We start from the raw sequence: 144,179 nt of genomic DNA, 5'->3' as shown, positions 1-144,179 counted from the left end.
CACTCAAATTTGTTAGCACTGCCCAAATTAAAGTAGGCTTTTTGGTTGAAATCTAGAAATATTTTTTCAATCAAATGGTTCCTGAGATAACATAAAATAGATATTTCAAAATAGAATAAGCTGGGCTTTTGGCACATTAAACACAGACATGTCTTTCTTAGTCCCCCTGACACCTCATTAAAATAATAGGACATAAGATAGCAATGTGTAAGGCCACAATAGTGAAGAGCATGGGGGTAGAGCCATCAACAGACAAGAAATGAAACAAATATCTGTCAAATGGACAGCATATTGCCTTCCATAATGCTGGCAGGCCTTATCCAATCAGTTAAAGGGCTGAATAGTACAAAAAGGCTGACCCCTTCCCCAAGTAAAGACAATTTTTCCTCACTGATAGGCTTTGAACTAGGATACAGGAATTTTTCCTGCCCTCTTACTTGAACTGGACCTTTGGTTCTTCCTTGGTCTTGAATCTTCCAGCCTTTGAACTAGAAGTATACCATCAGCTCTTCGGATTCTTACGCCTTTGAACTCAAACTGGAATTTAACTCTTGAGTCTACTGTGTCTCCAGTTTGCTAATTCACTTCAAAGACCTTGGACTTGCCAGCTTCCATAACTGTGTGAGCTGGCTTCTTATAAATCATAGATATGGAACCAATAAGATGTGTGTGTGTGTGTGTGTGTGTGTGTGTGTGTGTGTGTGTGTGTGTGTGTGTGTGTGGTGTATGTGTGTAGACATACACATCCTGTTCCATATCTCTGGAGAACCCTGACTAATACAGAAAGCAGAAGGTGATTTAGAAATTCATTTAGAGTAATGGAACAAGAAATAGAGGTTTAAAATATTTGACAGGGAGGATAAGATGAGTGAAGGAGTTGAGATTACTGGTATGAAACTGACTGGGGAGTGACACCAGCAAGATAGCCAACCAGAAGGCTTTTGTGTTTGTTCCTCCCCAAAAAGATAGCCCAAAAGACAAACAACTACATTTTGATGAAAATAACTAAAGGAAAGCACCAGTGTGCATCAGAGGAGTAGCAGAAACCTGGTAGAGCACAGAAACCCAGGATGATTACATGGAGAAAGAAAGAAAACACCTGGCCTCCATCACCCCATCCACCAGCCCAAATCAGCTCAGGACCAGGAGGGACTTCTCCCTGTGGAGAAAAGGTAAGCAAGAGTACTTCAGCAGCTCCAATCAATACCTTAGACACCTATGGTCCTTACCACTAGGGACCCCTACAGTCCTCACATACACTAAGCCCAGCTGAGGGAACTTCCTGGAGTCCACACAGCCATGCTCCCCACAGAGAAACAGCCAGCAGTGCCCCACTCGCTGTGGCCCATTGGGCTACACCATCTTGGAACTGGAACTACTGCTGGAGTGTGTCCTGCTCCAGGGGTGAGTGGCCACAGCACCCTTCCACCCGTGAAGCTTAGCTGCCACTGAGCCATCCCTGCCTGGTGGTCTGCTGTACCTGAGCCAAGCTACTGCTACACCCTACCCCATGGGGCCAAGCTGCTGTGGAGTTGGTCCATCTACCCCTCCCAGTCACTACTGAGCCTTGCCTCTCAGGGCCTGACCTAAAGCTGTACACTGCCTTCCAATGAAACAGTGCATTGGCAGAGCCATTCTATCTGCCCCCTCTACTGCTGCTGCCCCCCATCCCCTGTGCCTGAGCTGATGCGGCACCCTGCATCCTGGGGAAATGATGTCTTGGCCACCCAGAGCAGTCATGCCCTCTCAGTGCCTGAGTAGAAGCTGTGCCCTACCTCCAGGGCAGTAGTACCTTAGATGCACAGAGCACTCATGCTCCCCTGTTCCTAAGTGGAAGCAGCACCCTGCATCCCAGGCAAATGGTGTCTTGGCTGCCCAAAGCAGTAATGCCTTCCAGGTCTGAGCTGAAGAGGTGCATCACCTCCTGGGAAACCAGTGTCTTGGCCGGGCCAAACAGACCCACATCCCAGAGCAGAACTGACATAGTACCCCATGTCCCAGGGAAACAGAGCTTTGACTGAGCTAAGAAACCCTGCCCTACAGGCAAAACAACTCTAGTTCCCTGCTTCCCTGGAACTAGAGTAGGACCCTAGAAACTTGAGCTTTTGAGACACCCTTCTACCTGGGAAGTGGAGTCATGATTGTGCTGCTTCCTGCCCCCCAATGGCACAAGCTACACTCTACCATTCCGAGATCCTTCCCACCACTACATCTGGACTCAGAGAGTTTGAGATACTGCTGTGTCCCATCATCTAAGGATCCAGAGTCACCACTAAAAGATGCAGGATGAAGAACCAACACACAAAATTATGTAGTGTTTCTACACACTAACAGTGAACTATATGAAAAGGAAAGCAAGAAAGCAATCCCATTTGCAATAGCTACAAAAAAGATACCTAGTAATAAATTCAACCAAAGTGATAAAAGACCTCTAAAATGAAAACTATAAAACATTGATGAAGGAAATTTAATAGGACACAAATAAGTGGAAATATAACCCTATCATAGTTAGTAGAATTAATATTGTTGAAATGTTCATACTGCCCAAAGGAATCTACAAATTCAATGCAATTCCTATCAAAATACCAATGACATTCACAGACATAGAAAAAAAATCCTAAAATTAATATAAAACTACAGAAGACTGAACAGCCAAAGCAATATTGAGCAAAAAGAACAAAACTGGAGACATCACACTACCTGACTTCAAAATATGGTAATCAAAACAGCATGGTACTGGCATAAAAACAAACACATAGACTAATGAAACAGAATAGATAACCCATAAATAAACATGTATATCTACAGCTAACTGACTTTCAACAAAGACTCCAAGAGCACTCGTTGGGGAAAGGACAGTATCCTCAAAAAATGATGTTAAGAAAATTGGGTATCCATATGCAGAAGAATAAAACTAGACCCCCATGTCTCACATAAACAGAAATCAAATAAAGATGGATTAAAGATTTAAAGGTAAGACCCACTAACTATGAAATTACTAGAAGAAAACATAGGAGAAATGCCTCATGATGTTGGTCTTGGCAAGGAATTTTGGATAAGACCTCAAAAGCATAGGCAACTAAAACAAAAAGAATCAAATAGCATTACCTGAAACTAAAAACTTCTGCACAGCAAAGAAAATAATCAACAATATGAAGAGACAGTCTACAGAATGGGAGAAAATATTTGCATACTATACATCTGACAAGGGGTTAATATCCAAAATTTTATAAGGAACTCGAGCAACTCAATAGGAAATAATATAATTCAATTAAAATCAGCAAAATATCTGAATAGACATTTCTCAAAAGAAGATATAAAAGTAGCAAGCAGGTATATGGAAACCTCTCAGAAGCACCAATCATCAGGCAAATGCAAATCAAAACCACAATGGGATATCACCTCTCTCTAGTTAGAATGACTATTTTAATAAAAGACATAGGTGTTGGCAAGGATGTGGAGAAAACAGAACTTTACACACTTTTGGTGGGAATGTAAATTAGTATAACCATTATGAAAAACAAAATTGAGGTTCCTAAAAAAATTAACAATAGAATTACCATATGATCCAGCAATCCCACTACTGTATATATGTACAAAGGAAGTGAAATCAGTATGTCAAAGAGATAACTGTACTTTCATGTTTAATGCAGCACTATTCCCGATAGCGAAAATATGAAATCAACCTGTGTCCATCAAGAGATGAATGGATTAAAAATGTGGTATATATACACAATGGAATACTATTCAGCCCTAAAAAGCAATAAAATCCTGTCATTTGTATTAACATGAATGAACTTGGAGGACATTATGTTAAGTGAAATAAGAGACACAGAAAGACAAATACTACATGATATCACTTATGTGTCGAATATAAAATGCTGATCTCAGAAGTAGAAGGCAGAAGAGTGGCTACTAGAGGCTGAGGAGGGTAGGGGAGAAGCGAGGAAGGCATGAGGTTGGTCAACAGATATAAAGTTAAAAGTAGACAGGAGGAAATCGTTTTGGTGTTCCATTGCACAGTAAAAGTGACTGTAGTTAGCAATAATGTATTTCAAAAAAGCTAGGAAAGGGGATTTTGTATGTTCTCACTACAAAGAAATGATAAATATTTGATGTGACGGATATGCTAATTACCCTGATTTGATCATTACACAATATATATATGTATGCAAAAAGTAAATTATACCCCATAAATATGTAAAATTTTGTGTCAAACATAACACTGTAAAAAATAAATAACAAAACTGACTTGGCAAGATAAGAAATAGAGGGTGTGGGGTGGTGTAAATAAGCTAGTTGCTTATCATCAATAGAGAAAGCCAAGACAAATATTAAAGTCAATAAATATAAGCATTATTATGTAATGTTATTTAGAAATAGGACAGCAGCCATAAAAGGACCTTCAAGCAGAAAATGTTCAAATTGATTATTTCTGGGGAATGAACCAAACAAGGGATGATTGGGGACAGATTATTGATTATATTAAACACCTTTCTGTACTATTTTATTTAAAAACGTGGATGTATTACTTTGGCAAAATTATAAAAAGGTGATTTTTGTTAAAATGAATAAAATACCGAATTTCTTTTTCATAAAAACAAACAAAGCATCAAATAAGGCTATAAATTCTAATTTTATTTCTCTATATGCAAAATTCATTTTCCTATTATTAAAAAGCAAGTTGTCTCTTTGTGTAGTGAATGGAAGGCATATATATCATTTCATGTGAATCAACACATTTAATATGCAAGGAGATTATTTTTAACTTGTCCAGTTGCTCACAAGTAGTAAGTGACAGACTAAGGAATCATGCACCTTTTCTTGTGACCATAGAGCAGACGCTCTGAAACTATTGCCTTGAAAGGGAAATTGAGGAAGGCAGTGTAGAGACTGAAAAGGAGCGTTATAAAAATCATAGACATGGAATTAATTTGGCAATGGTATGAGACATTGATAGTTAAAACAGAAGTCTCTTGGAAAATACTGAATGAAAGGTTCTGGAGAAAATTATGACTCTTTCTCATGCATGCACCCTCCTGCCTCTTCCCTGAATCCATCCCACACCTACTGTCAAAAAGATAGTGCTAAAACAAAACTATGAGTATTACAATCTGGGTTCCCATACTACCCTATGAGTAGCTTTATCCATCACTTACTCTGCTATACCATAGGTGCCACTTCAATTATCTGCCTCCCAAACCAGATTGTAAAATATATAAGGATGGGAATATATTACATTTATGTTTGTATCTTAATGCCTAACAACACATCTTGTATACAGCTTGTACTCAATAAAGACTGGTTAGATTATTAGAATAATTATGTTTAGGCTCAGACTGCCCAAGATATCTCTGCTCAATTAACATTTATTTAGTGTTCATGATGTGCCATGTACTGAGGTACGGTCACTGTCTTTGGGAAGTTCACAGTTTAGAACTAGAGAAAGTCAGATAGACAGACAGACAGACAGATAGAGCACAAATACAGTTGCTCAATATTGGGAGAGTTAGGAAAGGAAAGAGACTATCTTTGAATGTCAGTGGTTAAAAAGAGTGAAATGGTACCAGCACTGTTGCTTTAAGGTATTGAGGACTCTGCAAATCACATTTTAATATGACCTTAGTAGGCAGGACACTCACTGGACAGTGTGTCCTTAAGTCATATCATTCATTCAATACAGGAAGAAATAATTATCTAGGTTTCTACATATCTGTCATTTGGATACATTGGCTTTATGCTGATACATAATAAATTTTGTTTTCATTGGTCCCTTGGTTCTTTTTATCCTCCTAGAAGCATAGTTTAACAAGAAATAAATTCTGGTTTGATCAGTTGATAAAGGGTTTCTCCTTTTTGTTTTCACAAATATCCTTGGAGAAAATGTCCACAGGGTAGTAAACTGTGTGCCTAGCTATATGCAGGTTTCCTGGAACTCTTCCGAAATATAAGGCAGCTTATATTAATGATCATTGCTAGTCATGTTTTTTTCAATTATGAAGGGGTGAACAACTTGAACTGTGATACTCTAAGAGTATACTTTATGATGGTGCCAAGTAAATGGGGAAAAAATAAAATTCATTCAAAACAAAACCCATTAAAAATTAAGCAATCTTTTTGACAAATATAATTAATTTCCATAATGTTACATAAACAGTTGAACTGCAGTATCAAAACCAATTATCTTACTAATTATCCAGATTAAATATAATATGAAAATTTCACTGTGACTAAGGAAGTCTGTTTTAATCAGTTGGGTTACTTTTCATAGGTTTTCTCAATAAGCTGAATTATATATTAATGATATGTCTTAGTCACATCCTTCTAAATCATATCTATATCACAAATGTTTCATGTTTTCCTTAGTTATTAAATTAATTGTGACCATTGACTTCACTATTTCTCAAGCTTTCAAGTTCTTTTTAATATTTATACTCAATTAGCCCAATCTATACTTATATCACCAAAAAATCCAGTTATGTGCTTTGCACTGTATTTCAAAAATTAGATTTTCCCTGTGGTCTTGAACATAAGCCTTTTTTTATTCCAGAAAATTATGCTGGGAACCTGCCTCTGGAATCTTAAAATATTCATAACTTTAATAATTATTTATTTTCGTTGAACAAAATTATACATATTTATCATGTACAACATGTTTTGAAATATATTTACATTGTGGAATAGCTAAATTAAGATAAATGAAATTATTTTTTGTGGCAAGAACACTTAAAATCTACTCTCTTAGCAATTTTTAAGAGTATGATACATTGTTATTAAGGATAGTCACAATGTTGAACAATAGATCTCTTGAATTTTTTTCTCCTATCTGATTTTCTATCCTTTGGACCAATATCTCCCCAACCTTAGCCTCTGGTAATCAATATTCTACTATTTATTTCTATGAGTTCATCTTTTCTAGATTCCACATGTGAGTGAGATCATGTAGTATTTGTCTTTGTATGTCTGGCTTATTTCATTTAGCATAATGTCCTCCAGGTTCATTCATGTTATTGCAAATGATGAGATTTCATTATTAAGATTGAAAAGTATTCCATTATGGATATATATCACATTTTCATTATCCATTCATCTGTTGGTGGACACTTAGATTGATTACATATCTTGGCTATTGTAAATAAGGCTACCATGAACATGAGAGTGCAGATATACCTTCAAAATACTGATTTCATTTTCTTTGTATATATAACCAGTAGTGGGATTGCTGGATCACAGGGTAGTTCTATTTTTATTTTTATTTTTATTTTTATTTTTATTTTTGTAGATCCTCCATATAGTTTTCAATAATGGCTACATTAATTTACATTCCCACCAACAGTGTGCAAGGGTTCCCTTTTCTCCATACTCTCTCCAAAACTTATCTTTCATCTTTGTGGATAATAGCCATTCTAACAGGTGTGAGGTGATATTTCACTGTGGTTTAGATTTGCGTTTCTCTGATGATTAGTAATTTTGAGCATTTTTTTTTCATATACCTAATGGCTATTCGTATGTCTCCTTTGAGAAATTTCTATTCAGATCTCTTGCCAATATTTTAAATGGGCTGTTTTCTTACTATTGAGCTGAGTTCCTTATATATTTTGGATATTAACTCCTTGTCAGATGTATAGTTTGCAAGTATATTCTCTCATCCCATAGGTTGTCTCTTCACTCTACGGTTTGTTTCCTTGGCTGTGCAGAAAATTAAATTTGACATAATTCCATTTGTCTAGTTTTGTTTTTGTTATCAGGCTTTTCGACTCATATCAAAAAAATCATTGCCCAGATCAGTATCGTGGAGCTGTTCTCCTGTGTTTTCTTCTACTAAGTGTATCGTTTCACATCTTACATTTCAGTCTTTAGTTCATTTTAAATTGACTTTTGGATATGGTATGAGACAAGGGTCTAATTTCATTCTTCTGAATGTGTGTATCAAATATTCTTAACACCATTTATTGAGGAGACTGTCTTCCCCATTGTGTGCTCTTGGTACCCTTATTGAAAATCAATTGACTATAAATACGTGGATTTATTTATGGGCTCTCTATTCTGTTCCATTCATCTATGTGTCTGTTCATGTGGCAGTACCATGCTGTTTGGGTTGATGTAGCTTTGTAGTATATTTTGAAGTCAGATAGTGTGATGCTTTTAGCTTTGTTCTTTTTGTTTAAGATTGTTTTGGCTATTCAGGGTCTTTTGTGGTTCCATACACATTTTAGGATATTTTTTTCTCTTTCTGTGGAAAATGTTACTGGTATTTTAATGGGGATTGAATTGAATCTGTAGATTTCTTTGGGTGGTATGGACATTTTAGCACTATTAATGGTCCAATCCATGAGCACAGAATGTATTTTCCTTTACTTGTGTCCTTTTAAATTCTTTAAAATTACTGTTTCATAGTTCCCAGTATATGGGTCTTTCCCTTTTTGGGTTAGATTTATTCCTAGTATTTTTTTATAGCTATTGAAAATAGGCTTGTTTTCTTGATTATTCTTCAGGTAGTTCATTTCTAGTGTATAGAAATGCTACTGATCTTGTATGTTGATTTTGTATCCTGCAACTTTGCTGAATTCATTTATTAGTCCTTACAGTCTTTTCATGGAATCATTAAGTTTTTTTAATACATAAGATTATGTCATTAGCAAATAGGGACAATTTAACTTCTTGCTTTCCAATTTGGATACCTCTTATTTCTTTCTCTTGCCTTATTGCTCTAGGCTAGGACTTCTAGTGCTATGTTGAACAGAAGTGGTGAAAGTCGGCATCCTTGTCTTGTTTCTTAAAGGTAAAGCTTTCAATATTTTACCATTGAGTATGATGTTAGCAGTGGGCTTGTAATATATAACTTTATTATGTTGAGGTACATTTCTTCTTTGCCTAATTTGTTGATAATTTTTATCGTGAAAGGATGTTGAATGTTTAAAATTGCTTTTTTCTGCATTGCTCAAGATGATCATATGGTTTTTGTCCTTCATTCTGTTAGTGTGGTGTATCACATTTATAAATTTGTGTATGTTGAACCATCCTTGCATCTTGCATCCCTGAGATAAATTTAACTTTACCATGGTGCATAAGCCTTTTAATGTGATGTTGAATTTGATATAATAGCATTTTGTTAAGTAATTCTTCATCTACGTTCATTGGGGATATTGGCTTGTAATTTTATTTTTTCATAAGTGTCCTTTGTTTGGCTTTGGTATCAGGGTAATACTGGCCTCATAAAATGACCTTGGAAGTATTTTTTTCTTCAGTTTTTGGGAAGAGTTTGAGAAGGATTCTTATTCTTCCTTAAATGTTTGGTAGGACTTAGCAGTGAAGGCATCAGCTACTGTGCTTTTCATTTTTATCACTCACTCAATTTCTTTTTTACTGTTTCTTCCCGATTCAATCTTGGTAGGTTGTATGTCTAGGAATTTATTCGTTTCTTCTAGTTTATCCAGTTTGTTGGCATAAAATTGTTTATATTAGTCTCTTATGAGTCTTTATATTTCTGTCATCAGTTATGTCTCTAATTTCCGATTTTATTCATTTGAGCCTTCTTTTTTTCTTTTCTTTTTTTTTTTTTTTGAGACGGAGTCTCGCTCTGTCGCCCAGGCTGGAGTGCAGTGGCGCGATCTCGGCTCACTGCAAGCTCCGCCTCCCGGGTTCACGCCATTCTCCTGCCTCAGCCTCCCGAGTAGCTGGGACTACAGGCGCCCGCTACCACGCCCGGCTAATTTTTTGTATTTTTAGTAGAGACGGGGTTTCACCGTGTTAGCCAGGATGGTCTCGATCTCCTGACCTCGTGATCCACCCGCCTCGGCCTCCCAAAGTGCTGGGATTACAGGCGTGAGCCACCGCGCCCGGCCGAGCCTTCTTTTTTTCTTAGTTGAGTTAGTCAATTTTCTTTATCTTTGAAAAAAACAACTCTTAATTTTGTCAGTCTTTTCTCTTGTTTTCATAGTCTCTATTTCATTTATTTCTTCTCTGATCTTTATTATTCCTTCCTTTTGCTAACTTTGTGCTTAGTTTGTTCTTATTTTTCTAGTTTATTAAGGTGTAATGTTAAGTTGTTTATTTGGGATCTTCATTTTTTATGTAGACATTTATTGCTGTAAACTTCCTTTTTATAACTGTTTCTGCTGTGTTCCATCAGTTTGAGTATGTTGTGTCTTCGTTTTCATTTGTTACAAGATTTTTAAAAATTTTCCTTTTTAATTTATTCATTGACCCATTGGTTGTTCAAAAGTACGTTGTTTTATTTTCAGGTATTTGTGATTTTTTAAAAAAATTCCTCCTGGTATTGATTTCTAGTTTGATACCATTGTGGTCAGAAAAGATACTTGATATTATTTCAATCTTTTAATATTTGTTAGGACTTATTTTGTGTCCTAACGTATGATCTCTCCTGGAAACTGTCTTGTGTGCCCTTGAGAAGAATATTTTCTTTAGCTGTTGGATCGAATGTTCTATATATGTCTGTTAGGCCCATTTGGCCTAAAGTGTAGTTTAAGTCCAATGGCTTTTTATTGATTTTCTGTCTGGATGATCTGTCCTTTGTTGAAAGTGGGGTCTTGAATTCTCCTACTGTTATTATTTACAGTCTATCTCTTTCTTCATATCTATTACTATTTGCTTTATATATTTAGGCATTCCAATGTTGGGTGCATGTATTTATAATTTTATATCCTCTTGGTGAATTGACCACTTTGTCATTATATAATGCTCTTCTTTGTCTCATTTTATAGTTGTTGACTTAATATATATTTTATCTCATTTAAATATTGCTACTCTTACTCTCTTTTGGTTTCCATTTGCTGCAATATCATTTACCATCCCTTCACTTTCAGTCTATGTGTGTCCTTACAGGTGAAGTGAGTTTCTTGTGGCAGCACGTATGTGATTTTTTTTAAAAATTCACTCAGTCACTTTTATATCTTTTGCTTGGTGAATTTAATTTATTTACATTGAAGGTAGTTATTGATATGTAAGGACTTACTACTGCCAATTTGTTAATGGTAATTTTGAAGTAGCTTAATGGTCACTCAGTAGGAGCACAGGACTGCTTAGAATACTTTGCATCTCTTTCTTTTCTCCTTCACATAGTCCATGTCTAACAATACTTATGAAGTTTGGCCTCAGTCTGTGATACCCCTACCCCACTCCACAAGCATGATAATGAAATATTGCTAAGGCAAAAATGCTATAATGGGTAGGTTAAGTTTAAAGACAGTATAGAAAAAGATCTGCTTGGCATTTTTAAAGTTGAATTCTAGCAATCTGTAACCTGCTAAAGTAAAACTATAGAAATATATTTCATAGAAAAACTATAATCCAGGTTCTTGATCCATATATTTTTATGATTAGGAACTAACCTCATACACTTTTTCTACTCAAATGAACATTACCTGTACCACTGAAATTCATGCTTTGCTATTATGCTCCCAATTATTTGACTACTTCTTGCAGCCATTTTCCAAATATAAACTTTGTCTTAATTTACCCAGTTCTTCTGAAAAGCCAAAATGTGTAACAGTAAGATCAATACTTGTTAATGCGTTATCAGCTCATTTGAATCATGCAGCCTATCACTGAGCATGGATATGAAATACTTACTGTGTTCCAGATGCTGTTCTTGGCATTGACACAGGATTCATGAAAGTTTCATTATCAAAAGATTTATTTGGAGAAGAGGACTGTTTTGATTTTACTTTGTTTTGTTTGCAGAGATGGTGTTTGCAAATATATTACAGGAACTGTTTTAGTGAAAAATAATCTTAATAGGTTGATGTAAAAATTACTGCAATCCAAAGCATTCAGTATGGAACAAGTACCTCAGGCAGCAAAGATCACTCATGTTATACAATGGACTGGTGAGCCACAGAAAGATGTAGATTTTGAGATTTGCTTCTCTGTTAAAAATATTGTTTAAAAACCCTTAATATCAGAAAAAACTAAATTAAACTTGAAATTACATTTAAATGTGAGGGAAAGCAGCTCATAATTAGCATAAACATTTGGAGTAACTGCCTGTAGATAGTTATTCTCTCCTCTTAGCTTGACTCCCTAAGTCTAAATCATCAAGCCTGACCTGACCACTTTAGAGATTGACAATAGATGTAGAGAATAAGAGTCTAGTTGGGTGTCTAAAAATATTCACTTCATAAAAGTCAGAACTAGATTTCCAGGACACAGACCTAGAAACCATATTTCTTTGTTTCTCCTTCCCCTATTTTTCTCTGTCTCACTAGTGATTTTGTTAATTAACACTTTATCCAAGTATTATATCTCTTAGAGGCTCAGGAGAGTGTGAAATTGTCCTACTGGTAATGACAAAGATGAAGGAGAATATTAGTCTTATAGCTGTTACTCTACATCTAGACTTAATATTTAATATTTTAGAGACTACTTCTCTGGTGACAGAAAAATATGATTCTATGGCAATGATTCTCAAAATGTGATCCTTAGACTAGCTGCATCACCATTACTCAGGAAAGTGTCAGAAATGCAAATTATTGAGCCCTATTCCAGACCTAGTGAGTCAGAATATCCGGAGCTGGGGCCCAGTAATCTGTGTTTTAACAAGTTCCTCCAGTGATTCTCATGCACGATAAAGTTTGAGAACCACTGGTCTGTGCAACTGCTATGTTGCATATGAATATATTATTTGGTGATACAAGAAGGCTTAGGTTGAATTATTGGTTAGTAATTTATATTGTAAACCACTGCCTTAGAATGGAAAGCAGACTAGTTCAAGTCCATGGGGCTCCATCATTATTGTATTTCATTACACAGCATGTAGGTCTGTTGGCACAGAAAGAACTAATTGTCTTAGTAAATACAAAAGAAGGAAATGCCAGCTGGTGAGTGGCAACGCTTGTTTGAACAAAGGCTTCCAACTAAAACTGCGCTCAGTAGTTAGGGTTTTAAATGCCATCATATTCATTCTTGATATTTTGCATAATCTTCAAGAATTATTATTTTTTCTTTGTCCCTGTCTTATGTCATAGTGATCTCAATCAGTTCATTTACCATTGTGGTTTTACCATGTTAGTGTTATTTCTTCTAAATAATGCTAATTAGTAGTATTGCTAATTTTGATGCCAAGGCAATATTGTTGCTGAAGAGAAAGTAGGAGTTCCCTGAATGAAGGTAAAGGCAGAATTTTATTCTTACCCTATGAATTCAATTTGTCATACTAGAAAATTCAGCCCTGTTCATTTCCTCCTCTCTCACTCACCACAAGTGATCTGTTGTTAGGTCCTGTGACTTTTTTCTCAGCCTTCTCCATCCACCTTCTGCATTTCATCTCCTTTGCCACTGCTGTGATTCAATTGCTAATCATCTCTCAACTGGTTGACTCAGTCCAGAGTCACAGAAAGGATTACTGTATCTATAAAATCCCAACTATTTCACGTGTCTAATTGCCATTCTAGCTTCTAAAGTGAGCTCAGGTACTTCTTTATTGCTGCTGTTACCATAAGCGAACTGAATAGGAAAACCAACTAGGTAGATTGTGATGGTTTTGTTCCTTAAAAATCTCCCCTGCCCCCCTGACAATATACTATATTAATGATGATTGCACTAATTCATTTAGTCAAAAATTTTTTCTTATGTGTCAGGAGCTGTTTTAAACATAAAGATAACAGTAGTCAACAAAGACAAACATCAGAAACACTCTGCTTATAGAATTCATAATGTAATGATAGTAATGAGTGGATGAAGACATACTGTTATATCTATATCTATAGCTATAGCTATATCTACATATATACCCACATCTACAGGTATATTAATATCTAGCTATCTGTCTATTTTGTTATTTTTGATATGATGGTGAAGTAGGTCTTCTGATGTGGTGACATTTGAACAGAGACCTGAATGAAGTGATGAGGATGCCTTCTGGCTATATGTGGAAAAAGTGTTCCAGTATAGCAATTGAGGAGCCTGGGGGAAAGAAAGGAGAGTGATATGAATAAAGAGAGATAAGGAAGGGGCAGGGCGGAAGAAGAGGTCAGAGGTAGGAAACATCACCAGGGACCATGTAGATTATAGTACAGGATTTAGGTTTTATTTTAAATGAGATGAGAAACTTTTAAGGTTTTGAGAAGAGAGATGATATAATGTGGTTGATATTTTTAAAGGATAACAGTGGTAACTGTGAGGCAGAGACTATAGACAAGCAGGAGTTGAAGCAAGGAGACCAGTTAAGAGACTATTTACAATAAAACTTACAAGATTTGATGATGGCATGAACCAGTGTGGTAGGGGTAGAAGTGATGTTATTTCCTATTGGATTTAACGCGGTGAGTAGTGAGGGACTGGCAGGAGTCAAGGATAAACACAAAAATTTTAGGCCTGAGCAAACTGAAGGTGGAATTGCCATGTGCTGACACAGGGAAGGGCTTAGAAGGAGAAAATTTGCTGGGGAGAGGAGAAAGGGGATGTGGTTGACGAAACAAGATTTTAGCATTGAATGCATTCTTGGGGATACCTACTGGAAATCAAATTAAAATAAGCCATAAATTATTTTTTTGAATATCAAATGTGTTTTATTATATATTATATATATAAATATATATATTTATATAATATATAACATATAAATATATATATAATATATAAATATATATAAATATATAATATATAAATATATATAAATATATAATATATATTATATATATAATTATATATAATATATATTATATTATATAATAATATTATATAATATATAATATATATTATATAATATAATTATACTTTAAGTTCTATATATAGAACTTTACTATTATTATACTTTAAGTTCTAGGGTACATGTGCACAACGTGCAGGTTGGTTACATATGTATACATGTGCCATGTTGGTGTGCTGCACCCATTAACTTGTCATTTAATATTAGGGATATCTCCTAATGCTATCCCTCCCTCCTCCCCCCACCCCACGACAGGCCCCAGTGTGTGATGTTCCCCTTCCTGTGTCCAAGTGTTCTCATTGTTCAATTCCCACCTATGAGTGAGAAAATGTGGTGATTGGTTTTTTGTCCTTGCGTTTGCTGAGAATGGTGGTTTCCAGCTACGTGTCCCTACAAAGGACATTGACTCATCATTTTTTATGGCTGCATAGTATTCCATGGTGTACATGTGCCACATTTTCTTAATCCAGTCTATCACTGATGGACATTTGGATTGGTTCCAAGTCTTTGCTATCGTGAATAGTGCTGCAATAAACATACCTGTGCAGGTATCTTTATAGCAGCCTGATTTATATTACTTTGGGTATATACCCAGTAATGGGATGGCTGGGTCAAATGGTATTTCCAGTTCTAGATCCCTGAGGAATCGCCACACGGACTTCCACAATGGTTGAACTAGTTTACAGTCCCACCAACAGTGTAAAAGTGGTCCTATTTCTCCACATCCTCTCCAGCACCTCTTGTTTCCTGACTTCTTAATGATCGCCATTCTAACTGGTGTGAGATGATATCTCATTGTGGTTTTGATTTGCATTTCTCTGATGGCCAGTGATGATGAGCATTTTTTCATGTGTCTTTTGGCTGCATAAATGTCTTCTTTTGAGAAGTGTCTGTTCATATCCTTTGCCCACTTTTTGATGGGGTTGTTTGTTTTTTCTTGTAAATTTGTTTGAGTTCTTTGTAGATTCTGGATATTAGCCCTTTGTAAGATGAGTAGATTGCAAACATTTTCTCCCATCCTGTAGGTTGCCTGTTCACTCTGATGGTAGTTTCTTTTGCTGTGCAGAAGCTCTTTAGTTTAATTAGATCCCATTTGTCAATTTTGGCTTTTGTTGCCATTGCTTTTGGTGTTTTAGACATGAAGTCCTTGCCCATGCCTGTGTCCTGAATGGTATTGCCTAGGTTTTCTTCTAGGGTTTTTATGGTTTTAGGTCTAACATTTAAGTCTTTAATCCATCTTGAATTAACTTTTGTATAAATTGTAAGGAAGGGATCCAGTTTCAGCTTTCTACATATGGCTAGCCAGTTTTCCCAGTACCATTTGTTAAACAGGGAATCCTTTCCCCATTTCTTGTTTTTGTCAGGTTTGTCAAAGATCAGATAGTTGTAGATGTGTGGTATTATTTCTGAGGGCTCTGTTCTGTCCCATTGGTCTATATCTCTGTTTTGGTACCAGTACCATGCTGTTTTGGTTACTGTAGCCTTGTAGTATAGTTTGAAGTCAGGGAGCGTGATGGCTCCAGCTTTGTTCTTTTGGCTTAGGATTGACTTGGCAATGTGGGCTCCTTTTTGGTTCCATATGAACTTTAAAGTAGTGTTTTCCAATTCTGTGAAGAAAGTCATTGGTAGCTTAATGGGGATGGCATTGAATCTATAAATTACCTTAGGCAGTATGGCCATTTTCATGATATTGATTCTTCCTATCCATGTGCATGGAATGTTCTTCCATTTGTTTGTGTCCTCTTTTATTTCATTGAGCAGTGGTTTGTAGTTCTCCTTGAAGAGGTCCTTCACATCCCTTGTAAGTTGGATTCCTAGGTATTCTATTCTCTTTGAAGCAATTGTGAATGGGAGCTCACTCATGATTTGGCTCTGTTTGTCTGTTATTGGTGTATAAGAATGCTTATGATTTTTGCACATTGATTTTGTATCCTGAGACTTTGCTGAAGTTGCTTATCAGCTTAAGGAGATTTTGGGTTGAGACGTTGGGGTTTTCTGGATATACAATCATGTCATCTGCAAACAGGGACAATTTGACTTCCTCTTTTCCTAACTGAATACCCTTTATTTCTTTCTCCTGCCTGATTGTCCTGGCCAGAACTTTCAACACTATGTTGAATAGGAGTGGTGAGAGAGGGCATCCTTGTCTTGTGCCAGCTTTCAAAGGGAATGCTTCCAGTTTTTGCCCATTCAGTATGATATTGGCTGTGGGTTTGTCATAAATAGCTCTTATTATTTTGAGATACATTCCATCAATACCTAGTTTATTGAGAGTTTTTAGCATGAAGGGCTGTTGAATTTTGTCAAAGGCCTTTTCTGCATCTATTGAGATAATCATGTGGTTTTTGTCTTTGGTTCTGTTTATATGCTGGATTACGTTTATTGATTTGCGTATGTTGAACCAGCCTTGCATCCCAGGGATGAATCCCACTTGATCATGGTGGATAAGCTTTTTGATGTGCTGCTGGATTTGGTTTGCCAGTATTTTATTGAGGATTTTTGCATCAATGTTCATCAGGGATCTTGGTCTAAAATTCTCTTTTTTTGTTGTGTCTCTGCCCGGCTTTTGTATCAGGATGATGCTGGCCTCATAAAATGAGTTAGGGAGGATTCCCTCTTTTTCTATTGACTGGAATAGTTTCAGAAGGAATGGTACCAGCTCCTCCTTGTACCTCTGGTAGAATTCGTCTGTGAATCTGTCTGGTCCTGGACTTTTTTTGGTTGGTAAGCTATTAATTATTGCCTCAATTTCAGATCCTGTTATTGGTCTATTCAGAGATTCAACTTCTTCCTTGTTTAGTCTTGGGAGGGTGTATGTGTCCAGGAATTTATCCATTTCTTCTAGATTTTCTAGTTTATTTGTGTAGAGGTGTTTATAGTATTCTCTGATGGTAGTTTGTATTTCTGTGGGATCGGTGGTGATATCCCCTTTATCATTTTTTATTGTGTCTATTTGATTCTTCTCTCTTTTCTTCTTTATTAGTCTTGCTAGTGGTCTATCAATTTTGTTGATCTTTTCAAAAAACCAGCTCCTGGATTCATTGATTTTTTGAAGGGTTTTTTGTGTCTCTATCTCCTTCAGTTATGCTCTGATTTTAGTTATTTCTTGCCTTCTGCTAGCTTTTGAATGTGTTTGCTCTTGCTTCTCTAGTTCTTTTAATTGTGATGTTAGGGTGTCAGTTTTAGATCTTTCCCGCTTTCTCTTGTGGGCATTTGGTGCTATAAATTTCCCTCTACACACTGCTTTGAATGTGTCCCAGAGATTCTGGTATGTTGTGTCTTTGTTCTCATTGGTTTCAAAGAACATATTTATTTCTGCCTTCATTTCGTTATGTACCCAGTAGTCATTCAGGAGCAGGTTGTTCAGTTTCCATGTAGTTGAGCAGTTTTGAGTGAGTTTCTTAATGCTGAGTTCTAGTTTGATTGCACTGTGGTCTGAGAGACAGTTTGTTATAATTTCTGTTCTTTTACATTTGCTGAGGAGTGCTTTACTTCCAACTATGTGGTCAATTTTGGAATAGGTGTGGTGTGGTGCTGAGAAGAATGTCTATTCTGTTGATTTGGGATGGAGAGTTCTGTAGATGTCTATTAGGTCCGCTTGGTGCAGAGCTGAGTTCAATTCCTGTATGTCCTTGTTAACTTTCTGTCTCATTGATCTGTCTAATGTTGACAGTGGGGTGTTAAAGTCTCCCATTATTATTATGTGGGAGTCTAAGTCTCTTTGTAGGTCTCTAAGGACTTGTTTTATGAATCTGGGTGCTCCCGTATTGGGTGCATATATATTTAGGATAGTTAGTTCTTCTTGTTGAATTGATCCCTTTACCATTATGTAATGGCCTTCTTTGTCTCTTTTGATCTTTGTTGGTTTAAAGTCTGTTTTATCAGAGACTAGGATTGCAACCCCTGCCTTTTTGTGTTTTCCGTTTGCTTGGTAGATCTTCCTGCATCCCTTTATTTTGAGCCTATGTGTGTCTCTGCATGTGAGATGGGTTTCCTGAATACAGCACACTGATGGGTCTTGACTCTTTATCCAATTTGCCAGTCTGTGTCTTTTAATTGGGGCATTTAGTCCATTTACATTTAAGGTTAATATTGTTATTTGTGAATTTGATCCTGTTGTTATGATGTTAGCTGGTTATTTTGCTCGTTAGTTGATGCAGTTTCTTCCTAGCCTTGATGGTCTTTACAATTTGGCATGATTTTGCAGTGGCTGGTACTGGTTGTTCCTTTCCATGTTTAGTGCTTCCTTCAGAAGCTCTTGTAGGGCAGGCCTGGTGGTGACAAAATCTCTCAGCATTTGCTTGTCTGTAAAGCATTTTATTTCTCCTTCACTTATGAAGCTTAGTTTGGCTGGATTTGAAATTCTGGGTTGAAAATTCTTTTCTTTAAGAATGTTGAATATTGGCCTCCACTCTCTTCTGGCTTGTAGAGTTTCTGCCGAGAGATCAGCTGTTAGTCTGATGGGCTTCCCTTCATGGGTAACCCGACCTTTCTCTCTGGCTGCTCTTAACATTTTTTCCTTCATTTCAACTTTGGTGAATCTGACAATTATGTGTCTTGGAGTTGCTCTGCTTGAGGAGTATCTTTGTGGCGTTCTCTATATTTCCTGAATTTGAATGATGGCCTACCTTGCTAGGTTGGGGAAGTTCTCCTGGATAATATCCTGCAGAGTGTTTTCCAACTTGGTTCCATTCTCCCCGTGACTTTCAGGTACACCAATCAGACGTAGATTTGGTCTTTTCACATAGTCCCATATTTCTTGGAGGAATAAGCCATAAATTATTGGAGTCATTAATTCAGGTAGGAGATTTTAAAATATACACCTTAAGTCCCATTGTTTTCTAAATTCATTTTTTATTGTATAGTGTTGTCCAATATTTTTGTTTTTATTACAAATCAAAGCTGCTCATTCCTCAAAAATACAATATACATATGTATAAAAGAAAACTAAAAATTATTATCATCTATTCTTTCCAGAGGTATCCGTTGTCAACACCTGAGTGTATATATTTCCATGTCATATGTTATATGCATATATTAGTTTAAACCATATGAAACTACTATTCAATCTTTTCAACTTACACAAAATTATGTATTTTATCCCAATATATAGAAATATTAACACTTCATAAAAATGGAAATGTGCAGAGCATGCTTATATATGCAATTGTCAGGTGCTTGAATTATTTCAGCTGATACTATTATGTTTCACATGACAGGAAAAACCTGGCTGAGAGGAAAAAGTGGCTGACAATTAATTATAATAGTGAAAATGGTAGTGTAAAACACTGTGAAAAACTTCTATAATATACATAGATCTATAAAAACTTAAGGATTACATAGGAGCCCAGATTGACAGAAGGCATAAGTTCTGAGATCTACTGCACAGCAGAGTGACTGTAGTCAATGATAATGTATTGTGTATTTTAAAATGAGATTAAATTTCATATATCTCATAAAAATTATAGGTAAGCAAGGTGATAGAGATGTTAATTAGCTCAATTTAATCATTCTATGTTGCATACATATATCAAAACATCACATTTGTATCCTATAAATGTATATACAATTATGATTTGTAAATTGAAAATGTTAATTTTAAAAGGTAGAAAAATACCATTACAGGTGAAAAAATAAAAGGTCCCATGCTACCTCAAAACTAACAACAGACAAAATACCCAGGGCTAATTATTTCTTAAATGACTTCATTTTTTAGAAAGTTCACAGCAAAATTAAGAGGAACGTACAGGGATTTTCTGTCTACTTCCTGTCCCCCATAGATGTATTGCTTCCCTCATTATTAACATCCCCCACCAAAGTGGTACATTTGTTTACATTTGATGAACCTGCGATAAATTATCATTACTGAAAGTCCATAGATTACACTAGGATTCACTCTTGGTGTTGTATATTGTATAAGTTCAGACAAATATTGTATAATGACCTGCATCTATCATTGCAATATCATACAGTGCATTTCCACTGCCTCCAAAATCCTTTGTGCTCCCTCTATTCATTCCTCCCTCCCACCAACCGCTGACAACCACTGATCTTTTCACTGTCCCCAAAGTTGTGCTTTCCATGTCATATAGTTAAACCTACAGTATGTAGACTTTTCAGATTGGCTTCTTTCACTTAGTAAAATATATTTACGTTTCCTTCATGTCTTTCTGTGGCTTGATAGCTCATTCCTTTTTATCACTAAATAATACTCCACTGTCTGGATGTACCACAGTTTATCCACTCACCTATCAAAGGACAGCTTGGTTGCTTCCAAATTTGAGCATTGTGAATAAAGCTGCTATAAATATAGATGCCAGTAAGTTTTGAGGCAATTTGTTATGCAGCCCTGGTAACTTATATAAGGTGTTAAAAGATTATATTCAGGAATCCATCTCTTATTCAACTCTGTTTTCTTCTATATTGGCTTCAACTGCAAGCAATTCTCTTCTGGTATTAGCTTCAAGTTCTCATTTTCTTTCTTATTATAGTTGCAGCAAAAGTTTCAAGCAGAGGTCTGATTAGGGTAGCTTTGGACCAGTTAATAGTGCCTGGGAGAGGCAGTGTTTTAATTTATTCAGGACTACAGAGACTGTTCTGAAATTGAGGTTGGAAATTCTCCTCTGAACCACACAGGCAAAAAGTGAGAGAAGGGTGGCTTATCTAAGGGAAATCAAATTCTGAAACCAAAATGTGAGGCATATGTGTTCAGACAAAGACAACATATTTTAGCTACAGAAGTTTCAACTATAAATAAAGAAGAATGGGGTGTTGTATACTAATAATTTTAAGATATTAAAAATAAAATGGTAAATTGTCTTTACTTCTAAGGTTATAATTAAGGAAATAACTTATAATTTTAAGTTGAAGAGAAGGAAACAGAGATGCAAGCAGAGTAGTGAGTCATTTGGAAATATTTTTCAAATCTCACTAAGGATTTTAATAACTGAAAACAAATAAACACCACCCCTCAACTGTTAAAGTACATATTCACTCATCTCAATGGCTTTTTTATTTACTGTGTTTAGAAAAGCAACACTAAACAAATTGGGGAATATTTGTTGGTGACCAAGCATGATGTGGATGAGATTGAGATTATAGATTTAATACTTCCCTGGGTCGATTTTGGGACATGGTCAATAATCTTAGCTATATATATCACTGTTCTTAAGGAAAGCAGGAAAAATATGTATAAGCTAGTACATTTCTGCTTCAGGAAAAATTACCCACAGTGGATGTCACAGAGTTATTTGAGGATTAAAGGTAAAATTACAGCAAGCAAAATTACTTTATAAACCATCAATCACTAAATTTAAGAGATTATTACAGTGATAAGATACGCTAGTAAACATATAGAAAATGCTTGTCCTTTCAACTTCAATCCTTTGTTGTTTGTTGTTGTAGGTATTATAGATTTGTTTTTATTTTGTTGTTGCTTTACAAATGAAACGAATAGAAACCTAAATTATACTGTGGGGCAAAGAGAAAAATAATTTTCAAAAAAAGTTTTTGTCTTGTTTTTAAATGTTAATTCGAATGTTTTCTTTCATTAAGGATGATCTTGGCTTGAAATAGGGAGTTTTACAAACTCTCTATTTCACATTTCTCTGTATAGCATCATAAGCACATCTATATTTAGTGTTGGGTATGTGCAAAGCATTATGTAAAGTGTTAGAAGTACTAACTTCTTATAGTAGCCAGATAAATACCCTACTGTCAAGGAGTTTACACTATAGTAGGGTAAACTGCTAAACTATTTCCAACTAGATAGTAAGTATTATAGGGCAGTACCCATGTCATATTTATTTCTGTAGGTTCCAGATCACTTAGCATCATGCTTTGTTTGTAGAATAAGTTTATTAATGCAAAGACAACTAAGACTACTCAAATATCAATTGTGGTACAGATTGCAATGCCACAGAAGCTCAAATGTCTCTAAGCTGGCAAAAGAAGTAGGAAATTTGTGTAGAAGTTGAATCACAAGTTTGTTTTATGGGTATAGAACTGGAGAGGACAAATAGTGTTTACACAAATATCACAGCAACCCCAAGAGTATATGTTGTCATTTATATTTTTTCAGATGAGGAAATTGATGTTCAAAAAGCTTCCAAAATAAAGCTTGATCAATATCCCAGGTTGTAATTGTTAAAGCCATTGCTTCAAACATTTTCTTACTTCCAGGTTAGCAGAAAGAAAGTAGGTATGGAAGTGACAATGAATACAACAGTTTCCCCAGAACATAGTTCTTTTAAGGGCAATAGAAGCCATCCATTTTAGAGCATAGTTAAGAAATAGTTAAAGGAAAGGTTGAGTGACATGCTAAAAATTCTTTATTTTATAAGCAATAGAAAGACATTAAAGATTTTTGGGTATTGTGTGACAAGTGAAAAACAGTGATTTGCAAAAGTTAATTATCCTTGATGTTGGCAATGGCCAATAAATGAAAAAGTCTAACGCAGGGAAACGAATTAAGAGAATGTTACAATATATCATGTATGAAGTGGTGAGTGCCTAAATTACAGCGTACAAAATTCTTCATTCCTCACATGCCCCTTGCTTACTGTCCATAAACCAAATATTCCAGTTTAATAATAACTTTGCTTAAGGATACAACTGATCACTTCCCAGGATACACAAAATAAATTATATTTTTCTACTATTATTAGCATCTTACATTAATATGGTTCATTTATTACAATTGATGAACAAATATTAATACACTTTTATTAACTAAAGGCCATAGTTTACATTAGAGCTCAATCTTTGTATTGTACATTTATGGGTTTTAACAAATATATAATGCCATGTATCTGCCATTACAATACCATACAGAATAATTTTACTGTCCTAAATATCTTCCATACCCTGTCTATTCACCTCTCCCTTCCTCCTTCCTGCTGTACCACGATAATCACTGGTCTCTTTATTGTCTGTATAGTTTTGCTATTTCCAGAATGTCATATAGTTTAAATTGTAGCCTTTTCAAACTTGTTATTTACTTAGCAGTACTTACTCAAGGTTCCTCCATGTCTCTTCATAGCTTGATAGCTCATTTATTTTTATCACTAAATAATATCTCATTGTATAGGTGTACCACTTTGTTTATCCATTCACCTCTATTGTGACATCTTTATTGCTTTCAAGTTTTGGCATTTATACATAAAGCTGTTATGAACACTTGTGTGTAGGTTTTTGTGTGGATATACATTTTCAACTCACTTGGGCAAATACCAGAGTACAATTAATTATTTGTATGGTAAGATCATGTTTAGCTTTGCAATAAACTGCCAAACTGTCTTCCAAAGAAGCTATACCATTTTGCATCCCCATCACCATCTTTATATGTATAATCAAGATTATTTTTGAGATTTTTATCATAGTTTTTATAATAATATACATTTTTGCCTAAATGAGTTTTTGCTTTGGCCATTTTACAAAATTTCAAATCACTAGTATTAATTGAGAAAAAGCTATTCTCTCAAGTTATACATTGTCTTCATATTAGTTTCATAGCTTTTAAACTATTGATGCAGTCTCTCGATTTAGAATGTAGAGCAATTTAGGAAAAAATATTAAATACTGATGTAGCTTATTTTTAAAGGATTTCTCTGGTTGATGGGTGGAAAGTCAACTCTATAAGTACAAGAGCAGAAAAAGACCAGATATAATAGAAGAAGTAGGTATTCGATGATCATAAGATCTAGAGCATTAACTCTGGAGATAATGTGAAGTGCTCAGCTTTAGAATATGACTTGAGGCCGGGCGCGGTGGCTCACGCCTGTAATCCCAGCACTTTGGGAGGCCGAGGCGGGTGGATCATGAGGTCAGAAGATCGAGACCATCCTGGCTAACAAGGTGAAACCCCGTCTCTACTAAAAATACAAAAAATTAGCCGGGCGCGGTGGCGGGCGCCTGTAGTCCCAGCTACTCGGGAGGCTGAGGCAGGAGAATGGCGTGAACCCGGGAAGCGGAGCTTGCAGTGAGCCGAGATTGCGCCACTGCAGTCCGCAGTCCGGCCTGGGCGACAGAGCGAGACTCCGTCTCAAAAAATAAAATAAAATAAAATAAAATAAAATAGAATATGACTTGAATGTAGAAGCAACAGGACGTAGTGATAAAATGAATGTGGAAGGTGAAAGAAAAGACTGATGATGACATTTGTAATATTGGCGTGAGCAATTAGATTTTAACTGAGGCATGTAGGGGCGAGGGTCTTCAGAAGGGTCAATAATTCAACCTGGACATAAGATATATGAGATAGCTATTAAACATTCAAATGGAGAGATGAGTAAGTATTTGGATTTAGTAGTCTCAAGTTCAGTAGAGTTCATAAGAATCTAAATTTGAGAAACGTTGGCATATGTAAAGAAATCAAAGCCATGGGACAGAATTAAACCTAGGAATTGAATATAAACTTCTTCCTAATACTGTACTTATGGTTCCAAGTAAATTCACTTATGATCAAAGAAATTTACCTTATTATGGATATGGCTAGCAATGGATGTGATGGAAGTGACTCTTCTTATACTATGGCTTGGATGTTTCTGTTTTCTTCCAATTGTCAGTATATCTCAAAGTTGGATCTCTAGCCATTTTGTAAATATATAGATGTCCTGGGTTCTCTTATATTGTCTTTCCCCCTCATTTCTGTTGGAACAATTTGGGTCTACCCTTCAGTGTTTTACCTTCTGCAAGAGTGTACATTAAAAACAGTGAACTACTTCTCATTGGCTAGTCTATTAAAAGCAGAACCTATTCCTTATTAACTCAATTGCAATAGTGTATAACTATTGCATATAATTGCAATAATAGTATAACTCAATTGTTGCTAATAGTGTATCATTAGTATGTTTCTATAAAACATATTTTTCCAATGTTGTCTTGATTTTTAGATCTATCAAATATATTTCCAATGTCTTGATTTTTAGATCTATCAAATATGGAACAATAAAATGTTCAAACTGCTAAATTTCAGGGGTATTTAATGGGAGGACAATTTATAAAGGTGTGGAGAGTCTGTTAGGAAAGTACAAGCACTATAGGGCACAATGTTACTAATCCTATGCCTAAAGAATGAGAGTAGAAAGAAATTTCCAGAACCCAGAGACAAAGAGCTGTGTGAAGAAGGGCAACTGACAGGAGCAAACAAAGTTGGGGATTTGCAACCAGCTTAAGCTGATCTGCAAGGAGGAGGCAGAAAGAATAAGCACCCTGATCTCATTTGTCTCCCAGTTTCCTACCTGTGGGTGTTCTTAATATTTAGGACTCTCCATGGGTGCCACTATGCCCAGCTAATTAAAAAAAATAATAAATTTTAGAGACTGCGTCTCGCTATGTTGCTCAGGCTTGTCTTGAATGCCTGGCCTCAAGCAATCCTCCCACCTAAGCCTCCCCCGTAGCTTGGATTACAGGTGTGATCCATCATGCCAGCTCTGTTATTTTAAAGAAGAAAAATTGCTCTTAACTCTCCTAGTCTAAGAGGCTTTAACCCTGTCCCAGGCTAAAAACAACTTCGGCACAGACATTTGGTGAAGTGGAGGGAGCTGATAGTGCCACGGAAATTGACAGTGCCAAGGCTAAAGGGATATTTAAGATGTGTAGGCCCGGCGCGGTGGCTCATGCCTGTAATCCCAGCACTTTGGGAGGCCGAGGCGGGTGGACTACCTGAGGTCGGGAGTTTGAGACCACCCTGATCAACATGGAGAAACCCCGTCTCTACTAAAAATACAAAATTAGCCGGGCGTGGTGGCACATGCCTGTAATCCCAGCTACCTCGGGAGGCTGAGGCAGGAAAATCTCTTGAACCCAGGAGGCGGAGGTTGCGGTGAGCCTAGAGATCACGCCATTGCACTCCAGCCTGGGCAACAAGAGCGAAACTCCGTCTCAAAAAAAAAAAAAAAAAAAAAAAAGTATAGCAGAAGGTGCTTATAGACAATATATTCAATCACATGGCTAGTTGCAGAAAGGAAAACTATGGCCATTACATATTTTATTAATATAAACCAACTTTCATTCTCTCACTGTTTTGTATGTACACCATCTATTTGGTTATTTAACTTAAATGTTAAAATAAAAAATATTATAAAGTGATAGTGACTAAGCTAATAAAGGAGCATGTATTTTCCAGAGATGAATAGAGTTATTCATGGGCAAGGTGACCACATAATTTATTTTTATAACTTGGAAAATTTAAGATATAAGGGGATGATAACAAAATTATAAATTAAAAATATTTATGTCAGTGAACTTCAAAATTAGTTCTGTTCAAAAATTATTTTCTATAATGACTTCTCAAAAGTCATATATCTGCATACATTAAAACAATTTTATTCATATTCTGAACATTAACATATAAGTGAAATAATTATTCTTGTTAAATATCCACATACTTCTATCAATTTTTAAATATATGTTGCTAATAGTGTGTCATTAGTATTTTTCTATAAAACATATGTTTCCAATGTTGTCTTGTTTTAAACTTTTTCTAAGATATTTGCAACTTCCTCAAAGTTGCATTTAGTGGCTAATAAATTTTGAATTGATGAGAATTTCAAATGCCTTGTCTCTGTAAACTTTAATAATTTTAATTGAGAAAAGTATCTCTGTATAGGTGCTTAGTTGCCTGGTAAGCTCAAGCTAAATTTGCTAAATGGGAGATATTCTCAAGGATATTTATTCATATTGCAAAGCATAAATATTTAATTCAAAATATTTTATTTTTTATTCATACTAAGAGACTTTCTTTGACAAATATTTTACCAGGAAAACTTACAAAATAAGTTGCTTCTATTCATGATGCTTTTTAATTATTTCATTGGATTTAAAGACCATATAGTCATATTCTTTCTATTTATCTCCTTTTCAGGACAGAATACAACTTTTTCAATTAAAAATATGAGCTCCATTAAAATATTCTTCCTACATGTCTAGATTTCCAGGCACAATTATAAAATGTCAAAATTAGATATCATATTACATGTAAGCTCTTATGGTTTATTGTTTCTTCTTTGCTTTTGTAAAAATAAATTTTAATAATTTGTTTATAAGCTTTTTAAAAATAATTGCAGTTTGCAAACAAAGTTCTTTTTTGCTCCCTTTTGTGACAACTGTGATTAAAGCCTTCATACTGATTTTGAACAAAATGCAGCTGAAACTTAGAAGAATCATTTAGAAAAACATTGTTCAGACAACAAATATGGTCAATTGATACGCAGTAGTGATGGTTGAATAATTAGATATCCATGTGCAAAAAACAAAAAAAAGTAAGAGAGAGAGAGCTCCCACACATACCTAGCACCATATACAAAAATCATTTCGACATGGACCCTAGATATTAATTTAAACCCCAAATTATAAAACTTACAGAATAAAATATAGGAGAAAATTGTTATGGCCTAGGATTAGTAAAGATTTCTTAGGAACAACACGATAAGCACATTCCATAGAAGAAAAAAAATTGGACTTCATCAAAATTCAAACACGATTAAGAGAATGAAAAGCCAAACCACAATTCTGATAAATTATTTGTGTCCATGGTATATGTAAATTAAAAATATGTAAATATATATTCACTCTCTATAAATGTACATATATATACACATACATTCTCAAACGCTAAGAAAACAAGCCAGTAAAAACTGAAAATGGGCAAAAGAGCATACGGACACTTATCCAGAGAGGAAAAATGGATGCCAAAAATGTGAGTATGCTTATCATCATTAGTCATTAGGGAAATGAAAAATTAAAACCACAATAAGATACAAATACACATGTACTAGACTATCTAAAACTAAAACATCTGACCATACTAAATGTTGGCAAGTATATGAAACAGGGGGAACTTTTAGTCACTGAAGATTGGAATGTAAAATAGTACAGCCGTTTTGAAAAAGGTTTGGAAGTTTCTTTTTAAAATTGTTTAAGATGTACAATATGACATTTTGAGATACACATACATATTGAATTTATTACTACAGTCAAATTTACATATCTATCTTTCATAGGAATTTTTTTGTGGTTAAGAGCACCTAAAATTTATTCTCTCAGCACATTTTCAGTATATAATGTTATTAATAATAGTCTTCATGCTGTACATTAGATCTCTGGACTTATTCATCCTACCTAACTGCTAATTTGTATCCTTGACCTACATCTCTCCGTTTTCTCCCCCATCCCCACCCCTTGTAACCACAGTTCTACTCTCTATTTCTATTTATTCTACCTTTTCTCTTTTTAGAGTCCACATACAACTGAGATCATATACTATTTGTATTTCTGTGTCTGGCTTAGTTCACTTAGCATATCCTCCAAGTCCATCCATGTTGTCACAAATGGCAGTATCTCCTCTTTTAAGACCGAATAATATTCCACTGTATGTATGAATCACAATTGCTTTATGCATTCATCTGTCATTGGACACTTAGGTTGTTTCCATATCTTGATTATTGTGAAAAATGCCATAAAGAATATGGGAGTACAGCTATCTCTATGGAGTGCTGATTTCATTTCATTTGTGTATACACCCAGTAGATGGACTTAATTTTAAAAACTGATACTTTTAATTTTATTAAAGAGATAAATTAGTTGTTAAATAAATGCAGTAAAATGTCATATATATTTTTTCCAAAAAATACATATTAAATACCTTATTAAAATTGTAGATTTTAATTCAATAAAACATTTTTATTAACTTTAATAAACAGTCATCCATCTACTTTTTCTCTGAACTTGTAGTATGGGTTTCTGAAATAATTTGGAAATATTGAGGTCCACTTGCCGATGAACTTGCTTCCTTATTTGCAAAATATGATAATGAATTATCTTAACTGCCAGGACATGATTGTTGTGACTATAATGTGACAGATTATAGAGAAAGGCCTAAATAAAAGAAACATCCTACAGAAATATAAAGCATTTTATCACAAAAATAATCAAATATTTGTTCCATATTTTTTGAGAATCAAAAATTATTAATCAAGAAGAGCAAACAAACCCATCTGGATTTTTTAGGATAAAGATCAGTTTATATGACAAAAACGAAAACACACATGGATAAAAGTAGACAAAAGCATATTTATTTCTCAGATGAGCTCAATAGGCTAAAGGTGTGGCTCAGCTCAATCATGGTATACAGTGGTGTAGATACTTTCGACACTGGTGTAGCATCATTCCCTAGCATATAGATTTCTTCTGCATGGTCATAGTTGTTCACTGCCTCATTTGGCTTTAACCAAAAGGGAATAGGAAATAGGGAAAGTTCAGATTCAGAAAAAATTGTTTACGCTTATATTTTATTAGCAAGAATTTAGTTGAGTGTCCAAACATGGCTACCTACAAAGGAGGCTGGGAATATTGTCTTCAATTGGGTTAGCCTATATGACCAGGGAGAAAAGTACAACAAATTTAGAGGAGAAAACTACCAGTCAGTTGCATCCCCCTATGCAGCATATCTGACCACTTCATATTTACTATGGAATTCAGTAATAATATTAATGAATTTCTTTGTATTCATGATGTAATTGACTTTGTGCCTAAGTCATACCGTTTATCTTTTACTCTGTGTGGATTTTCTTTACAGACTATAATTTAGTATAAGATAAAAAATAATTTTGACAAGTCTTCTGCATTTTATAAGGATTTTATCTCTTCTAGTCACAAAGGAACTCTGCTCCATCATCAGATGTCTTGCTTCTCAATATGGCACTGTGTAAAACTTCATGAGCACTATGGAATAAATTAATGGTTGAAATTGGTTAACTTTGATGGCATCTGTGAGGGATACAAAAAAAAGGAGAGAGTGAGGAGAGAATGTCTGAGCTATTTCAGAGAAAAACACATTTTATACAAAAAGCTTGTCATGCAACTTACAGATTTGGCAAAATGCCCAAGAGGTAGTTTAACATGCGATAGTAATGGGAGGTTGCTTTAATACTGCTCATGAAGAAGCAATTTCTTTGTTAAAGGGCTTTCCAATTGAATGAGTATGCCCTGTGCATACCGTAGGAGGCCTTCCTTTCCTAGGAACCCATGTTCATTGCTTAATGCATGTCTGGAGACAAACCTAAACTTGATTTTCCAAGGAAAAACAATCTTAGCTGTAATTTGAAAAATGGACTTAATATATCAACCCATTAAGCCTTTCATTATTATTAAGTATTATTGCTAGGATTAGGAATAACCTTATACTATTCAAAACTCCCTCTGTTACAAGAAGCATGTGGTTTGGGACAGAAGGTCTCAAATCTAATTTCAAAATTTCCATGGTTAGTGTAAATTACTTTGGGCAGAAAGGTGGTAGCAGAGTTCCTATGAAAGATATTATTTTAAATGTCATGGAGAGAATTGATAATCAAGGTTTGTAACATAAAGTTTCTTTTGGCAGATACAAGAATGAAGAGAGGCTCTATAAATTCCCTAAGATCTTGTGTCTTATTCCTACATAAGGAATTAATAGTAAGTGAACAGTTTGAGGAACTTAAAAAAATAATTCCTTAATGATTTGGAGAATGAAAAATAATGAGATTCAAAAGAATGTGTTAGAGTCATTAAGCAGATATTTCAGAAATTGTGAAAAATAGAGGACGTGAAGTCATCATAGTGAGAAACCAGATATGTGCTTATTTTTTAAAAAAAAAATTTACAAAAATGTATCATAGATTCAGACAAGTACACAAATCTTAACTGTGCAACTTGTTAAATTTTCACTAAGTAAACACATCCATATAACCACTGCCAAGATCCAGAAGTAGAATATTACCATCACCTTTGAGGCCCTCCTTGTACCTACTTCCAGGCTCTAAGTGCCACAGTAAAAGTAACCACCATCCTGCTTTCTAACACCTTCAACAAATGTTGCCTGGTCTTGAACTTTATATGAATGAAATTATACAATATATAGTCTTTGTTTGGCATCTTTCACTAAATGTTATGTTGATACTTATTGATGTTAATGGTGTGTAACAATAATTTATTTCCTTTTGTTATGTAGTGTTCAATTGTATGAATATTTCACAGTTTATTCTTTCTAGAGATGATATGCGTTTAGATTGCTTCCAGTTTAGATCACATATGAATAATACTGCTATGAACACTTTTGTGTCTGTAGATAGATAGATGATTGATAGATTAGATAGATAGATGCAGGTACACACATTATTTTGGGTTATGTATACTTAGGAGTTGAATTTATTTGTCATAGAGTGTACATATGTTCAGATTTAGGAGATATTGACAAAGATATTTCCAAAGCAATTGTACCAGAATAAACTCCCACCAGCAATATATGAAGGTTCCAGTTACTCCCTATCCTCAACAATCCTTAAAATTGTCAGGCCCCTTGGTTTTAGGCATTCTGATTGGCATGTGATTACAACTTCTTCTGTTTTAAAATTCATATGTAAATTTGTATTTAAGCATATAAGAATAGGTTAATTCATATATGATTTAGGGGCAGTAAAATTATATAATATCACTAAATATAATAAATCATTGCAAACGTCAAGCATTCTGCACTATATATGAATATATATGTATAGAGAGATTTCAGTTTGTGAATTATTGACATGTTACCTTAATAGCAATTTATTTTAGTGGAAATTTTAAGACCTTCATTATCCTTTATTTAGGAATCAAATGAAACATTTTCTACATTTCCATTTGACTGAATCGGTTATATCATAAAATATAATCAAATTATTGAAAGAATCACTTTAAATTAATAGCACATGCTGAGTTTCTATCACAAAATTTGGTTCAAGTAGTTTATGTTCCTTTCCGTTTAAGGAGTTGAGTCATTATGCTGCAATAATGAGAAATTAATAGATTTTTTAAGTTCTGCAAGCAACAAAGATCTTACACTCCTACATTATTCTTAATTATAAAATGTTATGGCTGATTTCCTTCAATGTTGATCTATACAACAAAGGTACAATTTTAAATGGATGTAAACCTTTCACTAAGACACTCGGAAAATTTAATTTCTTCTTTTTTTATTTTATTTTATTATTATTATACTTTAAGTTTTAGGGTACATGTGCACAATGTGCAGGTTTGTTACATATGTATACATGTGCCATGTTGGTGTGCTGCACCCATTAACTCGTCATTTAGCATTAAGTATATCTCCAAATGCTATTCCTCCCCCCTCCCCCCACCCCACAACAGTCCCCGGAGTGTGATGAATTGTTCAGAAATTAAATAGCCTGCAATTTAAGAATCATAGATTTCCTGCTAAAGAAATAGTTGATACAAAAACTAAAATGTCCTTATAGCTCACTACCTCCAGACCTTCTTGAGAGAGGGAGCTGGTCTTCAATTATCACTGTTTTGTAGGTATAGAAAATAATCTAAAAAATAGTAACAAGGCTTCATAAATGTTTCTTTCATTGATTTTATTTCTTAATATAACATAGTCTGATAATAAGGTGGATTAATCTGTACAAGTTCTCAAATGATCTAAGGTTGGAGGCACTGAATATAGAAAATGAACCCACAGGTTAGAACTCAATAACATTCATTTACCCTTTAAACAACTGGAGAAATCCATGATCACTCTGTTTAAGATGACTATCTTATTGCCAGCTGTACAATGTTTTATCTGCTTTGTCAAGAATTAAACTCTAACCCTGTTGGAGCAATTTAAACTCGATCCTAATGCTTTCCTCTCTGTAGCATGCCCTTTCTCATGTGACTTTGTAGTTTCTCTAGAGGCAGAGTTAACTTTCTTCTTGATTTGGGCTCAACTATATGACTTGCTTTGGCTAATATGTTTTAGCAGAAATGATGCAACCAAAATCATGAAACCTACTTGGTTAGTAGGGCTATGCTCTTGAAATTGTGCCATCACTATGAGAAGAGAATGGGTCTCAAAAATGAACTTATGTTGAATAAAATGGAGCCCAGTATATAGCCAGGAATCATGCCCAGCAGAACTTGAAATTTGAAGCAGCCACTCAGATGATTAAAGGAGTGATTACCCAATCCACAGTTAACCTCCATACCCATGTATGTGGTATGTGTAAAAGTAAATCTTTATGGTTGCATGCCACTAAGTTCGTTATATAGCATTGTTTTTGCTGTAAGTCATTGATATAATTCTTTTTTTTTTTTTTCGAGATGGAGTTTCGATCTTGTCACCCAGGCTGGAGTGCAATGGCTCAATCTCGGCTCACTGCAACTTCTACCTCCTGGGTTCAAATGATTCTCCTGCCTCAGCCTCCCGAGTAGCTAGGATTACAGGCGCCCACCACCATGCCCAGCTAATTTTTGTATTTTTAGTAGAGACGGGTTTCACTATGTTGGCCAGGCTGGTCTCGAACTCCTGACCTCAGGTGATCCACCCGCCTCGGCCTCCCAAAGTGCGGAATTACAGGTATGAGCCACCATGCCCAGCCTCACTGATGTAATTCTTAAAGGCAGACACTTTGTTGAATTTGAGTTTGTCCATAGCTTTTATCTAAATGCATATAGTAGGTGATCAAAAAAAGATTATGATATGAAATATATGAAAAGAATTATTTTCAAAAGCTCAAGCTTTGAGGACTTCATTTTCTTCTCAGTATTTTATTTGCTGTTACTTTATTATTTTATTTTTTATAATTTCAACTTTTATTTTAGATTCAGGGGATAGCATGTGCAGGCTTGTTACATGGGTATATTGTGTGATGCTGAGGTTTGGGGTATGATTGATCCCATCACCTAGGGACTGAACATAGTACCCAATAGTTAGTTTCTCAACCCCCACCCCTTCCCTGCCTCCTGCAACTATTAGTCTCCAGTATCGTTGCCATCTTTATGACCATGAGTACCCAATATTTAGCTCCTACTTATGAGAGAACAGGCAGTGTTTGGTTTTCTGTTCTTCCATTAATTCACTTAGGATAATGGCCTCCAAATGCATCCATATTGCTGCAAAGGACATAATTTTATTCTTTTCATGGCTGCGTAGTATTCTGTGGTATATATGTATTATGTTGTATTTATATAGTACACCATTGATGGGCACCTAGGTCCATTCCAGGTCTTTGCTATTGTGAATAGTGCTGTGATGAACATAGGAATGCATATTTTTGGTATAATAATGTATTTATTTATTTTTTGATATATACCTAGTAATTGGATTGCTGGGCCAAATGGTAGTCCTGTTTTAAGCTCTTTGAGAAATCTTCAAACTGCTTTCTACAGTGCCTGAATAATTTGCATTCCCGCCAACAGTTTATAAGCGTTCTCTTTTCTCTGCAGCCTCACTAACATCTGTTGTTTTGGGACTTTTTAGTCCCATTCTGACTGATACGAGATGGTATCTCATTGTGGTTTTGATTAGCATTTCTCTGATGATTAGTGATATGGAGCATTTTTTCATATGTTTGTTGGCTGCTTTTATGTCTTTTGAGAAACGTCTCTTGATGTTTTGCCCACTTTTAATGGGGTTGTTCTTTGCTTGCTGAATTGTTTAAAATTCTTATAGGTTCTGGATATTAGGCCTTTGTCAGATGCATAGTTGGTGAATATTTTCTCCCATTCTGTAGGTTGTCTGTTTACTCTATTGCTAGTTTCTTTTGCTGTACAGACGCTCTTTAGTTTAATTATGTCTCACTTGTCAATTTTTGTTGCAATTGTTTCTGGGGACTTACTCATAAATTCTTTCTGAAGGTTGATATTCAGAATGGTGTTTTCTAGGTTTTCTTCTAGGATGTTTATAGTTTGAGGTCTTACATTAAAATCTTTAATCAATCCTGAGTTAATTTTTGTATATGTTGAAATGTAGTGGTCTAGTTTCATTCTTCTGCATATGGCTAGCCAGCTATCCCAGCACCATTTCTTGAATAGGGAATCCTTTCTCTGTTGTTTACTTTGCCAGCTTTGTTGAAGAGCAGTTGGTTGTAGGTGTGCAGCTTTATTTCTGGGTTCTGTATTCTGTTCCATTGGTTTATGTGTCTCTTTTTGTACTGGTTCCATGCTGTTTTGTTCACTGTAGCCTTATAGTATAGTTTGAAGTCAGCTAATGTGATGCCTCTGGCTTTGTCCTTTTTGCTTAGGATCGCTTTTGCTATTTGGGTTATTATTTTTGTTCCATATGAATTTTAGAATAGATTTTCTAATTCTGTGAAAAGTGACATTGGCAACTTGATAGAAATAGCACTGAATTTATAGATTGCTTTGGGCCATATGGCCATTTTAACAATATTGATTCTTCCCATCCATGAGTGTGGAATTTTTTTTATTTGTTTGTGTCATCTATGATTTCTTTCAGTAGTGTTTTGTAATTCTCCTTGTAGAGATCTTTTACTGTTGTCAGTATTTATTATCAACATTGATACTCAGAAAAGCTGAAAGAATAGTACAGAGAACACCCATATACCCACCACTTATATTTGCAAACCTAACCTAAAAGTTGAGATGCCATTTACAATAACCAATAAAATAAACAATCTCATAGAATGTTCATGCACTTTTCCCCCATACATTGTGGTTATCACTTTGTATTATCATTTATTACATTCCTTAAGTAACTCAGAAAAAAAAAACAGATCAAGGCTAGTATGCTAAAGGATAACTATTTCAGGGCTTATCATTCCATCCACTATACATTGTGTAACTATAAATAAAGGCTCAAAGGTGTTTAAAACAAAGAGGTTATGAAGTTGAGGCAAACCTGGGCTAAACCACTCAGCATGCTATACACCTCTCTCATGCTATGTGCATTTGTGTTCTTTGTTGTACTGTTGAAGCACACCAAGTGTGCATTTAACTCATACTAATTTAACTACATACACTCAAAAGGGAAGAATGGAGGAATAAGAGAGAGAAGAAAAACAATTAAAATAGTGGCAGTGATTCGGTAGTTATTCCATTCAACCAAACATACAGTTAGATAGAAGAAATAAGTTCTGTTGTTCAGTAGCAGGATAGGGTGACTATAGTTTGCAACAGTATATTGTATACTTCAGAATATTCTGAAAAGACTTGAAATGTTCCTAACACATAGTAATTATGAATACTCAAGGTGATGAATGCCCCAAATTCCCTGACTTGATCATAATGTATTCTATGCAAGTATCATATACTCATATGTACTCCGTTAATATGTAAACTACTATGTATCAATAAAATATAAAAAGTAAAAAATACATATTTTCATATAGTATAACCTTTAAATATAAGCAAAATAGTTCATCTGTTGCCAAACTGAAGAAAGAGAGCTCTCCTAAAGGAAGAGCTAGAGAAAAAGCTATCTGTGAGATGGGATGTCCAGACAAAATCAACCCCCACAATTCTAAGGATGATCAAAGGTAATTTTGACTTCAAATGATATTGTGTACACTGATGTTAAAATCTAAGTCTCATGAAAAATTAATTTCAGTCCCCTGAAATGAAAATAAAACCTCCAACTCTCAAATGAATTATGAAGTATCCAATCTATCACATAGAAATAAGATTTATTAAATTTTATAATGAGTTAATATTTATCACATACTGCTACTATATGAATCATAGTTTTACAGTTTACCATCTGTAAAACGATTTCCAGTAGTTATTTGCCTAAGTTTCTTATCTCCTGTACTAGAATCTGGACGTTTTGCTCCCTTTGCATCGCTCAGAGCAGTAGAATATTTCACTGCATAATCTTGTGAATGAACAACTAAATAAATTAATTAAAAAACATGAAATTTAAACAGATACCTGAACACTTGGGAATATAGATACTATGGTTTTATATTATGCTAACTCAAAATAGAGTCAGACAAATTATGTTAAAAACAAAAGAGGAAAAAGCAGTGTTCTATAACAGCTATGACACATAGGAGATCTAATCTGATGAAAAGCAAATCTTATTTGAATCATTTAATTGTAAGGATTGACTTGAAAAAGTATAGAACTAAAAGAAAATACTACAATATTTTATAATGCTAACATTTTTTGACTTCATAAAACAATCCTATGAGGCAGGTACTATTCTTATCTTCATTTTATAGATGAGAAAAGTATCATGTGAAGTTAAGTAATTTGCCTAATGTCACACAGCTGATGTTATTGCTGGAATTTGAACCCAGGCAGGCTGGCTCCGGTCTGTATGTAGAATCTTTTTGTTACAGTACCTAGTATAGGTATATGACACTAAAAACTTAGATCTACAAACGTTTCCCCTTGTTGCCCTGTTGGGAGTGAGAATTCTTATATGTATGAATTAGATTGTGAATATCAACTCTCATTTTAAGAAATATATTCCCAAAGCAATGTACTTGGCCATGAAATAATAATTTTAAAAAGGAAAAACCTTGGGAGGCATTTCTGAATCTAACACTATATGAGGAAATAATGCACAAATCAGCAAAATCAATCAATTCTACATTGTAGAAGCAGCTTATAAGAAAATAGATAATTCTTCGGTACCAACAATTGATCAATAAATGTTTTATGGATAAAAAACAAAAGCAGTCTTTATTGTAACTGTAACTGTACTGAAGTCCAAATAAAAATGTAAATGTTGTGATAGTCTTTCTCAGCTTTATCATTAACATTTCATGTAACAAATTGCTTCTTGAACACATGTTCTATCTACAATTTATCTGGAAACATCTTTATCTATTGTGGTTTACTATCGTTTGGATAGATAAAGACAAGCACCCCAAGAATGAATACAGGCTGTATCTTGTCAATTACTTAGGAAAGGCCTGATCACTGTGTTCCCTTTACATCTGGAAGTAGGTATGTTTCTGTACTTTTCTATGTGTGTTAATAAATTCATATTTTCCAGTGCTCATTCTAATGAAAATTGGGGCTGCCTATTTCCCATTTGTTCCTCTTCTCAAATATGTTTTGTCCTCTTCTCTGCTGTCACTCCTTTCCTATGATTGAGTAGGAATAGTAGAATTCGAACTACTAAATAAATATTTGTGAATAATGAATAGTATCACATAAACAAAAATCCTTAAACCCCAACCACTTTACATGCTGATTTTCTAGCTTTCAAACATCATAATCCATGACTACTTTTCTAATTGATTATATTGACATCCAAAAAGATAAATTCAATCCAGTGAATCTTCTGATTTTATTTGGGGCAATTTTAATACAACCCAGAACTTTCAGTGAGCTCCACGGGACCTTTACTACTTCTTTTAACTTTAAGACTGACAGAATTATCTGGAATTTGATTCAGATTAACTCAGCCAATAAAGTTCTGAGGTAAAAAATAAGAGTGTGGTTTATTCCCCATAAGCCTAAAAGACATGTATTTTGTATTTTACTAGTAGCACTTCCATTCAGACCCCTGATATTTGGTAAATCTTTTATTTCATTTTGATAAGCTGTAAAATTACAACAAAAGGCCACTTTCACCTTAATTACAATATACAGTTAGAATTTGTTAAATATAATTTCAATATTAGGTAAAGGTACAATATTAAAAGGTCAAATGTTACTTCCACTGCTTGCTTTTTAAATAGCCTGTGTCCCCAAATAAGCAATCACATATATCAGCAAAGACACATTTATACTCTAAAAAGAAACTTCCACAATTAAAATACCTAAGCTTTAAAACTTCCAGAGGGATGGTTTCTAATTAGGAGGAGGGGAACATAACACTTTCATAGGTAGTAAGAAAAGTGCCTAACAAAGGATTTTAGCTAATCCTATGTGAGTGGAAATTTCAGTCAAGAGAAAAGAAACCTCATAAAAAAGACGTTGAATAGAAAAAAATAAACTTTTTTTAATGCTATAGGAAGGAGAAATACAGTAACTTTCCAAAATTTGACACATTTGTCTGTGTCACCAGATTATAGGGCAAACAGGCTATATGCGTCTATCAGAGTCAATAAGAAAACACCTTTTTAACACCTCCCATGTGATATGACCTAGGTCAGTAAAATTCAGACCTAAGGAGGAGACATCCTTTTTTTTTCAGATGTGAGTGGGAAAATACTTTGCAACACCATTGAGGTCATTATGATGAAAGTGATTAAAGGTGATCTGGGGCAAATATAACAACATAGTTTACTGACTGACGGTACAGAGTTTTAAGGTTGAAATAGCTGTATTTGATCCTGGTTCTCCTATATTTGTCTGCATGGCCATGAGTAAATTATGCAGCCTTTCAGGTCTCATCTTGCTTCTCTTTATATAATACCAAAGAAGTAGTAGACTTCTTATAAGGAATAAACAAGATTTTGTATGTGAAGCTCTTGGGACAGTGTCTATGATGCAGCAGAGCTGTAGTTATGGGTTTGAGATGTTAACAAGTCTCATAAGACAAAATTAGACTTTACTCTGATGCTACATTTACTTAGTTTCATAGAACAATTCAAGGCTGGAAATACAACAGGTAGATCATCAGCATCTCATTGGCAGGCCCAGCATCTATCCAAGTTCACAGATTCTTTTTCCCTGTTATTGTTCTACAGCATGAGCACCAAGGTGCCTGTGGGTCACCTTGAAATACAAAAGCCACAAGCCCATCTCCTTATTAATCTTTTATACGGTCCCAGTCACATAGGCCAGAGTCCTGCATGCCAAGGCAGAGCTCTGTCAACATAGGCAGTTTCCCACAACAAAGGGGGAAGACATAGCTTTTCCCATTTATCTTTACTGTTTGCAAGGAAACAATGATGCAGATCCACAGATCATTCTCTGTAAGGTCTGCATCAGCCCAAACCTGATGATAATCCTTGATTCACAGTCAAGAATGTAGAAAATGTTCTAAAAATGTTGCCTTAGCAAAACAGGTAATATTTTAGGTGAGTTAGTGTGTACTCTCACGGCTAATGAAGGGTACTGACAATAACACATAAAAGTGAAGACTGTGGAAGAATTTAAATTATCCATTGAGTATTGAGATAGTAACTGTATGCTGAAAATAGTAGGAGTTGCTTTTTTTGTCTGATCAGTATCCACTTCCTCTTTATTCTGGTAAGAATATACTATTGCAGTTTTTCTTTGTGAGGTTCATTCTTTCTTCAATCCCATGTAGTTCTGATGGGTTGACCCACGCTTCTATCTAATGGTAGGACTTGCATCACAAACATCTGCCCCTGTGGTTAATTCAGGACTGACATGTGACTTAAGCTAGGCCAATGAGTATTACCTTGGATTTTTCCAGAGACATTACGAAAGAAAAAATGTTTTTCAGCCATTAGTTTGTCACAGTAGCACTTCCTGGGAGAGTGTCAATGAACAGATACCAAATGGATAAAGCCTACCTGGGAATAAAGGAGACACAGAGAAAATCAATTACAAAAGATGAAAAGAAGATAAAATCTGAACTCTCTGGAATTTTCGAAAATGTAAGTCAATAAATTCCCTTTTTATTTTCAATTCAGTTTGAATTTGATGTCTGTTAAATGTAGTCTATAGGATTCTTGACTAATACAGGGCATGAATTGGATGGGGAGATGCACATGGAAAGAGCCTGCTTAAAGAGAAAGAGCAAAATCCATAACAAATAATTCTAGCAAGTATTTGCCAATGTAGATCAATTCCATACATGTATCAATGGCTGAAAGAGGTGGTCTGAGAAGGACTAGGACTGAGGTTGGAGAGAGGGTCAGGTAAACCATTTATTGAGAATAGACACTTATGAATGTCCCCTGGCAGATATGAACAGTCTATTGTAAAGCAAAGATGAATTGCAACAAGCTTAGTTCCTGGAAAAGATTGGCAAACCTTTGGCACACAAGACATATCCAGTCTGTTGCCCAAGACATAGGACTTGGCTTCTTTCAGGAACCAGAAATCCAGTGGGGATGGAAAAACCTGGGGTTATCCCAGAGACAGAGGCAGAAGCAGCCAGAGACCAGAGGGAAGATGAAACTGACATTTAAGAAAACTTCCTGATTGTGTTAAAAAAAATTCTCATGGATCCAGTGTGAGCAGTGTGGAGATGAAGGAGGAACATGGCTGGTATTTGGGGAGGGACTACTATGGGGCAGGCCTTGCTAGTTTACATTACTAGGAAAATATAAAAGATATTATTTGTTTCCCAAAATTACTGGGTAAGAAAATAGAAGGCCAGTAGAGCTAAAAGATTTTTTAAATGTTTGCCATTCAAATGAAATAAATACTTTTATTGAATCCAGTAAAGTTGTAGGATACAAAATCAACATACAAAAATCAGTTGTTTCTCTATTCACTAATAATACACTATCTAAAAAGAAAATTAGTAAAGCAATCCCATTAACAATAGCATCAAAAAGAATAAGGAAGTGAAGGACTTGTACAGTGAATCTCTGAAACCATAATAAAACAAATTTTAAAAGACATGAAAATATCTCCTGTTCATGATAGGAAGAATTATTATTGTCCAAAACAATCTACAGCCTCAATGCAATCCCTATCAACATCCCAATGACATTTTTTCCAGAAATATAAAAAACTATTAAAATTCATGTGGTACCACAAAAGACCCCCAAACAGCCACACAATCTTGATAAAGAAGAACAAAGCTGGAGACATCACACTTCTTGATTTCAATATATATTACAAAGTTACAACAGTGAAAACAGTAAAGTACTGGCATAAAGACAGACATACAGACTAATGGAATGGAATAGAGAATCCATAAATAAACACACATATATGGTCAACTGATCTTTAATGAAGCTTCCAAGAATACCCAATGGAGAAATAATAGGCTCTTCAACAAAGGGTGCAGGGAAAATTGAAAATCCAGCTGGAAAAGAATTAATTTGGATACTTGTCTTACACCATACATTTTATTCAAGTCAAAATGGATTAACGACTTAAGACCTGCAACTGTAACACTTGTTGAAGAAAACACAGGAAAATTCTTCATGACATTGGTCTTGGCAATGATTTCATAGATATGACACTAAAAGCACAGGCAACAAAAGCAAAAATAGATAGTGGAACTAAGTCAAGTTAAAAAGCTTCTGCACAGCAAAGCAAACAACAGAATTAAAAGGCAACCTGCGGAATGGGAGAAAATATTTGCAAACCATATAGCAGATAAGGGGTTAACTGCCAAAATATATAAAGGACTCAATAACAACAAAAACAAAACCCTAATAACCCAGTTAAATGGGCTGAGGACTTAAATAGACATTTCTCCAAAGAAGATAGACAAATGTTCAGTAAGTATATCAAAAGATGCTCATCATGACTAATCATCAGGGAAATGCAAATCAAAATTATAATGAGATGTCACTTCACATCTGCCAGAATAACTACTATCAGAAAAGTCCTCTAAAACAAAAGACAAATGTTGGCATGATTATAGAGAAATTGCAACACTTGTACACTGTTAGCAGGAATGCAAAATGGTGCAACCACTATGGAAAACGATATGAAGCTTCCTCCAAAAATTAAAAATAGAACTATCTTATGATCCAGCAATCCCACTTCTGAGTATTTAGCCAAAAGAACTGAAATCAGGATCTCAAGAAGTTATTAGCACTCCCATATTCACTGCAGTACTATTCGCAACAGCCAAAATGTGGAAACAACCTAAATGTTCATCAAGGGATGAATGAATAAAAAATACAGCATATGCATACAATCGAATATTACTCTAAATATACAGAAGGAAACCCTGCTATATGCAGTAACATGGATGAGCTCTGAGGACACTATGCTAAGTGAAATAAGCTAATCAAAGAAGGGCAAATACTACATGATTCCACTTTTATGAAATATCTAAAATTATAAAATTTATGGAAGCAAATAATAGAATTTGGGGTATCAGAGATTTGGGGAAATGGGGAGTTGCTAATCAGCTATGCAAGGTGAATACATTCTAGAGATCTGCTACACAACATTATTCCTGTTAACAATATGGTATTGTATACTTTAAAATCTGTTAAGAGGGTAGATCTCATGTTAAATGTCTTACCACAACAAATTTTTAAAAAAATGAGTAACATAGTTAACAGCAAAAAAGCAGTGATTATATATTTTTTAAAAATAGTAGAAAATGGGACAATTTCTCTTAAGGACAGTCTCATTAGTGGAGATGTTATGTAGCATTAGATATTCACATAAAAACATCAAAATTTTTAAAAAAGCAGTATCATATATATAGCAATAAAATATTTCTCTTATTGGTTAATAGAAAATATTGATGACACAAAAATATACTAGAGACTTAAAATCAAACTTGATATAATACAAGTAAACATTACAGGGTTATGTGATATATTCTGGTCAGGCATTTCTGTAAATTAGGTAAAATGAAGCGTACATATACAAAAGTATCAGTATATAAAACATCATTCCTAAAAACTGCAGATGATTGAAAGTTAAGCTGTTCTTTAATAGTCTAATATAATTTATTCACAATTTACTACATGATAATGTTAACAATAAGCATATAGTACTTAATGAGGGCTCACTATGAATATGTTGAGTAGTTTCACATATGTTTTCTAATTTATTAAAAGAATTCCCTCAGGCTCCAGCACACTACAAGATCAAATGGCATCATATTAAAAGTAAAAACCTAGATTTCCATGGCTCTTACCCCCAGTGCTTATAAAGGACCTCCACTTACCTGCAAAAATCTCACGCAGTTATATCTGAGAGTCTGCAGGTGTGAACCTATGTATGTTCATTTAAGTGCCTAAAGTTGCTGGGTACCTTCATAGTCGCAGGCAATGGGCATACTATTGAAAACTATTTATTTTCAGGCACTGCGGGACACTCTGTTATTCCTCCAGACATCCAGAGACAAAGTCTCTCCTAGTCATCCTCTGGGTGCCATGTCCTATTTCTGTTAGGTCAGACATCTAGAATCGTCACTGAGCACTACAAATGAAGCCTTGACACACTTCTGTTGGCAAAGCTGTTCAAGACTGGTGCAGTGAAGTAGTACAGTGAACCCTTAAATCAGAGTCTCTGGGTCTACCTGCCTACTGTGGCATGTGCTTGTTCACTGTTATTAGTATACTGCAAAAGATGAAGCATCTGATAAATGTTGTCTTCTCTGCTGTGTTTAAGTTCCCATTCAACCAGATATTTGGCTCTTTGTTCATGCCAACTTGCAAAAAAGTAACTGACAGCCATGTATTAGCAATGAATTGGCTGGCCATCAGTTCAGTGTTGTTTTGGGGATACTGCCAATGCAATGGCTCAAACTCCCCATAACCGACCCGATACTCTAGCCAGAGATTTTTAAAAAATTATATGTTAGAGATGCTCTAAGTTTGCGTGGAAACAAACATGAGAGTATTTTCTCCATCTATTTAATATAACATTGAATCAGTATGTCATTAGCTCTGCCCTGGCCACCTCTAAAAGTCACCATATTGAGAAAGCTCCTCAGCTTACCTTCATGATAAAATTAAAAGCTTAAAGAAAAAGAAGGAGGTTGTTTCTCCTGTTAAGAAAATTAAGGCCTGAAATGATATTTTTAAATGCCTATGCAGTTTAGAATACAAAAGCAGTCAAGAGTAAAATGAAGAACCAGCAAGGATCCATCCACAAAGGAGCACTTGCCCAAGGATCTGCATCCCTAACATTTACACTCATTAAGATTTGAGAAACAATTTGAGGCAGTTGTTACCAACCCTTGCAGTATAGTAGAAGCATCTGGGGGAGGATTAACAAACACTGTATTCTGGATCCCAGCCCCAAATCTCTGATGTAATTGGTCTGGCACAGAGTCTTTCTGCTCCACAGGTGATTCTAATATGCAGTGAACGTTGAGAACCACTGTGACAGGGGAATATGATATTGATTGCTGAAAACATTTACAAAGGTGTTTTAAAGGCCATTTCTCTTCTGAGAAGAAATGTGAAGAAAGTGTTCATCAGTATGGCAAAAGAAACTGGGGAGGTTTTTCTAGGAGAAATAATGGTGAATATGAAAACTCAGAGGCAAGCCTAAGACATGAACTCTCAAAAGTAATAAGGTTTGGAATACAGAGGTTTGTGAACATGACCGGGTGGAAAATAGGGACGTTTAGATAAAAGTGAATAAAGAAGTTGAGTACCTTACTACCCGGAATCAGGAAATTAAATTCAAATTGAGAGCCAATTAAGAGCCATCACAGGAGTCTGCAAATGGCAGTGGCATGATGAAAGCCATGTTTAAAAATGAAAACGTTGGCCGGGTGTGGTGGCTCATGCCTGTAATTCCAGCACTTTGGGAGGCTGAGGCAGGCGTATCACTTGAGGTCACGAGTTCGAGACCAGCCTGGCCCGCATGGCAAAATCCCATCTCTAACAAAAATACAAAAATTAGGTGGATGTGGTGGTGCGCGCCTGTAATCCCAGCTACTCGGGAGGCTGAGGCAGGAGAATCGCTTGAACCCAGAAGGTGGAGGTCGCAGTGAGCCGCATTGTGCCACTGCACTCCAGCCTGGGTGACAGAGTGAGACTCTGTCAAAAAATAAATAAATAAATAAAAAGAAAAAAGAAGAAAACATCACTAATAGCATAGCAAGGTAGTCAATCCAATGTATGTTTTTAAAAAACCACCTCAAGGGAGCTGCATTTCCTTGTTTCTCCCTAAAAGGCATTTTAAGCTACAACAATGAAATAAATATATCCGCAAGGAAACTGTGTGTAGGATCATTAAATCATCTAATATTTAACAATGCAATTTTATTATGTCTGTTGAGTTAGGCCAGATTACAATTGTTAGTATATGTTTAAAGATTGATGAAAATGAAGATTTCAAGTTAATTTGACTTTTTTGCCAACAAGCAGGGCAAAGGATCCATGTACCTGCTCGTGACGCCATGAAACCTGAGTTGTTCCTTGGCAAGCAAGTATGCTTGAAGTTAGATTGCCAGAGTAAGCAGGAAGTGAGGACTCTATCATGTGAGAAGAGCCAAGAACCATGGACTCAGTACTTTTAAAATTATTCTGCTTAAGGTTTTTTTTTTGTACATCAGCATTCAAAGATCCCCTTCAATATAAAAGGACATCGTTGCAGGACCACAGTAACATACTTTCTTGTTCTAATTTTTACTTTGTTCTTGGGACAGCAGTGGGCCTGAAGACTACCAACTATACCTGGCAACAACCAAATCAGGAATGTGTTCTGTTGAACCATTGGGTATGTTAACGGTGCTTGTCAATGGAGCTGAGTAGATTCAGATAAGGGGATGCTCTGTCTAAGAGCTAATCAGTGACTGGATGATTAGTTGAGGTCATTCGGTTTAGGTGTGGTGCTTCTAACCTAAATATGTCAAATTAAAAGTCTTTAATTTGGGACTTACAAAACAAGGATTTGAGGAGAACCCAAAAAAAATTTTGGTAGAATCGTATGAAAGATGTATTAAATAGCTAAACTTAGCACTTATATAATTAATTGTAACAAATTTGGCCCAGTTATTGTCAGACTCTGCCAGGTTTCCAAGGCTTATATTCCCCTTTCCCAACATATGAGACAATTTGCCTTCTACCTGATGCTTCAAATTTTAAGACATATTATGACCTTATGTGGTCAGAGTTCCTTAAGCTATAATCCTTGACCAGCTGTATTAAAATCCTCGAGCTTCTTTCTCCAAAAATGTGACTCCTTGGTCCTATCAGAGACCTCTTCAGTCAGAACATCTGGTGGATAGAGACCATTAATATCCATTTGTCTATGTTATCCAAATACCAAAGTTGAAAACCACTGCTCTGGTAACTTTCAAATATAGTACTTCCTAAAGTCAGGGAGTTGTATACTAAGCAGGAGTTTTATGCTACCAGCCTAATACCAGACTGGGTACCAGCATTTGGATACTGATGTTCTAAGGCCTGCAGGTATCACATCCCCACTTGACACAAATTCCTCCTGGTCCTGTTGACCAGTTTTGGTCCTCGCCTAGTATTAAAGTCACTCTCCCAGACTATCACATATTTTGGTTGTTAATAACCCCACTGATGCTAAATCTCAGTGATTGCTATGGCCTCCACTAGCACATTGTCAGCTTCTAACAGTTCTTTCTCTATGGTCTGGGATGGAAAATGATACAATATTTCAAGATACTGCTGATTATGGTCTGATTAGCAGTAATGAGACAGAAAAGAATAAGGAGAGCCACTATCTCAAAGTAGACATACCCATTTGAACAGGCATATTCTAGAGGGCAAACTCAATTATTAGCTTAGATAGGAAATCCAAGCCCTAGGGTGTGGGTGAAGGATCAAAGTGGTTTTTTTTTTGTTGTTGTTGTTGTTTTTAGTATTTATTGATCATTCTTGGGTGTTTCTCGGCGAGGGGGATTTGGCAGGGTCATAGGACAATAGTGGAGGGAAGGTCAGCAGATAAACATGTGAACAAGGGTCTCTGGTTTTCCTAGGCAGAGGGCCCTGCCGCCTTCCGCAGTGTTTGTGTCCCTGGGTACTTGAGATTAGGGAGTGGTGATGACTCTTAAGGAGCATGCTGCCTTCAAGCATCTGTTTAACAAAGCACATCTTGCACCGCCCTTAATCCATTTAACCCTTAGTGGACACAGCACATGTTTCAGAGAGCACGGGGTTGGGGGTAAGGTTATAGATTAACAGCATCCCAAGGCAGAAGAATTTTTCTTAGTACAGAACAAAATGGAGTCTCCTATGTCTACTTCTTTCTACACAGACACAGCAACAATCTGATCTCTCTTTCTTTTCCCCACATTCCCCCTTTTCTACTCGACAAAACCGCCATCGTCATCATGGCCCGTTCCCAATGAGCTGCTGGGTACACCTCCCAGACGGGGTGGCGGCCGGGCAGAGGGGCTCCTCACTTCCCAGACAGGGCGGCCGGGCAGAGGCGCCCCCCACCTCCCGGACGGGGCGGCGGCCAAGCGGAGGCGCCCCCCACCTCCCGGACGGGGCAGCTGCCGGGCGGGGTCTGCCCCCCACCTCCCTCCCGGACTGGACAGCTGGCCGGGCGGGGGCTGCCCCCCACCTCCTGGACGGGGCGGCTGCCGGGCGGAGACGCTCCTCACTTCCCAGACGGGGCGGCTGCCAGGCGGAGGGGCTCCTCACTTCTCAGATGGGGTGGCCGGGCAGAGACGCTCCTCACCTCCCAGACGGGGTGGCGGTCGGGCAGAGACACTCCTCAGATCCCAGATGGGGTCGTGGCCGGGCAGAGGCGCTCCTCACATCCCAGATGGGGTGGCGGGGCAGAGGCGCTCCCCACATCTCAGACGATGGGCGGCCGGGCAGAGATGCTCCTCACTTCCTAGACGGGATGGCGGCCGGGAAGAGGCGCTCCTCACTTCCCAGACTGGGCGGCCGGGCAGAGGGGCTCCTCACATCCCAGACGATGGGCAGCCAGGCAGAGACGCTCCTCATTTCCCAGACGGGGTGGCGGATGGGCAGAGGCTGCAATCTCGGCACTTTGGGAGGCCAAGGCAGGCGGCTGGGAGGTGGAGGTTGTAGCGAGCCGAGATCAAGCCACTGCACTCCAGCCTGGGCAAGATTGAGCACTGAGTGAGCGAGACTCCGTCTGCAATCCCGGCACCTCGGGAGGCCGAGGCAGGCAGATCACTCGCAGTCAGGAGCTGGAGACCAGCCCGGCCAACACGGCGAAACCCCGTCTCCACCAAAAAATACAAAAACCAGTCAGGCGTGGCGGCGCGTGCCTGCAATCCCAGGCACTCGGCAGGCTGAGGCAGGAGAATCAGGCAGGGAGGTTGCAGTGAGCTGAAATGGTGGCAGTACAGTCCAGCCTCGGCTCGGCATCAGAGGCAGACCGTGGAAAGTGGGAGACGGAGACGGAGATGGAGAGAGGGGGAGGGGGAGAGGGAGAGGGCAGGATCAAAGTGTTAAATGTAGGGATGGTACTCCAGGGACTCTTTATTGGAGGATTCAAAATAAAACTGTGCTGATTTCTTAATTGCTGGCAATGGCAATGGAAGAAACAACAGTCAACATTGGAAAATCAGGATTGACAGATTTTGGGATCATGTAATCTTAGAAGTGGGTAACAGAGTTCCAAGTATTGGTCTTTACTATAAGGGCAGAATTCCACCCAATTGGAGTGAATTTTTTTTTCTTAAACTTCATTTCTTATAGAAGCTACCAAGTCAATAACTTACAAACAGGCAACCCCTCTTTGGCATATGATATAGGGACATATCTTAGAACCTACCGGAAGAAAGGGTGACTTGATGGGCTGGAGCCTCCTAAATCTCTCCTCTGTTAGGTTGAGCCTGAGGCTGCTTATCAGAATTATCTTCAGAGCATCTTTGTTATTATTATTTTGTTGTTTGTATACAGATCCAGAAATCCAAGAAGCATATAATGAGAATCTCCTATGTTTTGTACATTTTAAAACTGCACTGGTCATTCATATGAGCTACCAGTCCTAAAAATCAGAATCAGGCTGAATCTGAAAGGGGTACAGGGCAATGGGCAGTAGTGGTGAAAGTGTCAAGTGGATGTAGCTATTGGGCCAATCAAAATAAACCTCTGGGCAAAGTGCTATTAAGAATATTAATCCTTAAGAAACATAAAGCAATTCTTTTTTTCTGGTCCACCTACTCCCTTGAATCATAAAATGTAAATAAAAAGAGTTCTGCTTTGTATTCCAAAATTGTGGAGGGTTGAGAATTACTGCAATCCCAGGAACGGGGAGCCTTTTCAGCACTTTTACCTTTCTCTTGCCCCTGCAAATATAGGTTACCTTGACACACAAGATTTTGTTTATACCCTATGGACCATTACACATTTAAGTCTGTTATTCAAAAGAATTTCCTACTATGAAAAATCTCTGAAACATCTAAAGAAAGTAATTTTGGCATTTTTCTATCATTCAAAAATTGATAAGTGATTCACTTCTCACCTCCCAGTTATATTATTTTAGATGAGAGAATTTTGTTATCAGTGATTCTTTCATATCTGTTCAGAAAACCCATTACAAACAACCACAGGAAAGCAACCATCATCTCTCTAAAAGTGAGAGTAAACACAAGGCTTAATTTGTTCATGTGCAGTAAACAGTTTATTTTTGAAAGCAGAACCTAAAGTGATTTTATTTCTTTGTGGTCATTTTGATCTCCCCAGCTGAAAGATATTACTGAGATAAGAAGCGTCAAAACCTAGCACCAAGTAATCAGAGTTGAAGGAATATAACTTTCTTTGGCATTATTGTCTTAAATCTTCTTTGGCTCGGGATAGTAAAGCTTGTACCCCTTACGGGCTTTCTTCTGAGATGGCTTGAGATATGAATCAAGCCTGTAGAGACTTTAGTAGCCAAATAGTGAAATACAAAGATTCAGTTGGTAATTAGGTGCTTGGGATTCAGATCTTGCTGCCAAATGAGGAAAAGAAGGCACAATCTGTTATATTGCTTCTAAGTTGTAAAGGCTAGGTCACTTTGTGATTATGTTTGTCAGATACCCAAGATCATTATCACCATGGAAAAAGACAACCAACTCCAAAACAGCTTTGATCAGCAGGAGTACACACCATGGATCTGGGACTAGAGAGGACATCATATCCCTGAGACCAGAGTGGCTTTAGAGTGGGAGTTTAGTATTGCTAATTGGCTCACTATTTACTGAGGGATACACCCACCACCCTCCTGTTGCAACATGCACTCAGACTAGTAGAGCTCTTGTATGCATTGTCTTTTTCTTTTAAATGAAAATATTAATTCTATGAAAGATGGTTTCACAGCAGGTATAAATATCTAAAGCTGTAGTTCTTTACTGATGCCAAGGAATCCATACTATTTGTTGTTTAAATTGAAAGTCAGTTCTCTTGTGACTGTACCTTATTCAGTTATATTTTGACTTTGACAGACAGTATTTTTCCTCATGCAACCTTTTCTGAAGCTGAACAGACAACCTCCATAAACAAATAATTGATACTTCTCTAGAAAATATAAGCCTTAAGGTACAATATTCTGTCTTTGGAAATAGTAAAAATATATACAAGGAATAAGCTGGTTTATAACAAGAAAGCCAACTATTATTTCAAATCTCCAGACTAACACTTTCACCTTTTCACTTTATTCCAGATAACTGCTGCATGAAGGTAAGTATGGGGGAAAAAGGAATCTGACACAAACTTGGTTTCTAGTGTACTCTGGAATGAGATGATCAGTGCTGGATCGGACCCTGATCCAACTTGGGTCAACCATGCTCTTTTCCATGGGAATTTTAAAGTCAGACTGAGAGAAAGAATGGCTAACCCTGCTAAACATAAAGTCAACATCTATGAGTTGTTTTCGACAAATCATCTACCATATATTTTTTCTTTAGGAAAATCAGGGGAAGCCTATCTCAAAGGCAAAAACAAAATAAGCAAACAAGCACAGAGTGACAAACAAGATGTGCAAAAGGAATACCAGGGAAAACTGCTTATAGTTCACTTCTGTGTTCTGGAAAAATCCCTGACTCAAAGTTCATTGAGATACCTCTGAATCCTGATATTAAATATCACCCCCACATTTTGTATGTATAGTCTAACGCAAGTAATGCAGTTTCCCTGACTAGCAACAGCAATCTTTTCTAATCATTAATTTTAAAATGTGGAAAAAAAGATCTTACTGCTAGTGATCAAAAATGTAAAATCTCTGGTAATAATAAACTTAATACAATGTTATAAATGATATGGGATTTTATATCAAAATATAATTACTAAAGTATATAAAAGATATGCATAAATGGAAAGAGGTAATCAATTTCTGTGTGAAAAAGACTCATATAAAGACAAATTCTCATTCACTTAAATTATATTCTGGATAAATTATGGCTATCTTTTAACTTAACAAAATGATCCTAAACTTCTTTTTGAAAGAATTAACAAAAAAATTAGAAGAAGGTAACTTCCAGTGCTGTATATTAGAATCTATATTAAAATGCTAATTATTACAATACTGTGGAAAAGTGCAGGAATAGAGAGATCTCTGAAACATAAAATCCAGAAACAGATCAAGTTTTACCTAAACAATTACTGTTTAATTAAGAAGGATAATCTAATAAATAGGGCTTGGTTAAATTATTATTTTTGGAAATATAAATTAAAATTGGAGCCATATATGCAACTATACAACAAAATCAATCCCAGGTAAATTAAATACAGAAATGTAGTTAAAAATCACACACGTACACAAATTAGAATAATGTATGGTTAAATATTAATTTGATTCCTGGTCAAGGAAGACCTATTTAAGTACAAAAGTAAATAAATAAATAGGAAGGCCTAGCTGGAGGAATCAGGCAAGAGAAAGAAATAAAAGGCATCCAAATAGGAAAAGCAGAAGTCAAAACATTATATCTCTCTTCACTGATTATATGATTCTGCACCTACAAAAACCTAAAGACTCTGCCAATAAGCCTCTAGATCTGATAATTTTAGTAAGATTTCAGGATACAAAATCAATATACAAAAATAAGTAGCATTTAAATACACCAACAGTGTTCAGACTGAGAGTCAAATTAAGAACACAATACCATTTACAATGACCACACAGAAAATTAAATACCTAGGAATACAGCTAACTAAGAAGGTGAGGGATCTCTAAAAGAACTACAAAACACTACTGAAACAAATCAGAGATGACTCAAATTAATGGAAAAACATTCCATGCTCATGGATTAGAAAAGTCAGTATCATTAAAATGGCCATACTGCCCAAAGCAATTTACAATTTCAACACTATTCCTATCAATCTATGAACATCATTCTTCACAGAACTAGAAAAACTATGATTAAATTCATATGGAACCAAAAAAGAGCTGAAATAGCAAAAGCAATCCTAAGCAAAAAGAACAAAGCTGGAGACATCGGGCTACCTGACTTCGAACTATACTGTAAGGCTATAGTAACCAAAACAGCATGGTACTGGTAAAGAAAGAGACACATAGACCAATGGAACAGACTAGAAAACTTAGAAATAAAGCCATACATTTGATCTTCAACAAGGTCAACTAAAGCAATGGTGAAAGGACTCCCTATTCAATAAATAGTGCTGGGATAACTGGCTAGCCATATGCAGAATAATGAAACTGGATGCTTACCTTTCACTACGTAAAAAAATTAGCAATGAAGTATTCTAAAAATGTGTCAAGTGTCTCTTTTTTCTATTGTAAGTTCTGTTTGATTCTCAGTAAATATTATGGAGTAATGATTTGGAAAAAAGTCATTAAACACTATTGAATGAAATATGGCTCATAACAAAAGATGACAGTACTTACCAAAATAAATAACATGGTAGAAATGCAAAAAAAAAAAAAAAATTAGCTTAAGATGGATGAAAGATTTAAATGTAAAACCTCAAACTAAAAATCCTAGGAGAAAACCTAGGAAATACTCTTCTTGACAGTCTTGGCAAAGAATTTTTGGCTAAGTCCTCAAAAGCAATTGCAATAAAAACAAAATTTGACAAGCTGGACCTTAATATTCAACCATACATTATTCTAATTTGTGTACATGTGTGATTTTTAACTACATGTCTGTATTTAATTTACCTGGGATTGATTTTCTTGTATAGTTGGATATAGGGCTCCAATTTTAATTTATGTTTCCAAAAATAATAATTTAACCAAGCCCTATTTATTAGATGATCCTTCCATATGGCTGTTTGTTGGGCATGTAGATCTATGGCATTTAGGGATTCTTGCATTTTAGTTTTAAGTTGCTTTATGTCTGCTGTTAAATTATCATGTAAGGTTCCCCAGAGGTGTTGTTTCACCTCATCCCAACTACATATTGATTGATTCCGTGGTAGAGAGGTGACACAAATATGCTTATGTTCCCAGTCGCAGTTTAATTGCTGTTGGAATGCCAGTGCATCTTGTCGTTCCCCTACATATTCCAAGGCGCCTCAAGGGCTTGCAGACGTGCAAGAATTTTTTTATCTATACCCTGCTGTAGGAGAAGTTCATTAGACACATTTCTGGCTAAGCTATCCACAAAGGTAGCTGTTTGTACCAATTCAGTAATAGATGCAACAGCAACACTAGCAGTGGCTAGGATGACTATGGCTGAGACTTATAAAGGCTATAAGTGTACCTATGAATCTTTTGTGTCTGACCTGGGACAGGGCTCACTCTAAGGTGGCAAGAACAGATGAACCTTGCCAATCAGGTGTCAAATTGACCGGTAGTAATGCCTCCGATTGTCTTCTTAATACCATGACACTAGTAATATTTAAATTAGATATATTGTAATTAGTGATACATGAGGCGAACCAAGTCTGTCCCTGCACTCAGGTCACAAACGTGGAGTTTTGGGGTATTATGGAAATACTGGTTTCCATAAGGAAAATGTATGGATGGGAAGTGCAAATCAGGCATTGAACTGTGTAATTACGAATAAAGGTCATACTATAATTGTTACTGGAATTTTGATATTTCCTATGCCAGGTTTTAAGGGTGGTGCTAAGATGTCCCAGGCACCATAAAGTGTCTTGGAGAGGCATGGACTTAATTTGGGGTCTGGAATATCCCATCCCCCCATCAGCCCAAATCATAGGGGAATGGGATGTGCCTACGAAACTGTGATTGATGCCACGATGGATGCGGACATCAGTATGGTTAGCCTGCAAGTGGCTGTGGTGGCTCCAGTCTATGATGTTATAATCGCCTAACTGGAGGCTATGGGCTTGTCCCCTATGACAGATCTCCCAGCCAAAGTGGAATCCATTACTTTCCTGCCTTTGTTCTTTAGCACAGGGAGGAATGTCGGGAAAGTGGCATTGGTTGCGTTGCCTGGTTTGAGGCTACCTGCAACCAAGAATGTTAAGGCATTTCCTTTGCCATGATGTAGCTATAATTATGTTTAGGCAGGTACAGAGTAGGGGTTAGAACTTTTATAACTTACACACAGTGGGAGGATAGTGAAGTGATATGTAGTGTTACCTGGCATCTTAGTCCAATGTGTGCCATTAATGAGGGACCCTGCTGGGGGTATGTCAATCCCTCCTAGCCAAGTAGTCACATTGTTAGAGGCTGGGAAGGGGGTGTCCGCCCAAGTAACAGGGTGAAAGAAGGGCAGATCCAGAAGATGGGCCCAATAGAGGTAGCAGGTACGGGTTGCAGGCAGAGTGAGAGAATAAGAAAGGTTAATAACCTATGAGAGTTGCAGTGTACAACAGAAAGCATAGCAAGGAACAAATTATCTGGAGTGAATGGCATCTGTGTCCAGAGCAGGATTCACTCAGCCTTCTGAGTTGTCATCTTCAGCATCCCCCAGGTAATATCCAAGGTCTGTGTCATCCAAGGAAGCCGCATCGTCTGGGGCTGTGGGTCCTGCAGGGTCATTTTCTTCATTTCTGGTACCAGGTTGGGTCCTAGCCACACCACAGTATGGTTTGGTGTGCTGTCCAAAGCGGACCTGAGGGGGTGTGAACACGAGCATATTGTCTTCCCCATGTTAACAAATCATTTGGACCACACCATACATTACTATTTACATCTTTCCAGAAAGCCGTGGGTTTTGTGTCTTAAGGGGGTTTTACAAAATGCTTTTCTATGGCTGATTGAAATTTATCTAAATTTAAAAAGTCAAGGGTAAATAAGGCTTGTGCCAATAGTGTTATAGGGTCCTTACTCATATTCCCCCTTTTTTGTTTTCTGAGTACATTTTTAAGGGTGGGGTGGACATGTTCTACTATGGCCTGTCCTTGGGGGTTATACAGGATGCCTGTGGAATGTTGGATGTTCCATGTGTGACAAAACTTGTGAAACTGTGAGCTGGCATAAGCCGGACCATTATCAGTTTTAATTTCTGTGGGCCATCCCATAAACGCAAAAGTTAAGATGTTTAATGATATATTGGTCAGACTCTCCAGGAAGAGCATAAGCACTAATTAGGTGGGAATAGGTATCACTGGATATATGTACATATCTTAGTTTTCCAAATTTAGGGATGTGTGTAACATCTGTTTGCCATAATTGATTAGGTTCTAGTCCTCTAGGGTTAACACTTGTTGAAGGAGGGGATGTGCCTGTGAGCTGGCAATCTGGTCACTGTAAAATAATTTGTTTAGTCTTTGGGTAAGTTGAAATTGTTAAGTTTCTCCAATTTTAGTGGAACAATTGATGCGATTGGGTGGCTTGGTCAAGCAGTGACGTCATAACCGGCAGGTCTGCTTGATCATTGCCATGAATTAGTGGACCGGGAAGCAAGCTGTGGGCCTGAATGTGTGTAATAAAAATAGGATATGTACATTGATCCAGCAATTGCTGAAGTTGAAGAAAAAGTCCACACAGGGTGGGATTGACAGTGGACTTAATGAGGGCTGTCTCAAGGTTCTGCAATAAATAAACAGAGTAAGCAGAGTCACTAACAATATTGATATGCTGAGCGGAAAGGGTTTCTAGGGCCAATATTAGGGCTTTAACCTCAGCTCTCTGAGTACTAGTAAATCCAGATTGAGTGAGGGAGTTATGCGGTTCCTACCAAATAGCTGCTTTTCCATTTTTACCAGAGCCATCAGTGAAAAGTGTTAAAGCGTTAGGTATTGGGGAGTGAACTACCTTTGTAGGTATAACTATAGGAGTATGAGATAAGAACTGGAATAGTCAGCGGGAAGGGCATTTTATATGACCCGCATATTCAGAGTGCTATCTGAAGGTTTAGAGATAGGGGCAGGACTGCTTCAAATTGTTTACTTAAGGGTATTCTTATGACATCAGGGTCTTAACCTAGCAATTGATTGCATCATCTGCGGCCTGTATAGATGACTTTACTAAGTAGCTGGACATAGGGAGATAGTGTTTTAGTCCAGGTATGTGAGCAAAAAACCCATTCCAGGAAATGTAGCCCTGGGGCCATGTGTCCTATTAATCCTGTTGGGGAACGTTTAGTAGGAAATACAAATAATTGGACTGAATATCACGGGTTTATGCGATCTAGTTGCCTCTGAGAAATAGTTTGCTTTATTTCCTCAATTTCCCTTTTTGCAGCGGGGGTTAAATACCTGGGAGAGTCCAGGGCTGCATTGCCCTTTAGCATAGAAAACAGGTTCTGTAATTTATCAGTAGTTATGCCCAAGGTGGGGCGAAGCCAGTTAATATTGCCCAGTAATTTTTGATAATTATTTAAGGTGTGTAAGTTGTCAGTGTTCAGTTTAACCTTTTGAGGTCTTACTGACTGGGAAGTTAGTATGTATTTAAGATATTTCCAAGGAGAGGTCATTTGTCTTTTCTAGGTGCTATGATTAAACCTTTTAACTGTGTATTCTTTTTGACAGAGGCATATACATTTGAAAGTATTGGCTCTGTTGGGGCTGCCAGTAAGAGATCATCCATAAAATGGATGATCTTGCAATTAGGAAATTCTTTTCTACTGGGGAGCAAAGGCTGATTTACATCATACTGACACATGGTAGGACTGTTTAGCATTCCTTGAGGAAGTACTTTCCAGTGAAATCTGCGAGCTGGCCATTCATTATTGACAGCTGGTATTGTAAACACAAATTTTTTTCTGTTCTGTTTTGCAAGGGGAACAGTATAAAAACAGTTTTTTAAGTCAATAATGACAATGGGCCAATCTCGAGGAATCCCTGCGGGGGGAAGGGAGCCCCTGCTGAAGGGGCCCCGTAGGTTGCAAATTAGCATTGATAACATGTAAGTCATGCAAAAGTCTCCATTTACCAGATTTTTTGGGAATGACAAAAATGGGCGAATTCCAAGGACTGTTTGATAGGTTTTTTTTTTTTTTTTTTTTTTTTTTTTTTACTTTAAGTTCTAGGGTACATGTGCACAACATGCAGGTTTGTTACATATGTATACATGTGCCATGTTGGTGTGCTGAACCCATTAACTCGTCATTTACATTAGGTATATCTCCTAATGCTATCCCTCCCCACTCCCCCCACCCCACGACAGGCCCCGGTGTGTGATGTTCCCCACCCTGTGTCCAAGTGTTCTCATTGTTCAACTCCCACCTATGAGTGAGAACATGTGGTGTTTGGTTTTCTGTCCTTGCGAAAGTTTGCTCAGAATGATGGTTTTTAGCTTCATCCATGTCCCTACAAAGGACATGAACTCATCCTTTTGTTTGATGGTTTTATATGGCCAGCTTTTAATTATTCCTAAACTAATTCATGGGCTCTTTGTAATTTCTCTCCCTTTAAAGGCCACTGCTCTACCAAAATTGGATTATGAGAGAGCCACGTCAGGGGCAGGGAAGGAATAAGTGGCTGTTATTAGAAAGGGGTCAGCAGAGTGACCCCCTCATTGGGCTAATAGGTCCTGTCCCCAAAGATTAACAAGGATGGGCATGATTAGAGGTGTATGACTGCTTTCCTTCCCTCTGAATCGCTACATGTTAGGGAGTGCGTGCTCTTCTTGGCTGTATGTGCTTCCCCAGTCCAACAATTTTTTTGTTTCTGAGTGACCCACGGCCAAGTTTTGATCACTAATGATTGAAATGTCTGCCCCTGTGTCTAATAAGCCAGTAAAATTTTCATTTCCAATTTTTAAAGTAATCATGGGTCTCTGATCAGTGATTAATTGGTCCCAATATACTCTTGTGGCTCCTGTGCTTCCAAAATCTCCTTCTCCCCTTTCCTTTCCCTGGGCGCTGGGGACCCAGGATGGTACAACTGGTAACTGAGCTATTTTAGATTTAGGGGGAAGAATATGTAGACCTTTACATTGCAACATAACTAATATCTCACCTTGATAATCACAATTACCCTGGTGAGCACACTGATTCCTTTACTGGATATGCTTGATCACCCTAGGACTAATCCCACTGTTCCCAGAGGCTGTGGGCCCCAGATTCATATTGCAACCCTTTTAGGGTCTTCTCCTCCTTTTAGCACTAATTCATTGGGGCAGAGTAAGTCCAGTCCTGGGCTCCCTGAGGTGGCTGCTCTAAGAGAATTGTGGGCCTCCCATCTGACCAAGGAAAGCCGCTGGCATTGCCCCAGTTTGGAGTGGGGCTTATGGCTGGCCCTGCATTAAATTTCCCACTTGATTACTTAGGGGGTTCCCATTTTTATCAAATTTAGACTTGCATTGATTTGTCCAATGTTTCCCCTTTTTACATTGGGGGCATATAGAGGGGGGTACTTTTTCTGAGTTACTTTGGTCTTTACTATTGGGGCATTCCCGCTTCATATGACCTGGCTCTTCACACAGAAAACAATTTGGGTTTTTCTCCCTTTTCACGTTAGGAGACTTTAATGCCATAGCCAATATTCTGGATTTGTGTGTTTCAGTCCCCACCAGCTGACATGCTCATATAAGTTTCTCAACTGTAGCTGCCTTTCCTCTGATTTCCTGCATTGCCTGCTGGCAGTCTACATTAGTATTTTCATAAGCCAACTGCAACAATAAGATATCAGTGGCCTGTGCATGATTGTTTTTTAATTGCCTGGGTTAACCGATTGATAAATTCAACAAATGGCTCCTGAGGCCCTTGTCGAATATTTACAAAAGATACCTGTTGAATTCGGCATTAGAGAATTTGGTCCGAAGCCCTGAGAGCACACAAAGACACTTGTGCACAGGCCTGGGGAACAAAACTTAATTGTTGTTGCACATTCACATAGGGACCACTGCCCTGGAGCATAGCAGCCATTATGTTTTGCCTGGCAAATTGAATCCGGTTGGCTTGTTGTTTGCACAACTCATCATATTCTGCCTTCCAAAGGAGGTATTGACTGGGCTCTAAAGTTGTTTTAGCTAGCACTGACCAGTCCCATGGGGTCACATGGAAGTAGTCTGCTGTGGTCTCAATTAATCCTTTCATAAATGGGCTAGTGGCTTCTTTTTCTCTAATGCTTTTCCTTATCTCTTTATAAGTATTGCCTTGTTGATCTTGCATCACCGGGCAGGCCAAGAGCTCCCCTTCTCATGCTGCTTGCCTAAGACAGGGTTCCATAACTGTAGTGTATCCCTTGTCTTTTTTCCGATGTGTTCGGGGAGGGGGCTCAGGGAAAATCTTTTTCGTCTTTTGTATCTTTACCCGGTAACAGCAGGGCTGAGGGAGGAGGAGGAGGTGGTAAGGTAGGTGATGGTTCTTCCTCCCTTCCCTTTATAGGCTCTTCTGTGTAGAGTAGGGCCAAAGCAGTCCTAAGGCCCATAACGTTAAAGATGTTTACTGGGACCCGTTGCCGTTGTGCAGGATGTTGTTTAAGATTTCTCCCCACTTGCTCCCAGAGCTCTAGGTCTAGCGTACCTTCTTCTGGGAACCATGGGTTACAGGAAACAACAGTTTGCATAAGATCCCTTAATTGAGCTTGAGAAACCGAGGCTCTGCTAGCTTTAAGCAGCTGTTTCAATACTTTTATATACTGTTGCTGTTATCTGATAACTGTTGTCCCATGATGAAACCCTAGCTTGAAAATTCCCTCAAACTTGGAAATCCCAAGTGGGCACCAATGACTTACTGACTGCACAGTCTCTTCACCTTCATTTTTGAGGGTTCTGTCACGATCCGTTGCAGTGATCCTCACACAGGGCACCAGCTGCCAGGTCCGTCCCGCAGACCCTGGCTGAGCAATGGATGAAAGGAGTACTCAGACACATGTATGCAGTGTAAGAGCAGCTAGGGGACTGCCAAAGAGTGAGCAGTTTTAATAAGCTGCAGCGCTTGCTTTTATTTAGTACAGACATAATGCCGAAAGCCTGGATCCAACGTAGTCTGTGGGTAATTAACATTGTTCCCCCTTTCTGGGAGCAGTCTCACGTGCGGATGATCAAAGGTCGGTTCCTGGTTAACATAAGTAAACAAGCCTGTTTATGCTAAATTTCCTTACACTTCCTTGTACCTACTCCTTGCCCTCTGCCTCAAGGTAAGAGAATGACTGCCTTCAGCTTCTCCCCCGATGCTATGCAGAGCCTTCTGACTTTTCAGAAGGTTTGTGCCCTTTCCCTATGATTTCTCCCACCACTCTGACCAATCTCCTACAGTTGAATGTAATTGTGATAGTTAAAAATAGTTATTAGATTATCAAATAGTAATAATAGAAGCTCACAATATTACAAGGAATGGTAGATTATAAAATAGCATTCATGATAGTCTATAAGAGTTTAAATTATAAAGTTGTTCAAATAAATGACTAGACGTATACAGACCAAAACTACAGTTATAGATAGATTTGGATGGTGAGATTTTTGTTTTATTTTCCAAAACATTCCAAATTTCCCAGAATTAAAAGAAAACCAGAAAAAAGTACAATCATGCCAATAGAAAAAAATAAGTTAAAAAATAGTAACAATATCAACAATTCAAAACAATAAAGCAAAAATGAAAGAGATAAAGTAGGCAGGAAAAGTCATTCCAGACACAGGACCCATGTACAGAAGTACTAAAGTAGGAAAGTTTGAGATATTCTGGAAACTCCAAGCAATTCCATGTAGCTAAGACACAGGCTAAAAAAGGGATAATACCAAAAGATGCAGTTCAAAAGGACCTTGTCCTAGCATAAAAGAGTGTACTAGTTTCCTGATTATGCTGTACTGAATTAGTACAAACTCAGAGCCTGCCATGAGGTGTTTGCTCTGGAGATACATTGGTGGTGGGGAGACCAGTTATAAATGTTACGTTAACAACTCAGGGGTAAGTAAGTTTTTAACTGGCCTGGATAAAATTTCATTTACACAGAGACTTGTAGAACATGAAAGAATGGAGGGTAAACTGGTGTCTTCAAAATCAAGGATGAGAGAGATTACCTACCTCACTCCTTTCCACAGATCCAAAGCCCGTGCTTAGGGCAATGCCTTGCATGTAGCAGGGGCTCAAGAGATTCTTGTTGAGTTATACTTGCTGAGTTACAACTTGCTGATTTGACCCAAGCAATAATTCATTCTACTTTTCTAAGTTTCTAGAGTTCAATGATACCATCTCAGATTTCCTTAAATCTGTCTGAACCTTTTAGTTTAGCATTTGGTCAAGCAAAACAATGTTGTTTCACCAACTATGTTGACATATTATTCTGTTATTTAGATTGACCTGTCATATTAGCCACTATCTAGTTGGTGAAAGCGTGGTATTCTATGAACTACACCTTTGAAAGCTTGTTTCTATAAGCAAACTTTCATACTATGCGGACTCTCCATGTAGATATGGCTGATATTTTGCCAGGTAGATATGACTAAAACCTCTGTTCTCTTTTCTTTTTTGTACTTTTATTATGGCTTCAGGAACAAGTACTACATAATCATAAAGGGATTTATTGAGTAGTTGTGAGGTTACTAGAATAACAAAGAAAAAAACTTTTCTGTATATTTTGCATAGGCTTACTTCCCTCTCCAGTATTCTGATATATCATAAAATTTTGAATAGTAGTCAGAGTTTGTTATGTCAATTGCTAAAATGAATAGTTCTGTTATTTTAAATGTAGCTGAACCTGAATAAAGTATAAAAAGAGCAGAGCTCAAAAGTTCAGCATCTTAGAAACATTACGTGAATATTTAAAATAAACTCCATGCTATTTCTCATCTTAGTAATTTTAGAATTTATTCTGAATCATCTTTACATTGAGTACATAAGTATAATATGCATCCTCAAGTAATATTAATGAATGATACTTATACTCAAGTTATGTCAAGATTAGATATATTAATGACAAAGACACCAGAGAATATTTTGTATGACAATAGAATGATCTTATACAGCAGAAATAGCTGATAATTCAGGAGAAAGGAGGACTCACTGCAAAAAGAATATCTTAGAAAACAAAATGTAAATGAGATAAAGAGATCATGTGGAAGGTAAAGCATTTTGCCAGGTAAGTGCAGTATGAAGGGCAAGTAAGTTAGTAATGGCCAGAGACTTGCTACAATTGAAGGACTCCAGAATATAAGCTAAATAATAAAGGAAGTGAGTGTATGGGGGGTGGGATTGTGGGTATAGAAATATTAATGTAATATAAATAGATTGGAGATTTAGGGGTCATTGAGAAATAACGGAGTGAAGATAGGGAGTAGGCTAGACGGACTGGCAGGGGTGGTCACAGTTGTAATTATAGTCATGCACAACATAACAATGTTTGGGTCAACGACAGACCACATTAATGAAGGTAGTCCTATAAGATTATAAAGGAGCTGAAAAATTCCTATGCCTAGAGATATCGTAGCCATTTGTAAAGTCATAGCATAACATATTACTCATGTATTTGTGATGATGCTGGTGTAAACAAACCTACTGCCCTGCCAGTCATATGAAAGTATCACATATACAACTATGTACAGTACATAATACTTGATAATAAATTACTATGTTACTGGTTTATGTATTTTACCATACTATACTTTTTTGGTTATTTTTGTGTGTAGTCCTACTGATTTTTTTAAGTTTAACTGTAAAACAGTCTCAGGGAGCCCCTTCAGGAGGTATTCCAGAAGAAAGCATTGTTATCGTAGGACATGGCAGCTCCATGTGAGTTATTGCCTCTGAAGACCTTCCAGTGGGACAATATGTGGAGGTAGAAGACAGTGACGTTGACATTGATCCTGACGCTGTTTAGGCCTAGGCTAATGTGTGTGTTTGTGCATTTGTTTTTAACAAAAACATTTAAAAAGTAAATAAATAGAACAAAGCTTATAGAAAAAATATTTTTGTACAGCTGAACAATGTGTGTGTTTTAAGCTAAGTTTTATTAAAAAAGAATCAAAAAGCTAAAAAAATTGAAAAGTTTAAAAAGTAGAAAGCTTAAAGTAAGCAAAAGTTAAATTTGTTTTAGAGAAAGAAAAATATTTTTATAAATTTAGGGTAGCCTAAGTGTACAGTATTTATAAAGTCTATAGTAGTGTATAGTAATGTCCTGGCCTTCATATTCACTCACCACTCACTCACCCAGAGCAACTTCTAGTCCTTCAGGCTCCATCCACAGTAAGTACCCTATATAGGGTACCATTTTTAATCTTTTATATCATATTTTCGCAGTATCTTTTCTGTTTATTTATGTTTAGAGAAACAAATACTTGTCATTGTGTTACAACTGCGTACAGTATTCAGTAGTCACATGCTATAAAAATTGGTAGCCTAGGACCCATAGGCTACACCATATAGTCTAGGTGTGTAGTAGGCTATACTATCTAGGTTTATATAAGTACACTCTATGATGTTCGCACAACTAAATCGCCTTACTGATGCATTTCTCACAATGTATTTCCATCATTAAGTAACTCATGACTATACAAGATTACACGATGAGCTTCCTTAATCTGAAAATCTGACACCTGAAAAGCTCCAAAATCCATAACTTTATGAGCAGTGACATGACACCACCATGGAAAATTCCACACATAAGTACTTAATATAAACTTCGTTTTATGCACAAAATTATTTAAAATATTGTATAAAGATACCTTCAGGCTATGTGTATAAGATGTATATGAAACATAAATGAATTTCATGTTTAGCCTTGAGTCCCAAGATATCTCATTATGTATGTGCAAATATTCCAAAATCTGAAAAAAATCTAAAATCTGAAACACTACTTTCTGGTCCTAAGCATTTCAGAAAGGGATACTCAACCTCAGTACTACTATTCTGAGTGTTAAGTGGGAGAAATAGGTGTCCTGGGAGCCTAGAACCAGACAGACCTAACAAAGTTTGCAATGTCAGGCAGTCTTCCTAGCAGAAGTGATGTTTAAGCTTAGCCTTATAAGATGCGAAGGGGATAGGTTGAGAAAGTTGAAAGTGTTATATTTAGAAAGAAGGCCTTGATCTGTTAAACTTAAGGTGCATTGGAGCAGTTAATTAATTTATTTATTCAAGTAACAAATGTTTGAGTGTCTTCTATGTTCCAGGCACCATTTAGAGGTAAGAAAGAGTAGGGACAGAAAGAGGTAAAGCCAAGGATGGAGAGTTTGGGGAAGCCACAGTGTAGGTCTTGGATAAGGATTTCAACTTTTACAGGCAAAAAGAATCCACTGAAATAACTTGGACAGTAAAGGAACAGATTTGCATTTTTTCCATTATAAAAGCTATACATGATTATGGTTTAAAAATTAAAGGTTAAAGTAAAAAAATAAGATATTCCCTTTTTCTGGTTATTTATCCCACAGACATAAAACTATTGATATTTCTATTGTTTCCTTACAAATAGACACACACACACACGTGTATTAGTTTCCTTTACACAAATGTAACAATACATTTTTATGTAACTTGCTCTTTTAGATTTATTTTGAACATTTTTATATTAGTACTTACATATCTACCTCATTTATTTAAAAATTTTCTTGCAGTATTTTATTTAATTTTCCATCTGTTTCAGACATCTAGGTTGCTCCCAGTTACTTGCTGTACTATTTCCCGAGGGCTGCCATAACAAAGTACTACAAATCAAGTGGCTTAAAACATTAGAAATGTATTGTCTCACAGTTCTGGAGGATGGAAGTCCAAATTCAAGGTGTCTGCAGGGCAATACTCCCTCTGGAACCTGTAGGGGAATCTTTCCTTTCCTCTTTCTAGCTTATGTTTATTTGCCAGCAATCTTTGGCATTCCTTGGTGTGCAGCTGCATAATTCCAATATTTGTCTTTGTTATCACATGACATTCTCCCTATGTATTTCTGCCCAAACTTCCCTTTCCCTGTAAGAATAGCAGTCATATTGAATTAAGAACCTAGTGTACTCCAGTATGACCTCATCTTAACCAACTACATCTGCAATGACCCCATGACCAAATAAAGTCACATTCTGATTACTGGGGGTTAGGACTTCACATCCTTTGGTGGGACACAACACATAACTCTAATAGAGAATGCTGCTAAAACCATTCTTGTACACATTTTTTCCAATTTATGCAGTCAGTGCATTTATGAAAACACTAGTAAGAATCAAAATGTAGCCAGGAACTCAGCACTGTCCCTATCCATACCTCCTCCTAATCGCTAACCTTTCCGACTCCTATCACAATTAATTTTATCTTTCTGAAGTTAATATAAATGGAATCACATAGTATATTCAATTTTGTTTTTGATATATTTGGTCCTTTGAGGTTCATCCATGCGATTAGTTTCTGCACTGTTTTATTTGTACTGATACATGGAATCAGTTCTCAAAGTGTAGTCTGGGCACCCTTGGGAATTCCCGAGACCCTTTCAGAGAGTCAGTAACATCAAAAAACTATCAATCATCATCAATATATGTTATTTGACTTTTCATTTTCTTGTGAGTATATAGAAGTTTCCAAACGCTATATAACATGTGATATCAAAACAGAATGAATGCAAAAGCAGATACACTTCTTTCACTAAACCAGACATTGAATAGATTTGTAAACTTGTAAAGCAATGCCACTCTCTCCAATAATTTTATTTTGTTTTGGAAAATAGCCATTTTTCATAAAATGTTATTTATTTTAACATGGAATGAGTGGGCTAGAGGATAATTCTTTGAATCTCTTCTGTTTCTGTACTTTCTTTTTTTTATTTTATTATTATTATACTTTAAGTTTTAGGGTACATGTGCACAATGTGCAGGTTAGTTACATATGTATACATGTGCCATGCTGGTGTGCTGCACGCATTAACTCGTCATTTAGCATTAGGTATATCTCCTAATGCTATCCCTCCCCGCTCCCCCCACCCCACGACAGTCCCCAGAGTGTGATGTTCCCCTTCCTGTGTCCATGTGTTCTCATTGTTCAATTCCCACCTATGAGTGAGAACATGTGATGTTTGGTTTTTTGTCCTTGGCGATAGTTTACTGAGAATGATGATTTCCAGTTTCATCCATGTCCCTACAAAGGACATGAACTCATCATTTTTTATGGCTGCATAGTATTCCATGGTGTATATGTGCCACATTTTCTTAATCCAGTCTATCATCGTTGGACATTTGGGTTGGTTCCAAGTCTTTGCTAGAATGGAAGCACTCACTGCCTTTGTTCCGGAGTGCTTTTTCAAGGATGTTTATATAAGGGATAGCTTTGGAAAAGAGAGGTAGTGTCTCCCTCCTGAACAAAGAGAAGGTATGCTTATTGCTCATTATAAAATAATCAGGCTCCTAAGCTCAGGGTTTCTCTTCTGTAACATTACTCATTGCATGTGCTGCTGTCACTTGGCCCTAATCATGTTGTCCTGGGGAACTTGGGCTTGGAAAACTGACACAAGATAATGCTGATACTCTGGGTACTGCTATTGCTGTAAGTTATAATGTCCTTTGTCTTTGACCTGATATTCTTGTGTCTTCTACTAGCATACATGAAACTCTGGCAGGCTAACTTGTTAGCTTGCAAGCACAGGAAATTCTCAGACACTTCACAATTCTTGACAGAACATTTAAAACATCTCAGTTTCAGTTGCTAATACTGTAAATATCGATAGACAAAACTCGTATAAACAAAAGCATTTTAAGGTCTTCAATTTTTTGTTAGAGTGTAAAACTGTCCTTAGATAAAAAGTCTAAGAACCATTGCTATTATAGGTTTTCATTGTATGATGTGTCCTATATTTATTTATCCATTTACTAACAGACATTGGGTTGTTTCTCATTTTGGCAATCACAAATAAAACTGCCACAAACATTCTAACATATGTTTTTTGATTCAGTTTTATTTTGGGAAGATATGTGTGCTTTATACTATTATAAATGGTATCATTTTAACATTTTATTTTCCAATTTTGCTAGGATATAGAAATGCAATGGATATTTTTGTATTAAACTTGCCAATACCATTATTTATTTGATTAGTCTTCCTGTTATTTTTAATTTTCTGAATAGACAATGATATATGAGAATTACAGTTTTATTTCTTCCTTAAAAACACACGTACTTTCGTTCATTTTTTTGACATTTTTGCACTCTTGGAACTTTCAATTCAATGATGAATAGAAGTGATTATAGAGTACATCCCTTTATTCTTTATCATAGAGGGAAGCCTTTCAACATTTTGCGATTAAATTCAATGATGTTTCACATAGTTTTATTTTTTGTAGAAAATCTTGACAAATTTAAGAAAGCTGTCTCCAATTTCTAGTTCGCTAAGAGGTTATTTTTTCTTTTTGGTAAGTAATGTTTGGACATTGTATTTTATCAATTGCTTTCCCCATATCAGTTGAAATGATCATGTGATTTTTTTTATCCTTTATTTGATGGTGTGCAAAATGGCACTGATCTATTCTTAAATATGAATCCAACCTTTAATTCTCGTAAAGCTACTTGACCATAATACATTTTATTTTATGTATATTTTGATGTGTTATGCTAATTTACACTCCCACCAACAGTGTAAAAGCATTCCTATTTCTCCACATCCTCTCCAGCATCTGTTCTTTCCTGACTTTTCAATGATCACCATTCTAACTGGCATGAGATGGTATCTCATTAATTACTGCCTCAATTTCAGAATTTATTATTGGTCTACTCAGGGATTTGACTTCTTGCTGGTTTCGTCTTGGGAGAGTGTACATGTCCAGGAATTTATCCATTTCTTCTAGATTTTCTAGTTTATTTGTGTAGAGGTGTTTATAGTATTCTCTGATGGTAGTTTGTATTTCTGTGGGATTGGTGGTGATATCCCCTTTTACATTTTTTATTGCGTCTATTTGATTCTTCTCTCTTTTCTTCTTTATTAGTCTTGCTGGTGGTCCATCTATTTTGTTGACCTTTTCAAAAAACCAGCTCCTGGATTCATTGATTTTTTTGAAGGTTTTTTCCTGTCTCTATCTCCTTCAGTTCTGCTCTAATCTTAGTTATTTTTTGTCTTCTGCTAGCTTTTGAATGTGTTTGCTCTTGCTTCTCTAGTTCTTTTAGTTGTGATGATAGGGGGTCGATTTTAGATCTGTCCTGCTTTTTCTTGTGGGCATTTAGTGCTATAAATTTCCCTCTACATATGCTTTAAATGTGTCCCAGAGATTCTGTTATGTTGTGTCTTTGTTCTCATTGGTTTCAAACAACATCTTTATTTCTGCCTTCATTTCGTTATGTACCCAGTAGTCATTCTGGAGCAGGTTGTTCAGTTTCCATGTAGTTGTGTGGTTTTGAGTGAGTTTCTTAATCCTGAGTTGTAATTTGATTACACTGTGGTCTGAGAGACTGCTTGTTATGATTTCCATCTTTTGCATTTGCTGAGGAGTGTTTTACTTCCAACTATTTGGTAAATTTTAGAATAAGTGCGATGTAGTGCTGAGAAGAATATATATTCTGTTGATTTCGGGTGGAGAGTTCTGTAGATGTCTATTAGGTCCACTTGGTCCAGAGCTGAATTCAAGTTATGGACTTCCTTGTTAATTTTCTGTCTCGTTGATCTGTCTAATGTTGACAGTGAGGTGTTAAAGTCTCCCACTGTTATTGTGTGGGAGTCTAAATCTCTTTGTAGGTCTCTAAGAACTTACTTTATGAATCTGGGCACTTCTGTATATAAGGATAGTTAGTTCTTCTTGTTGCATTGATCCCTTTACCATTATGTAATGGCCTTCTTTGTCTCTTTTGATCTTTGTTTGTTTAAAGTCTGTTTTATCAGAGACTAGGATTGCAACCCCTGCTTTTTTTGCTTTCCATTTGCTTGGTAAATATTCCTCCATCTCTTTATTTTGAGCTTATGTGTGTCTTTGCACGTAAGATGGGTCTCCTGAATACAGCACACTGATGGGTCTTTTAACTGGGGCATTTAGCCCATTTACATTTAAGGTTAACATTGTTATGTGTGAATTTGATCCTGTCATTATGATGCTAGCTGGTTATTTTGCCCATTAGTTGATGCAGTTCCTTCATAGCATCGATGGTCTTTACAATTTGGTGTGTTTTTGCAGTGGCTGGTACCAGTTGTTCCTTTCCACGTTTAGTGCTTCCTTCAGGAGCTCTTGTGAGGCAGGCCTGGTGGTGACAAAATCTCTCAGCATTTGCTTGACTGTAAAGGATTTTATTTCTTCTTCACTTAAGAAGCTTAGTTTGGCTGGATACGAAACTCTGGGTTGAGAATTCTTTTAAGAATGTTGAATATTGGTCCCTACTCTCTTCTGGCTAATAGGGTTTCTACCGAGAGATGTGCTGTTAGTCTGATGGGCCCCCCTTTGTGGGTAACCCGACCTTTCTCTCTGGCTGCCCTTAACATTTTTTCCTTAATTTCAACCTTGGTGAATCTGATGATTATGTGTCTTGGGGTTGCTCTTCTCAAGGAATGTCTTAGTGGTGTTCTCAGTATTTCCTGAATTTGAATGTTGATCTGCCTTGTTAGGTTGGGGATGTTCTCCTGGATAATATCCTGAAGAGTGTTTTCCAACTTGGTTCCATTCTCCCCATCACTTTCAGGTACACCAATCAAATGTAGATTTGGATTTTTCACATAGTCCCGTATTTCTTGGAGGCTTTGTTTCTTTTCACTTTTTTCTCTAATATTGTCTTCTTGCTTTATTTCATTGAGTTGATCTTCAATCTCTGATATCCTTTCTTCCACTTGATTGATTTGGCTATTGATACTTGTGTATGCTTCACGAAGTTCTCTTGCTGTGCTTTTCAGCTCCATCATGTCATTTATGTTCTTCTCTCAACTGGTTATTCTAGTTAGCAATTCGTCTAACCTTTTTCCAAGGTTCTTAGCTTCCTTGCATTGGGTTAGAACATGCTCCTTTAGCTTTGAGGAGTTTGTTATTACCCACCTTCTGAAGTCTACTTCTGTGAATTCGTCAAACTCCTTCTCCATCCAGTTTTGTTCCCTTGCTGCCAAGGAGTTCTGATCCTTTGGAGAAGAGACGTTCTGGTTTTTGGAGTTTTCAGCCTTTTTGCGGCGGTTTTTCCCCATCTTTGTGGATTTATCTACCTTTGGTCTTTGATGCTGGTGACCTTTGGATGGGGTCTCTGAGTGGACGTCCTTTTTGTTGATGTTGCTACTATCCCTTTCTGTTTGTTAGTTTTCCTTCTAACAGCCAGGCCCCTCTTCTGCAGAGCTGCTGGGGTTTGCTGGAGGTCTACTCCAGACCCTGTTTGCCTGGGTATCACCAGCAGAGGCTGCAGAACAGCAAAGATTGCTGCCTGTTCCTTCCTCTGGAGGCTTCATCCCAGAGGGGCACCCACCAGATGTCAGCAAGAGCTCTCCTGTATGAGGTATCTGTCAGCCCCTACTGGGAGATGTCTCCCAGTCAGGATACATGGGGGTCAGGGACCCAGTTGAGGAGGCAGCCTGTCCCTTATCAGAGCTCAAATACTGTGCTGGGAGATCCACTGCTCTCTTAAGAGCTGCCAGGCAGAGACGTTTAAGTCTGCTGAAGCTGCGCCCACAGCCACCCCTTCCCCCAGGTGCTCTGTCCCAGGGAGATGAGGGTTTTATCTATAAGCCCCTGACTGGGGCTGCTGCCTTCTTTTCAGAGATGCCCCTGCAGCAGCCTTGCTGAGCTGCAGTGGGCTCCATCCACTTTGAACTTCCAGGATGCCTTGTTTACACTGTGAGGGGAAAACTGCCTACTCAAGCCTCAGCAATGGCGACGACCCTTCCCCCGCCAGCAAGCTGGAGAGTCCCAGGTGGATCTCAGACTGCTGTGCTAGCAGCAAGAATTTCAAGCCAGTGGATCTTAGCTTGCTGGGCTCTGTGAGGGTGGGACCCATTGAGCCAGGCACGGGAGGGAGTCTCCTGGTCTGCTGGTTTCGAAGACCATGGGAAAAGTGCAGTATCTGGGCCAGAGTGCAGTTTCTCCCGGTACAGTGTCTCACGGCTTCCCTTGGCTAGGAACGGGAAATCCCCCGACCCCTTGTGCTTCTGGGGTGAGACAATGCCCCACCCTGCTTTGGCTCACCCTCCCTGGGCTACACCCACTGTCCAACCAGTCCCAATGAGGTGAACTGAGTACCCCAGTTGGAAATGCAGAAATCACCCACCTTTTGCGTCGATCTCGCCGGGAGCTGCCCTGGCATATATATTTTGTTTATTGTCCCAATCATTCTTGCCAGTGCATTGGCCATGTTTTAGTCTTTTCAAAGGACCATCTTTTCACTTGTTTATCTCCATCACTTTCCATTCTATTAATTTCTTTTATCTTTATCATTTCCTTTTTATTTGTGTAGAATATGCTGTTCAAATGTCTTGACACAGTTGTTTGTTAGGATGCAGTCTGGAAAATAGAAATCACACAAATACTTAAAACAGATTACTTTTAACAAATAGCATTGTTTAATTCCTATTCTCAGCCTCAGATAACCACTAATGCTTTTTATCATTATAATTTAGATTTGTCATGGCTTGAATTTTATGTAAATAACATCATATAATATCTACTCTTTTATACCTGGCTTTTTCACTCAGTAAAATGTTCTCCAGATTCAGCTAAGATATGGCATGTTATCAGTAGTTCTTTCTTATTACTAAGTAGTATTCCATCATATAGGTATACCATAATTTGTTTATTCATTTATTTGTTGACAGACATTTGAGTTGTTTGCAGTTTTTGGCTATTAGGATCATCTTGATTTGTTTTCTGTTGCTAATAACAGAATAACTGAAACTGGGTACTTTATAAAGACAATATATTTATTTCTTACAGTTCTGGAGGCTGAGAAGTCCAAAGTCAAGGGGCCACATCTGATGAGGGTCTTCTTGCTGGTGGGGACTCTGTGCAGAGTCCCAAGTTGTCACAGGGCATCACATGGCAAGGGGACTGACCATGCTAATGTGCTAGCTCAACTCTCTGTTCCTTTTCTTGTAAAGCCACCGGTCCCACTCCAGTGATAACCCATTAATCCATGCATGAGATTAAGTCATTTATGAGGGCAGAGTCCTCTTGACCCAATCACCTCTTAAAGCCACCCCCCACCTTGATAATGCCACATTAGGGATTAAGTTTCAACATGAATTATGAAGGAGACAAAAATTCATACCATAGCAGAGATAAAGATTATATGAACAGTACTATATAAGTTTTTGTGTGTATATATATATAATTTTTCTCAGTTAAATAACTTGGTGTGGAAATTCTCAGTTATATGGAAATCATATTGAGATATTAAATGCAATTCTTAAGAAGGTTTAGTTAGTGGTAACCCCTCTTATATTCTCTTAATAGCTTAACAGTATACTTTTCAGTATTAGGCACTTTTTTCACTGTAACTTCATTGATATATTTGTGGGTTGTTAGGTGATGCTACACTTAAATTCTAGGCCTGAATTCATGGTAGTAAACATTTGTTAAGTGCTAACATAGTGTTAGCAGTATTGTAATTACTTTATGTCGTTTAATTTTTATAATAACCCAAAAGAGTCTGTATTCTCAATTTTTAGATGAGTTATAAACTGAGGCAAAATCACATTAATTAACTTACCCAAAGACACAAACCTAGTAAGTAAGTTGCAGAGCTAGGAATTGAGCCAAGTTGTCTTCTCAAGTCCATGTCTCTGTTACCTTAAAAAGTCCATGTCTCTGTTACCTTAAATATAGAATTAAAGGGTAAGTATGTACCTAAAAGTTGAAACAAGAAAGAAAAAAGATGCATGTGGATTTAGCAGCAACTGCAATGTTTATTTAAATGAAGTAGATTCTGGATGTCTCTTTTTGTTCAATATATGTAAATTACAGATTAATTAAAGTATAGAAATTAGGCTAGAAAAAAGAAGTTGAGGTATATTTTAAAACTCTCATTAATTTTGTCTATCTTGTGAGACTCTGATAGCCTAACTCAGTTTGAGAACTATTTATTTCAGAAGTCAGAACTCAAACTTCTATTTATCTATAACATATACACACTGTATTAGTCTGTTTTCATGCTGCCAATAAAGACATACCCGAGACTGGGCAATTTACAAAAGAAAGAGGTTTAATTGGACTTACAGATCCACGTGGCTGGGGAAGCCTCACAATCATGGCAGAAGGCAAGGAGGAGCAAGTCATGTCTTACATGGATAGCAGCAGGCAAAGAGAGGAGCACTTGTGCAGGGGAACTCCCCTTTTTATAACCATCAAATCTTGTGAGTCTTATTCACTATTTCGAGAACAGCATGGGAAAGACCTGCCCCCATGATTCAATTACCTTTCACCGGGTCCCTACCACAATATGTGGGAATTCAAGATGAGGTCTGGGTGGGGACACAGCCAAACCATATCACACACCAAATATTGTTTATGTATTATTTTGGTATTAGAATAGTTTTTGTAAACACTAATAGTACACAATTGATTAAATAATTAAAATGATACATGCCAGTCTTGGTCTGTTTTTGGTGCAATGGCAAAATACCATAGACTAGGTAATTTATAAGTAATACAAATTTATTTGTTATAGTTTTGGAGGCCTGGGAAGTCCAAGATAATGGTGGCAGCGTATTTGACATCTGACAAGGGCTATTCTATAGATGGCCCTTTGTTGAGGCATTCTCACATGGTGGAAAAGACATAAGGAATAAACACTGTCTTCACACATGACAGAAGAAATAGAAGGGCCAAGAAGCTGGAGCCTCCATGGTAAGGACACTAATCCCATTCATGAAGGCAGAGCCCTCATAACTACTTCCCCAAATGGTCCACCTCTTAATACCACCACAATGGTAATTAAGTTTCAATATAAAATTCAGAAGAGCACAAACACTCAAACCATAGCAATGTCATAGTTTTGGGTTTTCTTCTACTTTTTGCAGCCGTTGTTTGTTTGAGTTTCTGTACAATTTCTTCTATCAGTTGTATAAAACAAATGCCTATATAGCTGTCATATCTTCACTTTATTTCTCAGCTGTTGACAACAAGGAATGAATGAAAAATCTACAGTGTTACCGTATTAATCATGATGATAGGAAAAGTTCAATTACATGTCTCTTTCAAAGAAGAAAAGCAACAGTTGTTTAGTACCAATTTTTTGACTACTTGAATCTCTTGTTTTTTAAGAAATTATTTTAAAACTTGCTAGCAAGAGAGGCTTTAAAATAACAGTTTATGTTCTCAAATATAGAAACTACATTACAATCTATGTAAACAATGTGTGTTTGTTGGGTGCAATGCTTTTCAGTTAATCACAACTCCTATTGATATAGAATATTGCCATTGAGATCTCTAAAGAGAACAGTAAATAATAATTTCCTGCAAAAAAATAGTATCTTTATCAGATAAGTGAAAACAGTTTAATTTATTAGAGACCTATAAGACAAACATTTGAGAGAAGAAAAGTCACACTTTCCACATGCCGCCTGAAAAGGGTTGCTTATAGGAAGCAAAGGGGCCATGTGCATTGTAAGATAGAAAGACAGGAATTTGAACTACTTAAATAAACAATCATAAAATATCTGCTCACATAATTAGTACTTGTAATACAGATTACAAATATTTTTCTGTTTGCCCAAGAAGAGAATTCCCTTGTATGAGCCATCTCTGATTTTATAAACCATAGAAGAAAAATCATGAAAACAATAGCCAATTTTGTTTAAAAAAATACAACATCCAAGGTTTTAGAACTGATATTTAGTTATTATAAACTGCACAAATTCTCAAAACTATTAACTGCCTTAAAAATAAACTCTCATATCCATTATAAAAAGGCACATTCACCACTCACAGAAATGCTGATTTCAGATTGCAAGAAACCCATGCAAAATATATATGGAATGCCATTTAGAGTGTCATAAAAGTGAAATGTGGCTAATGAGCCCTTCCCAGTGGTTTGCATCATGCTCATTTCTAACTCTGCTTTTATGGCAGCTACTGTTCAGAAAAAAGCCCATCCATTCCATGTAAATCCGGCTGTTCCTTGCTCTAGTACCAGTGTTAGGAAACTCAATTTAAATCAAGCCTAATCACTTCTGCCAGCTGCAGTGCACTTCCCAGTACTCCTCACCCACCTGTACATTCTAGCATGACTTTGTTTCTTGCATCTCTCAGCCTTACTCCAATTCAACCATGCTCTAATTGGCTGGCTGGGGATTCCACTGTCACTCAAGCTAAACCCCAGGCTCATTGAGAGAATTGGAAGCTGAGTTTGCAGTTTGAGTTTGGCTCCCAGGGTACATATTTCCTGGCCTTTTTATTTTTTCAAGCTCCTATAAGTAGCCAGAGAGAAAGTAAAACAATGCATGAAACTGTACCTTAAAATACAGCAGCTTTTTTTTTTCTGACAGGTTTAATTGTTTAGTTCCATGCTGGTGGTCAAGAAGGGAACTGAAGGCTTGTCTTCACATTTTGCTGTGAAAAAAATGAATCATGACATCATTCCGTGGCCCTTTTCAACAACCACTGGTTTATCACTTTTTAAAATGATCTCTTGTGACCTAAACATTATTTGGTTTCTGAGAGGAAAGTTAGCATTACTTTTCTGTGAGTACCAACTCAGACAATTTAAGATTTAGTTTTCTGCTTCTAAATTGGAGCTGTTAGCCTCAAATCATTTAAATGTTTTAAATTCACAAAATGTGAAATATTTCTGGATTGTTACTAATGTCCATGATACTAGATAATATAAAAGACAAATTGTATCTCAGTTATGCTGTGCAAACGTCAGGGGAGATGTTATTACCTCTGTGTCACTGAGTTTTAATTTCACTGACAATGAACAAAGGACCAGCTGGTGGAATCTCTGACTGTGTGATAAGTGTAGGGGGGTGACAAGAAACCTGACACAAAGTCCTTGCCTTCAAGTAGTTTCCGTCTTTTGAAGGAGATATTTAAATATAAAATGCCCAGTTACATATAAATTAAGTACCAAATTTGTAACACAGGCCAAAATAAATAAAGTACTCTGAGAAGGTGAGAGACGACTAAGGTAGGTATTTGTCTCAGTTATCACTCTTGACTAGACATTTTCTCCCCTGCTTCTCTGGTCAAAGGCAGAGCAGCAGCAGAAGTAAACCCAATAATTGGTTAACCTCAGCCCTCAAATAATTCTAAGTGGCTTTGTGTCATTCAGCAGGAACACATAGTATGGCCATTGCACAATCCATTTCCAGGAGTGAACTGCAAATCTGACTTATATCAAAACTACAAATTTGCCAAATTGACTTCAGCAACGAAAAACAATCTTTTTACCCTAGATTTAAGTTCATGTGAACAAGTACCAGACTAGAGTTGACTCCTAGGGAACCGAAGTGAGCTTTTTTTTTTCTTTCTTTTCAGAAGATGTTGGTATGTGTATACATATGTTTGTTTGTTTTTTGATCAAATATCTTTAACACAATCTTTTTTAAATGCCTTGTTTTCATTTCCTAGCATAAAATGTCCGTATGCTCACTTTTTATTTCCAATCTTGGTCAATTAAATATTTTAGTATATACTTTCCAGTTGTTGCTTATTTTCCCCCTTTTCACAATTATCTTATTTAACTTTATCATATGCTTGACCCATTTTGTTTCTGCTAGACAAAATGTAAGCAAATCTCCTCAATAAAAGAAACGTTTGTTGTTGCTCCATTAAAAACAACATTAAATGGAACATGAACCTTACTTATAATGTTCTCACTTCTGAGGCGCTGTCATGTCATTGAGTTGGCTTTTATTAACTCTGGGAATTCAAATGGCTTATCCCTTTAAAATGGAACAGCCAATCAATCAGTAGATACAGAGTACCTACCCTGCTCCTAGGCTCACACAAATCACAAATCTAAGTCATTGGACTAGGCACTGAGAAGGACAGAATGAGTCTCATCGTCTCATTTCCTGTTATATAAAATCGTTCTGTATAATTTCAGATTTTTTTCTCTCTAGAAAAAGGTCCCTTAAGTATCTTTGTCTGAAACAAGCTATTTTATTAAATACTCTAAGCAATTTTCCTAAATCTTCATTCTTTGTTGATGAGGACGAGGATAATGTTAATTTGGGAGGTTATCTAGTCCAAAATAATCTTTCCAAGTATATTGCAAGCTAGAGATTTATATGAGATTTTTTTTTTCAGTGATTTCAGCTTTACCAGAAAGCTGGTCTCTTCTCTTGTAGCTAACTTGCGGAAAGATAATAACCAAAACCCTGTGGCATAGAAGGAAAAAATACCAGTTTTTAAAATATGTAAATTTAACTATTAATCATTAGCAGGTCCCTTAAATTCCCCGAACCTCAATTTTCTCATCTCTAAAATGAAAACATTGGACAACATATTTTTTAAGATCTGCCATAGATAGATATTGAGATAAAGATCAAGATAGATACGGAAAGAGCTGCAATTGCATGAAAGCAAACTTCTTAGGAAATTTAATGATTAAGCCCATAGATAGCCCAGAACCACTATTTACTTAATTTTCCCAAACTCTTCCTTTTCCTACCATCCAGATGAATCTCCATCAGACTGGACCACCCAGTGTTCTCACTTTTTCTACTTTACTTCACCATTGTTCTTCCGGTCTTCTCAGATCCCTTCCATCCTCACAAGTCCAGCTTCCTTTTCCTGTCAATCTCATCACACACATTAAGGTAAGGGGCTTCAGATTCTGAGTGTAGCAGGCAGGGATGAATGAAATGGTATAATGAAAACAAATCATAAATTGTTTTCCTGGTAAAATGATAATTTAATGATATAACATCAATATATTGTTACACTAACAGCATATCTGTTCTCCCCATCTTACCTTATTACTATTGCCCTATCTTTGTTTTGATCAGGACCTAAGGGAGCTACATCAATATATGCTAATATCACACTTTGGAAAAGAAATTAGGAGGTAAATAGCATGCCTTCAACATATGATCCTGAGGCACTCTCCACATTATTTGTCTTTTCATAAGCAGGTATGTCCTGGTAAAAGTTGTTGCTTTCCTACTGTTTTCAGTGACTAGCAGTCTCCACTGTAATAGGATATTCAAGCTCTTATTTCCCTAGGGATCAAGCTCATTATGAAATTGTACCTTCTGATTTCCATCTCTAATCAAAAGGATGCCTGTTCTATGTATTGATTATTCAAGTCCTTGTAGATAAGCTGATAAATAATTTTAAATAATATGCTAATGATTGCTCATTAATGTGTCCACACTAGTATTTCATTTTTTAATTTTATTTATTTATTTTTGGAGACAGGGTCTTACTCTGTCAGCCAGGGTGGAGTGCAGTGACACAATCATAGCTCACTGCAACCTGGAATTCCTGTGCTCAAGCAATCCTCCTAAGTAGCTGGGACTACAGGTATAGGCACCACTACACCCAGCTAATTTCTGTATTTTTTGTAGAGACAGGATCTCACTGTTTCCCAGGCTGGTCTTGAACTCCTAACCTAGTGATCCACCCATCTTGGCCTCCCAAAGTGCTGGGATTACAGGCATGAGCCACCGCACCCGGCCCAGTATTTCTGTTTTTAAAAGTCTTCAGTGACTATACTAAAAGAATCCAAGTATATAACCATGTGAAAATCGTAAGTTCAACTGTAGGACTAGAGGGGAGGAAATATTTTGGGCTTGGGAAATTTTTAGAATTCCTCTATTTATACCAATGAGGAGAATGCTTATGAATAAAATTATCAATAAGTATTTGAAAATAAAATGAATGAGTTTGTCTACTAAGGATCTACATACAGAAGACTGAATGATTATATACATAGAATTGACTGAAGTTATTTTTGAGACAGAGTCTTGCTCTGTCTCCCAGGCTGGAGTGCAGTGGCGCAATCTCGGCTCACTGCAACCTCCACCTCCTGGGTTCAAGCAATTCTCCCTGCCTCAGCCTCCCACGTAGCTGGGACTGCAGGCACCCGCCACCCCGCCTGGCTAATTTTTGTATTTTTAGTAGAGAAGGGGTTTCACCATGTTGGCCAGGCTGGTCTTGAACTCCTGATCTCAGGTGATCCACCCACCTCGGCCTCCCAAAGTGCTAGGATTACAGGCGTGAGCCACTGCACCTGGCCAGAAGTTCTTAAATACAAATGCATGTGTATATGGCAATTCAGACAGAATGTTCATCTGTATCCTCTGACTCTAAAGCTTCCAACTACTTCCCATAATTTTGTTTCCCTGTTCAATAAGCAAAATGCCAATGTAACAAGGTACCATAAGGCAAAATTTTCTCTTAGAATTTTGCTATCACAAAATTCCTGTCCCTTTCCCATACCTCTTTCACATTTAGAGTACTTAATCAGTGGTTAAAACTAAACATAGAGCAGGCCTTGCTTCAGTTTTCTACCTTTGGGATAAACTACTTAAACTGACATCTAAAGTACTTGAAGACTTTGTGAAGGAAAAGATCAGGAAACGTTGAGGACAAACCATATGGAATTTAGAGGAAAAGTAGCTATAAGTAAGAGGGATTTTTGAACATGTTGACATTTAATGAATATGTAATGTTTTATGCAAATAAACATACATAACTTTTTTCACTGAATCAGTACTTCTGATAATCAGAATCTGATACCATTGTCACTTGGTTTAAACAGAAATATTTTGAGTAATTCAATAACAATTCAACCACGTGACTATTCTATTTAGGAAGCAGTCTAATTGTTACAATAATCAACATCCATAAGCTAACAATATGCGTCTGAATTTCTTAAGCAGATCATGATTATGCAATGTTTTCAGCAATACAGAACAACTGAAATACAAGATATTTGAACTGGATTATTCCCTCCATGATTCTTTTCTAATATTTAAAATGATACTTATTTCTGTCCCATTAATGTTCCTCCTTCAACTCTGATGTGTAAAGGCATCTCATACTTCAAAATACCAAAAAAACGAAATATGACTGTTGGTTCTTTTTCCTCCCACCCACAACAATAACACCTACTTCACATTAAGTCATATTTAGTTTGAACAGCTGTCCCTATTTGCCTAGGACTAAGGGTTTTCCCAGGACACAGCTCTTTCAGTGCTGAAACTGGGAAAGTCTGAGACATGCCAGGATGAGTAAATCACACTAAGCCATCATCCGTGTACACTCATGCATCACTTAATGACAGGAATACATTCTGAGAGGTGCAGCATTAGGCAATTTCATTGTTGTGCAAACATCATAGAGTGTACTTACATAAACCTAGATGGGATAGCCTACTACACACCAGCCTATATGCTATAAACTAAACTATGCTCCTAGGCTATAAACCTATACAGCACATGACTGTACTTCATGCTGTAGACAGTTGTAACACAATGGTAAGTGTGTGTGTGTGTGTGTATTTAAACATATCTAAATATAGAAAAGGTATAGTAAAAATACTGTATAAAAGATAAAACAAGGGTACACCTATACATGGCATTTGCCATGAATGGAGCCTGCAAGTCTGGAAGTTGCTCTGGGTGAGTCAGTTAATGATTGGTGAGTAAATGTGAAGGCCTAGGACATTACTGTGCACTACTTTAGGGCTTTATAAACATTGTACACTTAGGCTACACTAAATTTATTTTTCAATTTTTCTTTCTTCAGTAATAACACTGGCATCAGCACAAATATGTGAGTAATGTATTGTGCTATGATGTTACAACAGCTATGACATCTATAGGCAATGGGAATTTTTCAGCTCCATTATACTCATAAGACCACTGTCATCTATGTGGTCCATTGTTGATTGAAATATTATGTGGCACATGACTGGTTTTTCTACATCAAAATCTAAGTGTCACCCAAGATCCCTCCTTCTTGTTAATTCTCTTAGATCTAAACATCAGTAAATCTTGAAGTCCCTGCTATTAAAATGACCCCTGAACTTACCACTCTACGTCTGTCTCAGCTGTAGCTACAGCAGGTGGAGCCAGCATTACCCCTCACCTGTGCTACTATGAGGGCTAAGGAAGTATTCCCCTTGTAGCCTCGCCCATTTACAAAACTCCGTACGCGTGACTACCAGGTCATGCGTGATCTTGTCTCATCTCCTATTACTCTTGAACCTGCCACTACAATTCAGTTACGCTGTCTTTTGTTCCTGTTCCTCAAACATGCTGAGTTTGATCCTGTCCGGAGATCTGTACACCACTGTTTCCATAGCTTGCACTGATATTCACCTGTTTTTTCCTGCAGCTTCCTGCAGCTAATTACAGTGCTTGCCATATATTCTAAGATTACGTAGAACTTCCATAGAGAGCCTTCATTGACCACCCAATTTAAAAATCCACTCAGTGACTTTCAGTCACATCACCACAATTTAATTCTCTGCATAACAAGTATTACTGTCTGATATTTTCTTGTTTCTTACTTGTTTATTCTGTATTTTAAAGTTAAATTTTTACACAAGATGCATAATTATGCACACCATGACAACACAATCCTTTAAAACAGATGCAAAAATATATGCAATGAAATATTTAAAACTAATACTAATGCGTATCTTTGGGAGGTAAGTCATGGGTGATTTGTATTTTTTTATTTATGCTTTCTATATATTCCATATTTCTATTATATTCAATGCTTTTATAAGTTTATAATTAAACAAAATCAATATCATAAAAGGGTTCAAGCCTCTGCTATGGCCTCTGCTTGGAAGCCTCACCCAGAATTGTTTAGTAGGCCATAATCCCCGTTGCTTTTTCTTTTCATTTTTTTTTTGTATGCCTTTATCATAGTACTTATTGGATCATTTGCAATTTTCTCTTTGTAAGTCTCACTCTAGGTTCTGAGCTCCAGTGATGAATAAAAGGCAAGGTCTGTGTCTTTGGGTTTTCATTTCTAGTATCTACAGCATATATAAACAAAGTCTGCCTTTGAACATTTCCATTCATAGTTATGCCATCTATACTGCTATTTATCCGTAATTTTAAAATGGTTTTACACTTCTAATTCCTATCTATACGTTTGGTTGCATAGTTTTTCTTAAAATAACAATCTCAGCATATGTCAATAAACTATCTTAAGCACATCACTTGAAACTGCTCAACCAACCAGTTCACTCCCCTTTTAAATTTCAATAATCATACATGGCAAACTGCTCGGGATAGTCTAGATTTCCTATATTTTGTTGCATCAACCACATAAATATGCCATAACTGGGTTGATTATGTGTTTCACTTGCTTGGGTTTTTTTTTTTTTTTTCAAAAATAAATGTCCGCTGTAGAAAGTTTTCTTAGAAAAATAAATTTTTTAATTTAAAATTTTTCCTTAATGAGCAAAATATTTGAACAGACACCTCACCAATAAAGACATACAGATGGCAAATAAACACATGAAAGACGCTCATAACCATTAGTCATTAGGAAAATGCAAATCAAACCCACAATCAAATACCACCACACACCTATTATAATAGATGTAATTAAGACTGACTATACCAAGTGTTCGCAAGGATGTAGAACAATTAGAACACTCAAACAATCCTGGGGAATGTAAAATGGTGCAAATTATTTGGAGAATAGTTGGACTGAGTCATGTAGTAGGTGCATATTTAAATTTTTCAGAAAATATAATTTTTAATCCTATCAGAGTTTTAAAAATTAAAAATCTTGGCATATATATTCTGGAATTAATATGCCTGTCTTTATCTCCCTGGATTTGTCTGTCTTCTCATTGAGTGTGCAAAGGAAATAGCACAAAAACTCATGACAATCTAGTGATGTGGAAAACATAAATCTATCACAAGACAACATTTTAAGTCCCGCAATTGTTATGTAAATCATTTACCATTGACTTTGCAACACAGGAAAAGTTAACAAACATTAGAAATTCTAATTATATCACTCTAATTTATGTCAGGTACCATGGAAATTAAAGAGAGAGCTAACTTCTCTTGGGAGAATTAAGTAAGGCGATATATGTCTTGCAGCTTACAAATAAGAGGTTTCCAGGTGAAAGTTAGGAAAAGGTGATCCAGAAAGACTCAACAGCATTATGAAATGTATACAATTGGGAGGAAGTTAGAATGCAGGGATTTTAGAGAAAACTGGAAGGAGAGAGGGTTACAGATATAGATAGGGAATCAAGTTACAAAGGAATGTATTTGTATGTGGAACTGAGGAGACAGTGTTTATTCACTAGAAAACTGGGAGCCATTTGAATAGAAGATTAGAAGTTTTAGGTGATTAATCTGACAGAACTGTAGAAGATGAATTTAAGAGGACTTAATGTTAGGAAGAATGCCTGAGAATCTTAAAATAAAATATACTGGTACAATTTATTGCCTTTGAGATAGCTTCAGAATGTATCTTATTTCTTATTTTAGATTATTTAGATTTATCAAGCTATATATTATCAAACTGTCTCTTACTCATTTCCTTTTGTGTTTGGTTTGTTTTACCTTCTGAAACACCATGAAATTAATATATTCTTTCACACCAAGCGTGTATATGAGGCAATATCTAAAAATCATTCTTTAAGACAATACAAATATTTTAACACTTAGTAATAAATAATACTGAGCAAACTAGACAATACAAATACTTTAACACTTAGTAATACTGAGCAAACTAGTAATAAAGCATACTGAGCAAACTACTAACATTTTTTATGCACCAACAAGCTTGTAAAAAAGTTAATAGATAACAAAATAAAAATTCAGTCCTCTAGACCACCATTCTATGAAATTTAATTACTATCCTAAAATGGCTCTAATTTAACAATTATCTAAGCTACTTTTGAGTGGTGTTTTTCTTTTCACAATAGTAATTTTAGTTCTCACAGATATAAGGAAGATAAATATTTTTCCTGAGGAATCACTCAAGATCTGATTATTAGTCCACAATTTACCATGTTATTGTTTAGAATTTTGAATAAAATAAGAGATATAAATACCATGTCTTTTATCTATGAATGAAGTTTCATTTCACTTCATTTCTAATGTTCAATAGCAGAGTATCTTGACTATAATAATGTATTACATATTTCAAAATAGCTAGAAGAGAGGACTTGAAATGTCCTGAGTATAATCAGTTATATTTTTTTTCTAAGCAACTGTAACAAACATAGGGAAAGCTGAAATACATCTTTAGATCTATGTTGGAAGGCACTGGAGAAATATTAAGGCAGTGAAGATTCAAGGGGTCAACATGCCAAGAGAAAGAAATCCAGAGCAGTGAGCTTCAAATACCACACTGCTTTACTTTTTGAGGCTTTTGTAAATTCACAATTAGTATGAATCCAAACAGAAAGCAGTGGACTAAGAGGATGGGAAGATGAGCAGAGCTGCTAGTACTCTTACGCAGGTCAAATGATAAAAGCTAAGGTTATGGCCCATCAAATATGAGGGGCCCTGGTAGCCACTACAGATATTCAGTTGTGATGGCCAAAGGATTAAGAGTGAAATAGATTAGCCTGTAAAAATACTGAAGCCCTGTTTTGAAACAGCTCAACCCCAGATTGGGTTAGGTTTACTTACCTTGAATATCACTGCCTGCCAGAATCAATGTAAATTCCCTCAAGAGTACATCATCCAGTGATGCAAATTATTTCACAGTGTGTTCTGCATAATGTCCAGCAATCCATTAAAAAGTAAGCAGTCCTATGAATATAAGACCCAATACATGAAAAAGAAAAGACCAAATAACCAACAGGAGCAGAATCTAAGAGATCCAGATATTAGAGTTATCAGAGGTGAGGTTTAAAATGACTGCAATTAATATGTTCAAGAAAGTAGTTGAAAGCATGAAGAATTTCAGAAGACAACAGAAAACTATGGCAAAAATGAAATATTTAGAACTAGAAAAGATAGCAGCTGATATCAAGAACACAATGAGTGTGCAATAATAGCACATTAGACATTGTTAATTTTAAAAAGGTGTTGTGAACTGGAAGACAGTTCAGTGGAAAAATGCATATTAAAATATGGCGAGACAAGGGGTAGAAAATACAGATGAGATCATAAGCATCATACTGAACATGGTGAAAATATCTAACATATAAGTCATTAAAATAGTAGAAAGGAGAAAGAGAGGGAAAGAAGCAATATTTGAAGAGATAATGACCAAGAATTTTCTCCAGTCCATGAAAGACATCAAGCCATAAATTCAAGAAATACCCCAAATACCAAGTAGAAAACATGCAAAGAAAACCACTCCAAGACACATCATGGTAGTAAAACTGCCAAAAAAAAAATCTAACAGTTGATGCCAAAAGACAATGGAATTAGTCTTCAATGTGTGATGGAAAAAAAACTGCAAGCATAGAATTTTATACCGAGAAAAATGTCTTTCAAATATAAAGGCAGCAAAAAGACATTTTCAGAGAAATAAGAACTGAGAGGAATCGATCATCTCTAGCCAACCTGCAATAATGAAAATATTAAGGGAAGTACTTAGGCAGATCAAAATGAACCCATTTGGAAGCAGAGAGGATTGAAGAGTAACACAAAATATTAAATTAAAATAAATAAATATTGGCTGTCTAAAAAGTAAAAATATGGTATTTAAAATAAATGTATTATAAGAGTATATGAAAATGAAAGCACAAAAGATGGGAGGTTAGTAAAAGTATTCTCAGTCTGCTTTTCTGGAAGTGACAAGTACTAATTTACAATATACTTTAATGAGTTAATGATGAATATTTTAATTGCTTAGATAAATAAGAAAAGTTAAAATATAAGCTGACCAAGTGTAAACGGTCAATATTTACAAAAGCAAAACAAAAGAAGGCAAAGAAGGAGAGAAATGGGCTAAAGAAAAGTTAGGGGAAATTAAAGAGCATATAGTTTTATAGTTGATTCAAACCCAAATATATTACTAAACGCATTAAAGTGTTTGAATGTGAATTGGATTGTAGTAAAACAAGGTTGGAAGCAAGGATCTCACTGTGATGGTTCAAGAGAGAGAGGTTGAATGAAATGATGCCAGAAAATATCAAAGGGACTGTTCAGAGACACAAAGTAGAAAACAAACTAGGCAGATAAACATGGTCATGGCTGGTTGCAGTTAAGATGATAACATGAAGTAGATATGGGATCTTTAATTTACTCTAAGATGGTGTATTAGTTTGCTAGGACTACCATAAACAAGTGTCACAGACTAAGTGGTTTAAACAATAGAAATTTATTGTCTCACAGTTCTAGAGGCTGGAAGTTGAAATCAAGGTGTTGGTAGTCCTTCTGAGGAGTGTGTGGAAAGGATCTGTCCTACGCCTCTCTGCTTGGTTTTGTGGATGGCTTTCATCTCCCTAAGTCTTGTCACATTGTCTTCCCTCTATCTATGTCTGTGTACAAATTTCCTCTTTTAGGGACATGAGTCATATTGGATCAGGGCCCACCCTAATAACCTAATTTTAATTTGATAACCTTTGTAAAGACCCTATTTTCAAATAAGGTCACTTCTGAATCACTGGAGGTTAGGACTCCAACAATGTGAGTTGGGGGTGGGAGGACATAACTTCAGCCATAATAGATTGCTTATCATTAGTGTAGTGATTTGAAAATAAAATGCATTTGGACTGCTAAATAAGCCTTTTGAAAATGTTAGCAGAGCTATAAAAATGTTAGTGGAGTATATAATTCCTGTTATACATGAGTGGAAGTAGATTCTGTCATCATTAGCAGTAAATCAGCTGAAGGATCTCTTATCTGTATACAATTATGGGTCCCACACATAGAAAGATTTCAAAATGCTGTAGATTAATGCAGAACTTCCAATAGAACTAAAGTGTTAATGGGATACCAGTTAATATCATTTACAAAGAATAAGAGATTTGAAATCAATTATTTAATAAAAGGATATTCACTTCTTTTTTTCTCATCCCCAGAGCACCCAATACCCACCCCAAAAATGTTGGATGAGGTTCTACAACTCCTTTTAAATATTGCCTGTGGCATTTTAATGACATCATAATTGAATACACGCTGATATACACTGATATTTTTTAAAGTTCTACTTAGAGTACATAAATGTTCAGCTATCTTGCCTCTTTTATTTTTAAATAATACCTTAATACCATCATATTAAATTATATTTTTGTCCTTCAAAGTGGGTTGTGTGAAAAACAAGAAGTTTGCAAGATATTCAATTTGGGTAGAGGAAGGAAAATGTAATTTATTTTAATTCCAGAAATATAAAAAATTAAGCTTCGATTTTTCTGGTAAAATTTGTGCATTTGAAACCTGATCCCCAATGCAGACATACAGGGAGGTGAAACTATTAAGAGGTGTTTAGATCATGAGGGTACCATCTTTGTGAATGGATTAATTATGTGGATTTGTTATTGTGGGAGTGGGTTACCTATAAGAGAATGAGTTTGGGCCCCCTCCTGCTCTTTCTCTCTTTTTCTTGTCCACTCTTTGCCCTTCTGCCATGGCTTGACAGAGCAAGAAGGCCCTCAGAAGAAGCAGCCCCTCAATCTTGGACTTCTCACCCTCCAGAACCATGAGCCAATACATTTCTGTTCATCATAAATTAGCCAGTCTGTGGCATCCTTTCTAGCAGCACAAAATGGGTTAAGACAGAAAATTGGTATTGGAGAAATGGAGTGCTGCTATAACAAATACTGAAAATGTAGAAGCAGCTTTGGAACTTAACTCTTGTTCATATCAATGAGCTTACTGAAAATTGGTTTTGTTATACATTGTTTCACTTAAAGTCACAGTGTCCAAGAACCTATCAATGACATTAAGTGAGGACTTACCGTACAGGTATTAGAGTTTTCTTTTTTTCTTAGTTTCTGTAGAAAAGTATTTCTGAATATTGTTTGTCTTTTTAAAAAAACTTAGTTTTTTATTTTTAAAAATTGATACATAATTGTACATATTTTTGGGGTACATGTGATATTTTGATACATGTAAATAATGTGTAATAATCAAATAAGAGTATTGGGATATTTATCATGTATCAAACATTTATCATTTATGTTGGGAACATTCCAAATCTTCTAGCTATTTCAAAATGTATAATAAATTACAGCTAATTGTTGTCACCTTACTGAACACTAGAACTTACTCCTTCTACCTAATTGTATTTTTGTACCTATTAACCAATCTCTCTTCATCTCTCCCTCCTGCCTACTTGCCCCAATCTCTGGTGACTGGCATTCTACTCTCTACCTTTGTGAGATAAACTTTTTTTAGTTCCCACATATAAGTGAGAATATGCAATAAGCATCTTTCTGTGCCTGGCTTATTTCACTTAACATTATGACCCAGTTACATCCATATTGCTCTAAATGACAGGGATTCGTTCCTTTTTATGGCTGAATAGTATCCCATTGTGTATATATACACCACATTTTATCTCTTTATTCATCTATTGATGCATACAGACTGATTCCATATCTTGGCTACTGTGAATAGTGTTACAAAATCATGATAGTGCAGATATTTCTTTGCTAGGCTGATTTCCTTTCTTTGGATAAATAACCAGTAGTGGGATAGCTGGATCATATGATATATCTATTGTTCATTTTTTGAGTAACCTCTATACTGTTTTCCTTAGTGGGTGTATTAATTTACATTCTTACCAACAGTGTGTTAGTGTTCCCCCTTCTCAGAATTCTCACCAGCATTTGAGATACGGAATAAGAAAAGATGTACATTGAAACATCAGTAAATCAAAATGGGCTGAGAGATGATGTTAAAGTTTAGAGTTTGTTTTGTTCCTTTTTTTATTTACTTACAATTAAAAATAACTTGTTATAACTAAAGAAGTCTTTTATAAACCTCATGGTAACTACAAAGCAAAAACCTATAATAGATACACTAAATATATACAAAATATATATATCACAGAATAAAAAAATGTGCTACTAGAAAAAAAAATCATTTAACTGCTAAGGAAGATGGTGAGACGGGGAAAAAAAGGCACAAGGAATCTAAAAAAAAAAAAAAGAAAGAAAAAAGAAAACTAGTAACAAAATGGCCACAGTAAACTCTTACTTATCAAAAATAACTTGCATATAAATGGATAAAATTCTCCAATTCAAAGACAGAGTGCCTAAATGGATTAAAAATAAGACCCAACTATATGCTGTCTACAGAAAACACTTCACCTATGAAGAAATGCACAGACTGAAAGTGAAGAGATAGAAAAAGTTACTCCATGCAAGTGGAAACCAGAATAGAGCAGGAGTAGCTATACTTTTTTTTTTTTTTTTTTTTGAGACGGAGTATCACTCTGTTGCCCAGGCTGGAGTGCAGTGGCGCGATCTCGGCTCACTGCAAGCTCCGTCCCTTGGGTTCACGCCATTCTCCTGCCTCAGCCTCCCGAGTGGCTAGGACTACAGGTGCCCACCACCACGCCCGGCTAATTTTTGTGTTTTTTTTTTTTTGTAGAGACAGGGTTTCACCATGTTAGCCAGGATGGTCTCAATCTCCTGACCTTGTGATGTGCCCGCCTCGGCCTCCCAAAGTGCTGGGATTACAGGCGTGAGCCACCGCGCCCAGCCAGGAGTAGCTATAGTTTTAACAGATAAAAATATGCCTTAAAAATGGAAAAGAAAAAACAAAGAAGACCTTTATATGATGATAAGGGAGTCAATATAACAAAAGGATATGACAAATTAAAAATGTATATGCACCCAAAACTAGAGAACCCAAATATATTATTTATAACAAATGTTGCTATTTTCTATTGCTTTTCTATTATCTAGTTTATTTATTTCAGTGCTGATCTTTATTACTACCTTTATTCTAACTTTGGGCTCCTTTTGTTCTTCTAGTTTCTTGGGGTACAAAGTTAAATTGTTTATTTCAGATTTTTCTTTTCTATCAGTGTAGACATTTATATGCAGCAAAAGCTGTTCTAAAAGGAATGTTGTAAGTTTTTGTGTGTTGTGTTTCCATTTTCAGTTGTGTTAAAATACTTTTTGATTTCCCTTTTGATTTCTCCTTTGATCCACTGGTTTCTCAGAAGTACATTGTTTAATTTTCACATATTTATAAATGCTCCATCATTCTTTATATTATTGAGTTCTAGTCTCATACCATATCATTGAAAAAGATATTGATATGATTTTAAACTGCTTAAATGTGTTAAATTGTTTTGGGGACTAACATGTGATCTACCTTGGAGAACATTCCATGTGTGCTTGGAAAGGATATGTATTCTGCTGCTGTGGGATGGTATGTTCTGTAAATGTCTTTTAGGTTCATTTGGTCTGCAGTATTGTTCAAGTTTATTGTGTCCTTACTGACTTTCTGTCTATGATCTATCCATTGTTGAAAATTGGGTATCGAAATTCCATACTATTATTGCATTGTTATTTCTCCCTTCGGTTCTGTTAATATTTACTTTATGTACTTAGGTGTTCTGATCTTGACTACACATTTACATTTTTATATCCTCTTGATAAATTGACCCCTTTTTGTTTATATAATTGCAATATTTGTTTCTTGTGACAGTTTTTTTTTTTTTACTTAAAGTTGTAGCGTCAACTCTGATCTCTCTTGGTTACCATTTACAGTGAAATATTTTTCAATCCCTTCACTCTCAGCCTATTTGTATCTGTAAAGCTAAAGTGAGTCTCTTATTGGCAACATATAGTTTCATCTACTTTTCTTTCATTCAGCCACTCTACATCATTTGATTAGAGATTTAATTATTTACAGTTAAAGTAATTATTAGTAGGTAAGAACTTACTACTGTCATTTTATTGTTTTCTATATGTCTTATAGTTAATTTTCCCTCTTTCCCTCTCATGTTGCCTTCCTTTGTGTTTTATTGATTTTTTGTAGTGACTTTCTTTGATTTTTTTACACTTTATTTTATGCATCTTCTATAGTTATTTCCTTTGTGTCTACCATGGGTCTTGCATAAAACATCTTATAGTTACAACAGTCTATTTTAAGTTGGTAACAACTTCAACTGCATACAAAAACTTTGCACTTTAACTTCTACCCCCATATTCCTGTTATTGATGTCAATTTACATCTTTTATGTATCTATCCACTACAATTTACTGTAACTATAGTCATTTTAACACTTCTTTCCCTTAACTTTTGTACTAGAGTTAAAAAGTGGTTTACACATCACTATTCCAATATTGGAATATTCTGAATTTGACTAATAGTAAGGTTTATACTTTCTTATATTTTCATATTATTCATTAGTGTCTTTTCATCTCAACTGAAGAGTTCCCTTTAGCGTATCTTATAAGGCAGATATAGTGGTGAAGAAGTCCCATAGCTTTGGTTCATCTGGGGAAGTCTTTAGTTCACCTTTATTTATGAAGGACAACTCTGAAAGCTATAGTATTGTTGGTTGACAGGTATTCTCTTTCAGCAATTTGAATATATAATCCCTCTTTCTCATGGCCTGCAAGATTTCTGATGAGAAAACTATTCATAGTGTTGTATCTTTGACAAAGCAAATAAAAACATAAAGTGGGGAAAGGACACCCTGTTCAACAAATGGTGCTGGGATAATTGGCTAGCCACATGTAGGAGAATGAAACTGGATCCTCATCTCTCACCTTCTACAAAAATCAACTCAAGATGGATCAAGAACTTAAATCTAAGACCTGAAACTGTAAAAATTCTAGAATATAGCATCAGAAAAACCTTCTAAACATTGGCTTATACAAGGATTTCATGACCAAGAACCCAAAAGCAAATGAAATAAAAACAAAGATAAATAGGTGAGACTTAATTAAACTAAAGAGCTTTTGCATGGCAAAAGGAACAGTCAGCAGAGTAAACAGACAACCCACAGAATGGGAGAAAATCTTCATAATCTATACATCTGACAAAGACTAATAACCAGAATCTACAATGAACTCAAACAAATTAGCAAGAATAAAAACAATCCCATCAAAAAGTGGGCTAAGGACATGAATAGACAATTCTCAAAAGAAGACATACAAATGACCAACAAACATACGAAAAAAATGCTCAACATCACTAATGATCAGGGAAATGCACATTAAAACCACAATGCGATACCACCTTAATCCTGCAAGAATTTCCATAATCAAAAAATCAAAAAATAATCAATGTTGGCATGGATGCAGTGAATAGGGAACACTTCTACACTGCTGGTGCGAGTGTAAACTAGTACAACCACTATGGAAAACAGTGTGGAGATTCCTTAAAGAACTAAAAGTAAAACTACCATTTGAATCAGCAATCCCACTACTGGGTATCTACCCAAGGAAAAGAAGTCATTATACGAAAAAGACACTTGCACATCATGTTTATAGCAGCACAATTCACAATTGCAAAAATGTGGAACACACAAATGCCCATCAATCAACTAGTGGGTAAAGAAACTGTAGAATATATATACACAATGGAATACTACTCAGCCCTAAAAAGGAGTAAATTAATATTCTTTGTTAGGGAGTTTTTGGATTTCCTTTTCTTTAAGGTTGGTTACTGGTGCTTTATTTTTTTTTTCCTTTGCTGGTTTTAAGTTTCCCTAATTATTCATAATCCTGTGACCTAGCATTAGTATTTGTACATATAAAGAAGTAGGAACCTCTTCCAGTCTTTTTGCACTGGATTTGGCAGAGAAATCTTTCACAAGTCAGCCCATCCAGACATTCTGGGTGGGCCCACTGGCAGGGACTGCAGGTGAGCTTGCTGCTAGAGTCCTTGGACTGGCTTTCCTGGTGCTAAGGTCAGCAGGCATGTGGGCCTGGCTACTGTGTCCACAGGGGCTAGCCTAATGCCTTTGTCTATAGGAGCAAGCCTGGAGCCTGGGCCAACTGATGCAGGTCTGGTGCCATCATCAGCTTGGGTGAGTTTGGCACCTGCATAAATGGGGCAAGCCTAAACTATGGGTCCACAGGTATGGGCCTGGATTCTGGGTCCACAAGGGCTGGCTGTCCTGGGTCTCTGGGGTCCAATGGTTTAGGCCTGATGACTGTGTCCACAGGAAACGGCCTGGAGTTTGCATCCATAGGGATGGACCTAAAGACTGGATCCATAAGAGCTGGCCGGGGGCCACTGGGGCTGGCATAGTGCTAAGGTGGGCCTGGAGCCTGAATCTGCTGGGGCCAGCCTGGAACCTGGGGCTACAGGGGCCTGCTTATACTGGGGGATACCTGAAGCCTGGATCTTCAGTAGCGGGCTTGGAGTCTGAGACCTTGTGAGCTGGCCTGGAACTTGAGTCTGTGAGGGCTGGTCTGGTGAAGTGGTTCACTGGGGCTTGCCTGGTGCTGAGGTCTGTGGTAAAGTTGAATGCTTAATTCACTTTCCTTTCTCTGTACATAGGGTATCTCTCTCCATACTTTACTGTGCAGATGTGAGAAAGGGGTAACACATGTAATGTAAAAGTATCCTTTCTATCCTCTTCACTGCATTTTTCTTATTTCTGCATTCCTCTTAAGTGCCGTAATCTCTCACCTGGATTCCTTAGCTCTTGTGAAGGTATTTTTATGGGTGGATGATTGTTCAAATTGATGTTTTTGTAAGAGCATGAGAGCTGGAAATTCATATTTTTCTATCTTGCTGACATCAGTCTCTGAATATATTTTGCGGGTAAAACCAATAGTACTTGATGTGGAATTAGGAGAGAACAGGAGAAAATTGAAAATAGCTCTAAGGTTTAGGGCCAAAGCAATTCGAATTGACATTGGGAAGAGCCTGTTTGGTTTAGGTTGGGTGGAGGAGGTCATTAGGGAGAATGATGGAAGGTCATTAAGGACAAAGCAAGTGCATTAGCAAGGAGAAAGAAAGTTTGGAAGTGTTATATAGGAACGAGGAGTGGGCCCGCTCTAGATCCATGGTACAAACAATGAGTTTATGAAATACTAGAGCCAGTAGAGAAGGAAGCTGCAACGGAAGCAGTGCTCTCAGGGGAAAGCAAGGTTTCAGACAGAGTAATAAGATGAAGGGAACATCTTAAAGATTTAAGATATACAGATTTATGATGTGGAGTTTTGCTGATCAGAATAAAATGAGGTTCAGAGACACTAGTGGAAATATTTGTGAAAAGAGGGTTTGGGATAGATTAAGGAATGTACAGAGTCATGTGGGTATGAGAGTCAGGGAAGAGCGATAATCTTGTTGAGTAAGTGACATTACAAAATGGAGGGCATCATATAGTAGTGCCTACTGACCTAATATTTTGATAATTGATATTATGATAATGTCATTTGATTAAAATATATCATTATTATTTCAAATATAAAGTTCCAAAGAACTCTTGAAGACAAACCATGTAAAGAAGTTCAATGCTAAACATGCTAATAACAAGGCACAAACACCACCTTCAAGGAAATAACAATTTAGTTGGAGATCTAATCCAAATACATGAAAATTTGTATAAATTTAGTAATTTATAAAAATTAAAAATATAAAATTGTTATAAGCCTATATTTAAACAAGCACCAAATGTGTGACATATTTTTCAAAGTACAAGTTCAGAGGAGAGATAACTAAGTGTGGTCTCAGGTTGCCTGAGGAGGTATAATAAAAATAGTGAAAAACAACATAGTTTCAAGGGGGAAGAAGAATTCTAGGCAGACAGAAAGATAAAAATGTAAGGAACTTTGCTGAGTTTCTAGGTAGATTTTCTTCTATTTGAAACATAAATTCTATATGAATATTGAAATATTGCATTAGTATGATTATTATTGGATGATTATATTTATTTTCAAATGTATTAACCAGCTTGTCTCTACTGACATAGCAAGACATTTTTATTTTTAATTATGCTACTGACATAAAAAGAAAGCAAAGAGAGCAGACGTGTATTCCACAGGATTTAAAGATTAATCTATCCTCCATTGCACCCACTTAGTTTCAGGCAGGAAGAAACACTTGCTAATGAGTCAGATGATTACCAGCACAGAGTTTATTTAGAGGAATTCCATGTGTGAGGGTGGGCTTGGAGTGAGTACACTCAGAAGTGAAAATGCGAATGCCATTCTTTCAACATTATTAATATAAAGACATGCTGACATTGCTTTGCACAATTGATGTTTATCAATTGTTAGTGCTTTAAAGTGAAGCTTAAATCAAGATGTTCTCCTAACAGATACTAATTTTATAGGTGTTGGTAGGCTGCCCACACAGCAGAGGTATGCACGATAAAAACCAGAAATTGAAATAATGCCATGTACTTGGAAAGTCTATGACAAGAATTCTACTGCCATCAAGAGCATCTTTCCTTCATAGCAGGTTAAATGTGTCTCTAATTCAATTTGTAAAATGCTAAATCTTTGTTGGAGAAATAGCTGTACCAGCTCCCCCAAAGCACTATGAAATACTCTATCTACATCAAGCTGAAATTTATTTTACAATAACTATTTGCTTTTAGACGTAAACTAAACAATTCACTCCAACAATACATGCTATTAATTTGCTAAGAATGTTAGAGGGACACACACATACTAATAATCTGCCACAAAAAAAAGAAAGCATTTCTTCTGATTTCAGATTATAATAATTGCTTGGTTATTTTGTTTCAGTAAACAAAATACTTCAAATTTATAAGTTAATGAGTCTGTTTGCAAACACGTTATAAAATATATTTTCTAGCTTTGAATTTTTCAATTCTATGTTAAAATGCTGTTTTAATTTTTGTCTTTTCTCCAAATAGCCATCTTATCTCTTTTCAGGAAATCTGCTGATTTCAGAAATATTTAAGATACTTGTTAATCTGAAAGGGGCTCCACAGTTTAATTATATCCAATCTTAGGTAATACTCTTGTACAGCTACAGTGAAAAAATCATTAATCTTTCTAGAGTGAGTCTGACATATCCCCAAATAAAAGATTTACTTGAGGATTGTCTCCTTAAAAATCATAGTATCACAGAGTTTATAGTACCATTGCTCCAAGGTTTGTACTAAAAGGTGATTCTGAGCAATATTTACAGATGTTGACATTTATCTGATAATGTAGATTAAGATTTTTGAATTAAGTGACTGTGCCTTTCTCATAATGGTGCAAATGGTCAAATACATTAATGAACAAAACCGTTGCTTACAGCATTTTTGTTTTCTAAGTTTATAAATAAGCTATATGCTCTAGTGGAGAGAAAACAGATCCACTATCTAGAATCCAGATACCTGGGTTTGAATCTTATTTGCTGTTAGTAAAGCTAACTAACCTGAGTCTGTTTCTTTTAATCTTTAAGACAGTGACCTTAACTTATATTTCATGGTTGTTGAAAGAATTAAATGATTGCCTGTCACATATTTGGTGACATCATAACTAAAACTAATTAACTGCCTATATTGGCTCTAGCCCCATGAAAATTATTTAAATCAATTATACGATTATAAAAGGTGATAGAAGGGAAATATTCACTAATAGGTAACAGCAAGTTATCTGGGAAAATAGTTACTTCCACAGGCATAGAATCAGTATTATATGCTCTCTATTTTCCCATCCTCAACACACACATATGTGCCATCATGGTCTCCACACTACCAGAACACATGAGGCACCCATTAAAGGAAAGACTATTACACCTCCATATAGTAATTGAAAGTAGGAATTGGATGGGAAAAAGAAAGATACAAAGGCCAAGATCTAAATCTGAATAACATGAAAGTCAAGGTATAAAATAAAGGAGAACATTAGTGCAATGAATAAACAGTCATTCTAGGATTTTGACTTTAGCAATTCGAAGAGCATCTGGAAGAGGCAAAGGCAGCAGAGAGTGGATATAGGTATCTAGAGTTCAGGAATGAATTCTAGATTAGATGTATACATTAGAAGTTCAACAGCATTTAGGAACTAATTGAAGCCATGTGTGTGGATGAGATTTCTCTGCAAGAATACATAGGATGAGAAAAGGCAATGTCGAAAGATAGAATATTACCGTAGGGGCGCTTATATACAAGCATAGTCAAAGGAAAAGAAACCCACATTGGGAAATAAAATATTGGGTAGACAGATATAAGGAAAACAAATATGAGTGTTCTCACAGAAATTTGGGAAAAAGGAGAAATAAGAAATAGGAAATAAGAAAAGTGATCATTGGATTTAATGGTTTATTGGTTATTTTCTAAGAAAAGTGACAACAATTGCCACACTTGTTTGATGAATACAAAATTAGTGACTTAGAAATTGCAAAAACAGTAAGTATAGCCTATTTCATTAGGAAGTTTGGACACTATTTATTATGGGACATAGGCTCTAAATATGGTATTTTCAGAATATGTCTTAAGCAGAGGAATATTCAGTATAAAGAAAGAAAGTTGAAATGCAAGGGAGAGAATAATAGATACCAGAGGAGAATGGAAATGACTCCTGAAGAGGGGGAATGGATTAAAATCTAAAACTTAGTGTGATTTCCCATGACTCCAAGGAAGGACAGATAAAAGGTTTCATTAATGCATAAAAACTGTCAGATACAACATAACATCACTTGGTCATCTGCTAGAAGTCACATTCAGCTAAGACAGTTCATATAATAAATTATTGACTTTCAATGCTGATAATTCTATTATTTCAACAGTTGAGAAGGCAGCCTATGAAAAAGTGCTAAACTCTACCCACTAGAAAATTGGAGGTGAGGTAGAAGGGATAAAATGTCTGGAAGAAAGTGACTGAATCAGATGAGAAGTTTCAACTGAAATTAAGGAAATGTCTGGAGCCTGAAATGGGCTACAGACAAGAAGACAGCTTCTAGAAAGTTCACAGTAAAAGCCACTGTGCTGAGTTGGGTGGAGATTACAAACACAAGATTCATACCAAAGGATAAAAGATATCTGGGAAAGATAAATAACAAAATTTGTTTTACTTCTGATATTGCGAGCTAGAAAAAAGACTATGAATCTAGATCAGAACATGATGTCCAGAAACAGGTGGTTTTATCTGAGAATACAGAACCTTTCAATATTTATTTTGATTGAATCTTTGCTACCAAGGACCATAATTTTCAAACTGAAAATAATAAAGCAAGCATGGTCAAAAGGTATTTGAAACTCACAGGAGGTGACATAAGAGAGAATAATTTCTGGTATTAAAGAATACATAAATAATTCCCAGAGCACAAAAAGTACTAGCAAATCCAGCAAATACAATCCTTTGAGACTGTTATTTTTAAATGGAAAAACAAGAAAGGTGCAAGGAAACATGAGGGAAAAATCATCTTAACTACTTTTCATAAAAGAGAGATCACAGAATCTAGGAACCATAATGCCAGAATAGGAACCATAATGCTAAAGGCAAAATGCTATAATGTATTATTATATAAATACTTTGTACATATGAGAGATCAAAGAAGGAAAAAGTGATAACACATAGCTTGTGGGGTGTCTTAGTCCATTCTGTGCTGCTATAACAGAATACCACAGACTAGGTACTTTATAAACAATAGAAGTTTATTTGGCTCACCGTTTTGCAGGCTGAGAAGTCCAAGAGCATGGCACTGGGATCTGGTGAGGGCCAGGGCCTTCCTAGTGCATCATGCTGTGGCTGATGGTGGAAGAGTAAGAGAGCAAGAGTAAGAGGAAACAAAGCTGACTTTTACCAGGAGGCCACTCTTGTGGTAACAGCATAAATCCATTCATGAGGACAGAACCCTCGTGGCCTAATCACCTGTTAAAGGTCCCACTTCTTAATACAGTTTTGGTTGGGTATTCAAACCATAGCATGGGGATATCCACAAAGGCTCTTTGGAAGAGTTGCCTTTTGAACAATAAAGAATGGGAATATTTTAACTTGGGAAAGAGGGCAGGAGCAGAGCAGGGGCAGTGGGCAGGGCATGTCAGACTATGGAAATAGCACTTCAGAGAAAGAAGCAAGAGTGTACTTGTTACATTTGAAAAAAATAAGTGGTATACATATGGTGGAGTAGAAAATAGATCTGGAACTAAAATGTAGTAAGTGGGTATATTATGCTTTTCCTGGTAATGATAGTGTTAGCAAATGATAGGTTAGCTTGAATGCCAAGCTAAATATTGACCTTTTTAAAATTTCAAGGTAGCATTCATAATATTAAAAAAACTCTACTTTAAACTCACAACCAAACCAACAGGGAAGAAGCTAGGCCTCTATCAAGACATCTTTGCAAATTCTAACATGTTAGGGGTCCTTTAAAGAAAGCCTCGCTAACCCTTCACCTTACTGTAGCATTCCAAGTCAATACTCCAGTGCTTCCTACACACTTTAAAGGTTTTCATTATTCATTTATTAATATGCCTTGGGTCGTCTCCAATACATCCCTTCACAGTGTAGGTGTTCTGATACGGGTTTTGCTCTATTTTATAAGATGTCAGCCTGGCAGGCAGAGTTGTGGAAAGAGCGAGCGATGAGAGTCAAAGATGTTCAGAACTCCGATGACCTAAGTATTAAATTTTGATGATGTGCATCTTTTTAAATAAAAAATTCAATAAAGGTCTTGATACTTCAAAGACTTTTACCCATCAATACTAGTTCCCTTATTGTCAAGGTATTGTCACCACCAGCCTTCTTCAGACTAAATGCAGAATGCAATATGGCAATTTTATTTATGCATGAATAAACTTATTCCATTGCCTTAAGTTTCCGTAGTAAAGCAAACAATATAATTTTCTGGGCAGTTGGAAAAATAACACTAGTACATTTCAATAGCATTCCAACAGATGTACTGGTAGATATTTTAATAGCTTAGGCAATAACTTAAACAATAGTGTTGATTATAGACTTGGAAAACTCAATTAAAATTATAAAACGCATACATAAATTGAATTTAGAGTACTAGCAAGGGACGCATGTTACACTGACATAAACTTGGATGAATGGTATCTGGTTTTGAACTAGGGATCCATATGTTTGACTCAGATTTAGCCTTCCAGTTAATCATCTGTAAGATGGGAATCACTTACATAATTGTGATAGTATCAGAAAAAAATTAAATATAAAAGTATATAGTATATAGTAAATGTGCAATAAGTGAAGACTCTAATTTTATTGTAACATTTATATTTGTGTCTTGTAATAAGGGTATTTCTGGACCCAGATTTGGCACAGACATTTGTCTAAATGATTATTTAAAATATTTGAAATTTTTGGAAAACATGTAAACTCAAGTCTATTAAGACCATTTTGTTTTGAAATATTAATTTTTCTCAACCAACCTATTTACTTCACAAGGACTTCTGTTGTATCTTCGACACAACCCATTTTTTTTCACAAGTAACTCAGCTTCAACTTGCAGGGAATATTTCATCTAGTCAAGTATTGACATAGAAAATGTATTCCTGTCCTAACCCAGGCAATAAACAGCCGACACATAGAGGTTCAATATTTGTGCACCAAGTGTTATACAGATGATTTGTGATGACACAAAAGTGTACTTTTCATCTTTTTGAAAGCATTTCCTTGGCTTTCTGCTGAAAGAGGGGAAAAACCTGCCATCACTCGTTTCTATTTAGACACCTGAATTTCATTGAGAAGGAGACTTGGTGACAGAGTGACATGATTACATGCTGCCTAGTGCTTTTGCTGAGCAGGGGGTACCAAGGCAGGTTTGAGGATGAGGGAGAATGTGAGAAATGAGGAGTTAGTTCATGCATTTGATATTTGCTTATTCTCTTAACCAAAATGACTATATTTAGTTATAAAAAGACACACTGCTTTTGTATGCATCTTTCACCGGCCATATTTTAACCCCCAATTAGCTGAAGTCTCCCTGGTTTTCCCTAATGCCCGGCCAGCTGGCTTCTGAACATAAGGCAGGCCTGATGCCAAATCCTAGAGTATCTGGCACCTACAGGTATAATGACCTGCCTGTGGCCGCAGGTCACCTCCATCTACCAGGCAGGAGTGACAATTTGATTTTTATATCTCTTGTCATTACAGTGAAGCCGACACACAGTACTCATGGCATCTATTTCCTGTCACTGGGAGAAGGAATTGGTAACTTTTTTTTTAAACTAGGTCAGTTTACTTGCCAATGAAAACAGGTTTTCCTGAAGCAGCTAATAACCTCAAGGCACATGGATGAGACAAATTTCTTCAAAATGGGGACATAATTTCTTCTCAAGCTGTTGAATTCGTGTCGCCTTAGGCCAGAGGAAACTGGGAATGCAAGCCAATTGAGAAAAAAGTACTTGGGGGATGACCCTCAAGTATAGAGCACTCATTTTACAAAACAGATTAGGTCTATTCAATACACAGAACAGCTACAGTTTTACGTGGTTCATACATATCTCCTCAATCCCAATAGATACATTCACCAGTTCTCCACAAGAAATAGATTAAAAGGGAGTACCCATCCCAATGAAATGCTCTTAGCAGTCCAGTGAATGGAAGAAATGGAGAGCAAAATGCAGTCATCCATCAATGACAGCCACCACTGTGCTACTTTTAGCATCTTTGGAAGCCAGCAGCTAGAATGGCAGTCCCACTCAGAACACCCACATCTATACCCAGCTCCTACCTACACAGTAAAACTAGGAAGCTTTTTCTTCCTGGTTGATCATTTTCCATTTTTAAAGTTTTCTTTGAAGAATATCAAACAAGTGAAATGCCTAACATTTTCACTAATGGCCTTGATCTCCTACAACTCCAAACACAAATACTGAATAAATCAACCACCAAAGTAATGTTTTTTATTTGAGATATTTTACTCTTCTTCAAAAATGGAAGCATCTCAAATGAAGCACAGATCTAAACTGGTAAGGAGTACAATAAAAATGATATATACATATATATAGTGCATGTGTATGAATGTGTACATATATACATACTTGATGTTTCATATTTAATATTTGGCATTTCCTCATGGGAATACATTTCTATTCATTTCTGCATTAAAAAACAAATTTTGAAGCAAAAGTGTTCCTTTTACCTTTCAACATCTATTTAATTAATTATGTTTAGGAATAGGGCTTTAAGATTATAACAAAATCTACATAGTTATTCTGCTTCCTCCAAATACTATTGGTCCTAAAGCAAGTTCACAGTTAAAAGGGCATTAGTCTCAGTCTAAGAGTCATTCTATTTTTAACACATTAAAAAGTCTAGTGTGAAGGGAGACAAATGTTTAATCTCTCCATTTGGATTGGCAAGCTATATACAGTTTGTGTTTCTCTCTCTCTCTTTGTGTGTTCACCCTGTTGTATATCGTGTAACTTACCTCCCTGGAGATAACTTTGACACAACTCAGGCCCTGGAAAGTGCCCCAACACCTTGGGAATAGGCATCAGGCCAGGCTGACAGATGGATATCAGTTTGACAAGAAATATGCTGGGCTACGCATCATGTTAGAGCATCACAAGCCAAATTCTCCTTTGAAACCACTCAAAGGGAAGCCTGTGAATACTTGCATGCTTTTATACGTGAAGAGATTTTCTAATTAGGCTATTGCAGTATTATCTTAAATGGATTACTTAGAAGTAAATTTAGTTGTTCTAGTTTGATTTACTTTTTTGTTAGACTTTGAGTATACACTTATCCATACACAACACGAAATGGTTTTTATATTGCTGAAATTTGTGGAATGCTCTCAGAAATTGTATCCAAAAGGCTTCTGTCCTCCTGCGCAAGCCTCTAGCCAAAGCAGGAAAATAATCACTCAGGACTGTTTCTCCTGGATGCTGAAGCTTGCTACGGAATTGCTAAATGTATTTTACCCCATCTTGTAGTTGATTGAATCTGCTCTATAAACTAAATGAAGATGAAATATCACCTTCTTTGATTATCACTAAATAGTTCACAGATTAGCATGAAACTGCAAATGAAGGGATAATGTGTCTTTTTGAGAAAAACAGATGCTTTCTGTTCTAAAGTATATATGATAATACAGTGGAATAGTTAATGTACAATGCATGCCATCTGCTGACTAATACAGAGTATTTACAAGGGTAAATACTTCCAATAAACTGTGCTTAGTAAATGACTATCTGACTTAATACAACTACATTTGAACCACAAATTTGATTTTGCCCATTGTTTTAACTTTTTAATGGCCAAGATTTGGCATTCAACTAATTAGAAAAAAAATATAAAGGTAATTGCTTTGAGGTCAGATATCATGGTAAGTTTTCAAATGCCTCTCAGAGATGTAATGAATAAATCTGAATGCTTCTCCCTTTATCCATGTGAAGTGAAGAAATACATTTCTTAAAACCCCATAGGGAGAATCATGAATTTCTGAACTTTTCCTGTTTCTAATGTATGTTTTGTGCTACTTTACAAATCAATTTGAATTAAATGTAAAAAACACAATTGAAGAAATGTGATTTGTTATGTCTTTGTTTAGTAACAGCAAGTAACAGATGATTTTTAGAGATTGTGGACAATTTATAAACAGAAGAAACAATTCAAAGAAATGATGATTACCTATCTCTGTACTGTTAATTTAATAGTTCAATCCATACAACTGGAATGTGTTTATATGTAAATCCATTTAGCAGTGCAAAGCAATTTTCAGGTAGTAATTTTATGGCTATAATAATTTCTGTCATTAAAGATAAATAGAATAACAGAATGTTAATTATATTGTTTTCTAAACTAAAATTTTACCTGTAATGATCACCTTTGATTTACTGCCACAGATAATACATATTTTCAGTTTCCAAGGTCAAATATCATTTTAAATGTCGTGGAAACTTTATCACCAAATTCATTTGATTTGCACATGTTATCACCACCTCTGCATAGGTATTTATTTGAATTGATGATGTGAATTCCCATTTTAAGGGTCATGAGAAAATAAAGTATAAAGCAGACAGAAACTGAAAGTAATTTGAGTCTTAAAATAAAAGAATCTTACTTTGTGATCAATTAAACACCTTTTCACCTGAGGGCACTTCTTAGTTCTTACAATGAGGAATAGTTAGAACTCAAGGGAAATCTCAGTCTTACTGCCTTGAGGAGTCAGAATATAAAGTTTTAGGTGGTCTGAACGGTTGGGAATTGAGGAAAGAATTCACAGAAAAGAGAGTCAAAGAGCGGGGGCTCCAAAATCTGCATATAAATTCCATTCAAATATTTAGTTGACCCCCAGATTGTGCACATGCAAGAAAGACCAGGAACAACAAAAGGAAGGATAGCCGCCTATTTCAGCAAAGACAGAGTTTGAATCCAGCCAAGATAACTATGTACTACAACAAAATCAACACAATTCAGAAGAAGAAAACATAACATAGAATTTCTACAACATATAATTGAAATGTCTACTAAATAATAAAAAATTATTAGACATAAGTGAAATGTGATTCATGTTTAATAGAAATCAAGCCTGAAATGACCCAGATGTTGAAATTAGCAAGCAAAGGTTTTAGATCAGCTATGAGAAATATGTTCAAAGACTTAACAGCTATGAATGTACCAATGGGGAATGTCAAGAGAGAAATGGAAGTTATTTTTAAAAGGACCAGATAGAAAGTCTAGAAATGTAAAACACAATATCTGAAAGTACAAATTCAGTAGAAGGGCTTAATAGGAGATTAGGAGAAGACAGAAAGGTTGCAGTGAACTTGAAGAGAGAGCAACAGCAATTATCTAATCAGGAGAACAGGGAGAAAACATACTGAAAAACAAAATAGAGACTAGGGACCTGTGGGACAATATTAGGTGATCTAATACATATGTAATTGGAATATTAGAGACTAGAAGAGAGTGAGAGGATGAGGCAGAAAAAAACTGAAAAAAATGGCCAAGGTTTTATAAGTTTGGTAAAATATATATAATATATTATATTATATTATATATATTTTATACATAAATTATATATAATATAATATAATATATTATATTATATTATTTTATATATATAAATTATATATAATATATATTATAATATATTATAATATATATATTATATTATATATATACATTATATATACATTTATATATTATATATATATAAATGTATATATATATATAAATTTCTTACAAACTCAAGAGGTCCAGAAAACCCAAAGCAGGATAATGCCAAAAAAACACGCCTAGGCATAGTATAATCAAACTTCTGAAAGCCAAACATAAACATAAAATTTTAAAACAGGCAGAAAAAATAACATATTATATAGAGGAGAAGAATACAAGTAATGACTACAATCTCATCAAATGAGACCAGATGTTATAATTAAATTTCTGAAAGAAAAAAAATCATTTAATTCAGAATTATATGTCCAGTGAAAATATCCTCCAGAAATGAAGCTGAAATAAAGACGTTCTCAAAAAGAAGACCTGCAGTAGAAAAAAGAAATGCTGAAAGTATTTCATCAACCCAAAAAGAAATTGTACCGTAAAATCCCAGGTGTTAAAGATGAAATGAAGAACACCAAATAAGGCCAATATCTGGGCAAATGTAAAGGACAAGTTTTTATTGCCATATATTTTATTTTCTTAAATTTATTAGAACCATGACTGTTTAACTCAAAATATGAAACAGTAATTGTGGGTTTCATAGCTATGGCATAGTAAAACATAAGATAACAAAAATTAAAATAGCAGTAGGTATAAATAGAGTTATGAAGGCTTTAATATTATGATAAAGTAAAATACTATGTGGACTTTAATTCTGTAATTTGTAATCTCTAGATCAACTGCTAAAATAACACAAAGAGGTACAGTTAAATGTCAGTATAGCAGGCAAAATAGAATCTTAAAAAAAAAAATAGACCATACTCCTTAAGAAGGCAGGAGATAGGGGAAAAGAATATGTAAGTATAAAAATTGATATACCATGAAAACATTGGTCTTAAGAAACCTGATATGGCTATTGCAATGTAAATCCGTGTAGACTTCAAGACCATGCATATTGCTAGCAGAGATAAGGATGAATATTTCACAATGATAAAATGATCAAATCATCAAGAAAATGTAGTCCCATATGTGCATGCACCTAGCAACAGAGATTCAAAATATGTGAAGCCAAAAACTGACAGAACTAAAGGTCAAAAGTAGATAAATTTATAATCATAGTTGAATATTTTAACACCCATTTCTTAGCAATTTATGGACAAGTACACCAAAAGAATTGAAAAATACATAGAATATTTGTACAAGTACTCAAAACAAATGATCAAAATCAACCAACTTAATTGAAATATACGAAAAATTATACCCATGAAGAGAATACATTTTCATTCCAGAGCACTTGGAACAGAACAATGACCAAGATAAATCAAACTTTGAAAGGACTGAAATCGTAGTGAATATGTGCTCTGCCTACAATGGAGTGAAATTAGGAATCAATAAAATAATGTATCTAGAAAAGGCTCAAATGTTAAGAAAAATTATCAACTTACATCTAAATACCCACGGGTCAAATAAATTAACATCATTTTTTCAGGAATATTCAAATTAAAACAAAATCGTGATACAATTTCACAAACACTAGGATGCCCCCCCCCAACAAACAAAAACAAAAACAAAAAAAAAACCTACCAAAACCAAACCTGAAAACACCAAAGGTTGGAGAGTATGTAGATCAACTGCAACTCTCTTACTTTTCTGGCAAGCAATTAAAATGGTACAACCACATTATTAAATATTTTAGTAGATTTTTACAAAGGTAAGCACACACCTGCTTTTTGCCTCACCATGTATACCAGGTGTTTATTCAAAAGGAAAGTAAACATATATTGATGAAAAGACTTGTACTAGAATGTGTATTGCACTATATCCATAATAGCTAAAAATCAGATACAACCCATCAACAAAAATAAATAAATTAGGGTATATCTATGCAATGGAACTACACACATAAAAATAATGAACTAGTGATACACACAATAGCAATAATGAATCTAAAGAACTGTACGTTTAGTGAAGAATCCATACATGAAAGAGTATGTTTTGAATAATGTTGTATCTGTGAAGTTAAAGGAATAAGCAAAATTACTGTATTGTGATGGAATCAAAAAGAGGTTGCCAATGAAGGTTACAGGTTGGCTGGAAGTGGACATGAGAAACTTGTCTGGGGCTACGGAGTTTTCCTTTTTATTGATTGGGATAATTATTACCAAATTACATACATATTTATCAAACTGTACCCTTCATAACTGAGCATTTCACTGTGTGTAAATTTCACCTAAAAATAACTGTAAACAAATATTGAACTCTAGTTAGTAGACGAGGTTTGCTTTTCGTAGTGGCATGGGTTAGCAATTCTGAAACTAATTTTATATTCTAGGTGTGAACGAGTAAGTTAATATATTAAAGGTAATAGGTGGAAGTTTTCTCATTATTGGAGAAAAGTTACAAAGATGGAAGAGAAGGCTAGAATAAACCCTTTAGTACGGAATTGGGGTTATCAAGGAAATAAATTGTGTGTGTGTGTGTGTGTGTGTGTGTGTGTGTGTGTGTGTTGGTCTGTTTGTGTTTTCTAGTTCAGTCCACTTAAAGTAGCAATAGTTTCCCAGAACATGGCCTACCTACTACCTACATCTTGGTTTCTAAATACCATTCTCCACCAAAAAAAGAAATATGGCTTCCTAGGGAAACAGCTGACTCCAGCATTGAGACTGTGCCAGAAAATAATTAAGTGCTCAAAGAATTGAAAGAACACACAAAGCATACCATAGCCAGCTGAAAGAAACTTGCACAGCTCAAATATGGGAAAATTTGAATATCAAAATAAATTAAAAAATACTAAGGGAATACAGCCTATTGAGTAAAATAAGAGTCCAAGAATCCATGTTTTCATATTAATACTAATAAAGAAATGAGTTAATACATAAAGAAGGAAAAGATCTTCATAGTACAATGCCAACTAATAGATGTAAAATCCGTAATGGTGTTAGAATATTATCAATGGAAGATAAAGCTAATGGGTGAAAACTGAATGAAAAAGGATATTTCTATAGCCTCATTTCATCACTCCACAACTTATAAATTACAAACAAAAATATAGTTACTTTACATTGGCACATTCTGGCAGACAGTATTTTAACCAAGTTCAGGGAATGTATGCATACACACACACAAACACACACACACATATATTTATAGAAGGAGGGAATGATTAAGGAGCAAAACAATACATAAACAATTGGTAGACTTGATAAGGATATATGACAGTTCTTTGCACTATTTTTATATCTTTTATCTTTGAATTCATATTAAAATTAAAAGTTAAAAAATAAAATATCATCGATGTTCTGGTCCCACTGTAGTAGTATAAACCCACTGCAACCCATTGCCCCATTGATGACAACAACAACTCTGACCAAAATATAAAAGCCAGCTACCTGAGGACTCTGAAAAGTAAAGAAAAGCAGGAAGATTGTGGAGGGAGGGGATCAAAACATGGTAAAGCAACCTGTTAGGAGGAGCCTATACTCAGCCTGTTTTCTAAGCGTTTTTAGAATCTTGCTTTATTTTCACAAACACAAAACTGAAAATCATACACAGTCCATCATGGTTGCAGTTATGGAAAAAAAAAAAAAAAGGTAAAGTTCATGCAGTGGGATAAAATCCAAAGAAATTTTAGTGAATAGATGCAAGCTATATTTTTTTAGTATAGGTAAGTATTTTTAAAACATTATGGTTTGCCATTGAGTACATGGAAACAAAGAAGGGAACAGACACCAGGGCCAACTTGCAGGTGAAAGCAGATAAGAGGGTACGGATAGAAAAACTACCTACCTACTGGGTACTATGCTTATCAGTTCAGTAACAAAATAATCTGTACACCGAACCCCTGTGACATGTAATTTACTCATATAACAAACCTGCACATGTACTTCTGAACCTAAAATAAAAGTTTAAAAAATGTTATGGTTGGTATTTATCATATTTTATGATTTCCCACTTACCAAACTTTTTCAATTTACCAAAACTTTTGGCCATAATCTTGTGATATGATGGAGTTTCTACTCTACTAACAAATTCACCACTGGCAAAAATAATGAAAAAATTTGATATTTGGTCAATATAATATGCACACGTACAAAATTTTGCTAAGATTGTGCTTCGTGTTTTGTACTTTCCAGCTTTAACCAAGGAATTTCTTAAATTCCTATGAGATTAAAAGAAAATTAGATTAAAACTAACCCCAAAATGTAATGATATAGAAGATTAAAAATGTCAAAAAGTCTACGTAAATGCTAGACCTTTTAGTTTTGAATATCTACTGTTTGGAATACTTGGAGGAAGTTTGAATATTTTATAGAATTGGGAGTTATTAAATTAGAATCCTTGCAAATGATAAAGTATAATTTTAATGAAAGCATAGGAAGAACATAAAGTTTAAAGTTAAATATAAATGTCTTAAATTTTATCATAGGTATTATCATTATTATTACCATAATTTTTATGTGCTACATCACTAAAATCACTCTTACTGAGGAGATCTTGAGGAAGCATACAAAAGCGTTGGGACTGGAGAAAGAAAGTACCTTGATCTATTGTACATTAATAGAGAACAAACATTAAAACACAACTCATTGTAACAGATAATCATAAATTTTTGCCAAAAAAATTCCATATGGTTATGGAACAAGAAGATCAAGAATTGAGCGACTGTTATCTTCAACAATTTGGGGGACAAGGTGGAAGACAGATTAGAGAAGGTTACATTTTAAGGTGATTTTTCCTTTTCAATTTCTTTGATCAGTGTTTTGCTATTTTCATTGTAGAGGTCTTTCACTTCTTTTGTTAAATTTAGTCCTAGATATTTAATTTTTATAGCTCTTGTAAATGGGATTGCTTTCTTGATTTCTTTTTCAGAGTACTCACTGTTGATGCATAGAAATGCTACTAATTTTTATATGTTGGTTTTATATCCTGAATTTATCAGTTCTAAATAAATAGAACTGATTCTTTATTATAGGAATAGTTTTCTTTTGATGGAGTCTTTAGTTTTTTCTAAACATAAGATCATGTTGTCTGCAAATAAGACAATTTAACTTCCTCCTTCCAATTTGGATGCCCTTTATTTATTTCTCTTGCCTAACTGGTCTGGCTAGGACTTTCAGTAGCTATGTTGAATAAAAGTGGTGAAAGGTGGCATCCTTGTCTTGTTCCAGTTCTTAGAGGAAAGGCTTCCAATTTGTCTCCACTCAGTGTGCGGTTAGCTGTGGGTTTGTCATATATGGCATTTACTGTTTTAAGGTATGTTCCTTCTATGTCCAATTAAGTAAGGGTTTTTGTCATGAAAAGATGTTGAATTTTATCAAATTCTTTTTCAGCATCTATGTTTTCTTGGTCTTTTTTAAATTTTAATTTTTGGATTCATGGGGTACATGTGAAGGTTTGTAACAAGAGTATATTGCGTGATGCTGAGGTTTGGGTTTCTATTGATTCCATCACCTAGATAGTGAACATAGTACCGAATAGGAAGTTTCTCAGCCCTTCCCCCACTCCCTCCCTCCTTTTGGAGTCCCCAGTGTCAATTGTTCCCATCCTTATGTCTGTGTGCACTTACTGTTTAGTTCCTACTTATAAGTGAGAACATAGAATATTAGGTTTTCTGTTCCTGCATTAATTCACTTAGGATAGTGGCCTACAGCTGCATCCGTGTTGCTGCAAAAAAAAATGATTTTTTCTTTATGGCTTCACAGTATTTCATTCTGTATGTGTACCACATTTTCTTTATCCAATCCACTGATGATAGGCACCTAGGTTATTTCCATGTCTTTGCTATTGTTTCAGCATCTATTGAACTGATCACATGGTTTTGGCCTTGATTCTACTAATATGATGCGTCTCATTTATTAATTTCCATATGTTGAACCATCTTTGCATCCCTGTGATGATTCCCACTTATCCCACTTGATCATGGTGAATGATATTTTTAATGTATTGTTGAATTTGATTAGCTAGTATTTTGTTGAGGATTTCTGCATCTATATTTATTACATATCGGCCTGCAGTGGGGTGTGTGTGTGTGTGTGTGTGTGTGTGTGTGTGTGTGTGTGTGTGTCCTTGTCTGGTTTTGGTATCAGGGTAATGCTCCTGACTTCATATAATGAGTTTGGAAGTATTCCCTATTCTTCAATTTTTTGGAATACTTTGATCAAATTTGGTATTCATTATTCTTTAAATGTTTGGTAGATTGAACGATATCCCATGTTTATGGATTTGAAGAATATTGTTCAAATGACTGTACAATCAACTGTGATAAACAGATTCAATGCAATTCCTATTGAAATATCAATGACATTTCTCATGGAAATAGAAAAAACAATCCTAAAATTTGTTTGGAACTACAAAGGACCCAGAATAACTAATGCAATCCAGTACAGAAAGAATGAAGCTGGCTGCATCACACTATCTCACTTCAAAACACACCACAAACTGTAGTTAAGTAAGCATGGTACTGGCATAAAAACAGATGCATATACCAATAGAACACAATAGAGAATAGAGAAATAAATCCACATGTTTCTAGCCAACTCATTTTTGGAAAAGGTGCCAAGAACATAGATTGTGGGAAAAGCAGTCTCTTCCATAAATGGGACTGGAAAACCTGCATATCCATTTGCAGAAGAATAAAACTAGATCCCTATCTATCACCATATATAAAAATCAAATTGAAATGGATTAACGACTTAAATGTAAGACCTGAAACTATGAAATTACTAGAAGAAGACATTGAGGAAATGCCTTGGGACACTGGTCTGGGCAAAGGCTTTAGGAGTAAAATCTCAAAAGCATAGGCAATAAATAAAATACCAACAAATGGGATTATATCAAGCTAAAAAAATTTCCACCCAGCAAAGGAAACAATAGAAGGAAGAGACAAGCTACAAAATGGGAGATAATATTTGCAAACTATCCATTTGACGAGGAATTAATAACTAAACAACTCAATAGCCAAAAAAACCCATTTTAAAAATAGATAAATGATTTGAATAGACATTTCTGAAAAGACATAGAAATGACCAACAGCTATATGAAAAAAAGGCTCACCATCATTAATCACCAGGGAAATAATACAAATAAAAGCCACAATGAGGTGTCACCTCACTCCAGTTGAAATGGCTATCACTGAGAAGACAAAAAATAAAATGCTGGTGAGGATGCAGAGAAAAGGGAACTCTCAGACACTATTGGTGGGAATGTAAATCAGCATAGCCATTATGAAAAAGAGAGGTTTTTTGTAATGGAGGTTTCTTAAAAAACTTAAAATAGAACTCCCATATGATCCAGCAATCCCATTACCAGGTATATATTCAAAAGAAAGGAAATCAGTATTTCAAAGATATATCTGCACTCCTATGTTTATTGCAGCACTATTCACAACAGCCAAGATATAAAATCAACCTAAGTGTCCATCGATGGGTGAATGGATAAAGCAAATGTGGTATATACACATGATGGAATATGATTCAGCCAAGAAAAAGAATAAAATTCTTTGATTTGCAGCAACACGGATGAACTTGGAGGGCATTATGTTAATTGAAATAAATCAGGCACAGAAAGGCAAATATTGCGTGTTTCCAGTTATATGTGGGAGTTTAAAACTGGATCTAGAGGTAGAGAGTAAAATGATGACTACCAGAGGCTGGGAAGGATAGAAGAGAGGGAGGAATGAAAAGAGTTTTGTCAATGGGTACAAACATACAGTTAAATAGAATGAATAAATTCTAATGGTCAATTAAGGTGCTATAGTTAATAATAATTTGTTGTATATTTCAAAATGGCTAGAAGAGAAGATTTGGAATATTTCCAACACAAAGAAAATATAAATATTTGAAGTGATGGGTATCTCGATTACTTTGTTTTTATTATTACACATTCTATGCGTGTTCCTTTGTTTAAGTTCAGGGATACATTCGCAAGTTTGTTATACAGGTAAAGCCATGCCATGGAGGTTTGTTGTACAGATTATTTTGTCATCCAGGTATTAAGCTGAGTATCTATTGGTTATTTTTCCTCATCCTCTCCCTCCTCCCACCATCCACCCTCCAGTAGGCCCCAGTATCTGTTGTTCTCCTCTATGTATCCATGTGTTCTCATCATTTAGCTCACACTTATAAGTGAGAACATGCAGTATTTGGTTTTCTGTTCCTGTGCTAGTTTGCTAAGGGTAATGGCCTTCAGCTCCATCTATGTTCCTGCAAAGGACATGATCTCATTCCTTTTTATGGCTGCAAAGTAGTCCATACTGTATATGTACCACATTTTATTTATCCAGTCTATCATTGATGGGCATTTAGGTTGATTCCACATCTTTGCTATCGTGAGTGTGCAGCAATGAACATTCGCATGCATGCATCTTTATGACAAAATGATTCATATCCCTTTGGGTATATACCCAGTAACGGTATTGCTGGGTCAAATGGTAGTTCTGTTTTTAGCTCTTTGAGGAATCCCCACATTGTTTTACACAATGGTAGATATAATTTACACTTCCACCAACAGTGCATAAGTGTTTCTTTTTCTCCACAACCTCACCAGCATCTGTCATTTTTTGATTTTTTAGTAATAGCCATTCTGACTGGTGTGAGATGGTTTCTTATTGTGGTTTTGATTTCCATTTCTCTAATGATCAGTGATGTTGAGCATTTTTTCATATGCTTATTGGCTGTATGTGTGTCTTCTTTTGAAAAGTGTCTGTTCCTGTCCTTTGCCCAATTATTTTTTACATTGGATAAAATTTATTATTTCTTCCATGTATGTTTGCATGAATTTCCCAGAGAAATATTGTGGGTCTTGAATTTTCTTGTTTTTATTTTTTATTTCAATAGCTTTGGGGTACAACTTTTTTGTTACTTGGATGGTGGTGAATTCTGAGATTTTAGTGCATCTGTCAACTGAGTAGCGTACATGGTACATAATGTGTACTTTTTTTTTTATCCTTATACCCCTACCCCTCCTGACCTCCCATTTCTGAGTCTACAAATTCCATTATATCACTCTGTATGCCTTTGCTTACTCATAGCTTAGCTCCCATTTATAAGTGAGAACATACAGTTTTTGGTTTTCCACTCGTGTGTTACTTCGCATAGAATAATGGCCTTCATTACAAGTTGCACAAAAGACATTATTTCATTCATTTTAATGGCTGAGTAGTATTCCATGGTGTATATATACCACATTTTATTTATCCACTCATTTGTTGATGGGCACTTAGGTTGTTTTTACATCTTTGCAATTGTGAATTGTGCTGCTATAAACATACGTGTGCAAGTGTCTTTTTTATATAATGACTTATTTTCCTTTGGGTAGATACCCAGTAGTGGGATGGCTGGATCAAATGGTAGATCTACTTTTAGCTGTTTAAGGAATCTCCATACTGTTCTCCATACAGGTTGTACTAATTTACATTCGCACCAGTAGTCTATATGCGTTCTCTTTTCCCTACATCCATGCCAACATCTATTGTTGCTTGGCACTTTAATAATGGTCATTCTTGCAGGAGTAAGGTGGTATCTCATTGTGGTTTTAATTTGCATTTCCCTGATGATTAGTGATGTTGAGCATTTTTCCATATGCTTGTTAGCCATTTGTATATCTTCTTTTGAGAAATGTCTATTCATGTCCTTTGCCCACTTTTTAATGGGATTATTTGTTCTACTTGTTGCTGATTTGTTTGGGTTCTTTATAGATTCTGGATACTAGCCCTTTGTTGGATGTGCAGTTTGTAAATATTTTCTCCCATCCTGTGGGTTGTCTGTTTTCTCTGTTGATTATTTCTTTTGCTGTTCAGAAGCTTTTTAGTTTAATTAGGTCTCATTTATTTTTGTTTTTGTTACATTTGCTTCTGGGGTCTTACTCATGAATTCTTTGCCTAGGCCAATGTCTAGAAGAGTTTTTCCAATGTTGTATTCTAGAATTATGGTTTCAGGTCTTATGTTTAAATTTGTGATCCATCTTGAGTTCATTTTTGTTTAAGGTGAGAGAGAAGGATCCAGTTCCAGTTTCATTCTCCTACATGTGGTTTGCCAGTTTTCCCAGAACCATTTATTAAATAGGGTGTCCATTTCCCAACTTATGTTTTGTATGCTTTGTCAAAGATGAGTGGGCTGTACATATTCGGCTTTAATTCTGGGTTTTCAATTCTGTTCCATTGGTCTACGTACCTACTTTTATACCAATACCATACTGTTTTGATAACTATAGACTTGTAGTATAATTTGAAGTTCTGTAATGTGATGCTTCCAGATTTATTCTTTTTGCTTAGTATTGTTTTGGCTATTTCGCCTTTTTTTGTTCCATATTAAATTGAGGACTTTAAAAAATTGTTTGCCCACTTTTTAGTTGGGTTGATTTTTTCTTGTAAATTTATTTAAGTTTCTTACAAATGCTGGATATTAGACCTTTGTCAGATGCATAGTTTGCAAATAATTTCTCCCATTCTGTAGGTTGTCTGTTTGTTGATAGTTTCTTTTGCTGTGCAGAAGCTCTTTAGTTTAATTAGGTCCCATTTGTCAATTTTTGCTTTTGTTGTGATTGCTTTTGGTATCTTTATAATGAAATCTTTGCCTCGTTCTATGTCCAGAATGGTATTTCCTAGGTTATCTTCCAGAGTTTCTGTAGTTTTAGGTTTAATATTTAAGTCCTTAATGCATCTTGAGTTGATTTTCGTATACAGTATAAGGAAGGGACCCAGTTTCAATCTTCTGCATATGGCTAGCCGGTTATCCCAGCACCATTTATTAAATAGGTAGTCCTTTCCCCGTTGCTGGCTTTTGTCAGCTTTGTCAAAGATCAGGTGGTTGTAGGTGTGCAGCCTTATTTCTGGGCTCTCTACTATGTTCCACTGATCTATGTGTCTGTTTTTGTACCAGTAAAATGCTGTTTAGGTTACTATAGCCCTGTAGTATATATAATTTGAAGTCAGGTGACATGATGCCTCCAGCTTTGTTCTTTTTGCTTAGGATTGCCTTGAGTATTTGGATTCTTTTTTGGTTCCATATGAATTTTAAAATAGTTTTTTCTAGTTCTGTGAAGAATGTCATTGGTCGTTTGACAGGAATATCATTGAATCTATAAGTTGCTTTGGGAAGTATGGGCATGTTAATTATATTTATTCTTCCTATCCATGAGCATGAAATGTTTTTCCATTTGTTTTTGTCATCTCTAATTTCTTTGAGCAGTGTTTTGTAGTTCTCATTGTAGAGATATTTCACCTCCCTGCTTAGTATTCTATCACATGTACCCCATGAATATATACAACTATTATGTATTAATAAAAAAGGAAATAATATATCAAATTTAAGAATATTAGTTGGGAGGCTGAGGCAGGAGGATCACTTGAGTCCAGGAGTTCAAGACCAGCCTGGGCAAAATGGTGAGACACTATCACTACAAAAAATAAGTTTCAAAAGTTAGCTAGTTGTGGTGGTGTACACCTATAGCCCTTGCTACTCAAGAGGCTGAGGTCGGAGGATCACTTGAGCCCAGGAGATTGAGGTTGCAGTGAGCTGTGATCACACCACTGTACTCCAGCCTGGGCAATGGAGCAAGACCGTGTCTCCCAAAACAAAACAACACAACAACAAAAAGGAATATTCATGGGATCCTTCGAATAATATAAACAATACACATTTTAGAACATTAAAAGAAAATTTGAAAAAAGTGATATTTCAAAATACCTAGGCATTTAAACTAATTTTTTACATCATTATAAAATTTAATTTGAGGAGCTAGACTATACTTAATTTAAATATGCCCTAATTCTTAGAAAATGCCTGAGATTAGGTTACTGTATTAGATGACAGTGAAGAAGACTATGTAACACTATCTAACATCTTAAAATTGTTTTTGATCCTTGGCTTATTGAGAAACACTTGAATTCATCAATCTAATCCAATTAATTTAATTTGTATTCCTAAGAATAGTAGGGCTTTTGCATTTTAAAAATTAATTTTTACATAACTCAAAGCCACTTTTATTCTTATATTTTTCTAAACTTAGAACATGCTTCAGGAAACAATAATAAGTCATGAGTTATTTCAATTTTATTTTTCTTCATTCCTTTCTGCAACAGCTCCAAAATCCTCTGACATCCAACATCTCTGTAGGTTTGCATTTGAAAACCACAATAGCCAAGCCTCAACCTCTGTAACTTTTATTTCTTCACATCCCTCATTTATTCTGCTTTCCCTGGCGTATTTTTCAGATGCTGGTGCTTCATCTCTTTAAAATGCAACTAGATTTTTAAACCTAACTCATCTCTCCAAAGCTTCCCTTGACAAAGACTTATAGAGCCACCTGGGGATCAGTATAGAAGACAGTCTAATAAAACAGAACAGTCTCAAGACTTTTCACTTAGGCTGCATTGAAAGAGGACGTGTAAACCCTTATTGCAGAGATCATTGTGAGGAAAATGGAGTTGGAGTTCCATGAAAATGAATTGCTCCCCCTCAAGTAAAGGAAATAGAAAATATTTTAAAAGGTAACACAAGTAAAGTAGATCTGAACAAAATACATAAATTAGATTTAAATGTAAAGAAAAGATGGTAGAAAATGTTCTTTTTTAAAAACTGAAATACCGTTATTTGCAGCAACATGGATGGAACTGGAGGTTATTATGTTAAGTGAAATAAGCCAAGTACAGAAAGACAAATGTTTCATGTTCTCACTCATACGTGGGAGCTAAAAAGGTAGATCACAAGGAGGTAGAGAGTAGAACGATGCTTATCAAAGGCTGGGAAAGGAAGGGAGGGATGAAGAAAAGTTGGTGAAGGATGCAAAAACACAGTTAGATAGAAGGAATACATTCTAGTATTGGTAGTATGATACGGAAATTATAGTTAAAAATTATTTATTACATATTTAAAAATAGGGTAGGCACAGTGGCTCATGTCTGTAACCCCATTGCTTTGGGAGGCCAAGGTGGGAGGATCTCGTGACCCAAGAGTTCAAGGCTGCAGTGAGCTGTGATTGCAACACTGCACTCCATCCAATCTAGGTGACAGAGCAAGACCCTGTGTCAAAAAAAAAAAGCTAGAAAAGAAGAGTTGTCATTTTCTCAAAACAAAGAAATGATAAATGTTTGAGTTGACTGATATCCCAATAACCCTGACTTGATCATTACACATTGTATACAGGTATCAAAATATCACATGTATCCCTCAAATATGTAAGACTATTGTAGATCAACAAAAAATTTAAAGATTAATATGTAAAAAACCATTCAATGCTGAAATAATAATTGAAAATATTGCATTCAGTAAAAACATTTACTTCACCGATATAAGAAACACATATGTGTATATCATGTAAGAAATATATGTATCATATAATATGTAATATATTTATATAAAATACGTATTTCCTATAAGAAATCTAATCAACCTTTATATCTGTGTACAGTTACTGAGGCATAGAATGTTCACATATTTGTTATGTTCTTGATGTACAATATATTAATGGTTTTAGACGCTAAATGAACCAAAACAAAACCATCTCACAATTATGAGACCTTAATGTAACCTAATCCAAGGACGAGGCTATGAAAAGCCTGCTAGATTTCAACTGATCTTCAATCCTTACGTTGAAAGGTGACAGTTAAATTGCATTGTAGTGGTTCAATACTTAATTTTACATAACTTAATTTTTAAATTTTTAATATATATGACATATTTTTACCCCAAGGCTTCATTCAGAAAATGATATATTTGTTTAAAACATATTCTGCAGCACTTAAAATAGATCTGTCTCCATCTTAATATAAAAATGACCATCCATTTGATAAATATTTCCTAAATAATATATATTATTCAATAACTATGAAAGGTATCTTTGTGACCAAAACCCATCAGGTTACCAATCTGTTAGGGCAATCAATCATCATCACAGAAATAAACTCAATAAAAACCACTTAAAAGGAGGGCTGAAGCCAGATAAAAATTATCAATAGAGATAAAGCAGGGAGTTAGTAATATCCTTAGAAAGTGAATATGTGCACTTGGTCAGACATTATTAGCTTTCCATGTTCTTAAGAACACTCCTCGATACTCCAAGGAAAAACTTTTAAGGAATTTTGAGTGCTATTTGTCTTGCCTAGCTTTACTGCAAATATTTATCTTAAATTCTTAACATCATGCTTTAACATAATCAGTAGAATAAAGCACATTGGTCCATCAACATACATTTATTTAGCAATTGTAATGTGTAAGGCATTGCCAAATTCAAAGTCTGTTGTTGATCTCTAGCTAAAATTTGAGGTTTTTTCCCTCCAAATAGGTTCTTCATAATGTTTTAAAACATCAAAACCTCTTCACTTGGTAATCAATAGACTTTAAAACTTGTAACTGAAGTGTAATATAATACATAAAAGGACATATTTCATAAGCTGACACTTTGATAAATATTTACCAAGTATATAATTGTACAATCAACACCTTGTATTAAGGGTGCTAATTGTGGCATCAACATCCTGTATTAAGGGTGTTGACTGTTCTCTGTATTAAGAAGCAGAGCATTACATGCATCCCAGAAGCCTCCTTATTTACCCTTCCAGTGATTCCATCTCTACAAATAACTACTATCCTGCCTCTAACTGGATAGGTAAGTCTTTGCCTCATATTGAACTTCATGTAATGGAATCACATAGTACAAGCTCTTCTGTGACTGGCTTCTTCCAATATTACATTTGTAGGATTCATCCACATTGTTATATGTAGCTATAGGTCATTCGTTTTCATTGCTGTACAGTATTCCACAATGTGAATACACCCCCCATTTATTTATCTATTCTTCTTTTGTAGAACTTCAATATTTCCGTTTGAAGCTATTACAAGAGGTGATGCTAGGAACATTCTAATGTATGCCTTTTAGTAAACATGATTATGTAACTGGGATGTAATTGCTAGGTTATATATACTTATTAATTTGCAAATACATGTTAAAGTTGAAAAATGAAAGTGTTAAAATTCACTAGGAAGTTCACCATTTTGAAAAAACATACAAAGTGAGAAGTTAAAGGAACATTCCCCAACTTTAACCTAATTCTTATCCCATGCCAGATAACCACATTTTGCAATCTTATATGTACTTCTCCAGACTTGTTCTGTGCTATGTGGAATTAATAAAGGCAGAACAACCATTACAAATGAGAGTCAAGAGTGAAATCACACCAGGTGTTCAGTGAGGCTGTTAATTCTCATTTCAAAAATATCTCATGACCAATGTACAGAAAATACTTCCGACCACATCATGGTAATTAAACTGAGAAGCAGACAGCATGAGATTGGGAAACTACCACTATCTTCACCAGTAGATAGCCAGCAGCTCGAGAAATTTGTTTACTGACATTTTAAGGTACTTTCATTGATTTTATAATTTGAATGGCACCCAGCTATGTGATCCCTTATGGTAATAGCAAAATTTTACAGCTTTACAAGTGTTTAACATAAAAGCATCTGAATGAAAGCACTTCTGTTTCAAATTACAGGAGATACATGTATTTTTCCACCAGAAAAAATAAGCTTCACACCTTTAATTCTCTCAGTTTACATACTATTTTCAAACTTAAAAAAAATTAAACACAAATATTTGTCACTATCTCTCATATAAAGAAACATAAAGCCAGACAAGGACACAACAAAAAACAGAGCTACAGATCAATATCCCTGATGTACACAGGTGCAAAAATCCTCAACAAAATACTACCAAACTGAATCCAACATCATATCATGAAGATAATATACCACAACCAAGTGTGTTTTATTCCAGGGATGCAAGCATGGTTCAACATATGCAAATCAATAAATGTAATTCACCACATAAATATAATTAAAAACAAAAACCCTATTATTGTCTCAACAGATGCAAGCAAAAAAAGAATTCAATAAAATTTAGTATCTCTTCATGATAAAAACCCTCAACAAACTAGGCATAGAAGAAACATACCTTAAAATAATAAAAGCTATGTATAACAAACCCACAGCCAACATCACACTGAATGAAGAAAAGTTGAAGCCACTCCCCCTAAGTACTGGAAAAACAGAAAGGATGCCCATCCACCACTCTTATTCAACATAGTACTGGAAGTCTTAGCCAGAGCCATCAGGCATGAGAAAGAAAAGGTATCCAAATTGGAAAAGAGAGAGTCAAATTATCTCTGTTTGCTGACAATATGATTTTATACCTAGAAAACCCTAAAAAATCCTCCAAAAGACTCTAAGATTTGATCAATGAATCCAGTAAAGTTTCAAGATCCAACATCAACATACAAAAAACAGTAGCATTTCTATACAACAATAATGATCAAGCTGACAACCAAATCAAGAAGTCAATCCCATTTACCATACCTACAAAAAAAAAGAAATAAAGAAACCTAGGAATATTTATCTAAGGTGGTGAAATATCTGTACAAATAAAACTACAAGACATTGATGAAACAAACTATAGATGACACAATCAAATAGGAAAACATCCCATGTTCATGGATTAAAAGGATCAATATCACTAAAATGACCAGACTTCCCGAAGCAATCTGCAATTCACTTCCATTCCTATCAAAATACCAATGTCATTTTCACAGAATTAGAAGTAACAATCCTAAAATTCATAGGGAACCATAAAGGAGCCCAAATAGCCAAAGCAATTCTAAGCAAAAAGAGCAAAGCCAGAGTCATCACACGACTTGATTTCAAATTATACTGAAAGTCTGTAATAGCCAAAACAGCATGGTACTAGTATAAAAACAGACACAAAAATCAATGGAACAGAATGAAGAAATCAGAAATAAAGACAAATACCTACAGCCAGTTTGATCTTTGACAAAGTCAACAGAAACATACACTGGGAATAGGACACCCTTTTCAATAAATTGTGCTGGGAAAATTGGATTCCCATATACAGAAGAATGAAACTGGACCCCTATCTTTCACCATATGCAAAAATTAACTCAAGATGAACAAAATACTTAAATGTAAGACCTGAAGCTATATATACTAGAAGTAAACCTAGAAAAAACTCTTCTGGACATTGCCGTAGGCCAAGAATTCATAACTAAGACCTCAAAATTGAATGCAACAAAAACAAAAATAGACAAATGGGACTGAAACTAAAGTTTCTGCACAGCAAAAGAAATAATCAATAGAATGAACAGACAACCTGCAGAATGGGATAAAATGTTCAAAAACTATGCATCTGACAAGGGACTAATATCCAGAATCTACAAGGAACTCAACTCCACAGCAAAAATCCAAATAATCCAATCTAAAAATGGACAAATGATCTGAATAGTTATTTCTTTAAAGAAGACATACAAATGGCCAAAAGGCATATGAAAAAATGCCCATCATCACTAATCATCAGAGAAATGTAAATTAAAACCACAATGAGATATCATCTTATGCCAGTCAGAATGGCTATTATTGAAAAGTCAAAAAATAACAGATGTTAGCAAGCTTGTGGCAAAAAGGCAACTCTTGTATAGCATTGGTGGGAATGTAAATTAGTACAATCTCTTTAGAAAACAGTACAGAGATTTCTCAGAAAAACTAAAAATAGATCTACCCTGTGATCCAGCAATCCTACTACTGAATATATACCCAAATATATATCAAAAAGATAAGTGCACTCATATTTTTATAGTACTATTCACAATAGCAAAGATATAGAATCATATCTTTGCAAAATGGATGGAACGGGAGGCCATTCTCATAAGTTAAATAACTCAAACAAAGTTAAATACCAAATGTTCTTACTTATAAGTGGGAGCTAAATAATGTGTACACATGTACATAAAGTGTGGAATAAAAGACATTGTAGACTCAGGGAAGGGAGACTGGGAGGGGGGTGAGGGATAAGAAATAAAATAATGTGCAATGTATACTGTTTGAGTAATGGTTAAAGTCCAGACTTTACCACCACACAATATATCCATGTGACACTTGTATCCCCTAAATTTATACAAATAAAAAAAAGAAATATATTTAACAATGATAATCTTAAGCAAACAATTTTTTAAACCCCACTTTCTCTTCTCACAGACATTTACATACTTAAAATATCCCCACCACTTTAAATAAGTTTCATTTTCCCCACTATTTAAATCTGCATTAAACAACAGGTTTTCTTTGAACCTCACTTAGTTCTCTTACTGCACTCTACTCTTCTTTTTCTCTACTTTTAAATTTGCTGAAGATTTTGAAATATCACAGGAAACAGAAGGTAATAGTTTACTTTTGATTTTAGACTAAAGATATTTTGAAGCATCCTTCTGTTTTCAGATAAATTATTGTATTAGGTAAATAGCTACTTCCTCAACAGTAGCCTTAAAAGCGTCTCAATGCCAAAGATTCCTTGTCTCTTTCTCCTGAAGTTACTCATACATACAGATCTTACTTGTAAATAAAATCGACATCTCAGTGTTTTAAAAACAATTCTCACTGAAACTTATTTGAACAATAGTTTTTTAAAGTACACTTTTCCTTTGTAACTAACATTTATTGAGTGCTTAGTATACATCATGTCCTAACTTAAGTGCTTTGTATGTATAATCTCACTTAGGCTTCACCCCCTCCTCAACAAAAGGAAAGCTAAGATAAATAATATTATTGTGGTCATCATTCTCGTTTAATAAATTAAAAAATAAGGCATAGTGAGGTTAAGTAATTTTCTTAAGACCATGCGCAATCAAATGCGGGAGCCAGGATCTGACCCAAGGCAGAGCGACAGTGAAGTCCACCTACTTAACTACCATGCTGTCTCCCAGTTTCACGGATATGTCTGTATATTCAAAAGACTTTTAATCTACTCACTGTTCCCATACAAAACTCTCAAGAACAGTAAGAAATAACTTCATTCACCAAGAACTGGAATAATTACTTGGAGTAACATTCAGTACCCCTAGAGACTGGATTGTCAAAAAACTAAGGTGGCCTATTGACACCAAGTGAGCATCTTAAGACTGATGGCCCTTGTAAGTGGATTCAAAAGGAAGACGGAACAACTTAGGCATCCACACTCCATGAAAAAGATCATCATCTCGGGTATGTGCAGTGACTGAAGGAGCAGGCAAAATGTGTCAAAGATTCAGGGAAAGTGGGTGCACGAATGATAGGAGTTGGAGTAAGGGAAGAAATTAAGGAAAAGAACAGATCATCAGTATTTGCAGTTCAGAAAGAATATTTGCTATCCTACTACAAAAATGCTTACATTTCCTACTCAACCCCCAAGAGTCAATGCTATATAAGCCTGCCTTAAAACTGGTGGGAGGTGAACACATACTGATGGTACCTGAGGGCAGGAAACCAACCCCTAAATGAGAAGAGATTGTCCTTATGTCAGATTAGCATAGGAGCCCTGCAAAGGGAAGTGGGAACAAATCAAGCACTATAAAATACTCCAAGTGGGGAAAAGGTGCCGATTCCAGTGTCAGAGCCACTCCAGGTAAACTTTCCCTGCTTAGAAGTTTTACACTGAGCAATACACAAAATTATGGAATTACAATATTAGAGGGATTTCACAAAGTTTAAGTATGCATATCTCTAAATATCTTGTTTACCCACCTCTACTGCTTTTTTCTTCTCTCTTCCAATCAAATCAGCAGGGGAAGATAAGATAAAAGAGATAAAAGTTGAGAGGGAGGAAATCAATCTGAAAGTTTCTTTAAGTCTCATGCACATGCATATAACACACATACAAATGTCTCAATTCTATAACTGAAATATTAAGCCCTTGAAATCATCAAAACTCTGGACTATATTTAGTGTTAAATCTTTTCCCCTTCCCTAGCTGGGCTCTGCCAGTGTGAAGTGAGGAAGAGTAAGGGAAGGTAGAAAAACAGAAAGAGACTTAGTTGTCTTTGCTTCCAAAGGATGTCACCATTATTTTCCGGGCCAAAAAAAATTTATTATGTTAATTCTGTCTAATGTAGGTATTTTTATGGATTCTTCCAAAGCCCCTACTAAGAAAAATCATTTGCACTTCTCATGACACAAGAGACTCCCCTTGAGGCAGACCATTCTACACAGACTATTGTTGCTCCTTGGCCTTTCTAACTTGTCCCCTTTGGGCAAGATTTTTAAAAGGCCCAGGCCAGATCTGTTTCCTCACTTGACCCACATCTGGTCCAACTGCATCTTTTGGAAGTCCCACCCAAATTCCATGTAGCTGCCTCTCCTCATTGCATCATCAGAGCGAGCAGCCCCATCCAACACCTCTCAGATGTATACTCCTGAACTGTATGTCAGATGATAGGCCACTCTGTCCCCATACAGCAGCAGACACAAATCAAGCCCTTTGAATGTTCCTGTCAAGTGTTATCTCACCTATGGTGAACTGAAAGATAAAATTCCTCATGTCTTCTTCTCAGGAGGGTGAGTTTACAACATGCTAGCAATTCTCCCCCAGCTAATCTTAAATATAAGGCTGGGTGTGGTGGCTCACATCTGTAATCCCAGCACTTTGGGAGGCTGAGGTGGGTGGATCACCTGAGGTCAGGAGTTTGAGACCAGCCTGGCTAACGATGATGAAACCCCATCTCTACTAAAAATACAAAAATAAGCTAGGCATGGAGGTGCATGCCTGTAATCCCAGCTATTCAGGAGGCTGAGGCAGGAGAATCGCTTGAATCCAGGGGACAGAGGTTGCAGTGAGCCGACTGCACCACTGCACTCCAGCCTGGGTGACAGAGAGAGACTTCCTAGCAAAAAAATAAATTAATTAAATTAAATTAAATTAAAAATAAATCAAACCTTTCTTGATTACCACTTAAGACAAGGTGGAAAGTAAATGATAAATAGTAGGAGACCAGAAAAAAGTCTTTAATTTGGGCTTAATATTATTAAAATATGCTTATTTTATTTTATAAATAAGTTTAGTTGCAATGCTGCCCTATTTATTAGAACAAAATAAGAATAAATCAAGTCCAGATTTTTTTGCCTAAATAATTTCAACAAAACTGTACAATGTCATATGACAGTTGCCATTTAACTTTTGACTTTAGGTGGCTATCTTTTAAAGAAGATCATGTTGTAAAAAATACTAGAGGGCTTTATCCTTAGTTTCAGTGTACCCTACGAATACTTTGTTATTCAAGTAATCCATTTCTGAAGAGCTTTTGCAATTGTTTTGCATTGTTATTTCAGTTTATCTTTGCAACTTGTGGCAACCAAGGAAAGACCAACAGGAGAGGCACTAATGTCAAACAGAGAAGGATTTGGTGGGGTGCAGGGAAGACTGATTGTATATCTCTTTATTTATTAACAAATGTTTTAACATTGCAACAACTTTTATTTTTCTAAAAATTTCCCCAAATATGGGACTCTGATGATGAGCACTGAGATAATAAAGACCCACTATACTCAGTTATTGTGGGCGTATTTATATATTGATAAAGGCACAGAATAGCATCTAGAAGGAAATCTACCAATCATACATGTATGGACACTAATGAGGTAAACATCTGTCAGTTTAATTAGTTGATTCATTTATGTCCTCATTATGAGCCTTATTTTCCCGCATCTTTGCATGTCTGGTAAATTGTGATTGTATTTCAAGACATCGTGAATTTTACTTTGTTGGATACTGGATATTTTTGTATTCCTAAAATATTATGAAGCTTTATTCTGGGATGCCATTAAGTTACTGGAAATAGTTTTATTATTTCGGATCTTCCTTTTAAGATTTGTTTGGAAGGACTAGAGGAGTGCTCAGTCTAGGGTTGATTATTCCTCACTACTAAGGCAAGACTTTTCTGTATACCCTACCTAATAATATATGCTTTCCTTCTCTGACTGGTGGAAACAGGTACATTTCTTAGCCCTGTGTGTACGTGGGACACTTCTACCACTAATTATTTTAAGTTTTTCTTTTCCCTGACTCAAGTAGTTTTGTCACATACACGTGCTGATCAGTACTCAACTGAATACTTGGGTGGAATTCTTTGCAGATCTTTGGAGCTCTCTCTATGAAGCTCTCTCCTCTCTAGTGTTCTGTCCTGGAATCTCTAGTCACCTTGGTCTCCCAGTACTCTCAGCTTTCTCCTTAAATTGGTGAGTTTACTGGACTTTGCCTGATTTCCACTCCTACACTCCCATACGTGCACCATGGCCAGGAAACTTTCTGCAGGCAGTAAGCTGGATTTATCATATGGTTCTCCTTATTTGTTTCTTATCTCCCAGAGATCTGTGCCCTTCATTGCCTGATGTTCAGGAGTTCATTTATTTTATTTTTCCTTTTTACTGTTATTGTTTCAGGCAGGAGGTTAAATCCTGCCCCTTATTCCTTCTTAGCTGAAAATGGAATTCCTCTGTTTGTTTTAAAGAGAAGAAAAGGAAGAAGATATATACACACACAAACCCCTTCTGTATCTTCTATATATACGTGTGTGTGTGTATATAGATACATATATAGATATCCCCCATACACACACATGTGAATGCGTGTGTGCATATTTTAAATCTGTCTTCCAAAGGGGGCTTTGTTTTCATCTCAGAGTCTGTTAGATCTATTCCAATGGGCCCACTAAAACTGCTTAAATTGGCTGCTAACGATTCTGCTGTGGCCGCAGCAAGCACCTGTTGTTCAGGAACCAACTTTTGCGACCTTTTTCTCTCTGTGAACTTGACAGCTGTTTTATGAAGCTCCCAAGAGAAGAACCTGGATCTCTCTTAGAGTTGAGAACAACTTTCTCTGGGATGTACTGAAAGAGAATCTCTGGTACCACTAAGCATCACACAAAAATGCCATGACTCTTATCTCCCAAAAGACCCCGAGCAACTCTCCCACACAGGCGCAAACTTTTTTCTACACTCTAAGGTCAAGACTTTCCTACTGTCCCTTACTTCTAGCATCATTACCAAAGAATTGGTCTAGAGACTGCATTTTCAGATGACATATCTTGCCCCTCCACCCTTTTCCACCTTTCCTCACCAGGGTTCCTCACTGTGCTTAAATAATAGAATGTATATGTTTTAAATACCTTTTGTTCATTTTATGTAAAATGATATTTCCCATATCTGAGATATTTTATTGATGAATAATGTAAAATAAGATTTTCCTACATGAAACGGAGATTATTACTCTGTTGAAAATTTAGACTGTTTATGATCATAATACACGTAAGGCAATGTTTTATTGCTCTCCAAGAATAAAGGAACAAATTTAAAATTTTCTATGTGACATACATAAACTCACTTTTAATAATGTAATCGGAAACATTAGCTGTTCCTGTTTGTCCCTTACTTCTCATCTTTGATTTCTTTTTATCTCTCAGCCCCCTATTTTTCTTTTGCATTTGAAAATGTTTTACTTCACTTGTATCATCCTGTCCCCTTTCAGCCCTTCAAAGTATGTAGACACTTCTGGAGTGCCTTTGAATCTGCTTGGTATCTTTACAAAAAGTGGTAATATAAGTTGAAGAGTTTACTTAGCTTTCCTTTTTCCTAATCCATTAATAATTGCCTAATAGACCCACAAAACTGAATCCTGGGAGACGTGATAGCATGTTCTTATTTGTTTTATCTGTAAAGAAATAAATCTACTTAGAAGATTTAATCTTAGAATCCTTTAAGAAATGGGCCCAAATGTCATTGACTTCCAACTGAGAAGTCAATTTTTTCAATTCAGGAAAATAACACACCATCTTTCATGAGAAAAATCTTTATCATTGTTGGATTTTTAAGAATATTATCATTAATATCCATTTAAAATACACTTAATGTCAGACTGTACAGATCAAACAAGAAGAGTCATTCTTAGGTTCATGTTACATAAGCTTTTAGATGATGTAGGAGTGTGTGGTGGTGTGTGTGTGTGTGTGTGTATGTATGTTGCATATTAGTAACATGAGAAATACAATGATTATAAGAAGATGCCTTTCTTTTTTGATAGATAAATGGATCAGTGGATGGATGCATTGGAAAAGAACATAAATTATGTCTGCACTAAAGACAGTACAAAGAAAATTTCTTATACATATACATAAAGCCAGAAATGTATCAAATATACTTTTGACCGCAATCTATACTATTGATTGAAATCGTAAAATCTTACTTTTGTAAGATATATATATTATATATATGATATAGAATATATCATATATAATATATATGATATATTATATATATTTATTATATTAATAAGATATATTATATATATTATATATTATATATACTATATATTATATATATTCATTATATAATGAAATATATATAAGAAATTATATAATACATATTATATATATGTATAATATATATTATAAAATATATAATATATATTACATATTTTGTTATACATATTTCATTATATATAATACATATATTCATTATATATAATATTCCATTATATATTTCATTTTATAAAATATATAATATATATTATCATATAAGATATATAATATATATTTATCATATAAGATATATAATATATATATTTATCATATAAGATATATAATATATATTATATTTATCATATAAGATATATAATATATATAATATATTATCATATAAGATATATAATATATATTATATATTATATAAGGTATATAATATATATAATATATTATCATATAAGATATATAATATATATTATATATTATATAAGATATTTAATATATATTATATATTATCATATCAGATATATAAGATATATTATATATTATCATATAAGATATATAAGATATATTATATATTATCATATAAGATATATAAGATATATTATATATTATCATATAAGATATATAAGATATATTATATATTATCATATAAGATATATAAGATATATTATACATTATCATATAAGATATATAAGATATATTATATATTATCATATAAGATATATAAGATATATTATATATTATCATATAAGATATATAAGATATATATTATCATATAAGATATATAAGATATATTATATATTATCATATAAGATATATAAGATATACATTATCATATAAGATATATAAGATATATTATATATTATCATATAAGATATATAAGATATATATTATCATATAAGATATATAAGATATATTATATATTATCATATAAGATATATAAGATATATATTATCATATAAGATATATAAGATATATTATATATTATCATATAAGATATATAAGATATATATTATCATATAAGATATATAAGATATATTATATATTATCATATAAGATATATAAGATATATATTATCATATAAGATATATAAGATATATTATATATTATCATATAAGATATATAAGATATATTATATATTATCATATAAGATAGATATATTATATATTATCATATAAGATATATAAGATATATTATATAAAATATATAATATTATATAAAATACATAATGTATATAATTATATAAATATTATATTTATTTATATATTTTTGTTATTTATATATTTATTTATATATTTTATTTTTATTTATATATTTTTATTTTTATTTTTTATTATATTATTATATATTATATATTATATAAAATATATAATATATATAATATATAATATATAAAATGAAATAATATATAATGGAACATTATATTATAATGAATATATATATTATATATAGTGAAATATATATAACAAAATGTTGCATATTATGTATAATGGAATATTACATATCATATATAACAAAATATTGTATACTCTATATAATGGAATAGTATATATTTTTTATATAATGGAATATTATACATATATATTAATCACACACCATACATTATTCATTCATACATTCATCCAGACACTTGGTTGTTTCTGTATCTTGTCTAATGTGAATAATGCTGCAGTGGACATGGGAGTATAGATATCTCTTTGAGATTATTATTTCAATTATTTTCAATATATACCCAGAAGTAATAGTGCTGGATCATATGGTAATTCCATTTGTAATTTTTTGAGGAACATCCATGCTGTTTTCCATAGCTGCTGTACTATTTTATATTCCCAACAACAGTGTACAACAATTCCAGTTTATCCAGATCCTCACCAACACTTCCTTTTTAATAGTAGCCATCCTAACAAGTGTGAGGTGATATTTTATTGTAGTTTTGATTTGAATTTTCCTGTCAATTAATGATTTTGAGCACATTTTCATATACCTTGTTGGTCATTTGTATGTCTTCTTGGAGAAATTTCTGTTCAAGTCCTTTGCCCATTTTTAATTGGGTTTATATGTTTATTTCCTATTTGTAGGAGTTCTTTATATATTTTTGAAATTAGCCCCTTATCAGATGTATAGTTTGCACATATTTTCTCCCATTCTGTAGGCTGCCTTTTCATTCTGTTGATTATATCATTTGGGGTGTAAAATATTTTAGTTTGATGTAGTACCATGATATTATTTGGCCCTCTGTCCCCACCCAAATATTATTTTGAATTGTACTCCCATAATTCCCATGTGTTGAGGGAGGAAACTGGTGGGAGATAATTGAATCATGGGGGCAGTTTCCCCCTACTATTCTCATGTAGTGAATAAGTCTCATGAGATATGATGGTTTTATTAGAGGTTTCCACTTTTGCGCCTTCCTCATTCTCTCTTTGCCTGTTGCCATACATGTAAGACAGGACTTGCTCCTCCTTGCCTTCTGCCATGATTGTGAGGCTTCCCCAGCCACGTGGAACAGTAAGTCCAATTAAACCTCTTTCTTTTATAAATTGCCCAGTCTCACGTATGTCTTTATCAGCAGTGTGAAAAAGGACTAATTCATAACACTTCTCTGTTTTTTCTTTTGTCGTCTAAGCTTTTGTCATCATATCCAAGAAATCATTGCAAAGACCAGTATCCAGAAGATATTCCCCTATGTTTTCTTCTTGAGGTTTTATGGTTTCAGGTCCTACATTTAAGTCGTTAGTCCATTTTGAGTTGGTTTTTATGTGTGGTGTAATATAGGGGTCTGATTGTATTCTTATGTATGTGAATATCCAGTTTTCCCAACACCATTTGTTGAGCAGTTCCCTTTTCTCACTGTGTGTTCTTGGAACTCTTCTCAAAGATCAGTTGGCAATATATGTACGGATTTATTTCCGTCCCTTGGTCCATATCTCCATCTTCATGCCAGTACCATATTGTTTTAATTATTGTAGCTTGTAATACATTTTGAAATCAGGAACTGTGATGCCTCCAACTTTGTTCTTTCTCAAGATCACTTTGTCTATTCTGGGTCATTTGTGGTTCCATATGAATTGCAGGATTGATTTTCTCTTTCTGCATAAAACATGCTATTCTAATTCTGTTGGAGATAGCACTGAATCTGCAGGTTACTTTGGGTAGTACAGACATTTTAACTTAAGTCTTCCAATGCATGAATACAGGATGTCTGTCATTTATTTGTGTATCCTTTAGTTTCCTTAATCAATGTTTTGTAGTTTTTAGTGTATACACCTTTCACTTCATTGGTTAAGTTTATTTCTATTTTATTCTTTTTGATGCTGTTGTAAATGGGATTGTTTTATAATTTCTGAGAGTTCATTATCAGTGTATAGAAATGCAATGACTTTTGTATGGTGATTTGTATCCTGCAATTTTACTGAATATTTTATTAATTCTAACAGTTTTTTTGTGGAGTCTGCTTTGTGAAATCTTTATAATCTATTGCCTAATGTCTGAGAAGTACAAAAGACTTGGGTTCTGTACATTATAATAAAATCTTTTTTATTTACATAGATAAATTCTTTATAGGATATTCTTTATAAGAGTACTAATAGTCAAATTTTACTGTTTAAATTCTATTTAAAGAGTTAAATAGAATTTCATATGCTTCAAGAGCTCTGGTGAAGATGTTGGGATATGGAATAAATATCTCAATCATTATCCACTTTTTAACCTGCATCTGAATAAATGTAGCTGCTCTTAGTCATCTCGGTTGCCATCATCACAGGTTCTATATAGCAATCAGGTGTGGCTAGTCAAAGTAGATTCAATTATACACCTATAGAATGTTTTTACTTATAGCACAAAAATGTCAACACAGATATATTTTGAATTCTATACAGTAGAATTATAGTATGTTAGAAAACTTTCTTAAACTTGAGCAACTCCGAAAGCTCTGAAAACCTTCTTACCCCGCATCCCTCACAGATTGTAAATGGTACATAGATGTCAGTGAGAAAACTCAATTTTATTTTTCAGAAAATTTTATTTCTGAAAAATAAAATTTTCTCAATTTTATTTTTCACCATGGTATGTTTGTTAAAAGTCCATTTCCAAGGCCAGAGAGTCTGTTGCTATTCAAGTAATTTTCCAGGTGTTCTGAAGAGGGACTTTATTCATGGTTTCTGTGTTGCTAAAACTTAATCACTTAATCTCCTACCAAGTCCTGAGATGGTACAAAGTAAATAATGTTTTACTGAACAACAAGGGGAAAGTTAATGAAAAGGTTAGGGAGGGGAAAGAAAAAGAGCAGGACCCCACAGAGGAAAAAACAGAATTGGACTTCTTCCATTTAGTTCTGGTATATCATGAAAACTAATGATATAACTCTCATGAACTGCATGCAAATCAGGGCATTAATCTCTAGCAGAATGGCTTATGTTATAGGAACCCACAAACAGATTTCCTTCAACTGCAGTAAATCAAACATGGTGGGTAGTTTCCGTTTGACTGATGAGTACACATGTCACTGGCGGGAGGGCAGTGACATATGGAAGAGCAATAAATATTTTTTTCTGACACTTCAGCAGCCCTTGTTCAATGACACTAAAGGAAGATAGAAGACTTCAAGAGAAAATGCAAGCCTGTCTGTATCAGCAGTTGTACCACTGCGGAGGCAGCAACTCCAAGGTGATATGGTGTTCTTTGGTGTAGCTTGCACATTTGTCTTAAACAAATGAGTAGTCTGAAAGCAAAGAATCAATAGTTCTCTCAGAACAGTGCTTGCATTTTCCTTCTAATTATGGCATTCTCTCAATAACTTAGATGTCCTTTAATAACAGTGATATTGGGCATCTTTAAATTCTATGACACGGTGCCCAACCAAATTTTGTTAAAGCCTTTATTCTTTGTCCCCTTAAACAATACAATCATAAAGAAAGAAAGTGTCTTTATAATTTCCCATTTTTAATGGGAAAAAATCAGGGACAAATGTGTTAAAATATATTACACATGATGCATGTTACATATTATATTATAATCCATGTCCAAGAGATTTTGAGGTATTTGGTTCCAAAATGCCTTTTACTAATTTTTCAACTACCTCAGCATTTTCCCAACCTCTTCAAATGTTATGATTATGTCACTGATTAAGCATGTTTATTAATTGCTACCATAATTCCCTCTAATAAATAGGCAAAATTGAACTGTATTAAAATATAAACCTGAGTTATTTGCAATTTGACACATGTGGCTTCTAATTCCTTGGGAACACCCACTGTCATGTACCAGAAGACACCCTTAATGTCAAGTGCTGAGTTGACTCAACTCATGGTTGACCAAACACATTTCAAAATGGACCTCTACCAATTCTGGTGCCAGGAACCAAGTATAGTGAAGTATAAATAACTCACGTGATTCAACCAGATTCTGTGAGCCAGTACTGGGAACGCAGAGTCCTGAGTTTGCCACGGGGGACTGATCCAACCAGACAGCCAGCTGTTTTCAGGGCTGCCAAGCAAATCACACAAAGAGATGTATGTGGCAATTAATAGCAATAGGAGACAGGCAAAGTATCCATTTTGAGATCCAAAGAAAATAAGCTGGGGAGGTATGGATACCACATCATGGTAAAAGTATTATAAGGCTCTTTGGTCATGTTACTAGGAGCTGTGTTTGCTTATTGAAAGCCCTTATTTCAATTTCCTGATTGCACATTAAGAGAAATTAACAAATGTGTCTTAGCCTCATATTTATTCAAAATTTCATACTCAAAATATAGGAGTATTATGGAACAGAAAAAGAGGTCAGAAATTTGGAGTTAAAATTTTCTTCTGCCACTAAGTATCTTTATGACACTGGGCAAATCACTTATCATTTGTATTTATTTATGACATGTTTTCGTTGTGCTAAATGAAACCTAGGGTAGTTCTACCTCTCAAATTCTGACATTTTAATTCTACTCATTATTGAAGAGATATATTTACAATCATATCTTTCTATTTAGCTGTTGTGTTATAATCACAATTTATAAGGAATCATTCTTGCTTATAAATTATGTTATGCATTCTCAATTTTACAAAACATATTTCAAGATTTAAAGTTTTCATGAATTGCAAGTGTCAATATACCTAACATATAATGTAGTTTTCTTCAATATACCTAATATATAAACATTACAAAACTAAAAATTAAAAAACTAATATATAAAAGCTAAAACATTTGACAGAACAGATAAAAGTAGAGAGATAACTCTTCACTATACTAAAAGTTAATTTTTTTCATCAATTAATTCAACAACTATTCATTGAACAAATACCATGAGCCAGATCCTGTATTAAGGGGCTTAGGATAGAGCAGTGAATAAGGAAGATAAGGACTTTATCTTCATAGACCCCATATGTTGGGGGGAATTAAAATCAGCTAGGGAATATTTGTATTGTCATTTATAAATGTCCTGTGCAGTGTAGTCCCTGTCCTAATGAAACATAGTTTAGCTGGAAGAAACATCGTTTAGCTGTAAAACAAGTGGTTACATGAATACTTTCACTCATGACAGGTGTTACAAAGAAGTGCAAGGAATAGAGGGAACATAAAACATTGGAAATGAACCTGCTCTGGGGATCAGAGGATGCTTTTCCAAGAAAGCGACTTTATCCTGTAAGATAAAGGAGAGAATTTTGCTTCTTAAAAGTGAGAAAAGCAAAAGGAAGAGGGAGGAAAAGAAGAGTGTTTCTGGTGTGGAGCATGTGCAAAAGCCTGAGACAGAATGGATTTTGGAACACTGGAGGAAATTAAAGGCCACTGAGTATTATTGGTGCAGAGTAACTGAGAGGTAGAATTGCAAATCAACACTTTGGGGAGATGGACAGTGATCGTATCAGCTAAGGCCTGGTTGCCAATTTTCTCATTTCTTTGATTTTAAAATAACAAATACATTTTAAATACAATTCAACCCATTTAAAATATTGTGTAAAATTGTTTAATATATATCTCTTTTGTAAAGTGAGAAAAATAATATGTAAAGCTGAGATTATCAAAATGTTTGAAATACTGATGTTAACCTGCCCCTGAGTATATATGCCATATCATTTTTATGTATGTGTGTGCACGTGTACATTCTATTACTGATAACTTCAGAATTGTATAAGCTCTTTCTCAAGGGACACATATGTCTCCTATAATACTCAAAATAAAAAACTATTTTGCTGGCAAAACATTTAAAAATATTATCTGGTTAGTTATGACGCTGCTGGGAAAGTGACATAAATTGTAAGGACGACATTAATTTTCTAGGGCAGTTCCAAACATTATATACTTAGTTCATGTACTACAGAGTAAAGAAAAAATTCTAGTGTTCCCAGCCCAGATTCTGACTCAAACATTTTATTTTTCCTCATGCAGAGGCTTAATCAGGCCAATTGAACACAATAAGGAATTCAATCTTATATTTATAAGTAATCTTGAATAATAAATTATTCATAGACATAAGAGAAATAAATTATCCTCCCTAGACATTGTATCATGAAGATATATACCCTTTATATCAATAAACTATCTGTAGAATTTACTCTGAAACTTAGGTATTCCAAAACTTAAGAGAAGCTCTTAGAAAGGACACCAACACAGCTAGATTCATTGATGAGGACTGGAATAAGACACAAAGCAATGCTCTTAGTGGCAGATGCCTCTAAATCATTCTATTTTCTAGCAAGCCCTGAAAACTTAGCTGCTCTGACATGAATCACACCCATTCCTTACATGAAGTACAAGCTAGGAACATGCAGCCAGAAATTGATGAGGGAAACAGTGCACTTTGAGTGTAAACATTTCTTTTTGAGGTTTTTAAATTTCCCATTTCAGTTCCATTAAGTCTAGCTATATTTCCACTTCTTTTCTTTCATCTTTTTTTTTTCTGATACATCCCTCTATCAAACATTGATAAATGTATGAAGTAAATACATGTATTAGTTTATTTTTGTGTAATATAATGTCACATTGTGTAAACTAAGGGTTCAAATTCCAATTCTGTATCTGACACCATTTTCATTTGTTATTTTTATTTTTCAGAATCTGGGGCAGAAAGTTCAGGCTTAAAAAAAATAGCAGTTAAACTCAATCTACCACATATTTTAGATTCAGTCTGTAAACAAGGAATAGTTTTTTTGTTTTTGTTTTTTCTTTTTATTCTTTGAATCTCAGAAGATTAAAGAAGAAAATATAAAACCCAATTTGGATCAACTTTATAACATGTTAAAATTAAAGTTTAAAACAAGAATCAATGCACAATGAATATTACATTTCAAAGTCAGATTACTACATGCAGAAATTATAGGCCAGATGCAGTGCCCTATTCCTATAATCTCAGCACTTTGGGAAGCCGAGGCAGGAGAATTGCTTGAGGCCAAAAGTTCAAGACAAACCTGGGCAACAGTGTGAAACCCCATCTCTACAAAATTAAAAAATTATTTGGGTATGGTGGTGCACACCTGTAGTCCTAGCTACTCGGGAGGCTGAGGCAGAAGGATCACTTGAGCCCAAGAGTTCCAGCCTGGGTGACAGAGCCAGACTCTCTCTCTGTCTCTCACCCTTTCTCTACCTACCTACCTACCTACTTACTTACTTATATGTGTGTGTGTGAAAATATGTGTGTGTGTGTGTATATATATATATATATATGAAATATTTTTTTAACTTTTGGATGCACATTGAAATAACCCAAGGAGCTCAGGAAAATACTGATGCCTCAGTTAGTTCTATCTCAAGGAATTATTACATTTGGCTGATATAGCTTGGGAACTGGGATTTTTAAAAAGCTCCCTGTATTAGCGTTCTCCAAAGAAATATAATGAATAGAGGAAAGAGAGTAAGAAAGAGAAAGAGAAATAGGTAGATGAGAGGAGATTTATCGGGGAAACTGGCTCACAGAATTATGGAGTCCGGGAAGTCCCAGACCATCTGCATGCTGCAGACACTAGGATATCAGTAATATCAGTAGCATGGCTCAGTCCAAGTCTGAAGGCCTCAGAACCTGGGGGACTGCTGGTGTTAAGTGTTGGAATCCAAAGACTGAAGAGCCTAGAGATCCTGTCCAAGGCAGGAGAAGAGTGTATCTCAGCCCCAGGGGAGAGAGAGGGGGAAGGGGAGAGGGAAGGGGAAGGAGAGGGAGGGAGAGGGGGAGAGGGAGAGAGAAGGAGAGAAGGAGAGAGGGAGAGAGAGGGATAGAGGGAGAGGGAGAGAGAAGGATAGAAGGAGAGAGGGAGAGAGAGGGAGAGAGAAGGAGAGAAGGAGAGAGGGAGAGAGAGGGATAGAGGGAGAGAGGGAGAGAGAGGGATATACGGATAGAGGGAGAGAGGGAAAGAGAGAGGGAGGGAGGGAGAGAGGGAGAGAGGGAGAGAGGGAGAGAGAGAGGGAGAGAGAGGGAGAGAGAGGGAGAGAGGGAGGGAGAGAGGGAGAGAGAGAGAGAGGGAGAGAGGGGGAGAGAGGGGGAGAGAGGGAGAGGGAGGAAGAGGGAGGAAGAGGGAGGGAGAGGGAGAGGGAGGGAGAGGGAGAGAGAGAGAGAGAGAGAGAGGGAGAGAGAGGGAGAGGGAGGGAGAGGGAGAGAGAGGGAGAGAGAAGGAGAGAGGGAGAGAGAGAGACCAATCAGACTTTCTTCTGTTTTTGTCCTTTCCAGGCTTCCAGCTGACTGGATGGTATCTACACACGTTGAGGGTGGCTCTTCCCCCACTTAGCCCATCTAGACTCACACACCAATGTCCTCTGAAAAGACCCTAACAGACATACCCAGAAATAATGCTTTACCAGTTCTCTAGGTATTCCTTAATTTACTCAAGCTGACACGTAAAATCAGCCATCACAAAATCACCCGTTGTCAACTTTGCACCCATTTGTATCTCCTTAAATCATAATTTCCTGCATACAACCAAAAATGCACTAATTCCTTTCTAGAAGAAAAGATAAAGTCATTGGGTGATGTTTACTCTTCTCCTGATATCCCATAACATATACTATACTTTTTTTTTTTTTGAGACAGTCTTGCTCTGTTGCCCAGGATGGAGTGCAGTGGCATGGTCTCAGCTCACTGCAACCTCTGCCTCCCGGGTTCAAGCAATTTTAGTACCTCAGCCTCCCGAGTAGCTGGGATTACAGGCATGCACCACCACCCCCGGCTAATTTTTGTATTTTTAGTAAAGACGGGGTTTCACCATGTTGGCCAGGCTGGACTCGAACTCCTGGCCTCAGGTGATCCACCCGCCTTGATCTCCCAAAGTGCTAGGATTACAGGTGTAAGCCACCATTGCCCAGCCTATGATATAAATTTAACAATACTTAAATACTGATATAAAGTCAATAAATTTTATGTTACATGATAAAGAAATAAAAGAAAGAATATGTACTTAATATTGAAAGCCACCATTTTAGCTAATAGTAATGATTCAGAGAACGTTAAGAGGATATACTTTCCAAATAATTAACCAATGTAGTTGCTCAATAAATATTTGTTGAATTAAATGAATAACCAATGTCTCAAATCCTAAGGCTAGTGAAATATTATGTAGGAATTCTGTTTAAACTAGTGAAATAGAGATTTACGTATCCCTCAGTTGATACTGCTTATGGACTTGCTAGGAATAAAGCCAGCTGTCTTTACAGTCTTTCTATAAGAAGTGTAAGACCATAGCTAGTTCTTCTGTTATTTATTGAATCATATACAGTGTAGGTTTATTAATGTCTAGATCAGCTATAATTTGATCATATGTGTAGAAACTTTTATTAAAGTCTAAAAACAATATTCTTGGAGTAAATGTTATCTGGACAGTACATTTCCAAAATAGATTCTACCTATTAAATTTGTAGGTGTTGTGTTACAGAAAAGTAAGGAGTATTCTTCTTATACAGGTCACAAAATAACAGTTACAGACCTGAATTTGGGAAATAATTTAGGACTGTCAGAAAGCTCTACCAGCTGAGAGGTTTTAGCAAAATAATAATTAATTATTTCAATTTCCCATCAAGCCTTCTACAATTTACTCTGTACCTGCACCCTTGTGTGTTACCATCACATTCACATTCTAGCACAACCAGAACTTTTTACTTCAACTATTCTTTCCTCTTTTGTACTTAACACCAGTCAATTTGCTTTGCTTCTTGTATTTCCAACAACTTTAAAACTCTAGTCTGAGGGATGCTCTACAGTATTGGGATTAAAAGCAGATACAGTGGCAGCATATCAACAAGAAAGTTGTGTTGTCCATACATATGGACAATTAACTTTGGGAGTTTCGAGAAGGACTGGGAATCACTGAATATTAATATCTCCCATGTAGCATCATAACTAGAGAGGTTTAGACAGTTGTCCTTTTCTTTAGCCAATAGTGATATAAATTCTTTCAATGGTCCTTCTGCTTGCAATATTATAAATGTCTCATTGATAGGCTCTCAATTTGCAGAGAAAAGATAACTTTTGAATTTTGTTATTTTATTCAAAGAAACAGTTATTTTATGTCATGGTCAGTTAATTTCTGCCTGTCAGCAAGGAAACTGTTTTCTTAGTTGGTTGATATTTGAAAAGACTGGGCATATTCTTTAATGACACTGGCTGAAAACCAATAAAAGACCTCAGTATCACTTCCAATGAGAGACATTCGTTATTATCCATATTAAGAAACTCCTCAAATTGCATTTCACAAAGTGATTATATTTCTGCTGAGGCTGTTACTCAATACTCTAGAAAAGTAGAAAGCACTATATTGTAAATTTCTTTGTGTAAACATCACTGTAATATTTAATAATGATTTACATAAAGTTTCTGTCATCTTCATCCACCTCACCATAACTCTTTTTGTTCATAAATAAGTGCAAGTGTAGGGTATATGGCCATTTGACAGCATATTTTTTTCTCCACACTGAGTACCCCAAAGGTTTAGGACAGATTCCTAAAATCCAGCAGAGTTAACAAGACTGAGATACAGAAAAGACTAAAGACATAAGGAAGAACTAGCCTACTGATTTCATTTGTTTCCGTCCTGTTACAGATTTGGCCTGGCAAAGTTTACAAACTCATGAAACTAAGCTCAATAATGTCCTCAAGGACAGGTATTGTTAAGTACAAGTGTAGTCCACCAATAGAGGAGCAGTTCTATAGGGAGGAGGCAATTACTTTGCAATTAGACAATCCTACTGTCAAATGCTAGCTCTACTACTTACTAATGATTTAACTCCTCTAAGCCGCAAGTTATCATTAGCACAATAGAAAGAAGTTTCTGAGAAAGCTGAGTGGTATTCAGTCAGTTTAGACTGTTATTCAGCAAATATTCATAGATCATTTACTGTATCTCAAGTATAACACAAGGGCTGAGAATATGAAAATGAAAAAGGCAGATTCTGCATTTAAGGGGACTAAGAGGTGACAGGGATACAGACTTATAAACCACTATAATAGAATATGGTAATCACTGTAATTACAGTGTGTGGTGGGTGGAAAGGGGAAGGAAGTCCAGGGATGCTTAGAAGAATAAAGGAACTCTCCACAAGGAAGATAGCCCTGGGCTGAGGCTTTGAGGGTTCAAATAAATTATTAGAGATACTATCTTAGGGATGGCATTCTAGACAGAAGGAAGAATGATATAAATGACATAAAGATATAAGATTAGTCTTGGGCAAGAGATTAATAGAGGATATTAAAGAACAGTTATAGAAAATTGCATTGGTCAGGGAAGTGAGGGCCAAGAATGAAGACACTAGTATATCATGCCAAAGAATCTGCTATTTTATTCTACAGGTGATGAGATATTTTGTGAAAATCTCAAGAAGAGATTAACTTCTTACAAAAAATATTTTATCCAAGAAAGATGATTATCAAAAGATTTTTGGAAGATGGATTGGAGATGGGTAAAAATTAAGGAAGAGAGAACAGTGAAGAGGATATTCAATGGTATGGGTAAGATATAATGAGTGGCAGAAGGGCTGGAGACAAAGTTCATAGATCAAGATATTAGTCATGGAGTAGAATGAATAAATATGTGTACACATGGAGTATGGGAGATAGGGAGAGCTAGAGCTAGGTTTAGGTTTGGAACTTGGACAACTGAATGGATGATATTGTTAATTAACAAGATAAGAAATTTCAAAAGAAGCAGGTAGAAATGAGGAGGTGGTGAATTTCATAATAAGCCTCCAGAATACAAGGTGTTTATGACATGTTCATTTGAAAGTGTAAACCATCTGGAAAATAGCCTGGCACATCATAGTCGATAAATTGTAAATCATCTTCATTTTGCACCAAGAAGAATTTTCATCAAGATACTGAATACATGTAAATTAACTTGAAGAAGAATAACTGATATCCTTTCAGTTTAATAACAAGTTCTTTTCTAGAGACATTGCACATGCTCGTCCTTTTGCCTATACATTTCTGCCTGCTCAGTCTTTCACATGGCCAGTGAAAGACTTCTTTCATGCTTCCAGTCTTGATTTGAACATCTACTAAGTCAGGCTTTTTCCGGTCATGCTAAGCAACAGTCTTTTCCCAACTTAGTATGTATTGTGTATTTCTATCTATAACCTTCATAGAAAATTTCTCAATTTTCAAATAAATAATTGATATTGACTTATTTTCTTATTAGATTATCTGCCTTTCCCACTAGATTCTAACCTAAGGTCTACACTGAATAAATGAATGAAATCAGTACATTCTGTTTTATTCTTAATTATTCAACTTGTGGATATAAAAATTATTTAAGTTGTGCATATTATAAATATATGCAAAACTCATTGTTTTCAGCTTTTGCTTATTTTACTCCTAAACATCTCAGAATAAAGCAGGGAAAGAAGAGGACGTTAATAAAACACAAGTAAAACTGTGAAATAGTCTTTTCCACAAGTATTAATAAATGCCTGAGGTTTTTGCACCATCCCATGGCAAATGTATTGATGATTAGAATTCTAACAATAACAAAAAAAGAACCAACAAGGAAATATCCCCAAGAGCAATAAAAGTCGAGAAAATCCTACTTGAGCATCTATTACAGAAAAAACACTGTACCATTTTTCACATGTGATAAAAATGATTTACAGTATCTTTCTTAAATGAATTTCCAATTTAGTAATGATGATAAGAAAATTACAAATGACTAAACCACATGGCAGAATGTAAAACAAACTATGAGAGATGTTCAAACACAGCAACATCAGAAACTATAAAAGTCATTTCCCAAGTCAGCAATGTGCTTTCTTAAAATATAGTGACATCATTTTTAATGTAAGCATAGACAAAGTAAAAATCCTGAGAGCAAG

The 144,179-nt window shown here is 35.5% G+C and overlaps 1 long non-coding RNA gene across 2 annotated transcripts, besides 2 other annotated features; it reads right to left on the bottom strand.

The window, feature by feature from the left end:
* Positions 71,452-72,651: an enhancer, noted in NCBI's record as "CDK7 strongly-dependent group 2 enhancer chrX:25900047-25901246 (GRCh37/hg19 assembly coordinates)". NCBI's record gives its function as "activates an origin of replication core promoter dependent on BRD2, BRD4, P300/CBP, MED14 and CDK7 cofactors, with strong dependence on CDK7, by STARR-seq in HCT116 cells {active_cell/tissue: HCT116}" and the evidence as "EXISTENCE:reporter gene assay evidence [ECO:0000049][PMID:35650434]".
* Positions 71,976-72,476: an enhancer, noted in NCBI's record as "H3K4me1 hESC enhancer chrX:25900222-25900722 (GRCh37/hg19 assembly coordinates)". NCBI's record gives its function as "activates a minimal SCP1, AML or CMV promoter by ChIP-STARR-seq in primed H9 embryonic stem cells {active_cell/tissue: H9 hESC(primed)}" and the evidence as "EXISTENCE:reporter gene assay evidence [ECO:0000049][PMID:30033119]".
* LOC107985707 (uncharacterized) lies at positions 72,276-135,768 on the bottom strand. Of its 2 annotated transcripts, none has more exons than XR_001755821.2 (4): positions 135,299-135,768; positions 76,455-76,551; positions 73,712-73,816; positions 72,276-72,507 (listed from the first exon to the last, which is right to left on the bottom strand). It is a non-coding gene; the product is annotated as an uncharacterized LOC107985707 (long non-coding RNA). The 2 variants fall into 2 exon arrangements; XR_001755820.1 differs by lacking the exon at positions 135,299-135,768 and adding an exon at positions 78,617-78,777.
* Between the last annotated feature and the right edge of the window lie 8,411 nt (positions 135,769-144,179).

This window comes from Homo sapiens, chromosome X (assembly GCF_000001405.40).
Source record: "Homo sapiens chromosome X, GRCh38.p14 Primary Assembly".
In the NCBI taxonomy this organism is placed as follows: Eukaryota; Metazoa; Chordata; class Mammalia; order Primates; family Hominidae; genus Homo; species Homo sapiens.
Note: the sequence above shows the minus strand (reverse complement) of the source record. Positions and strands in the feature narration are given on the sequence as shown.